General features: G+C 43.8%; 13 protein-coding genes and 1 long non-coding RNA gene across 35 annotated transcripts in view; 7 read left to right on the top strand and 7 right to left on the bottom strand.

Moving 5' to 3' along the window:
* The first annotated feature begins 6685 nt into the window (after positions 1-6685).
* On the top strand, positions 6686-15657 carry LOC135370060 (lysozyme C-like). Of its 9 annotated transcripts, XR_010415188.1 has the most exons (8): positions 11741-12156; positions 12465-12564; positions 13003-14737; positions 14887-14975; positions 15037-15112; positions 15176-15251; positions 15322-15485; positions 15559-15657. XR_010415188.1 is itself a non-coding variant. In XM_064603752.1 (7 exons), the coding sequence occupies exons 3-7, from the start codon at positions 14608-14610 to the stop codon at positions 15392-15394; spliced, it is 444 nt and encodes a 147-aa protein (XP_064459822.1). In that variant the 5' UTR covers positions 6686-6856; positions 12465-12564; positions 13003-14607; the 3' UTR covers positions 15395-15657. The 9 variants fall into 9 exon arrangements, 8 of the variants coding, with proteins under 8 accessions (XP_064459822.1, XP_064459819.1, XP_064459817.1 ...); XM_064603752.1 differs by lacking the exon at positions 11741-12156 and adding an exon at positions 6686-6856 and having other exon boundaries at positions 15322-15657; XM_064603749.1 differs by having other exon boundaries at positions 11716-12016; positions 15322-15657.
* On the bottom strand, positions 8770-11814 carry LOC135370062 (uncharacterized). 3 transcript variants are annotated; one of them, XR_010415191.1, is made up of 3 exons: positions 9831-11814; positions 9635-9748; positions 8770-9219 (listed from the first exon to the last, which is right to left on the bottom strand). It is a non-coding gene; the product is annotated as an uncharacterized LOC135370062 (long non-coding RNA). The 3 variants fall into 3 exon arrangements; XR_010415190.1 differs by having other exon boundaries at positions 9635-9973; positions 11461-11814; XR_010415189.1 differs by having other exon boundaries at positions 9635-11814.
* A 1001-nt stretch (positions 15658-16658) lies between the features above and the next one.
* On the bottom strand, positions 16659-18285 carry LOC135370059 (ubiA prenyltransferase domain-containing protein 1-like). Of its 2 annotated transcripts, none has more exons than XM_064603746.1 (2): positions 18182-18285; positions 16659-17778 (listed from the first exon to the last, which is right to left on the bottom strand). In XM_064603746.1, the coding sequence occupies exon 2, from the start codon at positions 17774-17776 to the stop codon at positions 16814-16816; it is 963 nt and encodes a 320-aa protein (XP_064459816.1). In that variant the 5' UTR covers positions 17777-17778; positions 18182-18285; the 3' UTR covers positions 16659-16813. The 2 variants fall into 2 exon arrangements, with proteins under 2 accessions (XP_064459816.1, XP_064459815.1); XM_064603745.1 differs by lacking the exon at positions 18182-18285 and adding an exon at positions 18065-18175.
* Positions 18286-18540: 255 nt separating this feature from the next.
* Positions 18541-20344, top strand: LOC135370057 (transmembrane protein 222-like). Of its 3 annotated transcripts, none has more exons than XM_064603741.1 (7): positions 18541-18649; positions 19464-19562; positions 19616-19700; positions 19783-19814; positions 19869-19962; positions 20016-20146; positions 20204-20344. In XM_064603741.1, exons 2-7 carry the CDS (start codon positions 19483-19485, stop codon positions 20289-20291), a joined length of 510 nt encoding a protein of 169 aa, XP_064459811.1. In that variant the 5' UTR covers positions 18541-18649; positions 19464-19482; the 3' UTR covers positions 20292-20344. The 3 variants fall into 3 exon arrangements, with proteins under 3 accessions (XP_064459811.1, XP_064459812.1, XP_064459813.1); XM_064603742.1 differs by lacking the exon at positions 18541-18649 and adding an exon at positions 18803-18849; XM_064603743.1 differs by lacking the exon at positions 18541-18649 and adding an exon at positions 18965-19344.
* LOC135370050 (vacuolar protein sorting-associated protein 11 homolog) lies at positions 20320-33131 on the bottom strand. 3 transcript variants are annotated; one of them, XM_064603727.1, is made up of 30 exons: positions 32997-33131; positions 32253-32397; positions 31957-32031; positions 29740-29913; positions 29492-29542; positions 29370-29438; positions 29214-29311; positions 27749-27896; positions 26587-26676; positions 26392-26522; positions 25925-25980; positions 24694-24773; positions 24558-24637; positions 24427-24501; positions 23589-23667; positions 23390-23536; positions 23152-23337; positions 22953-23058; positions 22796-22896; positions 22556-22639; positions 22453-22503; positions 22067-22155; positions 21939-22013; positions 21794-21878; positions 21639-21725; positions 21454-21575; positions 21306-21401; positions 21199-21255; positions 20504-20570; positions 20320-20439 (listed from the first exon to the last, which is right to left on the bottom strand). In XM_064603727.1, the coding sequence occupies exons 2-30, from the start codon at positions 32265-32267 to the stop codon at positions 20338-20340; spliced, it is 2676 nt and encodes an 891-aa protein (XP_064459797.1). In that variant the 5' UTR covers positions 32268-32397; positions 32997-33131; the 3' UTR covers positions 20320-20337. The 3 variants fall into 3 exon arrangements, with proteins under 3 accessions (XP_064459797.1, XP_064459795.1, XP_064459798.1); XM_064603725.1 differs by lacking the exon at positions 32997-33131 and having other exon boundaries at positions 32253-32483; XM_064603728.1 differs by lacking the exons at positions 32253-32397; positions 32997-33131 and having other exon boundaries at positions 29740-29893.
* Positions 33132-33435: 304 nt separating this feature from the next.
* On the top strand, positions 33436-37023 carry LOC135370055 (protein Wnt-4-like). The gene is made up of 4 exons (XM_064603736.1): positions 33436-33728; positions 35464-35699; positions 35760-36052; positions 36116-37023. The coding sequence occupies exons 1-4, from the start codon at positions 33652-33654 to the stop codon at positions 36575-36577; spliced, it is 1068 nt and encodes a 355-aa protein (XP_064459806.1). The 5' UTR covers positions 33436-33651; the 3' UTR covers positions 36578-37023.
* Positions 37024-37233: 210 nt separating this feature from the next.
* LOC135370056 (peptidyl-prolyl cis-trans isomerase H-like) lies at positions 37234-42446 on the bottom strand. 3 transcript variants are annotated; one of them, XM_064603738.1, is made up of 8 exons: positions 42351-42446; positions 42034-42186; positions 41845-41909; positions 41722-41790; positions 39388-39430; positions 37819-37914; positions 37677-37764; positions 37234-37370 (listed from the first exon to the last, which is right to left on the bottom strand). In XM_064603738.1, exons 2-8 carry the CDS (start codon positions 42112-42114, stop codon positions 37261-37263), a joined length of 552 nt encoding a protein of 183 aa, XP_064459808.1. In that variant the 5' UTR covers positions 42115-42186; positions 42351-42446; the 3' UTR covers positions 37234-37260. The 3 variants fall into 3 exon arrangements, with proteins under 3 accessions (XP_064459808.1, XP_064459807.1, XP_064459809.1); XM_064603737.1 differs by having other exon boundaries at positions 42260-42412; XM_064603739.1 differs by lacking the exon at positions 42351-42446 and having other exon boundaries at positions 42002-42080.
* A 183-nt stretch (positions 42447-42629) lies between these two features.
* On the top strand, positions 42630-45666 carry LOC135370053 (ATP-dependent RNA helicase DDX19A-like). Its single transcript, XM_064603735.1, has 11 exons — positions 42630-42907; positions 43012-43063; positions 43207-43345; positions 43673-43765; positions 43815-43917; positions 43982-44093; positions 44339-44516; positions 44573-44810; positions 44871-45033; positions 45249-45440; positions 45492-45666. The coding sequence occupies exons 1-11, from the start codon at positions 42845-42847 to the stop codon at positions 45551-45553; spliced, it is 1395 nt and encodes a 464-aa protein (XP_064459805.1). The 5' UTR covers positions 42630-42844; the 3' UTR covers positions 45554-45666.
* Positions 45667-46050: 384 nt separating this feature from the next.
* Positions 46051-53204, top strand: LOC135370051 (segment polarity protein dishevelled homolog DVL-3-like). 4 transcript variants are annotated; one of them, XM_064603731.1, is made up of 15 exons: positions 46051-46452; positions 47442-47511; positions 47571-47650; positions 47854-47906; positions 47965-48006; positions 48173-48284; positions 48389-48479; positions 49182-49251; positions 49306-49393; positions 49446-49574; positions 49629-49891; positions 49950-50252; positions 50308-50478; positions 50539-50670; positions 51032-53204. In XM_064603731.1, the coding sequence occupies exons 1-15, from the start codon at positions 46292-46294 to the stop codon at positions 51073-51075; spliced, it is 1809 nt and encodes a 602-aa protein (XP_064459801.1). In that variant the 5' UTR covers positions 46051-46291; the 3' UTR covers positions 51076-53204. The 4 variants fall into 4 exon arrangements, with proteins under 4 accessions (XP_064459801.1, XP_064459800.1, XP_064459799.1 ...); XM_064603730.1 differs by having other exon boundaries at positions 50539-50673; XM_064603729.1 differs by having other exon boundaries at positions 50539-53204.
* On the bottom strand, positions 51521-61322 carry LOC135370052 (phenylalanine--tRNA ligase beta subunit-like). Of its 2 annotated transcripts, XM_064603733.1 has the most exons (16): positions 61004-61322; positions 60702-60757; positions 60548-60645; positions 59946-60002; positions 58827-59009; positions 57573-57723; positions 57345-57453; positions 57156-57288; positions 57048-57099; positions 56840-56901; positions 56244-56526; positions 54328-54420; positions 54145-54262; positions 53605-53739; positions 53243-53390; positions 51521-51682 (listed from the first exon to the last, which is right to left on the bottom strand). In XM_064603733.1, exons 1-16 carry the CDS (start codon positions 61059-61061, stop codon positions 51679-51681), a joined length of 1740 nt encoding a protein of 579 aa, XP_064459803.1. In that variant the 5' UTR covers positions 61062-61322; the 3' UTR covers positions 51521-51678. The 2 variants fall into 2 exon arrangements, with proteins under 2 accessions (XP_064459803.1, XP_064459804.1); XM_064603734.1 differs by having other exon boundaries at positions 51521-53372.
* A 145-nt stretch (positions 61323-61467) lies between these two features.
* On the top strand, positions 61468-62267 carry LOC135370058 (uncharacterized protein C16orf52 homolog B-like). The gene is made up of 3 exons (XM_064603744.1): positions 61468-61720; positions 61772-61984; positions 62042-62267. The coding sequence occupies exons 1-3, from the start codon at positions 61618-61620 to the stop codon at positions 62227-62229; spliced, it is 504 nt and encodes a 167-aa protein (XP_064459814.1). The 5' UTR covers positions 61468-61617; the 3' UTR covers positions 62230-62267.
* An 822-nt stretch (positions 62268-63089) lies between these two features.
* Positions 63090-67073, bottom strand: LOC135370049 (poly(A) RNA polymerase GLD2-like). Its single transcript, XM_064603724.1, has 12 exons — positions 66979-67073; positions 66491-66648; positions 65544-65641; positions 65282-65378; positions 65111-65225; positions 64549-64640; positions 64424-64487; positions 64097-64369; positions 63991-64037; positions 63804-63937; positions 63637-63752; positions 63090-63302 (listed from the first exon to the last, which is right to left on the bottom strand). Exons 2-12 carry the CDS (start codon positions 66629-66631, stop codon positions 63169-63171), a joined length of 1311 nt encoding a protein of 436 aa, XP_064459794.1. The 5' UTR covers positions 66632-66648; positions 66979-67073; the 3' UTR covers positions 63090-63168.
* Positions 67074-69279: 2206 nt separating this feature from the next.
* On the bottom strand, positions 69280-78167 carry LOC135370046 (acetylcholine receptor subunit alpha-like 1). Its single transcript, XM_064603722.1, has 7 exons — positions 77912-78167; positions 75584-75628; positions 72826-72935; positions 71449-71629; positions 70894-71394; positions 70541-70831; positions 69280-70481 (listed from the first exon to the last, which is right to left on the bottom strand). Exons 1-7 carry the CDS (start codon positions 78101-78103, stop codon positions 70284-70286), a joined length of 1518 nt encoding a protein of 505 aa, XP_064459792.1. The 5' UTR covers positions 78104-78167; the 3' UTR covers positions 69280-70283.
* Positions 78168-85652: 7485 nt separating this feature from the next.
* Positions 85653-102125, top strand: part of LOC135370048 (acetylcholine receptor subunit alpha-like 1) — a 24161-nt gene continuing 7688 nt past the window's right edge. The window contains exons 1-6 of the mRNA XM_064603723.1: positions 85653-85924; positions 93497-93541; positions 93625-93734; positions 93784-93964; positions 96512-97024; positions 97761-98042. Of these exons, the coding sequence (XP_064459793.1) occupies positions 85733-85924; positions 93497-93541; positions 93625-93734; positions 93784-93964; positions 96512-97024; positions 97761-98042 (1323 nt within the window). The 5' untranslated portion in view covers positions 85653-85732. The remainder of the gene's footprint in view (positions 85925-93496; positions 93542-93624; positions 93735-93783; positions 93965-96511; positions 97025-97760; positions 98043-102125) is intronic.

The raw sequence follows: 102125 nt of genomic DNA, 5'->3' as shown, positions 1-102125 counted from the left end.
TGTATGTGCCTGCAAAGTGAGATAGATTTTACTGCTGCGCTCGCCAACAACTCGTGACTCATGTCAGTTGTTTATCAATCAATCAATTATTAATGTCAGCGTCAATTGTTTATCAGCTCGTCACGCGTCGTCAATAATAAAGCAACTGTTTACCAGATAATTTCTTTCTCTTGTCTACATATCATGGATTTCCAGTAAAAGCAATACACCGTAAAGTGTTGCCACTATGATTCATCCTTGTTATCACGGTGATAGCGGCGAGCTCCCTGTCTCAACAATCGTTGAATCGAGCTCGTGAAATCGTGAATCGTTGTTGGCGAGCGCAGCAGTAAAATCTATCTCACTTTGCGGGCACGTACTACAGTAATCATAGGTTCAGGTTCAGGTTCGCCTAATCCCTTTTACAACAGGGCAGACATCCATAAAAAGAGTCACAGGCGAGTCTCCAAGCTCTCATAAGAGGAGCGAGGAATTTTAGTCAATGCTGGTGGGTTCGTCTTGCGGAGGCGCCACTTGATGGCTCTGGCTTCGGATGGCCGTCCGCTGTGTTTGGCCGGTTTCGGTTTCGAGACGGGGTCTGCCGGCTGTCTCGTGGAGCGCCCTTGATTTTATTTTGGAGGCCTTTTCCCACTTGAGGAGGACTTTCTTCGTGTCGTTGATCTGGGGTTGGGGGCTGGGTGATGCCTCGAAGCCCAACATGATGGCGATAGGGACTGGTGTCTTGGGCACTCCGTCTTCGCGTAGGGCCGGGCAAGTTTGCAGGATGTGTTGTATGTCCTCTTCTTCTCCGGTGTTACATAGGGTACATGCTGGGTTTACGTTTCCAAAGAGTTCGCAGAGTCGCTTTTGTGTTGGGAGGGAGCCTGTACGGGCTTGAAACAAGAGGCCACTTGCTCTGTCTCCGTTGTAGAAAGTTTCGGGTGCCGGAGTTGTCTTGTTTTCAGAGTAGATTGTCATGCTTCTTTTCTTCGCTGTTTCTGAGTGCCACCGTTCCTCTTCAGTCCGGGTTAGTTCCTTCTTGGTTGTCTTGTTCCACTCGCGTTCGTTCCTCGCCTTGTGTCTGGTGGTGTCCTTGCTATATGTGCGGTCAATTTGGCTGATTTTTTTTATCCAGTGCGGTCGGGTGCCCCTGTAACGGAGGTGTCGGAAGACTCGTGTTATTAGGGTGTCGTTTGGTCTGTGAATGAGACGTCCAAGGTAGTTTGTCTTTGCCCGGGTTCCTCGGAAAGAGTAGGTAGACCAGGCCATTTCTCCTTGAATGGCGGGATTTGGTGTGGCGAATGATCCCCCGAGAATCCATCTTCCGATCTCGCGTTGTTGCCGTTCGAGCTGATCCGTTGCTTGCTTGCTGAGGCAAATGACGTCGTTCGCGTATGTGGCAGCAGGTACGGCGTAAGCTTTCCATATCAGTCTTCCCACGTCGTATGGCTGGTAGGAATGGCGTGCTATATTCCACACCTGGCCTTTTTTCATGTTTGTTTTGAGGATGAGGTTCTGTTCATGTTTCTGGAGGTATTCCTTGCAATTTTCGATCGTAATACCGAGGTATACTTGTACGTGTCTGTATACTGAATATCAAATTCTTGCAGGCGCAGCGTGGGTTTGTCATCGGACGGTCCAAAGTACATGATATTTGTCTTTTCCCGGCTGAACCGCATGCCCTCATTTTTGGCATGGTGCGTGCAAATGTCCAGGAGTTTTTGCATGTCGTTTGCATTGGTAGTTAGTAGCAAAATATCGTCCGCAAAGGCAAGAGCTGTAATGCACGTATCTTCAGTCGTTCCGTTTGTTTGTTGTGTGTGCATATGGATTCCTTTTCCTGACGAGTGCAGTGCCGCAAGGAGGTCGTCGATGAAGATGTTGAAGAGAGTGGGTGATAGAGGGCAACCCTGCCTCAGGCCGAATCATACCGAAACTACCGCTGTGTGTCGCTAAGAGCGCAGTCGTCCTAGAGTCACTGTACAGTGGTGACTCCACTGATCTCTATCTATAAAGGCTGGATGGCGCATGGGAGAGGGGCTCGCGGGGGAGAGGCGTGCATTCGGGCCGCCATGTTGGGAGGCCCTAAAGCGCAGTGTGCGCCCATAGAAAACAATGGGAGGCAACGGAGAGTGTGAGTATTTATAGCGCTGCAGGCGTTGATCGTTGCTTGTCATCACACAATTTTGTAAGGTGCCAGTATACTGATGTATCCTAACAGTGTTTCACAGGTGTCCTGCCGTTCGATTCTTAATTACGTTATGTTTTGCATTCCGAAACTAGACCGTCACAGCAGTGCAGCGCTGGGGATTGTACTACAGTACGTTTCCCAGCCAATATTTCAACAAGAAACGATGTGAGGTTAACAACCACCATGTATGTAATATCCCGTACTGCGTTCTGGACAAAAATTGTTCCATAAAGAACGGTCCGGGAAAGGATATACTCGCATGGCAGAAAGAGATCGTTCTGTAGAATCAGAGCCGTTGTTTTAGCCGTGTATCGGTTTCGTATGATTTATATCAAGCACCGCCGCAGAAAGTGTCTTTTAGTGAACGACTGCGGTGCTTTGCGTCGCAAATATGGACACACCGAAGCAGCCCAAATACGTTGCGAACGTGATCTAATTGCTTCACGCAATTAGAACACGCTCGTTAGGACAGTTAATCAGGTAGTGATGTAAGCTTAATCAATTAAGTTACTTAAAAGTGGTAACACCTCCTTGAGACACAAGATTTACCTCTTTTTGAAGTACAGCCCTTCTATGTTTGTTTGTTTCTTCGTTCATTTGTTCTGATTATTTGCAGGCGCGGTTGTGCCAAACTGAATGTCCTTCTCGAGTACTCACATGCTTTTGCTGAATACAACTGCAGCGTGAGCAAAGCTGCTTAGGAACGGGGGCCTGCTATTCAGTGCTGACTTTGTCATGCTTGTTATGTGGAGCACGTTCGAAAAAATGCAGCTGCACATCTGAAACTCCAATGAGTATCATCGTCATCTAAAAGAGAGCGTCGTAGCACCGTTGTGAGACCAGACACGCTTTCTGAATATCTTCTATGGCACCTTCCGCAGTTTGCACAATTTTCTTCAGCATCGAAGTCTCTCATAGGAACCACTTTGCATTAACTGTGACTCCCATCTTACATTTTGATGTGCATGCAAGGGCCTTCTTGCACTACACACGTATGGTCTGCAACAGGATAATTGCAGCAGGACGATTTTGAGCTTGAAACAGTTGTGATTTTGTCATTTTGGCCCTCGTGTACCCCGTCTGTGAAACGTAAACAAAAAAAAATCTAACACGATATGCTTTTGTAAAGAAGGTCATTGATGGTGAGTAAAGAGAATATACAAGTTCAAGTTTATTCAACATTTTATATCATACATTATATTATTCAACATTTTATATCAAGTTTATACAACATCAAGTTTATTCAAGTTATTTCTTGCACTTATGCGTTTCAGGATACAATGAACGTGCAGGGAGGTCACAAAAGACTACATTTATTGTTTTGTGACCTTGCTACAATGGCAATATATATTTTAGGAATGACAATGGTCAGGTACGCTCTCTAAATTTGTAGCACTCAATTTTAGGTTGGAATGAGCAATGAATAGCAACTTCCCCACTGATATTTTCTCATTAATGCTAAATTTTAAATTTAATGTGATCGAATATGTGATAATATAATAATAATATATAAGAATATAATATGTGATAAATGAATGTGATCAACAGTAGATGTAAACAACATGAGTAGCCAGAGAAGTGCATTCTCAATAAATAATTGTCTTCTTATAGCGTATATGTGCATGCCTATTAACTGAAACAATTATCAGCGGCCTCGGTGGCTCAGTCGGTAGCGTGTTCGCCTTCTGATCCCGAGATCGCGGGTTCGAACCCGGCCGAGGACGCCAGCAACTTGGTGGCAGGGTACAAGTTGCTTAGACACGCCGTCTTCCGCGAGGGACGTTAAATACGGGGTGCCGTGTGATGAGCTTTCATCGCACGTTAAAGAACCCTCAGGTGGGCAAAAGCAATCCACAGACCGACCGCTGTGGCGTCGCTCATGATCTCAGTTGTCTCGCGACGTAAACACCCAATTATAAAAATTATTATAGAAACAATTATCACAGTTCCCTGACAAGTTTTAATTTCTGAGAGTGTACTGTAGAAGCTGCTTAGATCTACAACAGTTCATACAAGGTATTATATACTGTGAATGCCTTTAAAAATCCCATGTGACACATATCCCTTTACTTTCTGGAGATGCTATGGTAGTCAAAGTTTGCGGGCATTACGCAGGTTCTGCACCCATTTCTTGAGTATGTCGAGGCAGCTGTGAAGTAACCTGCATTGATGATGATTATTCCAACTTTTATGGTGCATCGACAACAAAGGAAATAATACATCAGAACATTGGTTTGGGTGCAACCAGTTAAAAATGAATATGTTGTTTAATAAATGCATTGGACAAATGTTAAAACATCAGTTTAAAACATGGTTTACAATCCCTGTATCTTCTAATAATTAAAAAGATTAAAAACGATTCTAAAAAGAATATGGGGAACTCTTCTAAAAAGAATTATAATCTCTAATTATTATATTGCTGGGTTAAGGAGCCTAAAGTGTAAGGTGTGTTTCTGATGTGAACATGTAAGAAAATATGCAAAACTGAGAGAGGCTAACCACAGTGCGTGCACTGAGGTTGTTCCTTCCTGTAAAGTAGAAACCAGTGGATGAGGAACGTGATACTTACCTGTACAGGCGTCGCCACCCTTAACCGTAGCGCGGGAGCGCGTGGCCTGCTTGCATGCCAGCGCCGCCTTGCGTCGATGCTGGGGTAGAGGCTCTAAGACCATGGTAAACGAGCGCCCCCTCTCGATCGGTTGAGCTCAGGGTAATCGGCATGGTACGAATGGATCACCTGCTGGATAGTATCACCTTACGCCTTCGCAAAACAGGCACAATAACCGCGCGTGTGCGTTATCTACCACGCTTTATCTAAATGCCGGTTTGCGGAAGGGCGAGCTTGAGAGGCACAATATTCTGAAATAAGTTTGAGACATATGCAAACACTGTAGGCTCACCCATGTTTGCTCTGAGCATTCTGTTCACTATGATATGTGTTATCACAGATTTTTTTGTTTTTGTTTCATGGTGCTGAGGAAAGATTTGGTAACGTGTTTTTGTGGATGCAAATATGCCAAAGAAACATTGATATTTTTGCTCGTATACAGATTTTCTTATCGCTGAAGTGTCTGCAGATAGCTAACCGAGTAGGTGGTCCGTGCGTGCTTGCCGTGCCCCTGTCGAGAGGGGGCGCTTGTGCACCAGGGCCCCAGAGTCTCCACCCCAGCACGCCCCATCATCGACACAAGACGGCGCTGGCATGCAAGCAGGCCACGCGCTCCCGCGCTACGGTTAAGGGTGGCGACGCCTGTACACCCAGCCGTATCACGCTGCACAGATTATTCACTGGGCAGCCCTCATGACGAAACCTGTATTGAGAGACCACTTTTGCCTTAAAACTGCTACAAATAGCACGACACGCTACAAATTATTACTATCGTAACAAGCTGACGATACAGCTCAGACACAAAGGCGTTATTCAAGTCGCGCCACACCACCGTTACGTAGGATTCTTTGTCACAAATCAAACCAAGGCACAAAACAATACCAATATATGAAAAAATGTGACAATCGTGGTCTTATTATGACGTAATACCGAACTTGTGCGCGAAGGTAATTCAAAGAAATGAATGTGGCACTCGCTTCCGCAGAGAACACCGTGTACCATGCTAGCAATGCATGCAAAAAAGCGCTCGAGTGCTCGCACATATATTGATGACAACACTACCTATGTAGTGTAACATGTTCTTTCAAGCATATTATGCACTCAAACTGTATTTGCCGCCGGGTAAAATGCAAGTGTGCTCGATTGAACGTCGGAAGAGCGATCAAGCAACCTGCATCCAGTGCTCGTTTTGGGCAAAAAAACACTTCATAATGGTCAAATAAATGTACAGAATGGACGCCTATTTATTCCTTGATGAAGAGTGACTCACCTGTATAAGTTTACGCCCTGTAACATTGCCAGTACGGTTGGTACGACCGTAATTGCAGGAAGTTGCCATGATCGCTGTGGCGGCTGTTGTGGGTACAGTAAGATGGCGGCCGGTTTCTTCACGCTCGCGCTCCCTATCCGCGATCCAGCCTTTTACAATCGAGATCAGTGGGTGACTCTAAGTCGTCCACCCTTCTGAGGCAGTGAACTGGCCTGATTTCGCCAGGTTCAGGTTCAGGTCGTGCTTAATCCCCTTTGAGACGGGGCAGCTTCCTGTCGGAATCACAAGCACTGAAGACTTGAAAAGGAAAGAGAAAAAAAGAAAGGAACTTGAAAAAAAAAAAAACGAAACAAAACGATGGTGGGATTTCGGTTTCCGATGCACTATTTTGAGGCGCGCAGTGTACGCGTTGTCTGTCTTTCCCAGTTCGTCGACGACCTCGGCGATGTCGCTGGCGTTTGCTTCTTTCGTTAGACCGAGGGCTGCAGCTTTCCGACCATGGAGGAAGGAAACACAAGGAGCGGCTCGTCGGGCTCGTCGCCCCAGATTAGCGTAGCCACCCTCTAGCGGTCGCGCGAGTCAAAATTGCCATTGCTTCCTGTCCACCACGTGATCCCCTCTAAAGTTTCGGTTTTGCAAGGCTGGGGGGGTTTCTCGCGTTGCTCTCCGTGTGATTTTGCTTTTTGAAAGTAATTTATTGTGAAGATGTGAGCACCATCGTAGAAACGCCGTATGGTAATTTGTTCCTGTCCCGGCTGCGACTCTCGTTGAAGTGAAAGCAGCTCTGTCGCGGGAACACGCTTTGTTCGTAAGTACATGATCAGATGTTTTAGTCGCCTGTGTGTATTCGAGTCATCTTGAACTGTTCGTTTGGGACCTGACACTGTGCCGCAGATTAATTTCATATCCTCTGTTGTTGTACAAATCTTATTAACAGTGTTCTAAGTAAGGCATTCTTCACCTCTTAATCAACAAACGCGCATACGTTGGAAGTCACTGTTGCCCACTCCAGTCCCGCGTACTCCTTTTGCGTTCTGCACACTGTGACTGGTCTTCTAGAGTAAACATTCGAACATGCAGAAATAAACTGCAAGCACGCGTTCAACGTAACACTGCCATCTGAACTGCTACACAACTACAGCTCGCGTCGTCTGCTCCGGTGGCGCCCTGCTGTCTGGAGGGTCACGTGGTAGACAGGAGTATCCCAGAATGCAATGCGAAGCAGGCTACGCTCGTCCCGATGGAAAACTGTCGGAAGGGCCGCTCCTCGTATTTCCTTCCTCCATGTTTCCGACCAATGAAGTCTTGAAATATGGGGCGCTATCAATCAGCCTATCCTCACTATTTTCCCCCGATCCAACATGGGCAGCGCCATTTTGGGTGGCAGTATGGTGTCATGGCGACCCCCTTGGTAAAAAGCAAACCAATCAGAGGAGCGCAACTGTGATTGACAGGTCGAGCCTCTTTTTGTGACTCCTCCCAATGGCCAGACTCCCTTTTAATATACGGCTCTGTCGTCCATCAGAGCCATTTATAGTCCATATCAACGAGACACAACTATATTCGAATTTCAGAATTTGTTAAAGTGCGTTTTATGAAAATCTGATGACCGATCGTTTTATGTATTATGCATTTGATGTACCAATGTAAAGTTTGATTAAAAGTCCACGAGCGCTTTCGTGTTTTTCTTCTTTGCGCTGCAGTACTAACTTGTGCAACGCGACTGCACGTCCCTGTAGATGCCACGGTGTGCTCCTGCACGACCCGTGGGTGCGAGTAGCTCTACAAAAACTCGTTTGGGTGCGGATTGTCTGCGGGTCGAGAATTACGTACCCGCACAGACCTCTAACCATTACAGCTCACACTTATAGCTACCTCATTCCAACAATATGAACTTTCACTGCAACCCTTGCACAGAACACCCGAGGTTGACCGTTTCTTCATGCACAGAAGCCTTTGCGCAAACAATAAAAATTGTCTCTAGAGATAATTAAACAATGATCACAGAACACAGACTGTCTGTCGAGTGACTCAGGGAAAACAAGGGCTTACAAATTTTTGTAGGTTTTAACAAATTAGGAAATTCGAATACAGTCGTGCCTCGTTAATACGGACGACTGGAAATGTAGACAATTTTTATGGGTACCAAACGTTTCCAGTTTAATGTCTCATTAATATGAAAACTCGCTTTTCGCACAATGAACAGCGCACAAAATGTAGCAAACCTATGGAGCCCTCCCTCTACCAGCAGTATGGCTGAGTAGGTTAAAGCATCCACTCATTGGTGGGGAGGACAGCCAAGGTCGTGACCTATGAGGCGAAGGGTTCCAGTCCTAACGCCCCTGGGTGGCAGACTTTCCACAATTCCCCCCCTCACTTCTTCCTGCTCATAGCCGCAGTCAGCGTAGAACAAACTTAGTGCAACAGGGAACGACTATTTCTAAGAATGAAACAAGGACATTGCATTCTGAAGGAGATGTTACAGCCATCAAGATGGTTAACTTGCCCGAAGAATTGACAATTTAATCGCGAAAGAATCACTATCATAGCTGCCATGGCTCGTGAAGCGCTCCAAAGAGAGCTCAATTTTTTGGAACACATTGTGAACTGCTTTCCTAATGAATTTACTTTTTCAAATAGTCAGTAATATGGACGGCTCGCTTTATGTACAGTTTTTGTCAGGGACAAAAATGTCCATAATAAGGAGGCGCAACTGTAAACTGCTTCGTAAATGTTACGACCCCGATTTATTAGCGGATGTTTCGCGTTAGGACAAAAATGTAGCAGTACATTTGCTGGCTACAAAACAGGGTGTTCTTGAATGAAGGTGTTAAGGTGCGTGTGTCCGTTCGTGATACTTGATGCCTGGTAGATAGGCAGCACGATAAGAGCAAAATCTGCAGGCGTAAGGTTTCTCCCCTGTGTGCACCCTCTGGTGGGATAGAAGAGCACTCTTGACACGTGCAGCATAGCTACACAAGCTGCACTTGAAGGGTCTTTCTCCAGTATGACGTCTCTCGTGCGTTATCACATTCTGCTTCTGAACTGCCCTGTAGTTGCAGAAGCTACACTTGAAGGGGCGTTCGCCCGTATGAGTCCGTAAATGGCTCACCAGGTTGCCCTTGAGTCTCGCCTTGTATGGACACAGCTTGCACTCGTAACCTCCCTGTTCTGTGGAAGAAATATCATTTCAATACACGAAGCACATTCCAACTAGATATGCTTTCCACGGTTCTACGACAGAAACCATGTTCAACCAGAGCTGTAGCGACGGAGAGGGGCAGCCGCCCTTGCCAGAGGTGAAGAGAATTTGAATTTACTGTCTCGCCAGTGTAAATGGGCACACCAAGTCTGTTTGTAGGGCAATGCAGCAATATGTATTGGTATCACAGGTGGTTTCTGACAGGACTTTTCATGTAGCTTCATAATCCCTTTCGTAAGAAATGGAATTACATTTCAGCATTTCTTCGAGATAATTTGGAAAATTGCTAAGTAAATAGAAAATCCAAAATCTTCCTATGTAGCCCCCCTCATACACACAGCATTTTTGGAAATGAAGAAACACCAGAGCTTTGAGATACAGTACAGCCAAACAATACAATGCTGCTGGTAGCAAGAAATCCATCGCCCTGTTGCAAGATTCTTCGTATCGGTCCATGTAAGTTACGAGAGTACATTTTCCCTAAATGGGCGTTGGCACCTGGGACAAGAAAATTTATATAAATATTGTGAAAACACATCTGTCATGTATGCACACTGTCAACAATTTGCAAAAGCTTTACTTGTTTGTGAAGATGAACCCTCCTGAGAGGATAACCTCATGGATGTTGAGATGAGGAAAAACATAGAGGTGAGGGCAATTCCCAGAAAAAAAGGTTGAAGCGAGGAAAATTTACAGAAAAAGATTGATGTGAGCTAAGGAAATCTGTCAGAGAAAGACTGAGGTGAGAAGAAACTTTGTGGAAAGAACAGTCAATGTAACATATTAGTTAATGAAAATATTAGCTTTTTAATTAATACAAATCGGCTGAACGCATATTATAGAAAAAAACTAGAGAGGCAAAAATGGAGTATTCAGAATTACAGTTATAGGACACCGACAAAATACATCTTTTCATCTTGACATCTTTTCGAAGGTGAGTTGTTCTCGAGAAAAAAATGTAAGAGGCAAGAAATCTGGTGTAATGAACTTGTCATTTCCTTGAGTATGAGATTTGAATCCCTTCTCATACTGAAGCAAATGTTACCTCTTGTTTTCCTCACGCTTTATTTTCACAACCAATACTAGCAACTTGTTCCTTTTAATTAAAAAACTTAATTTGCATATTTTTGTTAGTTAAGATTTAAAATACCAATTGCTTTGGTAACGTTCCCTGAACACTCTTACAAATGAATTCCTAGCCAACCATAACTCAATGGCTGATCCATTGCTGGCTAAATTAATTTCTATGCCACAGTAATTATCTATATAATCTTTGCTTCTGGGTTTTCCCTAAAGTTATGAATTGTGTTTTTCTGCATTGTGTACACTGTGTTCCATAGCTGGTTCATGGTGTACATTGTATATTTCTTTCCCACTCCTCAACGTAATGTAGTTTGACATATGGGGTAAAACGAATAAATAACTAAATACCTCTCCCAATTTGTTGAAAGCAGCCCAGAAAAAAAGCCCTTAGTTGTCTCAAAAATGCACGAATTCCAAGTGGTCTCGTAAAGTGCATATTTTTCACAAAATATTTACTGTATGGACACGTAGGACCCTTGCAAAGATGACCACAAGAAAGAACAATGCAATGAATGAGACAATTTGTTACGGTTTTCTAGCTTCTTTTCTAATTCATGTGTTTTGTTGTTGGGACTCACATCTGCATATTTTTTTTCTGTTTTCAATCAATCAGTCAAACAATCCCTTGCAGAGACAACAATGGGGGCCAAGAAAATTCCCAGGAAGAAGATTGAGGCAAAGCTTGTGTGTTATCCAGAATCGAGAACATGTGGTCTTATGACTGTTATGCATCTAAAGCTGAAATAACACTGGTCCCCCTGTAGAGTGCCCACGGGAAGGTAACAAAGGATTTGAGGGGGTATGGATAAATGATTATCATCTGCCGCCTCTTTGCCCGACCACGCAAACACAGCTTCATTGCTTGTCCTGTCCATGCACTTTGTAGTGGCTGTCTGTATTGCCCTTTTTCGAGTCACTAAATAGGATGTGGTGCCTCTACGCAAGGGTCCAGACCCTCTACACTCATCCAAAATGTTTGGCGACACATCCGGCTCTGCCTTCCTGTCCTGTGCAATCGCTGCAGGAGGGTGTCCTTGGTTTTTCAGCTGCAGACGCATGTCGGCGATGACGGGTAAAGCAACTGCGATTCTGGATAAACCACTGGCAAGGTTATAGAAGAGGTTTACCTGCATTACCATCATTATGCGCATATGCTTTCGTTATTCTCAGTGGATTTGGATTGCGAGAGCCACGCCCAAGGAGGTTATATTGGTTATATACCAGAACGGATATATACATACAAATAAAACAATATATACATAAATATATCTTTGTTTGTTTTGTATTTTTGGTATATAACCTCCTCGTCCATGCCACACGCCACGATACCCGTATACATGCCCGGATACCCGAGAATTCATAGTTTTGCGGCGGGAGCTGTTAGAGCTGTTACGGCTGTTACCGCTGTTACTGCTCGCGATGCGACTAATCGCGGCACAAAAGGAGTTGTTTGGATAAATCCCAAGTGCTTTAACTTTAAATTTTACCGGCGTGTGCTTTTCGGATGTTTTCTGGTAAATCCGAATATCCGGAACCACGGGTCGCTACGTCGCTACTGGGTCACGTGACTAGTCTTGGTGATGGCCACCTCCATCGACATTCGACAGCCCTGCTTGACATCTCACCGTTCAGCAGCAAAATAACGAGTTGAACTCCGTGGAATAATTAATTGACAACATAAAAGCACGTGTTTCTTGAACTCATATCGCGGTCCCGGGGAACTGTCTGTTGGGCCGTGATTGTGAAATGTTAACCAAGTATCGAGCACTGTAGTGTTGTGGATATCCCCCCTTCTGGATTTGAAAGTGTTGCATGCTACAGCGGTAATCTTGAAATTCTTGGAAATTAAAACAGAAATACCTTTTTCGACTGTAAGGTGATAAACAATTGCACTGTGACAAGGAATACACAGTTGAATGACGGTCGTCAACGGAGCACGCTTCCTGTAATCCAAAATATCCTCGGTGTTGTGTTGAGGGCAAACCCTGTGTGTGTTTGTTTTCATTTGGTAATGGTTACTCATGGCTACTTCATGGGTACACTGTCGTTTGTGAGCCTTCATTTTTGGATGAGCTTTAAATACTAGCGTTATTTTTAAATCAAACTCGAATAACATTATTTTTCTTCCCAGGTGCCCAACAATTTCATGGACGCTCTCTACCTTTCTGCCCATTCAAGTGCAGCTTCTGTGTTGATTTAATGACTGGCACGATGAAATGGCTCTTGGACTGGTAAAAAGCAACTGGCATTGTTGATGCTGTAACATGAAACAATGTTGCAGATGTCTTTGTTGGCAGAAATTAACACCTCTTGTTGTCTTCCTGCAAGTGCTTGAGTATAATAATTTATAAAGAAACGATTGTGCGCAATACTTTGGTATGGTGTACCGCGTGAATTTATTTATTTATTTATTAGAGATACATCAGTGGTCCTCGTAGGCATTCAGTCGTATTTTTAGCGTAATTGTAATTTTAGTCGTTAAACAACTGTTGTGTTATCCCAACAATTGTAGCACCTATCTTTGATATGGTTGTCTGTTGACCTATGTGTGTGTGAGGGACACAAAAGTGTTGTATGCATCCACCTTTTAATATTGCGAGTTTGGGCAGAATGAAGTATATTGGGGACTGTTGTTTTATGGGCATTGAGGATTACCATTCTTGTTTCAGAGTGGTTTCCCAAGCAAGCAAGTTTCAAGTGCCGCTTCTGTCCCTATGCGACCATTTCCAACACCAACCTGGTGAAGCATGTGAGGACACACACAGGAGAAAAACCCTTCAAATGCCGTTTCTGTGATTATGCCTCCACAGAGAAGGGAAACACGATGAAGCATGAACGCAGACACACGGGTGACATGCCTTTCAAGTGCAGATTCTGCAACTATGGCTCGGCTGCACGTACAGCCATGGCTGCTCATGAAAGGGTTCATACTGGGGAGAGGCCCTACAAGTGTCGCTTTTGTCATTACAGTGCAGCGCAAGTGAACACGCTCAGGAATCATGAAAGGACTCACACTGGATCCTATAAGTGACGTGCAAATTTTGCAATCTATACACGCCCCCATTTCATACAGAGAATGAACAAGTGTTCCCTTGGACAAGTTTGAATAAATTTGTTTCGTGCCCACTCTGACAAATGACCGTTATGATATGGTTCGAGCGTGATAGCTACAATACAAATTTCTCTTGTGGTTTCACTATATTGTACAACTGTACAAATGTATTTTCCTCATACAAAAGCTGGATGGTCGTCGTACATATGTAGTGACAGAGCAGTTGCGTGGGTTCTAATGACATTTGACAAAGAGGTTTTGTACGGGCTACACGTATAGAGGAGTGAAGCTTTTTATTGAATAACAAAACAACTTGTCTTTGCAAAAGATGCAAACATGTAAGGTCAACTAGAATAAAAATGTACGTGTACATCCTTAGGAAATGAGGTTCTGTTGTGTAAATGGCGTGCACATTTCCTACTTGTGGCGAAAAATACATGTAGTTGGCATCAATTGTTTCTCGCGCGAATATTGTACTACATTGTAAAACAGAAACTACGAAGCAGGGTATTTTAAGTGTCTTCTAATTGTATGCCACTTCATTTCAGTCTTGAGCAGCAAGTCACGTACAAGTAAAGCTGTCAAGTATTTGAGTAATTAATTGCCTATCTAAATATTTTGAGCAGTGGGTAACTGTAGGTGTAACTTAATTCTATTTTGTCTTTTACTCTAGGGTATTTCCGTTTAAAATTTCTATGTGCAGCACTATCTCACTTGAAAGGCTGCGTTCCATTTTTCTTGTCTGTTCCGCGGAAAAAAACAAAAATTTAAAATGTAACATACTCAAACAAGAATTGAGTTTTGTGAGAGGCAAGCTTCATCACCATGTTGGTCCATATCTCTCTGTCCTTGATGTGTCCATTGGTCTACTCCCAAGCACCCCAGGAGGGGGAGTCATAACAGCTGAACATGTGTCTAAAGCTGAAATAGCGAGCTGTGAATGGTTAAAAAGGTTAAGAGCCCACACGATGCATTTCATGAGCAATTGGATTACATTTTCATTTCACTCTAACCTAATTACTTCCAAAGCCAGTGTAACTTATAGTAGCCAGTTCCTGGCAAAGTAACTCGTTCACTTGCGCTCACTTGCACTCACTTGCAATACGTACGTACTTGAGCTGATGCCAGCAAGAACGGTTGTCTGTATCCAGTGATAGCGATTGAACAGCAGGTGTTTACGCAGCTTTTATAAACGGAACAGCAGAACGTTGGCTCAGGTGCAATGAAGCACACAGTCTCACTACTGCTGCTGCTGTTGGTGTTCATCTGTGATGGGTCCCGAGTGGTCCATCGATGTTTTCTTGCAAGGAAACTACGCCAAGCCGGGTTTGATCGCTTCAACATTCTTCAGTGTGAGCTTTTCATCTCAGGGGAGTTTTGAAATTGCCTAGAGGGTACATATTTGGTATATTGTAAAACACTGTGACCTGCTACTCACGATTAACAGGATTTTTATTAGGAAGATGGACAATTTCTACTAATTATTTCTAATTCTTTTTAGTTCTGTGCATCGCTAAAATGGTGAGCAATTTTAACATGACCCTTTCGGTGAAAAGAGAACGTGGACAGAGGACGGTGGGAATTTTTCAGGTGAGCACAAAAGAAACAAAAGAAACTCGTGGATACTATATATACCACAATATGGTTGTAGCTCGCCAGTTCGTACTCCTGCTATGAGAGATATGTGCCAGGTATGCGAAACGGTCGTTGTCACAAACTCTGCAGTGGTAAGCCATAATCCACTTTAATAGCTCAGACACTTTTGGAAACTTGTTCCTATATGGTTGCAGCTTTTTTGGATGAGAACTTGGAAGACGACATTGCGTGTGCTTCAGGAATCCGTTACAAATGGGGATTCAAGCACTGGTAGGGACCATTTTGATGGACCATAACCAAAGTATGAAATTAAGACACGGGTGGTGTTTTTTTCCTGCAGGACTGGCTGGGAGCGGACGTGTCTCTATGCCAAAGTGTCTCCCTTGCTGGATGGCTGCGACTACAAAAACTAGCATCCACTCTCACTTTCTCGTCTCAAAAATTCCTTTCATGGAGACACAAGCTTTCCATAAACCAACAAAATGGTCGGGATAAATCCCAGAGGTAACTTGACGAAAGCTTCACGCAGGAACTTCCAAAGGCTTTCTTTGTCTCTAAATGGAACATTCTGCTGCAGATGGTTGGCACTCATTTCGTCGTCGTTTCAGGAAACAGTGTGTTGAACTGTATATAGTCAGGAACAAAAGTAGACCACAACATAAATGCAATATTTTTTCCTGATGATCATCGGTTGTTTGACTGAGAACAGCGGATGTTTGCTGTTGAGAGCACGAAACTATGGAAGATAAGTTGAATGTATGACCATCATTGTTCTTCAAGGTCAGGTCCTGTTATAGTTTCACTTTGACACAATTTTTTCTTTTGTCGACATTCAGGGAGGAATGTGTTATTGCCTGGGGATGCGTTATTAATAGAGCCAGGAAGACATTTATTCAGGTATTGCCAGACAGAAAAAGCTACTTTAGGGTAGCAGCGAATCTTCTGATAGGATCTCCCCTGCTCAGCACAAGCAAATAGGTTTCCTGACCAAGACAAAAGGGAACATGGTGTCTTCTCCTAGGTTTTGATACAGATCATTTATCGAATTCAAACACGAGGAATAGAAACACATATTTCTGCTTGCTGTTTAAGAGGGCCATTTTTTTTTTCTTTGCTGCGGTAGGAAGAGTTCATTCGTGACACGTCTTTTGAGCTTGTCGGCAAACTGTTACTTGTGCGAACGTTGCAGCATTGTGGCCACACAGATTGGCACTTGTCTTGTGGAGGTGATCCTTTCCCTGGAGTAATTTTTGCAATAACACATGCCTCAACTATTTGAGCCAGCCTATAACAGGCCTGTTTGAAACAAGGGTCTAGCAAAACAGTCAACTGTGCAGACATGATAAGAGAAGAATTGCAGTGTAGGAACCAAAGGACAACAAATATCATTCCCGTCTGGGTTCCTACACTGTAATTCTTCCACTCGATATTTTCCCATAGGCACTACATTAGGCTGTCATATCACTTTTCCCAGTTGTTTCAATCACCTCTATGTCAGTGATGTAGAAGCCTGTTCTTTCTTTTACCTCAAAGTGTCCAAAATTATCTCTTGGTATGTTACACATGTTACAGTGGTCTGAGACATCCTACACTATCTGGCATACCCTGAAATGAAATTCAAATGTAAACCACCTACTATGTAACCCATGGCTCGATAACATTTGTCACAACAGAAACTTTGTGGAGGTCACATAATTTATTCACAGTTCGAACGTAATTTTATTTTTTGCACAATAATGCTATCATTCACCAGAACAGGCAATCTCTAATGGGAAGCAGCTGGTTAACATAACCAACACTCTTAAATATCATAAATAAAGCAGAGACTGCGCTCAAGCAACGACGGTGAGGCCTGGTAGAGATGCGGGTGAGGACATGATAATCCCGAGGATGTAAAAAAGACCAAAGTAGGCATTCAGTTTGGCCGTGTGACGAGACAGTTTTCCGAGTCGTCCATCCCTGAAATGACGCTCAAGCTCAAATGCCGTGGGCAACGTTATGAGAGGCAGAAGAAGCCAATAGGCTCGACAGTGCACTCCGACCACAGCAAACACGATGTAAGGTGCAAATAGAAAAAGTGCATACAGTATGTGTGAGCCTGTGTGGCCAACCAGTATAGCAAGAGTGACTGCGCCAGCCCTAGCATCATTGTGCCGGTCCCGCGCATTGTTGCTGTGCAGAATGGCTTCTGTATTCATGGCCAGGGGCATAGCATAGAAGAGCGTAGCAGGTACCATGCTACCAGTCTGAGCCACATATGAGTAGAGCACACAGACAGGGCCAAAGGTCACTAACACAAGTACGTCTCCCAGCCCAATGTATTTTAATCCAATGCCCCCTGTGTACAAGAAGGAGCTGGAGAGGCCTCCAAAGTAGACCAGGGCTAAGTGCTCCATTCGAGCAGGAGATGAGAAGACCAACACAATGAAGCACACACAGCCCAATGTATAAAGTAATACACCAAGGTGCACAACTTCGTCTGGGGTCAGGATCTTATCTACCAGAGTCCGATCGTCCGAACCCTTGCTGTCGTCCACCCCACGCATGTAGTCAAAGTAGGTGTTGACCACGTTCCCCGCTGCGTGGACCGACAGGGCAGTGATGCAGGTCGTCACAAAGATGATGGGACTGAATTCATGCGATGCCTTGTAGGCGAGGGCAGCACCCAACGCCACGGGTGCAAAGGAGGCGCTGAATGACCAGGGCCGAAGGGCGAATAGGTAGGCAGGGAGGCGAGATGGATGTCGTTTGTCTTGGTGGTTGCTGCACTCCATGCTGTCGGGTTGCCAGGTCATGACTGCATGCAAACATACTAAAATTCTCCTCAACTTTCTCTTCCATCTTGTCCGACGCATTTTTTTCACGTGCCCATCAATCTATTTCATCGTGTCCTCATTTTCCTGCTACGAATGGTATTTGATAGGTGCTAGAACATTCACACCATCCAGGAACATTAGCTCGAGAAACAATTGGCACTCAAACACGAGAAAAAGCATCCTTAGATATAGTTACAAACGGAGATGTTTTATCATCGTTTATCGCCTTTGCGTGGCCCCGGTGTCTTTTGGGCAAACTATTCTTACCTCGTCTACCATATTCCGCACGATGCTTCCCGTTACACAAAGTAATTTCACTTTGCAAAGCATTTATCGTCACGTCAAGAGCACATCCAAAATCAAGGAGACGAACCGCTCACGAACCGTTTATTCGACGATGTAGGGCGCCACGGTATCCATCAGTTACATAAACATTCACCACAAACTCATGCTCATGTTTCGTAGTTCATGTTCATGTTTTGCCAGGGAAAAACATCAAACAAGGAACTGCAAGTCTACAAGCAAGCAGGAACTCATTTCTTTATTATCACAAAACCCAAACATTGACAGTTGTCATATTATTATTGAAACTCCTTTGTGTTTGATATTTGAATTATTGTCGTTAATAAAAGCGCTGAAATGAATACCATGCTGATACTGTCGCGTCGGATCCCAAATATTTCTTTTAAATATTAGATTTTCGTTTGTGCTGCCGCCACACACAAATGCGACGACGAGCGCATTAGCTGCTTCGGATGTTTCGGTCGGATGAACAGAGTTGTTGGCAGCTTGGCACATCCCTTCTGTTACTTCTGTCCGTGTCATCTGACGTTGTTGCAAACTAAGTGGAAGGTAAAGCAACGGTCTGCATTTCTTGTGAAGACAGAATGCATCGCTTTCTTCCAGGATGGGCACGAGGAAGCCCCTTAGGAACATTGCTGTTTTACACGGGACTCATGATTACTGTGCCCCTTACAGCTTTTTTTCTTGCCCAGTGGCTGATAATCCGGTGTTTTGATGTGACCACCATGTCATCTTCCATAGGAGCTACGGTAGTGAGCGTTCTGTGCGTTCATCTCGTACTCGGTCTCTTTGTGTACGAGGCTTACCATGAAAAGGAGCCCGAACGGATTGAGCTCAAGCAAGACTGAATGTTGATAATACGTGTGGGTTATTAAAGTAATGTCTGTGCTCTAAAAGCGACATTTCACTTCCGACACCACTGCGCCACACCAATTCAATGTCTAACTTACATGTACATTTACAATTGTTGCTTTGTCAGTGAAGTACCAGATAAAAGCGTACTTGCTTTGGTTTTAAGTTATAACTTGGAAGGTCACACACTACAGTGTGAAGCGGTGAGTGAAGCGTACCCATGAAACTTGACTAAACGCACAAATCACAAGGTCGATATCGCAACTGTCAATCGCGATTCGATACGTATACCAAGTTTGTTTGTTTCTTTAAATGCGTCATATCGGCAACAAACCAAAGTTTCTTTCATAACTCCCGCCAACTACAAATGGAGGCACGTTTAGAAACCGAGGGTGGGTCTTGGCATACTTTGCCTCAAAGTAGTTTTTGCGCTGTTCTCGACCAGGTCATAAGGAAATGTGTCGCAGAAACAGTGGTTCAAATAACCGCTGCCGAATGATTTCGCCCGCAGTGGCTGCCAAGCAAGCGTCATGCCGTCCAAGCCTGCCATTGACTTTCATCGTGATCGGTTTCCTTTCTGTATCGTGTGGACAACAATTCCGTGTATTACGTAAGTTTAGATCCACAGCTGAATGATATTTGAGCGTCTTTTTCATGTTCCAGATGGTTTTTGCCCTTCGTCGGACACATGGGTATCGCGACATCGAGTGGAATAATTCGAGACTTCGCTGGCCCCTACTTCGTTTCCGTGAGTATCCGTGCTAGCAAGTGAAAATGGAAATCTTTTTGCATCATTTAGTTGCCTATTTGTGGTTGCTTTTAAACTGCAGGAAGACAACATGGCATTTGGGCGACCAACAAAGTGAGTGAACGAGTCTTTGTTGGAGATCCGTTTGAGTAGTTTGAGCGCCCTTAGGTACTGGCCTCTGGACCCGAGTCGTGCTACAGATGGTGCTCAGGGATGGGACAGGGCAGTTGCTCAGGCGTCTGACGTTTACAAAGGACGAATGGTAAATATAGAATACGAAGGGCCGCTAAAATATGAATAAGGAAATCTCTACAGCACAACTTGTTCTGTGACAACTGCCATTCGCACGTTGCCCTTGCGTTGAATCTGATGCAGTATGGAGGCAGTGGCCAGTGGAACATGGTGACACTGACATTTCTCATGCTCATACACGGAAAGTACGTCAGGTGAGTGCGACACGAAAAGCAAAGATGACATTTTGTAGTGAATCCTTCTCTCTGCAGCATCTGGGGCTTCCTTAAGACGTGGATGCCATTCCTGGTGTTGGTTTGTATAATAGCAATTGTCTGGCTCTCCTTCACACGACACTAATGCCTGCTGTAAATATTGACAATAAAGCAACTTTTATACTAATAATTTATTTACATCTTGGCGGATCCGTAAGGAGGGTAACTTTATTGAAGAGGCCCTTGCCGAAGTAATCAGCCACGACGGAAAATCCGTCATCCGATCGTTCCAGCTGAAAGAACAAGCAAGGAATGTAGCTGCAGCCAGTGTTCAAAGGGGCAACATATCCCTCTCACCTGATGGTGGAATTGTTCATGAAGGTCCTTGGCCTGTTCTTGGGAGCGAATTATGTCCAGCACCTTGCTGGAAACGTTCAATGAAGCAAGCTTGTCACACCTATTTTCCCCACCACAGCAAAACTTTTTCTTTTATGTCGTATTATGCTAAACAGATGATTTGAGCAACGAATGGCTCCTTTTCAAAAGCCAAGTGTGGGACGTCTCAAGCATTGAAAAAAATGTCCTACGTGAATGGAGCCAATTGAATGTTGTGTGGGCCAATGTAGGTCTCGAGAAAGACACGAACAAAGTATTGCTTTGTGTGGCTCTTACCCAGCTGTAAAAGTCGCAACAATGCACCCTGCGGGTATTTTATTTTTATTTCATTGTAGGCCACATAAATCGTACATTTTTGGAAATACCTCAGCCAGATGTTTTGATAGTTAGCCAATTAATTGGGTGACACACTAACATTTGCTTGGTTTCATTTTAAAAAATCTTTGTTAAGGGTTAAGTTTGCAGTAATGATGATGATCATGTTCCACAACAAAGAGGGTTGCACAGCCAAGCTGCAGATGATCAGACGAACCTAATAACATTTCGAGTGACCATAGCTAAAATCTGCCACGGACAGCGGTTTAGTCTAGAGTAGACTCGTTGGCATAAAGCCGATAATTCAGATAATGTACGTAAAAGAGAAAAATTGCGTGTACCTGTTTTCAGGCAAGCAGTGAGGGCAGTCGTCGCTTTCGGAGTAGTTTTCAAAGCAGCTGGAAGGGAAATTGTCATTTGGTATCCACAAGGGCTCACCACCACTCACTGTTGATGATAGGAATGTCCACAGAGGAAATGAACAGAGGGCAGCTCCAGCAGATGATTGCAGCCACAGCACTTGGACACTTGGAACACTTTAGGCCTGAGAATGGGTCAAAGAATGGAACCATAGAAGCATTCTCCCTTGAACTCACTTGTTCTTCAATTCCTCTATATGGTTTCGTATCCGTTCCGTCTCCTTCCTGTATTGCACTATGAGCCTTTTGTTTTCTTCCATCTGCCTGTTTTCATTCATCAGATGTCTTACCAAGTAGTCCTGTAAATAGATTTATACTGAGTGAAAGTTTAATTCATTGTTAGAATAAATAAATAAGGCTACCTTGACAGTGGCCAGGGTGGCCTTGTGGCTTCGTGCAGCAATGTCCACCACCATGATAGGAGGCAGGAGCCTCTGCTTTTCAATTTGTACAATTTGCATTAAGGACAAAATGGGCACTAAGGGACAATTAGCTATGTATTGTGACAAAGGATATGGGTCAATACTTTAGAAAAGTAATCCTTCTGGTTGCCTGTGGAGAAGAAGCACAAGGCTTGAATCCACAGGTTAGGGTCGTTGCCTCTGCGTAGACGCAATATTTTAGATTTTTTTTACTCGCACCACTCTGTTTTTCGTTCTCACCCAAATCGCTCACAGATCCTGATCACTTCTTCATAGTCACAGTTATCAATGTGGTAGGACAAGATCTGCTGGTACCTGCGCAGCAATGCGTTGAGTTGAGGGAGACTTTTCAGATGAGGGAGACTTACAGCCTGGCCTTCTCGTACAGGTGGAGTATCCCTGTTTTGAAGTGGTTCATCTGGCAAAGAACCATTGCCTGATCCAAGTCATACTTTCCCTGCAATACAGTCCATCTTTGTCAGACATTTTGTGCTTGGGACCACGGAGAGATATCCCAATAATGGACCTTTTTCATCTCCATGTTCAACAGATGGGAGTTTTCATCCTTTATGCAACCCACGCGTGCCAAGTGTCAAAAAGGTTCATTTGTGGTACATATATAGACTGGTTGCAATTGCATGCCTTTTAAAGCTACTCCCTCATCACATTTGCAGTCTCACGCTGCAGCATAAATAAATGATAGTCGGGGAGTTAACTCTTTATTAATGGATGAGCTGGTGCAAGTTTGACTCACCTCAGAGTTTTTCAACATGTCCATAATTTGTTGTCCCTTGACTTTCTTCTCCTGTGGTGTAAAAATGTATTACTATATTTCTTTCAAGATAAGACATACCTGCCATTTCATTTTCTTGATGGTTGAACGACTGCAGGTGCAGCTCCAACAAGGTATTGTACACCAAAGTGGAAGACTGGGGTTGCACCTGACAATATTAATTACGTATAAGCGTTCATTTTGACACAATAGAATTAATTTTTCCTTCCGAGTTGTCAATTTTTACTAGAGAGCAATAAACAATTTGTCTCAACTGTTGCAGCCCATTAATTTTAAATCCTGTAATCCAGTAACTTGTACATACCTCAACCATGTGCTGGAGGAACTCTAGCAACTTTTCAGAATTGCTAACAAAGATGTGTATGAAATCCTCTGGATGGGAACGTTGTTCTACTGGCAGAGGATCTGCTCATGAGACACAATTAATTCTTGACCTACTTCTTTATAAGATATGCACTCACCATTACTGGGCCTGTAGTCGTAGCACAGGTTTTTCAAGAGATCAGTTGTCTGCTCCGGGACATACGTCAACAGTGTCTTCCCGTATTTTTTCATGTAGCTTTCTGCCTGTTATTTCAATGTTTGTCAACACTCAAAAACTGCAACAATTCTAATTCGGGCTTGTTTCACGATGCCACAAAAGTTAAAATAAAACGCTACCTGAGTGAAAGGTAGCCGCGCAATATAGTTGATGGCTGTGAGGTAGTCGTGGCAGTTTTCCAACTTGATTCTAAGGTAGAGGTCATGGCAGTTGTGCTTCTCAGCCAAGTACAAAGCCTGGTCATAGTAGCCTGCCTGTCGGCATACCTTGATGGCTATTTCCACATCAAAGTATGTGTCCTTGGCCTGGAAACACAATATCAGCTACCATATCTAAACATCTGTCACAGATACATACCATGACAAAATGGGAGAGTTTCTCATCATCCTGCAGCTTAGTGTAACAGTTGAGGAGAAGTGTTGTGTGGTCCTCCGTTGCCAAGCCTTTCTTATGAAGGGCCTGCAGGTATTCTGTCAAGTTGTGAATGCGCTGGGCATCTAAGAACTGAAATAAAGCAAGGAAGTGAAGGAGAGACATAGAGAGAGAGAAGACCTACCTTTCGAATGACGTACGACGCTTCCAACTTTCCGATAGTCATTATGTACTGTTGCACAGCTGCTTCATGGTCCCCTTTACTGAACATACATTTATCTTTTCAAACAAAGTACTGACCATAGCTCACCATTTTGGGCTACAAACTCAAGCCAAGGTTGATAGGTATCACGGAGCTCCATACTCAGCGTATAACATCACACCAGGTCATTTTGCCCATGCTCTGGTCACATATGCAGCATGATTGAGCTCAGCATTACGCGACCTTCACACAAGTTCGTAGCCTGTGGCTGAGCTGAGTTCCGCAGCCCAAAATGCCCAGCTATGGTTTGTACAGGGTCATGTTAAACTAAGATGTAGAATAAATAACAATTGTACTATATATAGAGTCAACCCTCGATTTGCAAATTCCCTCGGTTTATGAACACCCAATATCGCAACTATGAACATGCGTGGAAACTACTGGGATCGACTGAATAAAGATCAAGCACCCGGTCAGTGTCCCACAGAACAGCATTTCCTGACAGTGAACACATATGTGATGATCATAGTTATAGTGAAGATAACTAGCAATACTGTTCCAAAGTTGTGACAGCTCGCTCATCATGGAATAATATCCACAGTACAATATGGTACTTGGAGGACCAGGTAGACGTCTCTTTCCAACACAATAAATACGGCCCAATGTAAAGTGTAGAGCACAATTACGGAGGATTTTCAAAAAGAATCTTCCTGTCTTCCCCGCACCTCGATTTATGAATGATTTTTGGAGAAACGAAGGGTGTTCATAAGTCCAAGGTTGACCGTATATAAATAAATTTAGAGTAATATAATTAGGTCACCTGGATAAGTGATCGCCATACTGTCTGAAAATATCGACGAGCCCATCCTCATCGTACTGTTGGCTCTTTGCCAGGCTATAGAAGAGATTCAATGAGAAAAGGCTAGCCTATTTTCCTCATATTTTCCTTACCTGATGGCCATGGCATATTGGTTTTTCTTGAACAGGAGCTCTAACTTGCTCTGAGTGTCTTTCTCTTGCAAGCAATACAACTGAAATGCTCTCAGTGATCATCTCTCATGAAAAGAGTAACACTCTATATTAATACTTTTCCATCTTGCACCAGGATGAAGAGCAACCCCCACTCAGAAAACACGTCCACTACTCCTGGAGTTGGTGCAGAATATGCTGAAAAAAAAAAAAAGTCTCACTCAGACACCACCCCTCTCCCTCAGCTGGTATTTTTCACTAGGAAAGGTATTGAGGAGAAGTGCAGTACTATTGCACATCATTGCCGCTCTCTGTTTGTATGTTATGTGCGTTTCATACTAAACATTGCTTGTATCCCTGGGGCAACTTCATATACTGTTCACGTTGGACTTACGGCACTTTGGCTAGAGAACGGAAGATTGTGACCCTGGCCTGCTGCCAAATGGTCGGTAGCGTCACCTATGACAAGTTGACCAAAGTATTTCAAGAGTATGGTCTTGAGGACAAAGTGACGAGAGTTATCACGAACAATGGCTAGAAGCATTTAGGTGAGGAGTTTCCCGTTTCTTAGTATTGCTTATGCCATCATTCGTTAGTGACGCTGCTGTTCACTCCTGCATAATATAAGTGCTTTGGAGGTGCAACAGATGATTCTCTCGTCCCAAGGTTTGCAAGCAGTCTGCACGAGCTGCTGATGTCGTAAGAAGCCAATGTGGTGTGGAACGCCCTTTACGACTCTCTGGAATGTCTCGTTTGTCAACGAAGGCAAGGACATTGAACCTTTGTGCGGAAAGCTCAATGGCTTTTAATAGGGCAACACACTGCTTTTTGAGTTAAGGAAAATGCATTATGTGTCTCGCTAGGTAATGAAGCCGCTATGTGCTGCGCTTGGCATACTGCGAGGCAACAAACGTATGTTCCAACTATATCCGTACTGATTTGGAGGCCGAAATAGTAAGGAATTCTGCGCAGATGATGACAGCATCCAGAAACAGTAAGTAAAACGTACGGTGGCCAATGCATTCATCTCCTTGGACTACTCTCTCTCACTGACAACAAAGACCTGCTGACTGGAGCTGTCATGGATTCAGTGGCATTGGCCTGATAAAGAAGGATCTCTGCCAGCAATGGAGCCCACCGAGAGGTTCCTGCATAGAGGATTTTTTTCACGCCCCTACCACTACGTCATCAACCTATGACCAGGAGATTATCCGCAAAGTGGAAGGACTTGCCACGCCCTCACTGATTGGCACGACATGTTGCTGGAGGTTGCGACTCTGAAATTGCTTATTATTGCTGGAAAAAGTTGCCCCGTGAAAACGCTCAAATGAAAATAATCAAGCTCTTACCTACAAACTTGTTCTGAATGTCGTAGACGCTGACAATTGTCTTCTCAGGAGCCTGCCTGAAAGCATACACAATGCACTATAGCCAGGCACTAATTAACATCACCCATAGTTTGTCATCATTAACTATGGTGCAGCCTGTGGAGAAAATTGCACCAAAAAGCATGCACAGCAAACCCAATGTTTATAATGTTGAAACAGATGTCACTGCTCAAGAATCCTGAAAAACATATTCCATACATTTTCATCAGCTGCCAAGGAACTGGTGTAACTTAACTCAATGCATACAACATAGTTACTAAAGGTCCAAATTGTGCCCGAAAACTAAAACAGCGGCAAAATAAATAACAATTACAATTATTTGTGATTAATTGCAATTTACTTTGAGCAAAAGTCAAAATAAGAGTTTTACGCAAAAGATGTAATTGCAACGTCGCTTCTTCCTAATAATAAATAAACCATATTCTCACCCAGAGCTTAGCGGATGCTTTGTGTCCTTTCCCACAACAACCAAGTAATTGCGGAACCAATGCAGAAGAACTTTCTCCTCTTCAAAAGCAAAACACGGACCACGCCCTTCTGGCTGGTAGAAATAGACGGCCTGCACAGTATATCTGCACATCTAGCAACAGCTACAATGTATGCTTCACTAAGTATGTACTCACATCCTGTCGCCCAACCACAAATTGGTGGTCCTGTTTCATGTCGCTCATGACAGCACAGCGTGAACCGCAGCCACCAAGGTCCAAGACATGCTGAAGAAAGCCCCAAGCTCAGTTCTCATCACAAATATATGACTTGACCTCCCAGTGGAGTAAAATTGGGAAGCGTTAAGCTCGTAGCCTCTCATTCCAACAGTCAACCTAACCCTTAGAGGTTAAAGCAGCACAAACTCAAATACTTCTTGATGGTGTTACTAAGTGACACTCTATTAAGTGTGGTAAAACACATTTTTACAAGTAAATGAGTGGTGGCTCATTCATCTGCAAAGGGTGTCGCTATTTCTGCACTAAACGGCTCTGTCGAGTGTTCTGGCCATGGCTCAGTCAAAGACAGCAGATATGCCACACGTGTCATCAAGCGCTGGATAAGAACTTCCTGTTCCCTACGTTGATCAAAAACAAGGCTTTTATGCTGGAGCACAAATGTGCACTTTCTGTACCATCTAAGCAAGGCTACTCTTCCTGCAGTATCACGTAGGATAATTGAGGGTCAATTTTGTGTTCTACTTCTTAAACCGTTTTCATTCTGCAGTAACAGAGCTGAGAGCGAATGTGTCTCAGACGACACTTACGAATGAAAGATGGGATTGGGGGAACCAAAACTCAGGGGGGCGACCAACACGTGATATGGTCATGGTATTGCATTAACAGTGTATGACATGTTACTGTGGTCACGTTGTTTCCACTGAAAAGCAGCTAGTCCGCAATTTGAGAAGAAACAGCATAAATAGGGGTTCATATCGAGAACAGTTTGTAGATTTACACCCTCTTAGGATCACTGTAACGTACATGATGGGCAAACTCTATCACAATTGCGCTGGAGGAAAAATCTAGTACTAGAAAAATCTAGTGGAGGAAAAATCTCTAGGAGAGTACGACACAGAAAATTGCTGTTATAGGCTATATGTTGTATATGTTAAAATAGCACTTGTTTCAAAGTGAAGGGCACTTAGGAGAAAAGAACTCATTCAGGCGAGGAGGCATGAATTTCCCCTCAAAATTTTATGCTGGAATTCCCGGAGTTCCATGTTGTGAGCATCTATTTATTGCGCTCACCTTCATAATGATCATACAATGGGGTCATATAACATTTCACGATAATCACCTGTTCTTCTTTTCCCTTGATGGTGGTGTTGATGGAGATAACTTTTTCTGTAGTAGCACCGAAGAGGTAGTGTTGCTTCCCGCTGGACTTGAATGCAAGCACATTCACCGAGACTGTGCCCGTGGACAACACTATGTGCTTGCTTTGCCTTTGAGGATGACGAAAACACAATGCTCTTATTTTATCCACTTGGGAATAAAAGTTTCCCTTGGGAGCACAGTCTCTGACCAAGTTTTCAAACTTGTAGAAGCTCAAACTTTTAGTCAATGGTGGTCAGGTTTAGTTACTATGAGTGAGTAATTGAGAAAAGCAAAATGGATGGCTTTGTTGACGCGATGTGCTACTCAAAGTAGACAAAAGTTTGGTTTTTCAAAGTAGACAAAAGCACGATTTGCAGCGTCTTTGATTCGTGACAGCTGCCACTCAATGTAATTTAATTTCCAATACCCGAGACAAGTTAAATGGTCATTTCTGTGGCTGTTTTGTTTTGCTCTTTGTCCTCCAAAGAAATTGTTTGCTCAATAATGGGTCAGTTCCCTCAATACCGATGACACAATTTTTTGAACATGCTCCATTATTCGGACGCGGAATGGCCCCATTGAGGTAATGTATAGCAACATCCAAAATTTCGGATGCCGTGCAGCCCATCGCTCAGGCAATTTGGAATTAATCAGTTATGCTTCTGCAAATCTTTCCAATCCTTTCTTAAAAACACTTGTACTGCAAAGCAGGATTCATGTCTTTCTTTAATGAAAAACTGTCTGGATTTAGAAATCCAAAGTTCCTGCAAGCCACAGGGGCAACACCCATGAAATATGCCCATACTTGTTAAATGTAATTTATTTAATGCGTTGTTCATCGACTAGAGGAAATACATAAAGTCTCTAGTCTGAATTCTTTACATAAAACTAAGAAACAATCAAAAGCAAAACCGTGGCACTTTTAAACTTGTAATGGAAGAGTTCCTGTCTTCAGACCAGAGCAATGCATACAAAGAAACAAGAAAACACAGGTGAAAGTTTTCCATTGATGCGGATCTTTGTTAAAAAAACACACAGCATTCCCACCCTCCCAGAAAGGCATAGGACTTGAACCCACATCTTTACAGATTACCGATTCTTGTTAAACAAATGTGGTTTTTGCCCTGCCTAGGATTCAGTTGGCACGTCCCTAATGAAAATCCTAGAGAAACAAATTTTTGGTAGCAATAAGGATGATGTTGCATTACTGAGGTGTCCAGATATAGGCCAGAGGAAAATAGGATTGTCTCTGTAACGGAGGGCAAAAAAACTGTCATGTGTGTGTGCAGGATGGTTTAACATTAGCTGTCTTTTCAAGTACAGTTATCATAATAAGGTGTTTGAAGGAATCATCCTAAGTGATTGTGACCAAAGAATGGAGGAAAAAACACCACCATTGGGATTAAGACTTTGATCACTTAATCCCTTTGGTGAAAAAATCTCACCTGTCTCTCGTAATGTCACCGCGGAAAAGCAGAATGTTTCCATCCTCAAATCCCACTGCCATGAGGATCAAATTCTCATGCACTGCCAGGGACTTGACCTGCAATCATTTCAGCTACTTGAGCCACTAGGAATGCTAATGACGGGAAGGAACTTACGGGGGATGGCATTATACCAGCAACAGCTCGTGTTATTCGTGTGCATATGGGTTTGCCATGCTTGTCTGCCTGAGAACCAAACAAAGTAGACACAAAAAAAGCACTGTGCCCAAGTAAGTTACCTTTTCTTGGCTCCATACTTTAATGAGAGGATTGATGCCAGTCTCATCTGCCTGAAATGCTTTCTGGTTAAATTCTGCAACAAATACTCAGACCACCAATAACTCTAGATATGTTATCAACATATTTGTGTTTGTGGTTTTATACATTCTGCGCACAAATAATAAATAAATAAATTTTAAAAAATGTGGACGTAAATTAATTGTCAACTATTATTGCGAGTGCAATGAGAAAACGGTTTGCGCTTTACCCCAATGGTGACCAATAAAGCGTGATGTTGCATCTGCTGCAGGCAATCAGTGCTCAGCTGGTAAGCCTTGAAGCTGGTGACTTGAAGCTGGCGATTAAAAACCAGCACATTCCCTTCTACATCACCCAACACGAGCCGGCCACGCCCACTTGAGCTGCATGTCACATTTATGTCCTGTTGAGAGAAAATTATTCCTAGTCCCGCTAAATGTTGCACAGTGTGTCCACAAAGTGTCACACGGAGAACCAGTTTCTAGCGCGTACTAGAGCATGTGAGCAGCCTCTCGATATTTCATGGGGACATATTGCAGGGTGACTTTATGCAGTTCCACCTTTTAGTGACACAACGATTTAGCGAGTTTCCCAAACTCATATCTTTGTACTTTGGCAGAGCAAGTGTATAGCCTCGGCTGCAGGCCTTGAGGAAAAGCCAACCAAAGAAAGAACGTGGCAGACTGGCCATATTTGTTGAGGTCACATCGAGTATCAGATTTTGTATCTGCTCCTTACTTGCCCCCAATTGTGGTGGCCCGTCCATCACATATTTCTTTCATTTTGGTAGATTTGTGGTAAGCGTTCCTAAATTAGATTAAAAAATGCTTATGACAGAATTGTGGCCCCATCACTAAATCTTTTGCCAATGTTCATTCTCATCACCATCATAGTTGAATGCCGAGCCGTGTAGCACGTTGTGACATGGGTGGGGATATTCTCGTAGAGAAGGTATTTTTGCGCAAAGTGATGCAAGCCAGCGTAAACGTCCTCTAGGTTTCATAACCTTGGACACCACAGGAAGTGAGGCACCACAATGCATGCACACTGATTCAAAAGCAGCAAAAATGTTTAGTCCCACAGACAACATTATAACTAGGGCCTGGGATACATATTTATATATAGATATATAGTATGCGCACAAATATGCAGAAATATTATGATGCTGAGAATGTTCCCCCAAAATCATTTGAATAATTTGGAGGTGAATATGCAAATTGAAAAAAAAAAAAACATTCTGCAATGCACATTCCACACTGGAAGTTGACAGGGGAGTTGGAAGTATGTACATTCAGGCATTCCTCATTGCAATGTGCTACCATAGCCATTTGTAGGTTTTCAAAAGCGCACACAGAGACAGACCTACGTGCGCATTTTTGTATGAGAAAATTAAAAACTTGCTCTTATGCCAGTTAAGAGACCCAATAATATACAACCATCGTATATGACAGTCAGAAAGACATACAATTATATGACGCACAAGATACTGTAGATTTACGTTGTTGTGATTGGTAATGTGTGAAGAAATGTTTCTCTTAGAACGCATTGTAAAAATATGCATTTTGCATTAACTCTAGTTATAACAGTAGCAGTCCAAGAAAGGAGGACGGAAAAGTTCCCTCAAACTGTAAACTCTTTTCTTGGCTGCTACTGTTCATGGGCATTCACACGATTTTTTCCAGGGGACCTTTGACCTTAATACACCTCTTTTCCAGGAGATGGACGCTGCAGACTGTGCGGATGTTTAGAGGTTCACATTATGACATGTGAGAATAATCATGACGGCCTACGATTAAAGAGCGCGCAGTTTTCATAAGCAAGCTTGGAGCTCCTGTTATAGTTTGCTTGCCTCCCTCTCGGTTCTCTCATGGTTGTGGTGCCTCAGTTGCAAGGTTATGACACCTATAGAAAGGTTTTTTTTTGTGCTCGTTCAACTTATTTGATGAACATAGCAAGGCCAAAGCCAACGAACGTGACATGAGCAAATAAACAACATATCCCAGAGTCTGTGGAAGCACGGAAAACAAATGTAAATGTCCTGTGTGTTATGTTTCAATTTGTTTTCCCGTGCTTCCTCATAGTAAGGGATACATGCCTACATCATCAAACTAGTTCCATTTCTTTACGTTGAATTTTTCCGTTAGTTTGCGAGCGGAGCTTGATGTCTGGCTGCGTGCATACGCACTGTTCCTGGTATGCCACATACCAGTTTTGAACATGTAATTCACGAAAAAGACAGAGCGCCCGAAGTTGAACCTAGACCCCACCCTGATTATCGGTCAGGGATGCTACCTTTACACCCCATTTTCACCTTTTTGGCTTTTCGTGAATTACTTGACTTTGTCCTTTAGTATACTTCAGTAGCAATAACTTGAACAAAAAAAGAAAAAGAGAAAGAAAAAAAGAAGACGGCGTGATGAGAGTTTATTACAGTTCTGAAACTCGCCTTGAGCTTTTCCACGTTTTTGCCAGTCGCTGGGTCCTTCACCACATCTTTGTCGAAGAAGTTAAAGCGTCTCCACTGTAAATAATAACGTGTTACTTTGCTCAACACACCCCCAAACTTTGCCCGACGAGACACTGTCTCTACAAATGTTGTTACGTTATAGGTACCACAAGAGTGTTGAACAAAAACGTTTTTTGGAGCATGAGGACCATGCTTTCTTAGTCGTGGCTCCACAAATCATATAATAATTGGCGAGTAAAGTGGAGTTCAGATCTAATTGAGACGATCACACTCACCTGTTTAAACGCCATTGCGGCGTGCTTACGCTCACTTACGCCAGATGGCACATAAGTGGCAAGCTGGGTTCAGGTTCAAGTGTGCCTCATCCCTTTCGAATCAGGGCAGGTACGGAGTACCACAGGCGCAGTACTAGACCAAAGTCTAGATGTAAAAGGGTTACCACACCGGGTACATGACCGGGTTACCACACCGCCAGACACCGCATGTTCCAAAGAGAAAACCCACAGTATCCTACAGTATCCATCCACATCCATCCATAAGCGGTACAAAGTGGCGTGACAACAATCCAGAACGAGCCATTGTCATGCAAGCAGACGACACTCACGAAGTATGACCTTTGACGGCCAGAAACAAAAGTATCGAGCGAGACGAATGTTTGTTGTCAGTTTTTTTTTTTTGTTTTTTTGCTCAACGCGGAAAACGTCGCGTCAAACCTTGCCGACTGTCACTTTTCGCGGCAAGACAGCAGACTACATATAGACTCCTGTCCAGGGGCGGATCCAGACACTTTCTTTTTCTTTTTTGGTGGTGATGGTGGTGGGGGTGGCGGGGGATTTCTCTGTCGGAGTGCGTAACAAGAGAGGGATTCAATGTACTGAGGTCTCCCCGGATCCGCCACTGCTCCTGTCCGGCACATAATTATTTGTTGGTAACATTTCCCTGAGTGATATGCACAAAGGACAGAAAGGACGAAACTCTTGCTTGCATTCTCTTGCTAAGTACATCAATGATTTCCTTACCCGCAATATTACGTTCCAGATTCCACAACGAAGAAAAATTCCGCAGGTTCTTACGATAAGTTTTGAAATAACGTAGCTAACAGCTACAATTAATTTAAATTTTCTCGTGACGCATTAAACCATTGCTTTAGCCACATGGCTTCCCTGACTTCCTGTGTCGTTTCCGCTGCGCTGGCAACGTTATGCGTTACATTATAAGTTTTTTCTTCGATGTATCGACGCGGAACAGACTTGCCCCACATTTCATACGTTGGGCTCGAACTCACTGTCGTGACACAACTTTGGCGACAAAATAGCGCGATACGTTTTTTTTTTTCTTCTTCTTTTCATTATTATATTTCGAGGGACGGGTGTGTACAAATCAGAGGCCAACATGTGAACTACGCGTTTCCCAAAACACTGATAACTTCATTGTCTGGTTCAAGTAGCGCCCCATTGTTTTATCGTCGCGTGATAAGAGAAAAGACGGTGTTCCATTTCTTGCGTACATTCGACGACGTCCATTTGGTCTGCCTAACTAATTATTCCCATCATCCGTCATGTTCCCTCTGATTGCCGTTTCCGCCGCTGGTCGTCTGCGTTGGTGACGTCACGAGGTCACGTGCAGGCGGGCGGGCGCGCGTCTTGTGGGTTGTGCGGTGCCATGTGAGGAGCCATGCGGACGCGCGGCGCTCTGGCCTTTCTGTTTCTGCTCTTCCTGGTCTGCTCGTGTGTGCAGGGGATACGATGGCTGTGAGTAACCATTCATTTCATCCAAGTTTCATATTTAGAAATCAAACCAAAGCGCTGTCATTTTGCCACAAAGTAAACGGCATTTAATTGCGCACAGCCCCGATTGTTGCTATATGAGCCCTTTTAAATTTGCCGCTCCCCAGAGCTTGGTCAAACTTTAACTTGGTCCTTCAATTATTCCGACACCTCCGTCATTCTAATGTTCCAACCTTGCTCAACTTGTTCGGTTTTTGATAACTGCTTCTTTGCGGATGCCGTTGCAAATATTTTTCTGCTGATATAAAACAAAACAATATCCGCCCCTTGTGTGTCTCTTCATCGGAGCAACTACAGATAATAATAGTAATAATAACAAAACTACGATTCAAGGTGTGCTTGCATAGGGCATACTGATAAGGCCTTAACTTGATGGTGTGTGATTCAAAGTGTCCCCAGAGACTTTTCTTTTTTTCCATTACAAGTCCATTTGGAATTCCCTCGTGAGATCATCCATCAAAGTTGATGATTCCAGGGCATGGGAGAAACGACCACGCTAATTACACTCCGATAGTTCCATAAAAAAATAAAAGTACCGCCGAAAAAAAAAAAAAAAAAAAACGAACCTATGCTTCGCGGTACAACACGTATTTCAGAGCCTTTGGTAAATCTGGGAGCGACACCCGGATAATTTCTCTCGGACTAAAAAAAGAAAAAAAAGAAAACGTCGACAAATGTGGGCGATTTTTATATTGGCAGAGATTTTGCGCGGAAGCCAGACGAATGGCCAGACCCAATTTTATGGTCTGTTTATAATACGGACCAGATGCTCGTCTTTCCCCGGAAGAATTTTTTACACCTCCGGGGAGATTTTACTGGATCTATCTCGAAAATAGGTGTTGAGTCATTTGGAGAGAGAGAGAGAGAGAGAAAAAAAACGTACTTTTTAACGGCAAACTAATTACCGTCCAAGCTGCGTGTGGCTCAGAAAGATTGATGGTCCAAGGGTCCCATTAAAAACGACTCCAGGAAAATGCCTTTTGCAGTGCAACCCCCGAAATATCATCAGTCTTCCTATACAGCTACACTGCCAGCAAAGAAAAGCCATTTGGACAGATTGGGAACCACTGTTTTGAGCTTTGTTTGAAAGCTCGGTTCCACTGCAATATAGTACTACTGCAAACGCTTCATATCTGGGAAGCGTGTGTCCTCGGTGTTTATGCAGACATTGAAAAAGTAGTGATTTTTGAAGGCGATCGAAGAGCACGTCGTGCCGAAAATGTGCGCAAATTGTCCCAAGATGATGGATGAGGGTGGATCTGTTCGCTGTCCAACTTGACATGCATGGCATGTTATTGGAAGCGTCTCATGCGAGACGTAAGCTAAACTTTGTACCTTTGAGGTTTAAAATGCAGCTTTCGTTGTATATTTCCCGCTCTCGCATTTCATCGCTTTGTAGCTCATGTTCGTCCTCCAGTATCGATCACATTCGGTCAACGAATCTCTCTCATGATGGATTGCCATCAGAGTCACCGCGAAACAACTGGGTACAAAATATTTTCACATGAGCAGGTTTCTTGCCGGGTGTGTCTGTGAGGGGCGTCACAAATTGCCTCGATTACAAAACTCTTCGGGCGAAGGGTGTGAACAGGGTGTGGAACAGGGGCGTTTCCAAGATTCTCCGACAGAGTACGTCACTAGTGACGGATGGTACCAGAAAAAAAGAATAAGTAAATAAATAAAAAGACGTCGTATGCAGGTCTCTAGTGCGGACGTCATCGCTGGCAGCCATGGAACGCAATGTATCGTGTGACCAACTGCGTGGCCTCAGCCGAGCCCAGAAGCTCATCTGTAAGAACAACTACGAGTTCATGCAAAGCGTCCGTCGAGGAGCCAAACTGGCTGTGCTCGAATGTCAGCATCAGTTTCGTTCACGTCGGTGGAACTGTTCAACAGTGCATGGAACGAGGCTCTTCAATAAAGCTCTCTCTGACGGTAATATATAGAAAGCCGTTCCGTGTTCACCCGTTCATGTTTCTTTCTTTGTTGTTCCAGTCCTGGCAGGAACCCGTGAGGCTGCCTTTGTTCATGCCCTGAGCGCAGCCGCTGTGGCTCACGAAGTGACGAGGGCCTGTAGTTCTGGTCGCCTAGCCGGACGATGCGGCTGCGATCGTTCCGTCAGGGGAACATCGCCCGAAGGATTCAAATGGTCCGGGTGCTCTGACAACGTGGCCTACGGTGTTGCCTTCTCTAGGTCCTTTGTGGACGCGAGGGACCTGCGACTAGCTCGTATGACATCCAACCCAAAGGCCCTCGTCAATCTACACAACAATGACGTTGGACGAAAGGTGCACTTTTATACTCATTTCTCGAGATTTCACATTGTTTTATGAAAAAAATAAAAATTCCAGGTGATCAGGGGCCAGATGACGCGTCAATGCAAGTGCCACGGTGTATCTGGCTCCTGCGAACTCAAGACTTGCTGGAAAGAACTGAGGCCCTTTCGTGATGTCGGACACATACTTAAAGAGAAGTTCGACAGTGCCACTGAAGTACAAGTTAGCCGGCCTCCTGGGACCCACTTGCGGCCACTAATTGTGCCAGTCAGTCCATTATCGTACACCAATGGTCTGCAATATTTGAAGTCATCCCCTGACTTTTGCGAAGCCAATGCCAGCTTGGGATTCCTGGGAACGAGTGGACGACGTTGTTACCCAGATTCTGTGGATGGATGTCAGATGCTCTGCTGTGGACGTGGGTATGACACCCGCACTGAGCGTCTGGTGGAACGGTGTGCCTGCAAGTTTGTTTGGTGCTGTGAAGTTCGCTGCAAGAGTTGTATCAAGGACGTCAGCATCAGCACCTGCCATTGAAAATGGTGGTGCTCGGTGAATACTCCAGACGTGTGGTGTGGATTCCATGAACGTCCTTCTCGTTAATTTATTTATCCTCGCAGTCACGTAGACGGCTGGGAGTTTTAAAGTCGTACCACCTTGTGTTACACCTCATAGCAAATAGAAGTACATATAGGTAGACACATCCTTTTTTAACTGTGCATCATCCTGTCCTACTTTTAAACATTAGCTGTCTCGATCATCAGTGCACTGTGCGGGGCTTTGTACGCAACACCTCTATGCAGTAACAAAAAAATAACATTAGGTATGGCTGTACATTTAGAAACACTGAGTAAAATGCCTAGTGTGTCATCCTGTGAGAGAGGACATTTAAGGTGTTGTATTTCCATAAGGAGGACTGTCTTATGGTACCAATTGTTTTCTCTGCAATGCTCAATTTGAGTGGTAAAATCCTGATAAAGCTACTTTCCGAATGTAATTCTATGTGCCCTGCACGCAATATTCCACCTCCCGTTGATGTACACATAGTCGAGAAATTGTTGCGCACATTATCCTGGGGTTTTCAGGCACTTGGAAGGACCATCACAAAAAGCTGGTTCAGAATGACCAATGTAAGTTGTGTCTGGTAATATGACACAGTGGAATGCTATGTATTCTAACCACACTGTATGACATACTTTGAGACTTTTTAGTACCCTTTTTTACATTTCACCACACTGGGAAATTATGACAGGAATTTTTGGCTTGTTATTGGGTCCGACAGGGACATTTTCAATCTTTCTCATCACAAGGAGGCCATCGAGGATACGACCTGGAAAGGAAATAACATAAAACGAGCTCACCTATAAATCCTATCTTGCTAGAGCTACCCAGATTTACATCACAGAGATTGCTCACAACAAGCACTTGCTACTGAATGCCTGCCAATAATGTGCCCAGACAACATACTGGAATCACATGAGCTAAATAACGTAGGATAACCCCCAGGTTGGGTCACACCATCTGTAGGAATTTTTGTTGACAGTATAAAAAAATGTCCCTCAGTATTTTCTGGTAATTTCCAGCATCCATTGTGCTTGGCTGGATTATCTTAGACTCGCATGGAGTGTGGGCTCACCAAACACCACGTGCTTCCCGTCTAGAAAATCACATTTTGCGCAGGTGATGAAAAACTGGCAGCCATTTGTGTCTCTCCCACTGTTAGCCTGCGAGCGAGATGATGTGTATAAGAAGGATATAGGACTATATGAAATCCTTACCATAGAAAGCAGTCCCGGCGCGTCGTGTTTCAGTTTAAAGTTTTCATCGGGAAACTTGGTGCTTCCGTAGATGCTCATCACACCCATTCCATCTCCCTGAATGCACCCAAACAAGTGGGTTTCACCTAATCAACTATGAAACAAATCACTTGGCAGAATTACCTCATTCCATTACAAAATACAGTCCCTACTAAAATGGCAATAGCTAGATTTGCGAAAAGTATTGTTTGCTGCCATGCAGGCTCAGCAATAAGGAGGTGTCCACAGAATGTGTTTTGTAACCTTGATCTGTTACGCCCTTACTGTAGAATTCACCAATCAGGCGTCTCCACCTCAAGCTTAGCAGGAACAAGTTAACAAAAGGCATTTGTCTTCCTTTTGAGCCCTTCTGGTATCTGCGTCATTGCCCAATTGTCCCCCCATTCTTGTCACTGCATCGAGTAGGTACACTTGGCACGCTTAATGGATGATCCAGGCTTACGAGAACCGCGGGATTCATCAAGGCTGGACTACTGTCTCCACTTGTAGCGGAGAAGAACACTTTGTGAGGTAATGCAGCGTACATTAGTTGCCTCAGCACAGCAGCAGGATCAAATTTCTTAGGTATTTCATTTGCATATCTTTCTGTCATTCGTAAAGAAAAGAGCGCTCGCGAAAATTACTACTTGTAGAGTATTTGGCTCTCGCAACTCAAGGACCCTTGTTTGGGATCATAGGGTAGAATGGAACGAGCTGCGCTCACCAACTTGCACACTGTGTCAAGTTAATGCAAGGAGGTGCAGTGCTGCTGCTGGTAATTGCAAGTTTTCATTGACAGTATCTGCATTGACATTTCAAACTAGTTTGTTTTTTTCAGCTCATGTATAATTGTAGTAGGGAATGTATTTTGTAATGAAATGGAGTAGATGTGCCTTCAGTTTCTGGGGGGAAAATGTTACATTCACTCGGTGGATTTTCAAGTTTGATTTAAAAAATTGCCTTTTCTGCGACAAAAAACTCATAAAAGAAGGAACGGAAAAAGATAAATATAGTTCACCCCATAATTTTCAGGCAAGTGAATGAAATTTTATAACGCATTAGGTGTGCATACAGGGTGTCCCAGCTAACTGATCGTTTAAAAAAATATATATATCACTTTCTCCGCAATTGCAATATAGCACTCCTTAGGAGTGCCACAGCAAACTCCTAAGGCAATGTCTTAATTAACTTTCAACAATTAACTGTTTAATTATAAAAGCTACGAGGTTGTCCCAATAAAAACATCTGGTCCCTTCGGTCCGCTGATGCTGTTGCCGTTATCAGAATAAAGATCTGTTCGATAGGTCACCCGCAAAAAATTTGTGAAGGAACACCATTTATTTTCTTTATTTTGTTCATTGCGCATCTTCACCCCCAATGTGAAAGGGTGAAGGAGCCTCTTGCATCCTGCAAAAAGATTACCCTGACCTTCCTTGTTTATGTGCTCCACCTTGACGACTAATTTCATGCTGCCTGTCTGTTTGCAGGTGGACTTTTACTCATTTATAAACACTGACTGAAGTTGGGCGTTTGCGTAAAAAATGGACTCACATTCACAAAGTCTCCTCCCTGAATCATAAAGTCTTTGATCACCCTGGAACACATTAAAACACATTAAATCCTCCAAGCTTAACCAAATCCTGTACAATGGGAATGTGGTTTGGTGAGCAAGAAAGTAAGGCCTATAAAGACAGAGTCATTTCCCTTAGTTTGGGAAGAAAATGAAACGGACGAGTTCCATTCAGGAAATGCTCTCTGTCAGTACATTAAATGCATCTTGGCTAATCATGTCAAAATCAGGGCCAGTCATTTTAGAGAATGTTATGTTAGATAGATGTCTCTATGGATCTTTAAGAAAATTTGTTGTATCAGTATAACGCCTAATAAACGTTACTATGTGAATGAAACTGACGTCATACGGTGTTCACCGGGGATGGACATAAATATGTTTTCCACATGTTTAATACTCTGCATAAATACTTTGTTGGTACAGTACTTAAATACCCTTTCATAAATAAGCTTCTTTGGCCAACTTGAGATTTGTTCTCCCCAAAAGGTTCAATTCCATATTGGTGGAAATGAAAGAAAGTTGCTCGGAATGTGTCTTTCAAACCAGCCTCTAAAAGTCGCAGTAAATGCAACTGCCAAATGTGGAAATGTGCATTTGGTGTATTTACAAATATTTATTTATTTAGAATACTTGCGACATTAAAAATGTCATAGAAGGAGTGGTGTGCAAAGTAGCAGGTAGTGCACCGAGACTACATAGTTGTAGTTGCAATTTGATTAGTAAAGATATAAAAATTTGTGCACATCTAACAAAGTTCAACGCAAAACACTTTGAATAATGTCAATAAATGATGCTAGTGAGTTACAATCAACAGCTTGCTGTGGCAAACAATTCCAGGTGATCATCGTCAGAGCAAAAAACAATGTATTTAGTGTGTTTGTTTTTCGAGCTTCCTCTATTCCTCATTCTAGTGTATGGTGGATCAATGCATGACTGACCATTAATGATTAATCAAAGTGTCTTTAAACGCTGGGAACCTTTACTGATTCGAGCAGCTGCGTGGGTGAATCATCGCGTGCAAAGTTATTAAAAACATAACGAATATAAATTGTGGCCATATTGCATTTTTTTGTCAACTCTCCCAGATGATCTACATTACCCATGCTACACTTTCTCAGCTGGACTCTTTGTCAAAATTGGTTGGTCTATACGCTGACTTTTTTGACATGGTAGTCCTCACTGTGAAGCTACTGATTATTTCCCACCTGCAATTGGGGGAGAGTCACACATAGATCAATTGAGCACACAATGGCATAGCTAGAGATACTAGAGGTGGAAAAGTGATGCAATAAATTTCGTAGCACACTGTCAACTTTTAAAAGTAACAATTACGCTTCAAATAAGCTGCTCTGCAAGCTTTGTTTTCCCTCACCCAAAATTGCGCAGAATGACGTCACACAGACACTTTAGATCCGCATATAGCCAATGCTCATCGAGCTCAATGCAGCGCTGCTACATGGACACTTTCGGGCAGGATCCAACTCCGATCCTGCTTAACCCGATCCAGTTCGTTAAATGGGATTGAGATTCTCAAGACAGCCTCAAGACTGCATCCTCCAAGTCAGCAAATTTGTAGTGGTAAACAAAACATTACATTAATTTGCAAATGTTCCTGTACAAGCCCATGGAAGTTGACAGTTACTGTTTTAGTCTAGGTATGAGGGGCAATGCGGTTGCTCATTTGTTTAATCTGCGTAAAGGCTAAGTAAGCAGCACAATGCGGATATTCTCTACTTTTTAGGGACATATTTGTCGATCACAGCGTACTGTCTCTGGGCTGTTAGCGCCGCCTGTCGACACGCCCTTGAGAAACTCGATGCGAATCGGATTCAATCCGCCGTATTATTTTACTTTCCCCAATCATCATCACAAAACAAAGTTGTCGTTAAATCATGGCTGTACCGAGAAGCCCCACACACTGAAGCTTCGAGGTCACTCGTGAAAACTCTTTATTCATTCGTCACGATTTTTCCCAGATGCGATGCCGCCTGGAGAAGAGGTGAGTGGGTTGGAAAAAAATCCTGGATATACGCGCAATTTTCTCTTACGTATTTAAGCTGAAGCTATAAACCCACGTACTTATATTTTAAACCGGATTTTACCGTGTATATAAATAATGCCCATTAGGGCATTTGTTCTCCATGCTGGCACATTTTGTGGATTTTGCTTCAGACATCTGATGGGCTTCAAACAGTTTGTCTTACTGTATTGGCTGCACTTGGCCGGAATACGTTTTTATGAAGAGAGTTTGCAGATTTGGCGCGAAGCAAACCGAAGGAAACCCTGTTTAAAAAAGGAGAGATACAACGCCTTACCTATGAAAAGTGCATCCCTTGTAACCAATTGGAACGCCGTCTTTCTTGTACTCTCCTGTGCAAAACTGCCTAAAGGGCCGGGGATGAAATTCAGATGAAATTGCGCAACATGTCCGGACTTACCTAAAGTTTTCTGTCGTCTTGGGTACAACGTCGGCAAACAGTTCCATTTTCATTCTTCCAACTTCCTGAAATCAATATTACCGCTAATGAAAGCGTTGATATTAAATTTAAAGGATGTGATGTAAAGAACAGAAAACTCTGTAAAACAAAGGCTGACCTTACGCCGGACTTTTTGGGATCTTTTCTTACCGTAGATCCGATCGTAATATCGAAGAATACTACTGGGTTATTGGGGTGTCGAAGTTGTTGTTGAATTTGGTTCCAGCTCATAGTCAGACTGTCCGTAGTCCCAAGCACGGTGGTCCAAAGTGAGGCTGCCGCTGAAGCGCTACGGAACACGAGCTGAAAGCCGAGCTGGATTGGCTAGTGACCGTTCCACGACCCACTACTACGACTACTACTATACAAAACTCACGTGACAAAACTATACACAAACAAAGGCCCGTAGCCCGTAGTCGAACCCCGAAAGATTAATCACAAAGACAAACACACATGGTTTCACTGACCGGCTACTCTTGTTGCGGCAGTGCGCGGTTAGCAGATGGCACATTTGCATGATTTGGATTTTGGATTTGGGGCTCGAGCATGACGTCACACATCGTATCCAATCAGAAGGAGGCAAGAACGTGCACGAGCCAGCCGACGCAGGGTGATGTTGATGCGACCATGTGACCTCTGAATGATTTGTAGCTTAGGAATAATGTAGTTATTTCGAATGCAAACACTGGCAGTGTGAATACGCAGAATACGTCTGATCATTAAAGTAATTTCAATCTGAGTAATGTGTCAATCCTAGGCTTGGTGGCGCAAGCTACCGCCTGCTCCCAAGGGAAAAGCGACAGGGCGACAGTATCCATCCATACGAATGGATAATGGGAGCGGAGCCTGGCGGAACACTTAACTAAACGCACTAAACCAACGAAACACGCCGAGAAAGTCGCGTCGTGTAAGTAGTTATTGAAAGTAATCGTGTGGACGTCGTTGACTGAACGAAAGAACCATGTCTGGGTGGGGAGCTGAAGCAGATGCTCAGGAGCAAGGACTCCAGAGCGTCACAAATAAGGTGTGAAATTGCTCATGCAGCAAGTGACACTTTCTACATACATCGTTCACTTTACACTGTTTGATCGCTTTGGGTACCACATTTGAATACGTGATCTCTCTTAGATCGACCAGGTGAACCTGCGTGGAGCAGATGGTGCGGAGAGTGATGAACCAGGTACTTTTGTAATACTTTACGCTAATTTCCGACAAGAAGCTTTTTTGTTTGGCTGCAAAAAGTAGCAACAAAACTACCTGTGCAGCAAATTTTTTTGGGGGTATTATGGTAATGGAGAACAAAGGGTGTTGTACTATTGACAGAGTTGTCTTCAGCGGAGGCGTCTCTCATCCAGAAGTTGATTCGTTCCAAACTGGTGAAGACTACAAATGATGTGGAGGTACAGCGCCGTGACCCGTCCTCTCCACTATACTCCGTCAAAACCTTCGAAGAACTTAAGTTGTACGTCCTTCTTTCTCGCTTCTCTATGAAAGCGCACATTTCATGCCGGCTGTCATAAGATTGTTATTGTATGAAAATGTTGGTGAATACATCGTCTGGACATTGTGGAAACAACTGTTCATCTTACTAGCTAGATGGATTTAGTGCCATCTTCTGGTAAATACAACAAACCCTCGGTGTAATAAACTACAACAGAGAAATCTATTTTGTAAGTTTTGGACAGTAAAAATATGTGGGACGACTCATGTTTTGTTGATGCGGCTGAAAGACAAAGTGCTGAATCTTTTTGTTTCACCAAATGAGTTTGTAAATGAAGGCCTCTTTTAGGCGGCCCGAGCTTCTGAAAGGAGTGTACGACGTTGGGTTCGACCTTCCCTCGAAGATTCAGGAGACTGCTCTTCCAACACTACTTGCAGATCCGTGAGTTTCACTTTCTACGTTGTTCACAGTTATTAACCACTTGTATTAGGCCACAGAACATGATAGCCCAGTCTCAGAGTGGAACTGGCAAGACAGCTGCATTCATCCTGGCCAGTTTGAGTCGTGTTGATGAATCTTGCAAGTACCCGCAGGTAACCACTGGATATTGTGGGGACCAAAATGGGTGGCAGAATTGAAGGAAGACACTTTGCGCAGGTTGTCATTCTGTCTCCAACGTACGAGTTGGCTATACAGACTGGAGAAGTGGCTAAACAAATGGCAAAATTCACCCAAATCACTTTCACCTACGCTGTTCGTGGTGCCACCTGTAAGTTTGTCAAATGTATGTCTGCATGATCCCAAAATGGGTAAGGCAGAAATCTTCAGTGTAGTGATAACACGCTGCAAAAATGATAAATTTCAGTAAACTTACTTCCACAACAGAACTGCAATTCCACCAAACGACCACTTAATACAATTGAAATATGTCGTGATGAATGTGTGAATGCATCTTGAGAATGACGAGAAACAGCAACACTGGCCTTGAAATAAGTGGTGGAAACATTGTTTCAGTTGAACGAGGCCACACCATCACAGAGCACGTCATACTAGGAACACCAGGGAAGATAATCGACTGGGCTCTCAAGTTTAAGTTCTTTGACCTGAATAAAGTGAAGGTGTTTGTGCTGGATGAAGCAGATGTGATGATTGCACAACAGGGACATCATGACCAATCCATACGTATTCACAAGTAAGTCCCATCTTTTTGCCTCGTCCCCATCCCCATCGGGCAAATCTCTCTTTTAGGAAACTTCCAGAGAGCTGCCAGATGATGCTGTTTTCGGCAACGTACGACAAGGAGGTGATGGAGTTTGCGGAGCAGATCATCCCCAACCCGGTGATGATACGGCTTCGTAGAGAGGAGGAGAGTCTGGAGAACATCAAGCAGTACTATGTACTCTGCTCCAGTGTCCAAGACAAGTTCAACGCCCTCTCCAACATCTATGGGGGTCTTTCCATCGGCCAGACCATCATTTTCTGCCACGTGAGTGAATTGGGAATGTATGTGAATGTATGTATTCCGTATGTATTCCTTATCTTGTAGACACGCAAGACTGCCATGTGGCTGTCTGAGCAGATGACCAAGGAAGGTCACGCGGTGGCGCTTCTGTCCGGAGAATTGGCCATTGAGCAGCGTGTGGCCGTGTTGGAACGATTTCGACGAGGCCGGGACCGTGTCCTCATCACCACCAACGTTTGCGCTAGAGGTCAGATGGTTAAGCAGCAGCCTAGAAAACTGATCATGAGAGAACAACATACAAGGCCTCAAATTGCCTAACAAATTAACGATGAAAGTCATTAAAAAGGTTAGCCAGCTGTAGGACTCGAACCCAATCTAATCCAGAAGATGTGGGTTCGAGTCTTACAGCTCGCTAACCTTTTCAGTGTCTTTCATCGTTAGAAAACTCATGTTTTTGTGCAGGTATTGACATTGAGCAGGTGACAGTGGTGGTCAACTTTGACCTCCCTGTGGACCAGCAAGGACGTGCTGACTGTGAGACATACCTCCATCGGATTGGACGCACAGGACGTTTTGGCAAGGCCGGTCTGGCCATTAACATGGTAGATGGCGCACGCACCCTGGCTCTCGTCCAGCAGATTGAGGACCACTTCGGTATTTATTGCACACAAGACACGTACCTCGATAAATGTCTGTTTTTTTCAGGACGACCAATTCGAAAGCTAGACACAGATGACTTGGACGAGATAGAGAAGATCCAGAAATGAGCAATTTTCATCGGACTGCTTAAAGAGGTGCTTATTTCTTTGAGCAACCATCATGTGCCTTTGTACAGTCTCCATCAGTTTCGTTAAATAAAGGCTTCTTAGGTGACCATTACCTTAAGGCTACTTTCTGTGTGCTTCGAGTACATTCTCTATTTTAGTGACCTTGGGTGTATTAGTGAAATGCTAGCTGTACTTGCTGTACCCTCATGCTGCCACAGCTGGTGCCCATAGAAGTTGCATTAAACGCACACGATAAAATATTACAAATGCAAAAGAAAAAAATGTGAAAATTGTAAATTGCCCAGTTATCAAGAGGCAAAACAGAGGTATATTACACAAAACAACATGCTGCCAACCCCCCCCCCCCCCCCAAAAAAAAGCAAAGAAAAACTTGATGTTAATCGGGAATGGATCCAAAAACTCGTCATCTTCCGTGAAATTTTTTGTCATTTCAAAAGTAGCGCCGTTTCTAGTGCCATCTATAGGCGCAAGTGGCGTTGGTAGCGTCAAGAAGCAAGGAGCATAGGAGCAGGGTGTGCGTGTGCGTACGATGTGTTTGACAAGGGTGTTGTTCGACGATGGATAGCCTCTGCCATGCACAACTATGTTTAGTAAGGTGATGTCGCACAAGTGTGTACTAAATAGTACGATTTGTGTGCGATAAATGTGTGTTTACGAATAGCACGGACCGTCGCCATATTGGTGGACGGTACCTATGACCGCGAATTCAGACCAAGCATGGAAGAAACAAAAATAATCTACCATATCGACGACGAGGAGACCCCATACCTCGTCAAGGTTCTCGTCCCCCCAGATAGCGTCACTTTAGCAGACTTTAAAAATGTCCTCAATCGGCCAAACTACAAGTTTTTCTTCAAGTCCATGGACGACGATTTTGGGTGAGTACATTCGTTCCCAGGAAGACGTCGCTCGTCTTGAATGATCGACGCCTTGTTTAGTTTCCGATCGAGACTACTACCTTTACTTGTTGGGTGTTCGTGTATGGAAACTGCGGGCTACGAAATGTATAAAACGGAAATTTATGCCGCTTGTCACGAATTGGATGCAAAATACCGAAAATTCGCATCTGAAAACAAAAAAGTGTGTCGTGACAGAACGTGCAGTTCATTCTTAACGATTGATTCTTGGCGAATTCTTCTGCGATTTTGATGGACGTGTTACCTACCGTGAGAGCCAGAAAAATATGAAGAGGATAGAGCAAAGGTACGGTGTGAAAGAGTAGATCCGCGAATCTCGAAAGAAAGCTTTATTTCACGATGACACAGTTTTGAATAAACAGAAAAAAAAGCGCAATTATAGCTCAATAAAGTCTCTCGTAGTAGGCTGCAAGAGTTCCCCCGCCCAGTGGTTTATCCAGAATCCCAACAGCTTACTGACATGTGTCTAAAGCCAAAATAGCGAGGCATTGCTAGTCTGGATAAATCGCTGGTTCCCCTAGAAGGCGCTCAGAGGATCCCCAGACCTCTTTTCGGCCCAATTTATGTCCTCTGTGAAAATGAAACCGGGATAAAAATATCGTTGACGCAATGACTTTAGGACAAATTGGATATTTTTACGGCACATTTGAAACACCATTCAAACAGATATGCAGAATGTCCAAAGATAAACAGTTTTTTTCTTTAGTGGTAAAAAATGTTTCCTGCCCTAATTTGAGAGCGCATTTCTACGGGCAATACTGGCAAGTTCCATGAGGCAGGTTTGAAGCTTTGGTGGTTGTAACTGCACAAAAATGGCACCTGTAGGAAGTGATCCTAGCTGAATGAGATACCTTAGGTTTTTATCATTCAAATGCAGGGGAATCTCATTCAATTTTTTCATTCGGGGATCTTTTTAGCGGAGATTTTTATTGTAACGCACCCATTTTTAGCATCGTGAAGGAAGAGATTGTTGAGGACGACTCCAAGCTGCCATGCTTCAACGGCCGAGTTGTGTCGTGGGTGAGTGGTTTCATTTCCATACTTAATCATCAACTTCCTCATTGTTTTATCCGTTTCAGCTGGTGACAGCCGAAGGCAGTAATGTGTCGGATAGTATGTCACAGTGCACCGAGACTACCTCCAGACAGGATGCCAGGCAGTATGTGCATGTCTTGTCTGTATGTCTTCACGGTAAAAGATACAAAAGTGGGATTTGGTGGTCAATCTCAACTAATGGTCTACATTTTGGTATGCTTGGAAGGAACAAAATGCGGGCAAGCGTGTAACATTTGTGCACGAGTAATGACGTTAATTGGGGACATTTTCTCCCATCATTGAAATGGACAAATGTTTTTGTGTCAGGGATGGAGACCTGACCTTCACAGAGTCCGAGTCTATGGTCAGCTCACGAAAAGGTAGTTCCTCGTTTTAACTAAATAGTGCACCGCAATAAAGGCTTTGATGGTTTTTCAGATCATGGCCACCGTCGACACCGGCATTACCATGATGGACATGGTGAGTCCACAAATTCTGTGCAGAAGAACTTAAAAACGAGCCTGTTTAGTCGAAATAACATTTAGCGATGTTGTATCAGTCTTTGTTTGTGAGACATCTGGTGAACTTTGGTTGCTTCAAAAAGAGGTTGTTGTAACACCCTCAAGATGGGACATAATGTATACAGGTCGGTCGAATGGTGGACCCAAGGGACGCCATTTTGAAACCCCTTCTGTGCTGACCACCAGCGACATTGAGACCACCAGCTTCCTAGATTCTGAAGATGAGACGACCAGCCGGTAAGTCTCTCATTGGTCAAGTCAACATTTGGGGGTAAAAATCTCGAGCATCGTTGCCTGTGTGGGATTCTCATTAGTTTCATTCTGGGCACATTTTGTTCCAGTATTTCAACGACGACAGAGGAGAGCAGTGTGTCTCGCATTTATGCGCGACATCGACGGCGGAGACGGAAAAAAATGCCGCCCATGAGTAGGGTAAGTGGTTCAACAACACTGTCAATGTTGTCGTCGTTACTAGTTTGTTGTTTAATGCATCCCCCTCTCCTGTGGATGTTAACTTTCCACACGGAAATAAATAAATTCCTTCCTATACCTTCGTTATCTGCGTCTTTTTCTAGTACCTATTACGGTCGCCCTAACCCATTTGTTTCAGCACACATATATAAGTAAAATAATTAACACGTGGAGGACTGATTAGAGAGAAGCTAACAAAAGCTAGCTTATTTAGTGGAGAATTTAACCCAAAAACTACAACGTGGTATTTTAACAAAAATGGTCGACAGTGGCACTGTCACTAAAGTTTTAGTCCCTTTAGTCCTGACAAAGACGTCCTGTTGAAACGCAGACTCCTATTTGTAACTGTAAATCTATTATTAGTACCTCCCCCTTAATTATTAATGTAATAAAAGTAGCAACTGTTTTTAATCCTTATACGGCTTCTCAAACTTCTTCATTACTTGTAGTCTATATCTTTCTCGCGTCCATCTGGATCCAGATGAGGACTCTTTTTATTCTAGACCCAGTGTTGCCCGGTAAAACACAATTGGGAGGAGATAAGATTGATTTGGAATTTTGAGAAGTCACCTACTCTTTGAGAATCCCAATCTATGCATTTTGAAAATACGCGCTTAATGGAGTATAATATAAAATGAAATATAACCAACTTTTCCTTTTCAGACATCGTCGATAAGCAGCATCACTGATAGCACCATGTCACTCAACATAATCACGGTCACCCTCAACTTAGGTTAGTAGGAATGTGTTTAGCGAGCATTTCTGAGGAAATTGCATTTTGTCTCAGATACAGTCAACTTTCTGGGCATCAGCATCGTTGGACAGTCTAATAAAGGAGGAGATGGTGGCATATACGTGGGATCAATTATGAAAGGGTAAGTAACGCGGCCCATTTAGGACAGTTATTTAATTAAATTGCATTTTCAGGGGAGCCGTAGCCCTGGACGGACGTATTGAACCTGGGGATATGATTCTTCAAGTGAACGACGTCAATTTTGAGAATATGAGCAACGACGATGCAGTGCGTGTCCTTCGAGAAGCCGTCCAAAAGCCAGGGTACAAAATGCCAGGGTGCAAAATCAATTTTCTTAATTTTCTTAATTTTCTTAGACCAATCAAGCTAGTGGTGGCCAAGTGCTGGGACCCCAACCCAAAAGGTTATTTCACCATCCCAAGGACAGAACCTGTACGTCCCATCGACCCAGGGGCTTGGGTGGCCCATACGGAGGCAGCCCGAGCAACCGGGCCTCCCTCTGCACTGGGCCACTCACGATCTACCCTCATTGGTGGAGAAGCTCATTTACGACCCCCTTCTGTTTCCACCCTGACATCTACTTCCTCGTCTATCACTTCTTCCATACCAGAATCAGAGAGTATGAGAGAGTAATGGTGCGTAAGTAATCATTGAGTAAGCGGGAATCAACGTTTCAGGGCAATTTCACGATCACCCATTGACTGTGGAAACGGACATGGAGACAGTTGTGAAAGCAATGGCAGCAGCAGATTCTGGCTTGGACGTACGTGACCGAATGTGGCTCAAGATTACCATCCCAAGGGCTTTCATAGGAGCGGATGTGGTGGACTGGCTGTTGAATCATGTGCATGGCATTCATGACCGAAAGGTAGCCAAGAGCTATGCCAGCCAAATGCTTAAGGCTGGCTATATTCGCCATACAGTCAACAAAGAGAAGTTCTCCGAGCAATGCTATTACATCTTTGCAGATCTCTGTGCGGGTGAGTTGTCTTTAGGTTATTTCATTGAATGGGTTTTGAATGGGGTGTCCTCCAGACCTGTGTTCCATGCGTCTTATTGAGGAGCAGCCATCATTACCTCCATGGAGTACGTGTCCCCCTTATCCAACCTATGGAGGCAGTGCTATTCTGCCCTTTGGATATACAAACAGCGAAGGACCTTCCTATATCAATTATGCTCGTGAAGGGAGCACCCACAGTGGATCTGGTGAGGCAACATCCATCCATCCATGCCATCGCTAAAGGTCAAAATAATGCTCTCCACCAGGTGGCAGCGGTGGTCCAAGTAAAGTAACCGGCAGCCCCAGCGAGTCTGAATCCAGCCACCACAATGGAGGAGCCACAATAATGGATGATTCTTCTACGCAACGTCCACTGGAGGTTGCACAAGACCTGGCTGGTAGTAGGCAGTCCTTCCGCATGGCCATGGGAAATCCGTGCGAGTTTTTTGTTGATGTCATGTGATCCTATAACAAGTGCCTCAAAGGTGGGGCTTGTAATAGATGGGCAATACGTAGTAAACAACGATATTGGTCCCTCTGACATCGAGGGTCTGGAACCTCGATTACTTTGCATGATTAACTAAAGTGGTTTTAATACAAATTTGGGGTCTCCATAATTAACTGTAGTGCATGTACATTATTGTTGGGAATAAAGTTTTATTCTTTAGAAACAAGTGCATTGTACTGCATGAACTATGTGCACTGTACTGCATGAAGGGGTAAGAGCTGCCTAACAAAGGTTCTGTTCCTCCTTTTCAGTGGATGCATCAGAGTATCAGTATACAGACAAGGGATTGGTATAGCCTACTAATCCTCCTGGCAACTTTTCCTGCACCCTCTTTAATAAGTGGCAAGTTCTGTTGCATGGCCTCCTCTTTGGTGCTCCATTTTCAAAAAGGTAGAGGTATCACCTACCAGGCATAATTCGTACTCCATGGCACAATACCTCTAATGCTGCCATTATTTGGCACAGTCTTTCTGTACTCTGTTGGGATATGTTGAAAAAGTCGCTTGTTCAATTATTTTGATTCCATTTATCACAAACTGTTCTACAGACACATAGTGAAAGTAAGGCAAAAATCATGCGGTATGTAATAAGGGAACAGGCAACTTGCAGCGGGTCCTAGAGGGTAAAATCCTCAAATTTCCCCTCAAACAGCCACTTATATGTAGAGCAAAAAGGAGTATAAAAAGGAAGGGGTCAGTGCATGATTTTAACACCCCATTCAGTATGGAAAGGGACATCAATTGCGGAGTTTGAGTCAACATTTAATCTTCACAAAAGCCCACATTGTGCACTATTCGAGGAGCCTTAACGCAGGTGGAAAACGAGTACTTGTTGTCAAGCAGTAGAGCTCAATATTCCCGGGTGAGGTTCCAAATTGGGTGCCCCAATCATGTATGTTTTACCTGCAAATCACGAGGGAAAGAGTATTAGAAGGGGATACCCTGTTTGGACCCATGGAATCTCTTCGGCACTTAATACATCAAATCTTGGGAGGCTTCCAGGCGTTTTGCCTGTCTGCACCAATAAACTTTTTTTTTATCACTACGAGTATGCGGAAACAACATTTGGTAGGTATTTAGTCAATTTTGAAACTACAACACCAAATTACATTTGCTTTAGAGCGCTTTTGACTTTTTTGTTGAGTGGCATCCAGATTTTCGGATGCAGACGACACAGAGCAGTGCCGTGTGCGGTGGTTCATGGGTGTCACTATGAACAGAACAAGGGAGATAAAGTTGGAATCGAAGGAAATCTGGGCATCTGGTAACGAGGCTTTAGCAGTTTGTCAAGGGAACTCAACATTTTAGTTTCGTAACAAAGGCTGATCGTCTGGTTAATTGAGGGTATATTCAAGTACGCTTTAGTTCAGTGGAATCAACAGGCAGTTTCTGTTTGATGGCCGTTTTGGTAAAGTTATGACACGAAATACATATGCGAGGGAAAAAATGTTTGCATTAACTATCCGAGTAAATATAGTAATTTTGCGCAGCAATCACTCGATAGAAGGAACAGGCAAAAAGCTACAAGTAATTTGCTCGATGAGGCCTGACCCCCAAATTCCCATCTTTGGGAATCCACTGGCTACATCTGAAAACATACTTCCGATATCAAGTCGTTAGTTCGCAAGAATACATTTATTAGTGGCATCACTACCCCTCTAACACGAAACACATTCCAGACGTAAATCAGGTTATACAGTGCAATCCCGTTAATTCTGACTCAAAAAGGACTGAAAATTTCAACTAAAGGGAGCTGTTCCGAATGAGTGCAAAATATTTATTTACAAATAAGCATCAAAACATCTTGTAGTAGAAGTTTCTTGAGCCACGACTCAATCAACATGGGCTCCAGCAAGACTTGCTTTGCCAACCACGAGTATTGCCTTTATAAATAATGTTCTTATAAGCAATAAATGAACGAGTCAGATGCTGAATCGGCCGCACAATCTTGTTGGAATTACACAGCCCAACTGACGCGATTGCACTGTATTGCAAGGTAAAGCTGCTTTTCGTAACTGCATATTTAACGTAATTCAGCGTGCACCCCTGGTGGTGAGGGGAGTATACTAAATGCCAATAAATTTGGACCTAAAATGGTGCACCAAAGAGGGATCTTTTCTCGTGCCACCTAGCAGTGAAAATCAAAGTTAATTTTCTTGCACTGTGCGTTACAATGCCTTATCTACGAGGATTCTCAGCAGCTTAAATAAATACAATCAAAACTGCTTTTTTATGACCAAAAATAAGTTGTTGAGTTTGTGACAAATTCTCAGCCTCTCATTATTTATTGAAGCAAAAGAGCTCGTTCTAGTGAATTTCCTTTCCTTCAGTTCTGGAATTAAGGCAGTCTTGTGTTTTTATGCAGTGCTCGCATACTGTGTGTTATTTGTCATGTCAGATATTAAATCTCCATTTGCTTGTCCGAGTTTATGGAAGATTATTTGAGATGATATTGTGGCTCACACAAAAGGTTCAATGTCCATCTCTAGCATGGCACAGGGAAGTTGAAGGTCGAACTTGACAATAACCTCGGGATGGAGAACACCCAACTTTCCTATGCACTTGCTGTTGACCAGTACTTCTGCACACCTCCCTGGAAAGAATGTGGGATCTGGAAAGAGGAGTTTTGCCACCTACTTTATGAACAACAGTTTGTTGGGCAAACAGGTTCAAGTTGCCTAAATGTCACATCTGACCTAGCTGTTTGCAGTAACGGTCAAATGAACAATTATTATTATTATTGGACTTGAGTGCGCTCATGCATATGTACTGTCCAGATGTCCTCAATTTATGTTAGTACATAGAGGATGCTGTCCAAAGCATACCCTGAGAAGCGCTAAGATGATAATCCACTTGGAGGAGCTGCATCAAACGATCCAGGAGTCCATGAATTATTTCAAAGCCAGATGTCTTGCCATAATGAAGGGCACAGAGGTGGCGACGATTGGATGCCTGCACATCTAAGAGAGCCATTCATTGGTCTATACTGTCATTTCATACGTACACTAATGCTGACAGCTGCACCCACTCATATGCTTGGGCAGAATTGATAGGCTCGGAGCCACTACTCGACATGAGGAAACTGGTTCAGCTCCTGTCCTCAGTTAATTTTGTTTGTAGGCATCTCAACTGAAGCCTCTGCTGAATTTAGGGGTGTTTCAAAGGCAGCTGTGTCCGTGCATTCAATCTAATCATCTAGGGCTCTCCAAAGACATGTAGTAGAGGTGTGAGACAACTTGGAAATGGAAGAGAAAAAAATGTGACGCATAATCCTCGTATGGTGGACTATATGAAGCCACAAAATAAGAACAGTCGAGTTGTGAGCCAAATTGCCAGCTCCAGATACACCCTTCAATTGCACTCACTTGTGGAGGGATCCTTGAATACAATGTCAGAGACCTCAAACAGTTTCAGTGGGAGAGGCATTTTTCGATTAGCATGCACAGTCTTGAGCAGTCCAGGTAGAAGGGTGGTCCTTGTCACCTGTTAAATCAAAATTGGGATATTTCGTGCATACAATCATATTTTTCTGCTCAAGTAAAACCAACCTGGAACTCCACAGTCTTTGGGTTTGAAACATGCACGGCATTCTCGACTCCATCCGGCTTTAACAACTTTGTGGAGAGGTCTTCCTTTGAGCACTGAAATTAAAAAGTCACTCTTCAATCCACGTACATGAAACAAGACATGTCGGCACCTCTTTTAGTACACCATATTCGCAGGAAAAAAAAAAATACTTGGTACGGCATAAATACGGGCTTCGCTAAGATAAACTTCGGGGCTTGTAACGAAGATGACGTATTATGCACCAAAATTCTATATTGATACAGTCACTCGGTCTGTTTCGCTGAGGAAAAATCGTGGGAATTAAAAAAACCCCGCTGCCTAACAGTTCCAATCGGCTACACCTGTGTTTCAGCTCCTTTCCATCAGATGGCAAAATGGTCCAACGCGGTGTTGCAGACGACAACGAAACCAAGTGAAAAGTGGAACTGAATGCAGTATTAATGAACCACAGAGCAAGCTCGAGGCAACATAAAATAATATAGCAAGTACAGTGCAATCCTGTTCATTGAAATCTTTTAATTTCAACTCTGGGATAATTCCAACTGACGCTTAGGTACTGGCAAAGCCACGCGAGTTTCTGTGCAGGAGCTCGTAGGTAATGCTCGTTAATTGCAACATATGGACGTGCACAACGGTTTATTCCAATGAGGTTGCCCAGCTGTGCCAACTACGTATCGGCTCAAAGTGCTAGCATGGCAGGTACAGTTTTATTTTTAAGTTCACTCTTTATGTTTCTCATGAAAGCGCTACTTGTACCAGAGAAGATGTGACTCTCGTGCGGGATCAAGACCAACAGCAATTCCATAATTTGTTGAATTGGGTGATGATATTTGCGTGTGCGGGGTTCGTGACCAGAGTTGGGCGTTTGTCCTCACTAGCCTCGCCCTCACCTCAATTTTCTTGGAGAAAAATTTTCCTCACCTCACCTCAATTTTGTATTGAAAAATTTTTCTCACCTCACCTCAAATTTTTTTTGCAAAAGTTTCCTCACCTCAATTTTTTTTTAACTTTTCCTCACATAACCTCACTTCAACTTTTTAAAGCTATTTGTGTATTCGATGCGCGTTGGCTTTGAGTGAGTTGGCAATGTAAATGCCTCAAGCGTGAATGCATACAGGGTGCAGCACGAAACGTGTCATTTGACCATTATAAGAAAACGGCTTAACGGAAAACTATGGGGTAAACAACTTTCTTCTGGACATTTAGTTTGTCACCAAATACAAATAGTTTCATCAATTTGCCATTGAAATACATTTTCAAAATTGAACTCATGAAATTGCTTAGTCAATGTAACGTTCTTCTCTTTTATTTCTTGCTAGAGGATTTGGCCTAGTCAATCACAGAAAATGCTTCATGGAACGATTGTTATACCCGTAAAAGTTGCGCGGATATTGAGGTTCAATTGCGGGTATGCGAATAACGCGTAGGGTCGGGCGTCAGAGGAAGGCAGTCCCCGCTCAGATAGGAGACAGAGCTGCGGAAAGAAAAAAGATATCCCGTGTACGCGCGGGAAAAGTTTTCATAAAGTATGCATTCATAAATTTTTCCTCACCTCACCTCAAACATCACCAGAAAAATTGGCCTCGCACGCCCTCGTGAGGGTGCCCACCTCTGTTCGTGACTGGGTTAGGCTTAATATCGCAAACAATGTGTGTGGGGTCAAGGCTGAATGCAAGCGCAAAAAATAGGTTATTTTGCCACTTGGCCGTAAATGAATAATCTGGGAAGAATGAGCTCTTATTCTGCACGGTCACGAAGGTGCAGGAAGGCGAGTCATTCCGAGTGGCTCTCTTTAGTTGCTGATGGGATTGTGACGTAATACCACTGTTTAAGCACCACATTATAGCTGCCCTATATGCCCCCATCAGAGAGGGTATATAGTATAAAGGTTCATTACCAATGCAAAAGTGAGGGCCTCGGTGAAAGCACAGTGTGCCAGCTCGAGTCGGAGCTGGTCTGACATCTTGTTCAGCGGCTGTTCTTGGCCCACAGTAGAAGTAGCGGGAGATGCTATAGGCAAATTACCGTAGCCATATGCAACAGCAGTGTCTTCGGCAAGATCGACGGCATGGAGAACGTCGTGTCGAGTCGGGGGAGCTGTCACAATAAGGGTGTCATCATCTGCCTTGGCGCACAAACCCATTCGTCTCAAAAGTGAAGCTAGGTTGTCAGGCTCCAGTCTGTTGAGGGAATCCCATCAGTGGGATTAGATTAATCCTCCCAATACAGTCAATCGTGGGTACACAACATAAGGTTGCTAAGGTGGTTAACTTTGTTGTCAGAAGCAAGTGGTCTGTTATGGTTGTCTTTCCTAGGTCAGCACCACAATCATGTGTGGTGCACGACCACTATTAGGCAGGTGCTCTTTGTTCCAATCTCTTTCCAGGAAAAACTCATGTTTTTGCAGTCATTGGCCCTCAGAGGAAGTGGTGTCACCCCTTTGTGACGCCACTGACCACTACTCAACCTATACTGTAAAAAAAAGGGCCATACTTTAATCCGAGTATCCTGCACATATCCTTTGCTCTTGCAGTCACTTCTCTGTATCGAAGCTCCTAAAAGAAAAACAAACTGGATTAGCATCCTTAGTATTCCTCCCGAAAAACACACCATAGAGTGTGACAAAATGGATCAACATCTCGAGGTTAGGTAAGATCTCCAGATGAGATTAGAGAAGCAAGTAGTCTAACACTCAACTTACTGGGTAGAAAGCACTCTGACCGTTGGGCATGACCACTTCAACTTTTTCAGCCCTGAAGAAGAAAAATCTAGTAGAAGAGAGTTTCAGAGGGAGTGAATTCAAACTTACGTGAAGGGCTTCTTGCAGTACTCACTGAACATGGTGACCATCGTATCGAGGACGATTACAGATTTATGGAGGTCGGTCGAGGTGATCTCAATGAAGACATTTTTCGTGCCCAGCGTTATTTTAGAATGGTTTCCTACGAATGAGGATGATTTTTGTAGCACACAAAGTAGAAAAGGTAATAATAAAGACCATTGATAATTGGTGGCAGTGAGAGGACGACACCGTTCCTATCGTAGATGACAGGGTAGACGGGCTTATCGCAAATTATTGCCAAGTAATGGCGTAGATGGCTATCCTTCTAAAAGAGAAAAGTCACTCTTGTCATCCAGCGCAACTCTATCTACGAGCAATTTAAAGCTAGTGCAAGGTAATGTCTCCGGCATTAGTGTCAACAAAGTAATCCATATGCAAACTTACAGAATAGTATTCCATAAGCTCTGCTGCAGAAAAGTCTCTCGTCTCGTTGAGGGGAACAAAGTGGATGTCCGAAGGAGGCAGCGCTTTATACACAAACGGACCTTCTATCGTGTCCAAGTCGTGCGTTCCAATTGACACAAGTGACCGCTTTCTGGAGTAAAATCACATCATTTACTTGTCAGGGGCAATGAGTAGGTTCGCATACATCCTTTCCATATAAGCCCACACACTTATTGCACGGTGCATTAAATTTCGTAAGACTACAAAACAATTAGGAGGTGTAATACACGCGAGATAAGGTCGAAAGCGTATCCGAGGCGCACATACACCCTCTCTTTTTTTTGTCCTCATTCACACCATGTCCCCTTCATGTTACATACAAGGAAAAACTTTAGCATTGATCCCGCAGCTTCTAGTGAGAAGAAAGAAAAAAAAAAGAACACAAAAACGCCATGTGTCAAGGCTCATCGCAAGATTCTCTTCAAAATTATTGCAAAAAAGACAATTTTTGAAATTTATTCCACGAAATTAACGTTCAATGTTGCAGACCAAACAACGATAAGCCAGGCATCAATTTTCTCATCCCTTCCTCACTACTTGAGTGCCACAATTGGAAAAAAAATGAAACTATACACCAATTTTCGATATTCATATCTAAAAGTTTCGTATTTTGACATATTTTGTCTCGTAAGCACTAAACAAACGCGTACTATTACACAAAATAACAGAAATTTATTGTAGAAAATCAAACTAATTTCTAACTACAGCAAGTTTACAGCAGACGAGATATCTCGAAAAGCTCCTTAAATGTCTGTCATGAACCTGTTCCCTCTCGGCCATCCGGCAGAGAGGGACTTATGGACACAGAACAGACAAGTGTCATGATCCTCCAACATGTGAAATATGTAAAGCCTAACCTTAGTCAGCTTTTGCACCCTAACTGCACCCAATCCATGCCCTGCATATCAGCCTCACATTTACACCATGCTATCTTGCATTCAACACTGCTGGCACGAGTGAAGGCTTCTATTTTATGCTTTCTGTATTACAGATTTTCCTACTCTATGAACATTAGAAGCTCCTTTTCCTAATGTTTCCCAATTTACTTTTTACGTATATCTCGAAATCATATTCAGATGTCTGGCAACAATGAAGCCGCCAAACGGGATGGACCACTACTAAGGCTACGCCGTCTGCCGCAGGATCGTTACTAGAGTACAGCCCGCATTAATAAAGCATCGCAACAACCATCACCTTCCAATGGTCTGATGCAGTTTGTCCTGGAGGTCAATGAAGCTCTTGTAACTGTCCTCACTGAAGCTCAGGTCCCTCAGCACAGCACACACAACAAATGGTCTCACTTGAGCAGTTGATTCTTCTACTACCATCCGCAGTGGACTTTCAACATCGAGGGCTCTGTACTGCGGACATGGCTCCCTGCAACCATTGCGTTACTCACGCTGTTCCACAGATGCACTTTGTCTGGGACAAACACACACATTCTCAGATGCTTTCATTCGAGTAGAAATTTCCCAAACATTTAAACGACTGTTTTTACGGAAAAAGTTGTGAAAACATGGTGCGCATTCTCACGTGAATGGCGACATGGAAGAGAAGAGAGACTACCATAACCCACTTATCTGCATACTTGTCTTGCATATCCAGGCAGTGTCCCGTAAAGCCAACTCTAGGTTACTTGCGTAGGAACCTTCCCCATCTAATGTAAAACTCCTCGCCTACACCACATTAGTGCATCCGCTATCTGGGATTACATCTGATTATTCTCCTTTCTCTAGTGCATCCCAGATAAAGCAACGTCCTCTCTCATCGTCTCTTGAACCACATTTATCGCTCGTTACGCCCCCATTACATATTTCAGCTCGACTCCATCATTCTTACAAGGTTTCTCGGTCTCGCACCACTTGTTTCAGTAAATCATTCTTTCCTAACACTATCAACGACTGGAACAACTTACCTCAGGACACTGTCAATGTCATCGACCCCCATCACTTCCGCATCGCATTACACTTCCCTGTGCCATAAACATTTTCTATTTTTTCGTTTTTCTCGGTACAAAATTTGTTCGTATTATTTCCCTCCAATTCCCTTTTTTTTTTTTGTTGTACACTTGTTGTTGAGTATGTACATGTTGCCTGACCCACCCCCCTCATGTAATGCCCTCTGGGCCCTTGAGGTGTATGGAAATAAAGAAATAAAGTCTGCATCCTCCCAAGTGCTCATCATGATGTCCCCCTCACTCCTGGTATTCTAACGATGTTGTGCCTACTATACATTGTGGTGCATCTGATGAAGCACAGACCCAGCTTGTTAGTAAAACACTTCCTCTAATATGAGATACAGAATATCACTTACTTTCCCCGGAAAATGCGCAATGCTCTCACAAGTCCCTCGAGGCACAGCAAGTCGTACCTGCAAGGAATTGTTGCAACAACTATCTTCCCTCGCATATTTTCTTTCAAACATGTGGCATTACCGCTTGAAACAAGTTCAATCTCCCAAATGCAGAAGGTCCATTGCCCACACCCTACCCATAACAACTCTCGCACACAACTGCTTGCAGAGCTCTTTCGATACTGTAGGACTCTGATCCTTATTGTGAAGGGGCTTATAATTTCATTTCCTGCATCACCACCAGCAATGGGAACTTGTCATTCATCATCTTGTAATAAAGTTGGTGTTTATAGTGCTCCAACTGACAGGGCTAGTATTCTTCTCTGTAAAAAAAAACAGCTGAGAAGCATGCGACAAAATGTCATTGAATAATTTGGCGCTAATTTAATGAAAAATACACCCGTTGGCAAAAGGCAGAACATGGAGCAATGGTTGTTTTAATGTCAGTGAGAGCAAGCATGTGTGGAAAGGTACAATCTAGGAAGGTGGGTGTGATTTAGCCAAGACTAGAAAAAAGGGGAGCGTGTATACATATACTTTGATCATAGAGAAACAAAAAGGACCTGTTTGCAGGGATGTCAATCCTGAAGATGAGGTCCTCTGAGGCTCCGTCCGATTTTTCCTCACCCCTCTCTTTTGAGACCATCTGCTTCTCGGTTGTCTGTCACAAAATAAGCAATTTTTGGCCGCACGTCGACGTAGTTTCTGCATACATACCACTTCGTCCAGCTCTAGTCCGTACTCGAAACATAGGTCAGCAAATTCTTCTTCCGCTGAAAGGTAGAATGGAAATTATTCTGATTTGTTTGCCTGTTTTGGTGTACTGATGGGTGTTGTGCATGACGTCCACTACTCCGCTCAGCTAGTCCCGTAACATACGAGGCAAAGTGAGATTAAGAAAGCTCGCTTTTATTCCTCTCATTTGCCGGTTAAATATTGGGGACTACACTCTCAATAACAAATGCTTCATGAATCAGCACCAAGGAACAAACCAACCGCCCCACACATTACGTACTTACAGAATACTTTTCCCAGTGCTTCATTGATAAGGTCCGCTTTCACTCCAACGGTAGGCATGCTTTCCCGAAATTATGGCGTATTTTTGTTGCTCGCTCAACCAACTCAACTCATAGAACGTGTCCTGCTCACGTGGTCCTGCGCCCTGCTCGGCAAACAGTCAGGTTCAGGTACGCCTAAACCCTTTTAAAACGGGGGCAGATTTAGGAATGATATCATAGGCGAGAACTAGAATTAAAAGAAAAATTAAGGAATTAACGATGTCCAGTGCCAGTGCCGTACGGACTACGGATATTACGGAGGCCGTAGATGGTGTGCTTGGCTTAGCTTGGCTTAAGCCGCGGTGCTCTGAAGGCGCATCCCATGGCCGCATCCATCGGTTTGCCAGTTAGCAGAGCGCAGAGCCATAGCCCAGCCCAGCCATATGGCCGGTCAGCCCATAGCAAGCCTCCCCCAGGATGGCTAACATTCCCTACCCCTTAACAAACAAACAAACAGCCCATCAGCCATGGCCATGGTGTCAGCCCTTTCTGAAAAGGCGGATTCAAGCCCAGCATGCAAAATGACAGTTTACTTGGAAGCCCACGAACAACGAGGAATTTAGGAATGATCCCAAATGGATAAGTTAACCGCGATATCTGGTACATTATTCTTTGGAGCTAATGTCTTCGCGATTATCAGCCTTGTGCTTCCAGACTGGATCGTCTCCGATGTCGGAGGTGGGGCCTAACACTTTAGTAGGGAATATTCTTACACTTGTTACTTCCTAGGATCCTTGCGCCTGGGCCTATTACAGACGTGCGTGAGTGGTGGTTCCCGGCGTACAGCCTGTTTCCCACCACGATTGCAACCGGAGTGGCTGTTAACGCTCGTCTGCATTCTAGTGGGCTGCATCTGCGTCACTGCAGCCACAGTTCTCCTTGCATTATCACGATGGAGTGTTCGGGTGCTACCGTACGCCCGCTGGATGGGCTTTTCTGCCAGTAAGAAATTCACTAAGGATTTGATTGCCTCCTCGTCTGACTGGCGTTTTTTTTCAGTGCTGCTGTTCTGCCTGGCCGCGGTGATTTTTCCCATTGGGTTCACCATGGACGAGATCGGAGGGGAGCCGTACCAGCTTCCCAGCAGTCACCAAGTGGGACTCTCTTACATATTCTTTGTGCTCGCCCTCTGGATCACAGTCATCTCGGAGCTCTTTGCGGGAAAGGTGTGCATGCCCCACTTCTGAACACGAGAACCGCAATAAAACTTTGCAGTTGAGAAATATGCACAAAGTGTGTTTCTATTGTTCAAATGCCGCATAACAATTTCAAACATTGGCATTACCACATTCAAATGTTGAAACCCCATTTTTTTTTCTTTTTTTCTCTCTCTCATTAGGCATCCACCTGCACGCTCTTTATACATTGTATACCTCTTCCAAAGCAGGCTTTTCCTGCAACAGTGATTTCCGTCAGCCAATGTATTTCTGCTGACAAATTTCCTGAAAATGCCAATATCCTCTTACATTAGAACTCTACAGCAACGCTACAATTGCGTCTGGAGCACTTGGTTTTCGGTTGATGCGTTGCATGCCCAGAATGTATATCGAGGAAGTTTCCGAACGGATTTTCAACCGAGTCATAATGAGATGAACCAATGGCAACATTGTGCATCCGTGGAAGGCCCCCATTTGTGTGGGGGTTTGGACTTCCATTGTCACCGACTATCGCATCCCTCCCAGTTTCTCGTGGACCACTGTATCGAAAATCCCACACAAAATAGTGGCGTAGTTTGACTGTTACTCGATGGAATACAAGTGATGTTGAGAGTATGCCAAAGAGGGTGCAGCCTACATTTAGGGAGTGGCGGAAGCGGGGCTCATCTTTAAAATTACTTTATTTAATATCTAAACACTTTTCGGGGAAAAAAATTAACCAAGCCAAGAACATAGTGGTTTCATAGATGGGTGTCCCTGAGCCAGCGCCGACCTGCCTGGGGATTATGGGGCCACAAAAGCCATATTTTGGATGTCCCAAGGTTTCAAATCCAAATTGAACATTGTTTGTATTCCCAACATTTTTACACAAAAAAAGAAAAGGTGAAACGGAGGTTTCTGTATCCTTTATATTAATTGGCATAAAATTTGACATATTTACACTTTTCCCTTAATCCTCAAGGAAGAGAGCTACAAAGGCAGGACAGATTGGAGGGAACGAGTGGCCTGAAGGAGAGAGGCACTCCTATTGAAGGTGCTCTGGATCAGTTCAAAGGCAGAAGGGTCATACACAGCACGGGCAGTGTTGGTACGATCAAATGGTTCTGAAAGAGATGCACATTAGTATCTTGCAACATAGGACCAAACTTAGGTTTGCATCTACATAGGAATTGAATCTGCCATTTAAACGTATTTTAATGCCCCCTCAGCGCCGTTCTCGTATGAGTAGCTTGAGACGAGAAATCTGTTTTGGTGCAAGTTGAGCTCTTTCTGCTGCACAATGCAACGCGCATTCAATAATTGCTTCCAATTTAAAAATGCTCATCAACAAGTAATCAGGTTAATCAATTCAGGCGTCTTTCGCAGCCAGATTAGGAAAACATGCCATACTAGCAAAGAGCAGAAAATTTTTCGCACATTGATAAGAAACTTTCTTACCTTCTATGCAAATGTATTTCCACTGCCCGGGGCAATTCTTGATGGATTGATATTTGATGGCTACATTTTTGTGTATGGTAGCACCCAGTCGCACAGAGATGCACTGCTGAGAAAAACTAAAGCAAAGAATCCTAAAATGGCACGTTGACAAGCGAATTTGGACTTACTCAAATTTGGAACTGTAATAGTGGAGAAATCCCAGAAAGAGCTCCCCTAAGCTCATGCTGTTCTCAGAGACAAAAGGAGGAAGATCCTCGTATAGCTTCAAGTTCCTCACATCTTCATTTGGCTGAAACTTGTTCTGGAAGCAAATGTGTCAATATTTCAAGATGATGATAAAGAAGATGAACTCACTGGCATCATCTGCTGGATGCATGGAACAACAGGTGGATGACACTCGCCTGAAAGTGTAAATACAAAGTTTTCAACTGAAACTGAGCAATGACAATGTTGAACGCACACTGCAAGTAGTGGATGACCATTAGAACGAGGGAGTAGCTGGACAAAGTCATGTGTCGAGCTTCGTTGATGCCATGGTGCTGGGCCCAGGCCTTGACCAGAAGGGTAAGCGGTGCTACCCGCGGATTCATGCGTGTGTAACAATTGAGGAGCTGAGTGTTGCGGATGCCCACTGTGTTGTTGACGTTGAGATCCACTTCTACACCGCTGACGGCATCTTTAATTTTGAGGATAGGCACTTTGGCGTAGATAACTTGCAGCTGTTGCACAAAATCTGCACAAATGCTCGGTTAAAGAATGGCAAGGGATCCCAAAGTGGCAACCCCACCAAATTCCTGCAGAGAGTCTGCGAGGTGCCGAAGGATTGTGGTTGCCTCTGTCCTTTGGTTCATCTGTAAGGAGGGAGTTTATCTGTCTGTAGAACACATCCAAACTTACTTAAGAGAAACTTACTTCATAATGTGTAAGCATTAGACACATGTCCATGTCACTCTTGCAGGATCCCGTTCCATTCATGGAGGAGCCGACAATGTATAAGCCACAAACTGAAAAACATTCCATTCTCAACCATCATTAACTATTCACCTCTTTAATGAAATGATGATCGGAACCCTCTTAGAAAAAAATTGTTGCACGACGCTTTTGGTACATATTGTCCTCCAAATACTGGCTATGGGCATGGTTTCCCTCTTACGCGATGTATTCTGCGGAAATATCCGATAATCTAAATTGAAACCACAGTTGGGGAAGGCCAAAAACTTTTCTTTCCCAGAGCACAAAAGCATATGTAGAAGCAGCACAAGTTTGTGCGTGTCATAGCAGTTTAGGGTCAATTTTGCTCTACTTTGGGACAACACGTTACTGATGTTACTCCTCAATCACCAAGAGAGAGGAGATGAGGTAAAAAGGTTGTGTCTGGTAGGGTCATACACACGTTTTTTCTTCAATATCACATGCTTTGTGAGCCTGCCATTTAAATCGGGTGGGACCGACACAGCTGGGTTGATACACTTACGTGGAAAAGACTTCCTAAATATACTGTACAGCGTGTCTCTCAGCTTCATCTTTTTGCGGAGCATTTCCTTGGTCTGTTTGTTCTTCTCAAAGTAAAACTGGATATCCCGAGACACCTACGAGAGGAACATGGACTAAAAGGAACCATCTCTACAAATATGGCGCGTCATACTTTTTCCCAGTCTTCCTTGTGTGAGGACAGCACTTGAGGCAGGGAGTTTCGACGCTTTGTCTGGGGAGGAGAAGTGCTCTCTGCATCGAGGTGACGCCTGAGACAAACACAATTTGTTCCAGACTGTTCGAGAGGTTAACCACATTGGAATTGTCTCAGCTTTCGATAGCCACAGACTTTTTTCACCTACCAAAGCCTACTGGTGCGAGTTAATCACTTAGTGCTAACTCTGCTTCCGGAGGTTTTCAATGAAAAAACTTACTTGAGCCCTTTTCCATTCTTTTTCGATACAACGCAGGAAGATTTGGACGTTATGTCCCACGTTCCCGAACTGTGTGACACCTCGTGTGGGACTTGTTTCTGCTCAAACAAGAATGTTATCCATTGTAGATGTCTACGATTCCCTCCACTTGAGCCAATCTGTTCCTAGGGACATTTGCCTAGCATTCCTATGGCTTCAATTGCCACATTTGTAGAATTTTTGTCCTTATGATCACCGATCTCTCAGACTTGGTGCAAACTGTCTGATTGTTCAAAAAGGTAATAGAAATTGAAAGAAGGAACTCACTGAGAAGGTTAGCCAGCTGTGAGACTCAAACCCGCATCTTCTGGATCGCTCTATCAATTGAGCTAAGCTAACACATCTCCCCAACGACTTCCAAGGGACAAACCACATCCACTCACTCACTCTCACACAAACATTCATACATCTGTTGAACACGATGGAAATTCATGTTTTCAGGCTGGAACACATGTTGTCCTCTCCTCTGTGTTCCAGCCTCGGAACATGAATTTCCACTGTGATGGAAATTGTTTAGAAATTTAAGTAGACCTCACAGTTGTTTGTGGAAGACAAACTAAGGTAAAACGACCCTCTTCTACAAATAAATTTTATCCTTCTCTTAGGCTGTTGTCTCGAAATAAACTCTAGAAGGCATTTATGAGCGGGCAAAGTTAACTGTAGAAAGCAGCAAAGTTTATGCCACAAAAATTCCTTCTTTCACGACTTATCGGGAGAGAACCCTACTTTCATAGGAATATTAACTTTTTGCTCCATTACTGGGAAGTGAATGGCCAATTCTTGAGGCAATAAAGGACTTTTGAAGATAACTCTCCTACGGGCATGGTTGAAAACGCGACAAATGGGAACATTTTGGCTCAAGCTACTTGTAATTGAGTGTCAATCAATATTGTGTTAAGTGGTGTAACCTTGACATTGTGAGAGGTCTTTGGAGATGAACGGCAACGCTCAAAAGATGGCACTGGAGGGAATATCCCTGGTGGATTCTGTGGGTGACCATTTGGTAGTACCATGCGCCACTGTCCAATCCATGGAACAGGTTGAAACATGATCACTTCAGGGCATCCTGGAAGGCATACAAATGTCAACTTGGGTTTTTCAAGGACATTTAAAGGCTTAGTCGTCGTTTTGCCTGTCATGTAAGACACAGGCTTTCAATATCTACAAGTATTTTCAACGGCTACAGGTATCACATAATCGTGATTCACAACTCCTGAATGTTAAGGATCATAGGTAGAAAGGAAAGTGAAAACAGCATTCTCAAATTCTAGGTCCAGCGGGGGCCACGGAGGAAGAACCACAATTACACAGTAAAGATCCCTTACAAAGCCTTCAAATATAGTATACAGTGAAAAAGAACAAAACTACAAGCTCTTGCTACTGATTCAGACATAACCTTTGATTTTCTCCGGAATGCTATGGTAAATTGCATGTGTTTGTTGATGCACAACCGTCGTTCGAGCGTTCGGAAAGAGCCTGCTGCGAATAGAAACTTACGGAAAAATGGCAAAGACAGAAGGCGACGTCAAGTCGAACACATTACCACCACATAAGTAAAAGGAAAAGCTATCTAATTTTCCCGAGCACGCACATTTCCCATATTTCAGACGACAATTCTGCTAGCCTCGATGTCCTCGATGTACACCACGAGATGTCGCCGGTGTCGGCCTGTCTATCCATCTCACGTGACTATAAAACAGGTTAAGGGGTTCAGGTCGTTCAGCTGGTTCAGGCGTTTAGGTTCGTTTAAAACGGGGCAGGTATCCGAGAGAGAAACTAGACAAACAGCCTAGAAAGAGCGTTGAACGGAGATCAGGATCAGGGTCGCCTTATCCCTTTCGGATCAGGGCAGAGCTCATGTAAGCGCTTCACAGGCGTAGAGATTAAACAAAGTCTCTGAAAAACAGAAAAAGAAAAAAAAACATAAATAGGAGAAACACTACGATATCGTCAACTTTCTCTCGACGCTTTTTTCAGGCTTCCAGGAGGCGCCTTGTCTGCTCTACGCTCGGTGTCGAGTAGTCGCTGCCGAAGCCCAATAGCGAGATCATTGGTTCCGGTTTCGGTCTTGTTTGTTCCAGTGTCGGACAAGAGAATAGTATGTGTTGGAGGTCCTCGTCTTCCCCAGTGTTGCAGATGGTGCATTCCGCGTATTCTCGAACGACAGGGTCGTTCGGGAGACACCGCTGTCGCTGGTTCTCGGATTCCTCCCTAGATTCCCTGTACTTTCGCGGGTGCGGTCGGTTTGCACGTTTCGACGAAGGACAGGAGTTGAAGGATGTTGACTGTAGCTGGTGTATAACCAGGTTGTTCGTTTTCCTTCGCCGGTGCTGCGCTCCGCTTGCCCTTTCCTCACGCATGCCACTCGCTGTCAACACCAGCTGTTTCTCACTTTCCCAGTGCGTGACCCCTTTTAGTAGTACCAAACCTATCATGACCACCTTTGTAATCCTTCTGAGAATTTACTTTTTTCAATAACGCATATACATTACGTTTTAATTTATTTAAAATTCATTAACCACCGCAGAGAGCTACCAAAAATACTTATTAATGTTTTTAACAAGGTTTGATTTAATAATGTATTTTAATGAGAAGGATGTATTTGCTTTGTTAATACAAATAAATCAATACGCGGGTCTGTGTGGCTCAAGGCACATCAGATGTCTGCTTCGGCATGCAACCTATTTCTGGAGTTTGAGCTTCCACAGTTTCGCCACGAACCCCCCCCACCCTCGGCCACGTGATCACCCATAGCGAATCACGAATGCTTGGCGCCAAAAAGAGCGCGCTGACTAGATCGAACAGCGCATGTACGCTGCGTGCTCTCTCCTATACCCTCTACGGATCTACCGGTTAGATGAGCTACGCCAATCGTGATCGAGAAAGACCACGTGAGGCACCGGAGCCAATGAAAAGCACAGAGAGTGGATTTGGCTGGAAAAGCCAGTGGCGACACTGTTTTCGCAGAGGTGATACCCGCTCACAGTGGCTCCCCTGGTGCAGCCGTGGTGATCGACAGGTTCAGATGTGTCTGCGTGGGCGGGTTACGAAAGCTGTGCAAGGAGCGGCGGCGAAAGAGGGTTGCGAGACAGCGCCGCCAAGCTGACTCGGAGTAAGCCCGAAAGGCTGCGAATTTTCATCTCTTACGTGGAGAACGGGAAAGAAACTACTCGCCTTTCGGGGATGTCCACGACGTGACAGAGCTCGTTGCGTGGCTTGACGCTCGCCTCGCCGCCAATCACGCTACGGTTTACCGTTGGAGGTTTGCTCATGATTTCGTCTGGGTTTGCGACTGTGAGCACCGCAAAGTGGTGACTGCAGTGAACGAGAGACGTCTGATCAACAGGCCTAACAAACCTTGAGTTTGAGAAAACAACAAACAAGGGGACACAGAGTCTTCGTGGTATCCGCACTCCACAGAGTCTGTCGGGCCAAAGGAAGACATTTCCTCGAGTTTTGGGGAAAACAACGCCACGAGGGTAACTGTCCAGACTCAGGATTCGCCCACTAGCTTTCTCTCCTCATGTTTTCCTTGACAGTCTACACACCTTTTACTGACAAGAAGGCTAAATATTTAGCAAAAAAGAAAGAGGGAGAAAGCGACGAATAATATGACCCAGTGACTGGCAAACCCACCTTTAAACCTGCTACCTCAGGTGTGGGGCATTGTTCCTACAATTAAATAAGTAAAAACTCGTCAATGTAATCTTTTATTCGTACGGAGCACTGCTCGTCAGATGAACATTCCGCGTGGAAAAGAAGACTTGACTGTACCCTGCGCACTTGGCGGTCTCTTCGCTGGGAAGCGTCATTGTCCACTCTTGTACAATATGATTTTCACATCTTCTACGTTAATAGTCTTCTACATTATGTGCGAATACCGAAACCAAGCTTCGCAAGCATGGCCACCTATAGAGAGGTAAATTTACCGATTGATCGGGGTTCGCTTTTCACGAAGGACTCATTCGGATGGCGACAATTTCAGGACGGCGACACTTTGAAATAATGCTCTTTTCCTGAAATCTTTTTTATATGTAGAGGCGTATATCGCTCTAGGACTTGGAACCGGCCTCAGCTTACTGATCTAATGGTTACCGACATACCAACAGTATGGTAGTACAAGTTGCTTAGACACGATGGAGCGCATTCAAGTGGGGCAAAATTATACCGACCGGTGTTGCCCACAGTTGTCACGTGACGCAAAACCCTAAATTATAATAATCAAAGGTGAGCTCGCGCGAAAACGTTGTTTGTTGAGACCGCATTCCAAGGACGAGTTGGAGTCCTTTGATCATTGGCCTTTGGTGAAGCGTTAAGTTTTTGGATTCAGCTTCTGCACGTTGCTTTCAGCCGAATAACTTGGTGCATGGAGGCATCCAAAATCCCACGCAGAAGTGCCCAGAATATGAACCTTCACTTAAAAGGACTCACGTGTTGAGATCATTGCTTGGCCTTAACGCATTCTATATAAGGTCACCAGAGCGAGCTGTTTTTGCAGCAACGGCTACAAAAAGCGGCCATCCACAACTGAGACAGCGCGAAAATTCTCCTTATCATCGGTGGAGAACCTTACAAGAGATGTTTGACTCGGCATTCGTCTTTCATACACTTGCTATAAAAGGTTTGTACGTGCGAGGACGGGAGCCAAAAAGGACGCCGGCGTCAGGAGGAGCGGGAGGCATGAACGCTGCAGGGGTCTTGTTAGATGTCGGTCCAAGGATAGTCCTTCATCATTCGCCTGGCTACTTGCGAGTGCTTGACGTCAATGGGATCCGTCTGATCATACAGAGAGGGAGCCTGCAGGAAGATGCCCGCCGTACCCACCACGCAGGCGATGGTGAACACGTAGAGAAACAAACGGTCCAGGACCATGGCCACGTACTTCCAGTCTTCACGTATCTACAACACATAAACGCAGGTCAGCTGATAAACATACATTTTTGCAGCGAGGAACGTACACTTTCAAAGTCGTCGTTGTTGTCAATGTGTTGGGCGATAAACATGGCATTATGAATGGCTCGTTCTAGATCCCTGGGAAAATGATAATCTCCAGGAGGACTGGCTTCCATTTCCGGTAGTGTGTCTTCTGGAGGAGGTGCGAGAGCACCGAACGAGGCCCTGGGAGCCTGGAGGACGTCTAAGCCGTTACTACGAGGAGGAGCCGTGCTACCTTCTTTTGCTTCCTCGGGCTCGATGCGATACTGAGGGGATCGCATCAGAAGGATTTTTGGAAGCACTCGGATGAACACCTGAAACGCACATTTTTCTATTCTCGTTCATTATGGATTGTAAAAAACAAAGGCTTACGTACTTTCCGCACCCAGGGCGCCATCTTGTGAGTGGAAGGCGACCGGAAGTGCACGTTGAGCACCGCGATTGTTACCAGCACGGATACAGTGACCAGGATCATGGTGAAGACGAGGTACTTCCCTAGAAGCGGCATCGCCAGCGACGTAGGAGGGATGATTTCCGCCAGGACTAAGAAGAAAAATGTGAGGGAAAGCATGATAGAGATGGAGAGGGATACTTTCTCCCCGGAGTCTGAAGGAAGGTAGAAGACGAGCACGGACAGACAAGAGATGCCCACGCAAGGGATGATAAGGTTGACGGTGTAGAAAAGAGTCTTGCGTCTCAGGGTGATGTTGAAGGTGATATCGGGGTAAGGTTGCTCGCAACACGAGTAGAAGCGCTCGCGTCTCATGGCTGGTACGGCCATGATGTCCCACTCGACGCTCAGGTAGAATTCCGACAGGTCGATGCCCATGGGAACGATGTTTTCATTGGGAATCTCGTTCAGGTGTTTTAGGTCCACCTGCGATTAGATGATCCTACAACGTCAAGGCATCGAAGGAAGAACCCTAATTACCTGATGTCCATCGTATGTCCAGGATCCGAATTTCATGAAGCACTCTTGTTTATCGAATGGGAAGTATTGGACATCAATAAGACAGGAACTCTTGTAGATGGCGGGTGGGTTCCATACTACTCGGCCGTCTTCGTGGATGATGGCCTTCGTCATTATGGTCACTTCATAGTTGCCATCCGCACTACGCCACAACAGCGACACCTATTAATCAGTTTTCTGTCGGGAGACTCAGGTGACAAGTAAAGAGTCTTGGTATTCCTTTCTTTGATTACACTCATTCAAGTGTTCCTACCTGGAAACCCGACACGACAAAATCCTATCTTTGTGCTGAGAGAACTCTAAAGAAGCTTGTCATTGAACTGCTATAAAAAGAGGACCATGACCTTGGATTTCGCTCTACGCCACGCACTTTGGACAGCCATCAACTAGGAAAGATATTAGCACCGCAACGCAACTGGGGCCGTGAGCTGTTACAGGGCTTGTCGGAAAATCTCGGTGTGAGCAATGAAGCCGGCACCAATAATTTATCTCCATTTGTGCGACCGCCGAAAACTCTTTCTGCGTGTATTTTCGCTCGGGTGACGTACAGATAGAATGAGACAACTTGATATTCTGTATGCGAAGACACGCTTTACTTGGTTCCAGCTCATTGTGGCGGGGAATGAACAATGCATGATGAACGAACTGACGTTTCATTCCTGTGCAAGTTCTGTAGAAGTGGGCGTTTGATCAGTTGGAAGTGTCTTCTGTGTCCTGTTTTCGTTGGATTTGTAACTAACAACAAACCGAGTCCGAGTTGCTAGTTTGGGGAACACATCTTTGGCATTAATTCGTGGGATGCGAGTCAATGTGGCATTTATAGCTCACTGGCGTGCGACAAGTTGACTCTCCAAGAGTCATCCAGGAGACCCACAACCTTTTCAGAACTATGTCCAACGCTCTGCCATATAAGCACTGCTAAACTGTTTGGACACCGTAGGTTCTCATACTGAGGCGACTCATTATTATATTTCACCGCAAGTAATTGGGTAGAGATTAACACAATTAAAATAAAGTCCACATTAGAACGACCCCTTCATTTCTCATTTTATGGAGACCCACGTGGTGCGACGTCTTGAGGCCACTATAAACCCTGCATTCGGTGGCAAACGGAGAACATATGTTAGGAAAGTTTTTGTTTTTAATGCACATTTTATAGCGCGCATTAAATATGAATGCACGCGCGCGTAAAATGTCAACAGAGCCCCTGGAAGCTTTCTCACTGAATGCAGATCGAGTATTGGAGCTGTTAACGCTTTCTTACTAAACTGGAGAAATTGAGGCGTCCAACATGAAACGTAGCATGAAAGTTGAAATGTGATGAGGAAAGATGCATACTTATTGTAGAGTACGATGTCTGGCAACCATATCTGCTCGGCTGGAACGTAGAGCTCAGTGACGCCGCCATATTCTTGAGGATCCCACTTTAGTTTATGATCCGACCATTCCTGTAATTGAATGGAGGTCACCGGACTCGACATTAAGCGCATTTTTGAGGCAAAAATTAATCCTCGAGATCTTTTTTTTTTTTTCGTGCTAGCATCACGAAGCAATCGTTGCTGCGGTCTCGAAAATCTGTCAGTCAACTTTGTTGGAAAAAACAGCTAGTACTGCGTGTATCTTGAAAACGTTTACATATTTGTCCCAAGGTTCACCAGGAGCGCTCAATATGGACCTATCCACGGGTTCATATACGGGGCATTTTTTCTTAAATAAAAAAGCTACGAGTGCAGTTATACGGCTGGGCGGGCTCTCGAAGAGACAATTGAGACACTTCTGAGGCTGGATCACACAGAAGGGACAAATACATACAATGCCTCGAGGTGCCGAAGAAATTAATGATGCAAGAATCCAGAAGATGTGGGTTCGAGTCCTGCAGCTGGCTAACCTTTTCAGTGACATGCAACTTTCATCTCGTAGAGAATATGTAACTACAAGATGACTGATTAGTAAAGTACATTAATTAATTTTTTAATTAGGGGATTTCCGGCAAAAGCGAGACAGCAGGATGGGAGACAATCCTCGTTTTTTTAAATTCTTGAAATGAGCAATTTTTCTATGCAAATGAGCCGCAACCGAAACTGCGGCGACCGGGAACGCAGGGAGCGCAGCGCACGTCAGAGGGCTACGTCATTTGGGGTCATGGGATTGGTCAGATCGACCGCTTTCCGGCCAGACAAGCCTCCGTCGGCGCCTTTTGCTTTCCTTTCATTTGCAGAGCGAAATGCAGTGACGGACTATTTTGATTGTGGAGTTTCTCCCATTCTTCTTCTCGCTTTTGCCCGAAAAGTTCCCTAATTCAAGAGTTAATTAATTTATTTTAGGGAATTAGTCATCTTCTAGTAACATACTCTCCTCGAGAGGATGTCCGCCTGACCGTAGAACTCAACTACAAAAACGATATCTATGCCGCTCTCGTTGCTTTTTAATAAAAAAATATGTAAAGGATTAAAAAAAACCGCTCTGTATATTGCCAACCCCAGATATGTACTTATAGTGGTTATTACAACGAAAGCCAGGTGAGTGTCCCAAAATGGACTGGAGCTGTCTCTCCTATCTCTTGCTTGGCGGTGGCACATTTTTCTTGGAACCTTTCTCAATGACACTGGAAAGACTACGTCAGTGAATTTTAATGTCTCCTCGACGCTCTGTCAGTTTCTTAATATCAGGTTGAAACAGTTCTCCCGGGGTCCAATGTTTCAAACAAAGGGTGTGCTGACATTTTTCCTAGGTAGTCTTTTTCTTCTTGTGTGGTGGAAAGTGGGCCGTTAAGTAGCTGTGCACTGCTGGAATATTTACTTGACGACATTTTGTATTAAAAAGAAAGAAAACCACGCTCTCAAATTTTCATGAAGGCGAACAAAGTAAGGTTTATACGAGTAAACGGGGATAATTTGGTCAATGGCCGAGTACTTTCGATCAGACAAAATACTGCGCGAAAGTATTTAAAAAATAAGATACTAAATACTCCATGCAGACAGTATTTAAAATAAAGTACAAAATACTCAAAACAGAAAGTAATTTGAGTAAAGTACTAAATACTCTAAGAAGTATTTAAGACACTCTTTAAAGTACTTTAGTATTAACAGTAGGGGAGACGCGTATTCTAAACGTGGCCGTACAAATGAAAGAAATAAACTTCATCAGCCAAGGCGTATCTTTTATTTGCAAGGCCTTCGCGTCAAGTAATGTTTGGTGAACTTTGCTGATATGTTCTGACCCAAAGCTTCCTAATCCCTCCTGTATATCAGCTCGGGTCTTTCAACCTCTGGCGCGTGTTTATTGCTTTGGTGACCAAGGAAATAAATGCCGAAATTCTCTTGTACCTAATCCCATGGGGATTCACCTCGCGATATGAATAGGAACCGTTTTTTGACGAAGGGGTCGGGCTATTGACAAGCAAGGTCAAGCGTAGGACCAGCCTATTGCATAGGAGGATAAATTACGGATATGCGAACTTAAAAAAAAAAGGGGGGGGGATAAGTTCCAGTGAGCTGAAGGTCTGCACACGATGGGGAAGTGTGCTGGATACGGCTTGACGAGGAAGGGAAGTATTTTGAGTACCGAGAAGCAAATACTGAAAATAGTATTTTACGTACATTAAAAATACTTGTCGCAAAAAGTATTCAGTAGAGTACCAAAATACCGGAAAAAAATTTTAAAATACAGCCTTTCGAGTACGTACTCAAGATGCGTACAAGTCTGCTTTCGAAACTATTACTGAGGAATAAATTTGAAAAAGAAGACCACTCTCTAAGTGTCTCCACCTTAAAATACGTCCAGAGTGAAAATTAACCGCTACGTAAAACCCTCACCGATTATAAAAAATCATCGGAATTACGTAAATGATTGGAGTAAATAAAGGAACTGAAAGATGGACACTATCGCCTCAATATACCAAGACCTCGTTCATGAATACACATTCACTGTTGGCGTCGTTTTCTTCCATGCACATTCACAAACAGACGAGCCTCTGCCGTTACACAAGCAATCCCGCGTTGGGATTCTACAGTCGACGAGGATAAGAAAAAATCCCCAGTGGAAATTATTTTTATACCGTAAGGACAACGTTGTGTATGTCAATACATAGACTTACTTGGTTCACCCAGACGTTGGTCGTCATAATTTGATTCTTCAAATTCTGCAAAGAGAACGGGTATAATTACTACGCGAATTATGCAAAGTTGGGGTAGTTTGTATAACATTACTAATTTAGGCTGCCAATGGGAAGACGGACAACAGAAACAGCTTACTCTCAACTGACGAATTTAATGTAAGGAAGCAAAAAACAACTTGACCTACAAGATATGATGACGCCAACAGCAACGACGGCAGGTTTAGCACACTCAAACGGCGATATCAACAGTGCACTCTTAAAAATGAGTTTCGCCACATAGCACGCTCCTAGCCAACCATCATCCCGAATGACAGCGTTCTCACCCCTGATTTGTTGAAAACGGGAGGCGGAGCCTATTTTGTGACACTTATGTAGTTCATAATTGTCACAAAGATGGCGTACGACTCAGCGGAGAGAACGATGTCACTCGAGATGATGGTTGGCTAGGAGCGTGCTATGCGGTGACGTTCTGTTTTAAGAGTGTAGGTGAGTGTTCCATTCGGTTGCCCATTGTTGAAAATGGAATACTGCGCATTAACCGAGGAAGCACGTCACGGCCGAATTAAAGTGATAAAGATTGCAGAGCATACAGCGATCTGTGTTGGCAACAATAAGAACGTCTACGCCACCCTGCGGGAATGTTCGTGATTGGATGCAGAAATCGTCTGCTTTGGCGCGTGCTAGTGCACCGACGTTTGCAGACGATTTACAGAAGTGACTGGGGACCGCGGGAACTCTCCTACATTTTCTTTCAGTTCTCAGGCTCATTAAGCTCATTTTGAAATTCAAATGGCGAGGCGCAGTGGCGAGCCATGAGAAAGTAGCGTTTGTCTTTTTCTTTGTGAATTCGGCAGCCTATGGTCATAATACACCATTTCCATCAAAATGACGTTTTTTTTCACAAGGTATCTATTTCTAATAATAATAATAATAATAATTTTATTTTTCCACTCTATATACAGTTGCAAACTACTGCAGGCCCGTCTAAGCCGAAAGACTTGTGACAATAATTTAGAATAATTTATAATAATAATAATAATGTTTATTCACATTACTGCGAAAAAGGGTAAGCAAAAAGCCGCGGAGGCTCATCCCTTGAGTACAACAGTGCAGCAGCAAAAATCCAGTGCAACTCGCACTAAAAAGAAAGAAGGACATCGCAATCATAAGTATAGAGCCGAAATTTGACAGCCAAAAACCCGTCACTGGGGCCTCGCTAATATCTACGTTTGCGGAAATGTTGACTCCGTCCAAATACCTTCCCTCCTGTGTAGGAAGAAAACAAGCCGCACTTTTAGCCCGTATCAACGTGTATGATAATGTCGGGTATGCCGACAAGGCCCTCGATGGGAATAAAATGTACCCCTCTTTGCACTTGGCCTCGATAGAGGTGGAGCCAAGAGTTCCGCAAATTTCACCCGAGCATGCTTCGCCCAAGGATGAATTTTTGGCTGTCAGGTCTTTGTGGACATGTTGCGACAAACGCTGTGATTATGACTGGCCACAGGCTTCGAATTCACGAAGGAAAATGCTATCATTGCTTGGGTAATTTTCGAGTTGAATTAACAAAATTAGCTTAACTAATGCGTCACATGAATGCGTGTAACGTGTAGAAAAAAACTTTATGAGTTCACCCCAGGTAGGAAACCTCTCTGTTACCGGGACACCTTTGACAATGTGTATTTTGACAAAAGTGGCGAAATAAAGAAAGAAACATGTTTCTAAGAAGTGACATCCTGTCGTTGGATGGATAATTTAATTATACGCAACTGAATGGGAACATTATTGAAATATTTTGATACTCCAAAAGAAATGATGCGATATAATGTCAGTTGGTTTGTACGAAAGCATAAAAGAAGATACAGCTTCATTCCGGGATTTGAAGCGGTTTGCCGTGCTCCTGTAAAGGGTACTCTGCCGCATAGTAACTCACTCGAAGGAAAAGCAATCTTTACGAGTGAATTTCGTTGAGCAAGAGGAGGCGGTCTACCATGAATTTGAACCGCTTTGTTTACAGGTAACTGTTATTATATTGACAATCAGTCGTTGCATGAAGTAGCCGAACGGGTCTTTGGATGGCACGAGTACAAGTGTGGATCGAGAACGAAATGTTTTCCAGTTATAGTAGTATTTTGCATCACTCCTGAAACTTGGTTACATTCGAATGAAATTTTAAAGGGGGGCATTTTATATTAAATGGCAAGTTTTTGAATATTGAAGCGTCTTAATAATGACGGACAACATTAATAAGAACGTGTAAGACGGGAAAAATATTTTTAAAAAAGTGCCCAGCAAAGGGCGACTTACCACATCGATGAGTTGAGACAACTTGAGTCCCATTTTAACGGTGAGGCGATCCGAATTGTTGCTCACGGGCCGAATAAGCCGATTGTAGCTGCTCATCAAATCATCGTAGAGTCGTTTTGCGTCCGGGTTGGCCATCCCCAAACCGAATAGGCTTAGAATAATGAAAGGCCATATCGTCTCTTGCTTCCTCATAGCATCTATCTACAGTTGAGCACTCATGAGATTTAGTACAGTCGGGTACAGCGCCATATTGGAGGTCACAGCCACGAAGGAGCATCATGGGTAAAACTATTCCCCACCAGTAAGTGGCGCCCTCTGTGGATACTATTGATTCATCCTTTTCGTCCACGTGTGTTTTTCCTTCCACCGCGAAGCAGTGTGTTCTCTGCCGGAAAAAGAAAGACCGGATGATATTTCCGCAGCAAATTATTTCCAACAGGACAGACTCGTGGTTTTTACTATGGAGGAAACAATGTGGCTCGGAGACTTTCCCTGAAAAGCAAAAGGCTCGATGACATCCGCTCGTTGGTGGGTTCGAATCCCAAACGACGGAACCAAAATAGAGTTCCATTCTGAAAATCAAAGATATAAAAAAGGAGAGACAAGTGTTGTTGACACAGCAGGACACGTAAAAAGAGTCTAGTATCGTCGCTCTTGCAAATCATGTCTCAATTATACTTACTTCATATGAGAGACATCACGACAACAATTATCCATTATTATTATGATGAAATAAATGTCTACCCTAAAGTTGTTCTTTGTTGGCCATTTCTCAGGCCGACCAGCTTTTCAGCCTCACAAAGTTTCCATTTTTAGCACTTGCCGATGACGACGACGACGATGATGATGATGATGACGACGGGGATCCTACACTTGACCACATAGCACTGTGAAGGCACAGAATAATACCGCTCCCGTTTCTAACCAATCAGGGGGTAGAACGATGTCAATGGGGATGGTGATTGGCTAAGAGCGTGCTATGTGGTCACATTCGTGAAGCCAACAACGGCAAGCCGGTCACCACCATCTGTGTACGCTTTAAAAACACAACTTGAACGCATAGAACACCAACCAGTGCCACTTGTCGCTTTTGATTCCAACACAGAGGGGGGCGTACGCCTTTTTGTGTTATTTTGGATATCCACGAAAGGCGTACGCCCTCCTCTCTCTTAGAATGAGAAGCGATACCGTCGGTGCTGTCAAGTTCCGCTTTTAGCGTGTATAGAGATTAGGCGTCATTCGAAAGCATATATTTCGTCACATAGTTCAAAAGCTATTACATGCGTTACAAAAAGATGGACACACGCTCTTATCATTCGTCATGGACAGATACAATGATAACGATAGAAATGTACATTTTTTATTTTTCAATCAATCAGTGAGAGAGGAAGAGAAAATATCTTTTTCCACATAAGACGAGACTCTGCCACTGGGCAACATGTTTTTTTTTTAATTGATGTGCCTGTGATGACACGATGCAGGTACGTGGGTGAGTGGCATCGATACGCGCATCAATGCGAGAGAGAACGTGCACTGCTCCTCGCAAGTCTCGGGGTGATTTTGGGTGATGCATAATATCTGACCCGAACCCGAGCGGTAAATTCGGGTCAGAGCAAGAGCCACGAGTGCGAGAGGCCGAGCCAAAACTGTCCTCTTCTTCCACTCTCGACGGCGCCTAGATGCGCCGCCAGTGTCGTCTGCTACGTATTGCTCCTGCGGCTGTCATCTGTTTCTTTGTTGCTTTCACCATTCACGCCATGGAGCTTTACGAAAGTGGTAGCGACTGACAAAGAGGAAGATGTGACCTGCTTCTCGCATGCTATGCTTGCAACGACGGAAGTAGACGAACGCACAATGCGTAGCGACGAAGATGGTAGAAGAGCAAATTCGGGTGGCTCGACTCCCGTGCACTGTCGGATTAGCATATGCCGAAAGGGCTTCTATCCGTCCGCAATGTCCGCTCGGCCTGTGTTCCTCCCAACCTCTAGTGATGACCACACCATACTACAGGTTACAAACAACTTCACTCCACTCTTTCTTTTCCAGATTGGTCGGGAAATAAAATAACGGGGCAAGACTCATTCTCATTGGACACAAGTTATCGCAGCATTGGCGAAATATTCTCCCCGGAACGAAGATTATCGACTGAGGAAGATCTCGAGTTCGTGGCTGGAAGGAAATAGTCTATTGTCTGACTTTCTTGGGTCAAATGGTAATTTCCTGGACATTCCAAACGAAATAGTTGTCAAAGCTAGAAACTTTGTTTCTAGTCAGGTCCAAATAAAGCTGTCATTTATCTCGAGGGTTTTTCCTTACTTGGATCAGAAATCTACGATAGCGGTTTAGACTGCATCGAAGGAAAAAGGCTAGAAGAAGGCACATCTCTCAATTGTTCCCTCCCTTACACTCATAGCCGCTTCCTGGTGCTAAAAAAGAAGCCATTCGTCCTCGGCGTCACTTTGAGTGGACGCAGCTGTGGTAGGAAGTAAATTCTTCTATTCACTTATTTTCCTCTGTATGAGATGTCTTCTCCCCGACATCTCAATACAACCTAAAATTGCGGCATCTTGAACTCACAAAAATTTGGGCGCAAAACTAATGCATCGTCATAGTTGCCGCCGATGTTAATTGTTAATTACCAGATGGCTAATTTAACGAATCAGCTTAATTTGAACGATGAGCGGACAAACTAATTAAGTGTAGCGATTTCCAGCACAAGTCCGGCGATTCAACCAGCGTGTGATTTCACTCTTGCGAGCCGAAGATGAACTGGAGGTGCGTAGCCGAACTGAGCCGAATCCACTGCTCTGCGGTCAATGCTCGATCTTATGAGCTTTCTGGACACCATAGGATGGGTCTCATTATTTCGTTCCCCTCATCACCACCAGCAATGGGGTAGAGAAACTCCCCATTCATCATCTTAAACACTCATCATCACTTGTTTGCTGTTGAAATACAAGATGAGATAAATCTAGAGCACAAAAACGGTCTGCTCAACGTTTATACCGCGCCGCAGAATGGACAGTTTATAAGAAATTTTGTGCCAAGACAGAGCGCCGAAAAGTCATACACAGAAAGCCTGTCTCGAGGAAAATCCTGACAGACTAGTCATTAGAGTCGTTGAAAGAATGCATTGCGAGCCCCGTCGAAAAGGAAATGCACATTCTGCACAGGAGAACAACTGTTCTTGGAAGATATCTCTTCAAAGCCCACGATCTTCACTGAAAGCAATTTCAAATTTTTAAATTGCTCTAATTCGCTTTATTTATGTCAATCGAAATAAGATATTGGACAGTTTTTGGTATTTCAGTATGAAAGATGCTCGTTTTTTTTTCACATAATGTTCTCCGAACGAAAGAAAGAAAAAGTTGCTTTCTAACTGGAATTCGGCCAACGTCATTCAAGCACATTGGCATCGTTTCTTTTGGACATGGGAGGTACCCGGGTTCGAATCCCGGTGTCGGATGTGCTGTCAGGGTTTTTTCCTCAAACGCTTTCACACATATGTCGGCACAGCTCCCCTAGAAGTCGGCCGCACATTCCCCGTGACGTTGCCCATCTCTGTGAGGCCGACAACCACCACCACCACCTTGGACAAGTCAAATGTTCTTATGAGACCTACAACATCGCGTCTTGGCGATAGAACTGGTCATATTGTGACGATTGAGAAAGGAATTCCTTTGTAGCGGTAGTTGTGGTCAGAGCGCAAAACGTGTCACTCAGAATATTATGCTCGAGTTTCGGGGAAGCTCATCATTCTTATTGATTCATTGTCGTTCATAGTGTAGGAGCCCGAGAGTAATGATATGAACGGCCCGGGTGGCCAACAACAACTGGTTTATTCGACGGGATCGTCATTGGCAATGCTGACGATATGCTACAATAGCTTGGAGTTTCCCACCGTCTGTTTCGGTTGCCCCATTTTGGGAGGTTCATATGTCCCAGGCGAAACTACAAATTAATTTCCTCACTTAACAGAAAGAAATAACATTTTCGGAGAATACAGATTGCAATAGCGAGGTTTAGTACATCGGACGAAAATGATACGAAAAAGGAAGCTTAGCAATGTGATGTCACCCGATTCAAAGAATCGGGCTGATTGGCTTACCATGTTTTCCGAACGGGTATCATGAACTGGTACTGGTGAACTGATGTACTGGATTCTCAAGACACGAGATTTAGTCCTGATGGCTCCATTAATACATTCTCGAGATAAAAATATGTATCGCCATTCTAGATTAGATTAGAGATGTTAATCCCGACGTGGTCAGGACTTGAATGGGCTCCAAAGTATGCATGACGAGAGAGAGGGATAAAATGAAAACAGAAATGGGAATCTTCGCCATTGCACTCTTTCTTTAACTATTTCGGACGTTGGTTTAAAGGAACAAATAAAAGCCGCCTCCTATAGTTGGAGGTTGAGAGAGCGAAAAGAGGAAGGGGGCACTCCTGAAAATGAAACCGAAGGAAGTTTGCTCTCGAAGCGTTTGTTCCTGTCCACAATCAATGATCTCAGTTTTCAACTCTTGTTCCATCTTGCATCATTCTACTTTGAAAGTTGATGTTGTGTATGCCCGAAACGTTCGAGCTACTTCTAATTAGCTGACAAAGACCAAGAAAACCCACCTTGAAGCTAATTTGTGTACGCATAATTTGAGAGTTGGAAAACCTGAGATAGTGTCGCATAGTTTCGATGTCTATCGACGGCAAAGTTGTCGATTATTAGGAGAATGAGCATTTCTTCCCTTTTTCTATCGTATGTGAGTTACCTTACGACAACAACGCCCCGCCGGCAACCATTTTCATTCTTTCCAAAAGAAAGGAAACAATTTTGTTTTTGCGCTCCATCCGAGAATTTTTCACCGATGTCACTTTATTGCTGCTGCCGTGCCAGCGATGAAGAGCACTTTACGCAAAAAGACACGAATACGTCACGTCGTAATAAGATTTATTTTATTCCGTAATTGTGGGTCTGTGCCGAGACTCAGTAAAAGGATCCGACAAGTCTAGAGGGATTCCAGGAGGGAATTCCTTTCCTAGCGTGATGTCTCGTTTCTGCATGAACAACAATGGAATCACCGAATGAAGCCGAAAGAAAAGGTCCATGTGTTGTCATCTAAAAGTGAGAGTACGACTATTCCGTGTGACGTGCAACAAAAACAGTCGCTTACAACGATAAGAAAATTACCACCCAAGGAGTTTCACCTGACGGTACATGGGAGTGAAGCACGTTACCTGATATGGTAAAGAGAGCAACCCTCGTAGATCTCATAAAGGGAAATGGATCCCACGTTCCATGGATTGCTTTTGGCTCGGTTTCGTGGAACTGCCAGGAAGAAATGGGATGCAGCGATACTTTCTGTCCGGAATAAACGTTCAAAAGTAAGAGTTGCAAGTACTCGTACTTCTTAGGGTCTTCTTAAGCGAGGAAATGAAATTAAATTTTATTTCACAATCTTAATCTACTTGACAGGGGGACAACAATGATAACATCTCCCTCAATGATGATCGTACGTAAAAGTCATTTCTCGAAAAAGTCTCAAAACCTCAAAAGCCTTATTCTTCTCGCCAATTTTGTCAGTGCATGTTATAAACTGGAAAAGGCGGTAATTGCGTGTCCAAGTAAATTTTCGGGCCCTGCACTTTGGAGGGTCTTATTGGCATGACCTCTGGAAAGCGCTTCCCCCAATGGAGGGATCTCTTCCACCCATTCTCAGTCCCAAACTTTATTGATTTCATTTCATTTCGAGGTACTTTCAGTGACAACTGCGAATAAAACTCTTGCTCGAGAAGAACATAAAAAAGGCAGATTTTATGGAAAAGGTGCCGCGTATTAGACACACAAAACTACGCAACGATCTCAATCACGGGATTCGTATAGGACAAAAAAAGAAAAAGAAAACCCCTGACGTACACACGCGGCTCACTAAAGGCTAACAACTCGAATCATTCACGAAGCGTTTCTTTTTTTAAGAAAACTAGACTTGCATACAAAGTAATAACATGGATCACACTCCAAGAGGGAGAATAAGTAAATGAATGAGGGCTCCCAAAGATGACGTCATCATCACTCATGGCTCAAACAGAGAAAACAGCTTTGGAATGTTATTTACCGTGCTTCGTCGATTTGCTGACTCGACATGAAGTCAGTTGCCACGTTTACTTTTCGTCTTTCAGGAAAGGAGGATGCATTGAAGCGTGTGTGTGGGGGGAGTATATTTATTAGAAAAAAGAAAGGTCAGCAAAATGAACTCGCTACTCCACAAGTAAATAATTATGAGCAAATAAAGAGCTCGACGATTTGTCTCGCTCTGTGATGGCGAGCGAAATAAACTGAACATCTCGCTTTATGACCAGGAGGTTAACCGTATAAAGAAGATGCCATCTCCTAAATTTAAAGGAGCAATCGAGTGAAGCATGCCTCATCTGTCCACCTGGCAGGATCCTCGCGTCGTGTCTCGCCCCTGTACGTCACTGGTCACGTGCCCATGATACCTAACGACGTCCTCTCGTTCGGCGCACGTCAAGAGCATATGTGAGCCTTGCACGTGCTCTGTAGGTCACCTGCGCTCATCGTTCTTTCGCGGGAAATAATTTTATTCGTTGCAAAACACACCGCAGTGGAAAACGAAAACAAAAAAATTTGGGAGTCACCTTTATGCTCCTTTAAGGGATGGAAATCTGCAGCTAAAATGATTGTTTCGTGATTTTCTTTAACGAGCCAAACTCATCCAAACGAAGAAAAGTGACTTGCTACTATCCGGCACGAGGCCATTATTTATACACGCTCCCTGTTCATCTGTCCTCCACCAGCACGATTTTCCGATCAACAAATGGTACGTCCACGAGAGAAAACATGATCAGTAATATTTAGTCCACTCACACTGGCCAACGAAACAAAATTATTTTTAAAACGATTATCCGTTATAGACAGCCCCGTCGAGCTCCCAGCCAGGACTGTGTTCTTACTCAACAACTATTGTTCTGTGTTCCATCTCGTTCGTTGAGGTTGAGTGCGAGACACGAGTGGAAGCCCCGACGACGTATTTCAAGAAAAGGCCGCCAATTCATAAAATAAGTGTTGTGCTTCCCGGCTGGAAAAACCTCCCTTTATTGTACACCGGCTCAAAAGTAAAGCAACAATTCCAGCATTAAAAGCTGCACGGGCTATGAACACAATTTTTGCTTGAGGATGTCTTGGTAAGCCAGAGAGGCAGAGGACGTAAGCGTCGTGGAAAAAAAAAGAAGAAAAAATAATCTCTCCCGTTTTCAGCGAAGCTGGCAAATAGGGCGAGCTGGTACATGTTCGACTGGCAGTCAAAATGGAGGAGCACTGTGACAACAGCTTGTTTCTTTCTTCCTCGAGCGAGAGTATTGGTACCGCCAGTCGCCATAAGAAGGACGAAACTTTGTCCGGAGGCTTCTACGTTGCAGCATGAGAAAACCCCCGGAAGCAGTCGTCTTATTCCACTACTCAGCTGGGGCTACGTTGAGCGCGAAAATCGGATAGCTTTCTTGGCGCTTTTTCCCCACAAGAAAATAAATGATTCGGTTATCGGAACATCTCAATAAGTGATCGTTAAATTGTTGGTCGAAATGATACATCAGCGGTGGGGATATGGAAAAGAGCACCGGTGATTGACACCATACTTTATTCACTTTCGAGTGGGATCGCCTCTCTCTCTTCCTGCACAGCTTCTAGAATGGCCGTCGCAAGACGGCGTGGCGCGACGATCGCACGAGCGCCATCGCGGGCTCCGCTCCCGGCTGCCTTTTTTACTATCGGGAAGGAAAAATGATGTAAAATTATTGGTGGCTAACATGGCACGAGAACTCTGTTATATACTGGTATACTTGGTGAGCGCCGTGAGGGAAACAGCAAGCAACGCTGATACAAAACGTCTCTACCACGACTTGATCAATGGGTATAGCTCACTCATCAGACCCGTTGGAAATAACAGCGACAGACTAACGGTTAAGATGGGACTGCGTCTATCACAGCTCATTGATGTGGTGAGTTTTTCTCTTTTATTTTCCCCTTGCGTGCTGCTTCACGGGGTCGTAAAAACAAACAATTCTAGAAGGACAATAGTTTTTTTTTTTCTTTCCATAGGGGAATACTCTCATCAAAGAAGTGAAGGGCAAGCATACGTAACTCCAACTGTTGTGACTCCCACCAACATCCTATATAAGTGGGACAGCAACCACCAATCACATATTATCCCAGAAAGGAAAAAATAACCCACTATATAGGCTATTTGGAATGATAACCTGTGTCGTTCCATTAATGGTCACAGAAAAGCATTCCTGTTGTATTTTTAGAGCTCTTCCTGGAATACTTTCAAAAATCACGGGAACGTGTGACACACGTCAGTGCGGGACACACTCGATTATTAATTATATGTCGTAATATTGGGTTATTTTGGCGGGGTCTCCATCAGCCCGTGCATGATTGGATATCGACGCAGGTAATTGACTATGTATGGATCGGCGGCTTCATTAGCAGACGACACCCGAAATGATATTTATAAGAGGAGCATCCAATATGGCGGGAGGTTAATAGCTGGTGGAGAAGATTGGGCTTGTGTGGGTAACGCTGGTGGTTCCGTCGTCATGTTTTCTTGAAAGTCACGTTCAGCATGTGCGACTTGCAAACGATCGTTGGATGGCGACGAGGACTTGTAAACGATATTTGTTCGGTCAAAGAAACAAGTATTGACGTCAACCTGAGTATATCTTTTCTCTTATTTCGCCCATAGTGTAATTTAGCAAAAAGCATTCCATAGAATTCGATAGAAGGCGATCTACTCGCGATGATTGGACGCTTGAGGAAATTTCCTTTTCTGTCTCAATTAATTAAGCGATGAAAAATCATTTTGGAGTGAAAGACGAGAGTACAAGTCCCTATCATCAGCGCCAGAAGAACGTTTCCTTAGAAGTGACACTAAATAGGCTATACTTGAAGTACTTGATATGAGAGTGTCAAAGTTTTCGATACTCACACAGGTCTCCACACATGGAGATTCTTAGTGATTCACCGTTCATCATGTTTGAGCCAATAATTCCCTCAAAATGAAAATATCTCAGTTTTTACGAAAATAAAAAATAAAGAACTAAATACATCGTTTTTATTCAAATGGTATCGCGGAGGGTTCATGAGACCCTGGTTTCAAAACCGTCCAGTGATCACTAAAACCTTCTACTGCATGGATCACCATTGACATGGTCACCCTCCCGATTGCTGACAAATGAAATAAATCAACATGGCGTGTTTATTGGCGAGGTCCATAAGGGACCCGTTTTGATTGTACCACCTGACGGCAGTATGAGTCTGCTTGCCCCTTCTTGTTTCAAATAGTACTTCTCTACCTTTTCTTTCTTTTCTTTTGACCGCGCCAACCATTGCCACGAATGATGGGGCTATCACTTCCGATTCCAAGAGAGAAGGGGGCGTACGCCTTTTTGTGGAAATTTGGATATGCCACAAAAAGGCGTACGCCCATAAAGTACTAGAACACGTAATCATACGATCACTAGCAAATCATCTGGAAACTGACTCGATTTTACCGCCTTATCAACATGGTTTCAGAAAGTCATTTTCCTGCGTTGCGCAACTGGTATCTCTAACACATGATCTAGATAACGTTCTCGATCGGTGCTCACAGGCATCTTTATCGACTTCTCCAAGGCCTTTGACAAAGTACCTCATTCACTCCTTCTTCGCTATCTCAACACAGATATACACGTCTTCAAGTGGTTCGAATGCTTCTTAACTGATCGCTCACGATACGTAGATGTCAATGGTTACGAATTTAATTTCTGACAAGTAACATCCGGGGTGTCCTTCGTTATCTATATCAATGACTCTGTTTCTTCATCCGTACGTCTATTTGCTGATGTCTGTGTAATATACCGGGAAATTATAGACACGACTAATCTTCAGCATGACTTATCACAAATATTCTCCTGGTGGGGCATGGACAAATATTTGACAATTCTTGCAAAGGGCACGTTCAGTACGTTATCAATAATGCTAATCGCACACTTGGTTACATCAGGCGAAACTTCTACATGGTCCCTATGGACTTAAAGCTCCCCCTCTTCGAGACATTAATCCGACCAAAATTAAAATACGCCTCTGCCGTCTGGGATCCCAGTCCTACCTCTCTGATTGAACAACTAGAAAACGTTTAGAGCCGCGATTCATTCTTTGTAACTTTCATCGAGCAGCGAGCACCTCATCCATGGAATCCTGATTATCATTAGAACCACTAGCTTTACGCCGCAATCACAGCAGCTTTTCCACTCCATATACTTTCACAACCCTGTCCTAAAGCAACAACTTCTAACACCCCCATCGTACACTTGATCTCACATTCACCATCATTACAAAGTTGCCATTCCCCATTGCGGGACAAACGCATATTTCTCTTCGTTTATACCTCTGCCAAGTGTGGATTGGAACCATCTTTCTGAGTCATTAGTTAGCACCACACTAACACGTTATAGCGTCTTCTATATGTGTTCACCACTCCTCTTTGTAGTGCTTTGCCTTGAGGGTATCAATAAATAAATAAATAAATAACGCATAACAGGAAAAAAAAGGGGGGATGTCGAAGTAGCTTGCTGTTGTTGGCCAGACTCAAGTGGGCATCCTCACGACTGTAGCAAAAAGAGAGAAAAAAAAAAAGAGAGAGAGAGAGAAGAAAGTTGATGAGTTCAAAGTGAGGCATAGGCAGGATGAACGATACTGATGGGACGGAGGTGCACTGTAGACGAAAGGTGCACTAGAGCGGTCTTTCCGCGAGGCCTGTTTCTTGAAGAAAACGCACGAGGTTGCGAGTTTTTGTAATTCGTTCGGCAGAGGAACACATAACGGGACAAATTTACACACACTGTAGCGGAACCAACGAAAAAAGGCTTGTGTCATCACACATCTGAGGTACTGACTTTAAAATGCCTCGCTAACCTTTGCTGCTAATGCCTTCCCTTCTCCTCACTTGCTACCCTCTCAAAAGCAGAGCTTCACCGCATAGCACACTCCTATGGCCAACCATCATTCCGAATCACTCTCCCCTGATTTGATGAAATTGGGGTGGGGGTTATGTTTGATTCATGATTGATTCATGATTGATTCATGGTTGACTCGTGATTGAAATGAAAGAGAAAGTATACACACACACACACAAAAAAGGGATCTCTACAGGCTCTAAGATTGCACTATCTTGAGCGCGTTATTTTTAGCTCAAGTTGATCACAATGTCCAAGTGAATACAGTGAACCCTCGTTATTATGACCCCCGTTAATCTGACATTCAGGCTTTATGACCGAATTCCTGGGGAACAGTTTCTTCGCCATGTAAAACCTCCCCGTTAATATGACATTCCGCTTATCGGACTATGACTGAGAATTTTGGGCACAGCTGGGGTCAAACACATGTATTATCCTCCCGTTATTATGACAGCGTCAGGCGCCTCTTAGAGTGGCTGCTTAAGTTGCGCATGAACAAAGTGACACAGTTAAAGTGGGGCGCAAATGATTAGGGTGACTCCAGGCGTTGTTGACCTCGAGATTACTCATACCTCTACTCGGATTGCTAAAGTAAGAAAAACCATAAAAGACAGTGACCACACATCACTACTAAAGAGGCCAGTGAAGCACTGAAGGTTGCTTTATTGTTTTTTGAGCAACACAATGACATTCATAATGTTCGCGTGATTGATAGTACTCTTGTCCAATTAGAAAAGCTGATCACTGCAAGCTACACCAAGCAGTCACTGTTGACAGACTTTTTTGTTAAAATCATGCGTGCGTTTTGTTCGGCCGCGCATACTCTCTGGTCCCGACCGGACCACTTTCTCGTTATTATGACAATTCGCTTTATGACCAGAATCTGCGGGAACGGAGGTGGTCATATTAACGAGGGTTCACTGTATAAAGAACGTTGGATGGCAGGAAATGGGAATGGGTTATCCAATATGTACATAAAAACCGCGCACAGGTTAAAAAGGTTTTCTAAACGGTATGGAGTTGAAATTATTTTCAAAAAGGGGTTTGACTGGGTTCCTTAATGGATAAGGTTAATAACGATGTTACTGGGGGTTGCCAAACCAACCACGGGAAGAAATTTGTAGAACGCTATATTAGTATAGTTTACTCTATACCACTAAAGTGTGGTAAGCTATATATCGGGCAATTATCGAGGTCCGTTAACACTCGTTTAAAAGAACATTCAACTAACACCTCTAATGGGTATAGGGCGTTGGGAGACCACTTATTGACATGTGTAGGATGCCAGGCAGAATTCCAAAAAACAAAAATTTGGTTCAGGTGTAAAAAACGAGGTAGCCTTCTCTTTCGAGAGGCGTATCAGATAAAAAATGCACGTAGTAACTGCGTCAGTAACCCCACTATTTATATTTCCCCAAAAATATTAGCATTCATGTCGGTCACGTAATGATAACGGTTGGGTGTGCAAGAGATAGTGGTGTAAACTGGAAGTCTGGCACGAGATGGAAAATAGAAATTATTTGGTTGGCAGTTGAGTGCAGAGCCTCTTTTTGTGTTCTTGTGTCGCCAACTAGCGCAAGTTTTAACCCTTGTCAGTGTAATTGTTCCACTGCTGTTCCTCGATGAAATAGGTTCAAGTCCGTTGTTTGCGACACACTTGCCTGAAATCTTTCAACTTTACTACTGTGCCGACACACAGTTGGAATTGAAATGTGTGCTTTTGTGTCAGCACCGCGAAGCAACTTTGGCTATGGGCAAAGGAGGATGAGAGCAACGATTCTTTGAGAAAGGCAACCAAAATTTCTTTTTTTCACAATATCCGTCGGTCATTTTCTTTTAGTCTGTTCTACGCTCCAATATTTCTTCTCTCGCAGAATGTGTCTTTCTCTGCATCTGTAGCGGGCGCGTTCAAGAAAAACACATTTTGGGTCCTACTCCGAAAATGGCTTCCCATAACGAGCGGAAGTAGAGGGCGCCACTAGTGCGTCTATTGTGTTCTTATCGGGCGTACGTAACACAAAGACAAAATGGCCGGCCCTTCCTGAGCGGCATTGTTGTCGTTAATATACCTTCGTGACAAAGGCTTTGAATCATTCTTACACTTGGCCATCGTATTTTGTGCTGCGCGCCTTAGACGTAAAAGCACATCCTCTGATACTTGTGACGCATAAAATTATGTAAAAAAAAAAGAATGACAGTGGTTTGCCGATTCTATGTAACTTTCGCAGCAAAGGGGAGAAAATTCATTCGCCAGTAAAGAGGTCACGAGTGACTGACGTCAGAGAAAAAACATTTCCTAATGAACATGAGGACGAGGTACTTTTTTAAAGGAATGAAATCCAGATGTCGTCCTTCTTGGAACTGCTCCTTTAGGGTGTTTTGGTGATGGACGAAAGCTGGCTTTTCACCACATGATTACGAAGTTGAAATTCATTAATTATGTACTGCGAAAGAGTTTTGCTTTCAGGTCTAACATTCCAATTTTGATTTCCTTATTCATCGTCACTCGATGCAGCTGTTGTAGAATATTTCTGGATCCTGTCGAGAAATTGACCCAGGTGTCCCAGTAACGATGTCAAAAACTTGTAATACAAAAAAAGTAGGTTAAAGCGTTTGTTTGTTTGCAAGGAAAAAAAAAGAGAGGAGAAATTGAACTCGTCTCCCGGCTTGTTCTGCTCCTCCTAACATAAATTCTCACCCTCACACCCCCTCCCCAAAAAGCAGTCGTACTATATTTTTGCCTCCTCGCGTGCGAAGTAGGTTTCATTTGAGCTCAGTTTTATCTTGGTAATTTTTGAGAGCCTAGTCATGGTGGCTTTTTTATGCCACCAGAGAGTGCCGACTTTACTTCCTTTCGCGATAAGGCATATAGGTACTCACGAGAGCCAGGCGGGGAAAAAAAAAGAAAAAGAAAAGATGGGTTTCTGGGGCGCGGCGGGGTTAGCGTGACTGTGCGACGAGATGAGGTTTCTTAGCCCAGCCCAGAAAAACGTAGTAGGAGGGACCGGCTAGTTAAAAAAATAAAAATAAATGAAAGGGCCGAGGGGGTAGAGGTGAATGATACAGATCAGCGAGCAGCTGCCCTCTTATTATAAACAACAATGTTCCGTGCCATTCCACTCTTCTGAATGGAACATGGATTAACGCTATTGTGCCAAATTCACTTTACCTGCAGGAGTGTTGACTTCCAATGTCTCTTGACAAGAGAGCACGCGGTAGTAGCACATACTAGAGAGTGCCTGCCGGAACCAATGGCACGGACTCATTTGAGCAGACCGTTGATAACGTGGCTTGCGTCGAAGCGTATCAATCTGAACCGATCAGTGGATAAGATTCCGAGACGCACCACTGTGACTGGTTCCGATAGGCACGATGACTTTATGAACGGTATACTAAAACTCCCTAACATCTTATCTTGGTGACTTGGGACGCCACGTTATCCACGATCTCAACGATTCCGTTAACTCCGGAACAGAAAATGGAGATGCAAAAATGCTTTTCTCCGTTTTACCCTGCCCTATCTAATCCGCACGAATGGTCTCTTTATGTGTCCTACTGAGGAAGGGGGTCAACTGGGGCTCTTCCGAATCTATCAGACAGGAGGAGCTCCGTTTTTCTGAACACCACACGTTGAGTCTTTTTGCGAGAAATACAGCGTCCCTTCACAGCGGTCAACGCTCCTGCCAAGAAATTTAGGAGCTCAGCTCTCCAAAATGACAACGCAGCTGGAAAACCCACTTCACGACGAGGTGCCAAAAAAGCAGGAAGACCGTTGGCCGTATATCTGTACAATAGCCTACTTCTTATTGAAATTTTTCAACATGGGTACTGAGACACCCCGTATACAGGGTGTTCATTGTTATTCGTTAGCTTTTTTTGTATACTCTATATATAAAAAGCTACGAGAGCAGCATAGCATGTATGTAACTACAAGGTGTCTAATTACCCTAGGACTTACGTTTCAATTTTTCTTTCTATTTCTATGTTCTAATTACCCCGAACTCGTTAATTAACTCTTCTATTTGAGAATTTCGGGCAAAAGCAATGTAGTAGAATGAAGACAATCATCCTTGGAAGCCATTCTGGTTTTTATCATTATTATTCTGGAACGCGCGTTGAAATATCCATGGCCGCATTTTGCTATATGCAAATGATTTGAAACTGAAACCGCGACGCCAGAGGGCTTATCTGCTGGACAGATAAGCCTTTTCACGGCATGCGCTCGTTTCAGGCTTCTCAGCAGACCTCTTGTGGTTGCTCATCATAGTTGCATATTTTCTTCAGGACTCATGGCCGTACGACACACACCAGCAAAAATGACATCTATGCTGCCCTCGTAACTTTTTTAAATAAAAATTTCGAACTGATAAAAAGGAAGACCCTGTATAATAGTTTGATCCTGACCTCACAAACCAATCAAACGACTTGGAGGTGGCGGCGGCGATAATCTTACATACGTGCAGCTCCTAATATCTTTCCTGCCTCAAAAAATTCTATTGGAACGGTATACATTAGAAGCCCAAGAATGTTGGGCGACCTTAAAATGCGAATGTTAATCTTCTTGTAACGTTTCAGAACCTCAAGAATCAGATTATGACGACGAACGTATGGGTTGAACAGGTAAGATCATTTCCTAAAGCCCTTTCAGGACGAGAGAAGAAACGCCAATTGTGCGATTTTTAAGACACGAGATTTATCTGCAGGAATGGAACGACTACAAGCTCAGGTGGGATCCTGAAGAGTACGGCGGAGTCTCAAAAGTTCACGTCCCCGCCGAGCAGATATGGCTGCCAGACATTGTGCTTTACAACAAGTAAGATCCGATAAGACTTACCCATAAAGTAGTAAAAAGTGAATTCCAGTGCAGACGGCAACTACGAGGTGACCATCATGACAAAGGCCATTTTACATTCGGACGGCTTGGTCATATGGAAACCTCCTGCAATCTACAAGAGTTCGTGCGAAATCGACGTGCAGTACTTCCCGTTCGACGAACAGACATGCTTCATGAAGTTTGGCTCGTGGACCTATGACGGATACACGGTCAGTTTCCGCCACAAGTTGCCTCCATCGCCGTATAGAGTTGCATGCAGTAGATGTCGTCACTTCCGTTACCGAAACTCCTTCAAGATTAATAGAGGTCCCTCCGCTTTTCAATGGCATCTTTGTCGCATTGGTATACAATGAAAGATGAAGTTTTTACCTTCTTTCATTGTCCTCAGGCACTTCCTTTCTTCTGTGTTCCAGCCTCGGAACATGAATTTCCATCGTATACGACGATTTCGTCGGGCTTCAAATATGCCGCCAGGAAATTTGTCCCCGAGGCATTCAATTATGATCCCCCCAAAAAGATGCTTCGATAGCTTGTGCCGCCATAGTGGGTCGTGTTGCCAAGTTACGAACTTTCTGCTATGCCTTCATGCGAACCCCTGAGGAATCGTTGGTGGGATGAAGTTAACTATCCTCGAAACGATTTATGAAGCCCCCACAAGTTCTCAGAGATGCCCCAAGATGTCTTCGTTCCATTTTACCTTGCACCTAGAAATGTAGCAAGTCCAGTGATTTTGATGTGTAGAGAAAACGTGTATTATTGGCTCGGAGTATGTACAATTTAAGATGCCCCGTAATCCTATCCTTTCCTGGCGGACTCCAAATTGGGTTCCAGCAGCCGACGAGTTATCCGAGCGCTCCCGATGTTGTCATGGCAACGCCCTTGCTCACGGTTGCTTGGCAACCGCGATGACGGAAAAAGATAAAAGCTTCCCCTATGAATGAAAGACGTTAACCTCGAGTAAGGGAAAGGTTTTCAAACAGATTGGTCTGAAGGAGAAGACGTGCCATACACACAGAGGACAGTGTTATTTAAACGTATTTCTCGAGAATATAGTTGGTGCTATTATGACGCGTCTCCTAGCGACGGCATCTTCTCGGAGCGCGATGGCAAGATTTCCGGTTTCCACGAGCTGCCCTTTACCTGACAACTGGATATCTTGAGGTAATACAACGTGAGATTTAATGGATATCCTGCACCGTCATACTCACGGAGCTCTCCTCGAAATACGTACATTAGAACAATGCCCGATTTTACCATGAAGACACAGATCCATCCGATATTACCAAGAGAACACTCTTGATGCCCATAAAAGAAGATATTGATTTGAGCGAGAGAGATAAAAGAAAGAAGAACGCGACGAAGAACACAATTAAGGTTATTTCGTTAAGGTGTGGTGTCACACTGGCGATGCGCACTCTCCCCTTCGCCGTCTAGGTTGAGAAGGAACGTTTCGGCTCATTAGAGTGTTTTTGTCTGTACCATTTCATTCCATGTTGTACATGCGTTTTATGAAGAAGTGCAGACTCTGCATGATAGTCCGTGTCACATAAATTCCCAGCGATTTTTATATTTTTTTTACGCCGGGGGCAAAATTTAAGCACTTATTATAGACGAATTATACAATCTGATTCGGGTGGTAAGGCGGTCTAGATGAAAACCATTAGAAATTTTTAAAATAGCCGCCATCTTTTAGGTCAGGAAATTGTGGGAAGGATCTGCGAGCTCGCGAACAAAAAATGAACGACAACAAGAAAAATTCAATGGCAGAAACTAGGTGCCACCGAGTGTCGCATAGGGATAAAAAGATGACTGCTGGGGTCGAAGGGCTCGCTTGAAACAGAATTTGGCCGCATAGCATCCCGAATGCCATCGTTTCCCTCATCTGGTAAGGTATCGTTCCTTAGGTCATTTTCCGCCATATCCAACTCCTGTATCCCTTCCCGGCTTGCCAAAAGGGGCTCACCTACCCCTACACAGATAATCCTCTTAGCTGCATTCGGCGAACTGGGATTCGGCAGATTGGGATGTGAGGTCAAGGACGCCCTTCACGGCGCCGCAGCGCAAGTGGGATCAGCGACGTCACGCGTCTCCTCTTTTTCGAGGAACTTGGAAATGAACGGTCTGGTGGGAATATGTAATCCCTATTCAAGCCCTGGGATGGCCAATCATAACACCGTTCGAAAGCGAGCAATCCGTGTTTTAATGCGCGTTTTGTGATTTGCTTTTCGCAAGCGAGATTCACTTTCGCAATTGTCAAAGTCAGTTTTTTTTTTCTAGCTCACGCGTGCATTTTGTGTTTTGGATATTTCGTTGCTATTTCATATACACAAGTTACGTAGTCGAAGCGAAATTCGCGTTATGATGTATTGTTCCTGTTTCTGTTTCAAGCTACTGCCGAATCTGCTTGCAAACAATGACGGTTGTGTATTTTTACCGAAACGTTCAGTTGGCTTTATCATGTTACGTGATTAGTGAGTTTTAGTATAACGTACGCTGTCGCCTTTGCGTATGTAAGGGATAGCGTGGTTGTTCTGCGCAATGCGCGAGGCTCTCTTTATGTTTTGCGCGTGCGCAGAACCACCCTACGTACGCAAAGGAGATAGCGCACAGTGCACTAAAACTCACTATTATCAGAAACGACGTCGAAACGACGTAAGAAGCTATAACGTACCGCCATTACAAAGAGTACAATAACAAGCAGTCGCATTTCGTACGCAGTCCCAGGTTAGCTCACTAACAAGCAGAACCAATTGCAGGTAGACCTGAAACACATCCACCAACGGGATGATTCCAGCGACATCAAAGTCGGCATCGACCTTTCGGAATTCTACCTGAGTGTCGAATGGGACATCATGGCCGTTCCCGCTCGTAGGAAGGAAAAGTTTTACTCCTGCTGCGAGGAGCCTTATCCTGACATCACTTTCAACATCACTCTGAGACGCAAGACTCTCTTCTACACTGTGAATCTCATCATCCCCTGCGTGGCTATATCTTTTCTCTCCGTGCTAGTCTTTTATCTTCCTTCCGATTCGGGAGAGAAAGTTTCCCTTTCCATCTCCATCATGCTCTCATTGGGTGTGTTCTTCTTACTTCTCTCGGAAATCATCCCACCGACATCTCTGGCTGTGCCTTTGCTGGGAAAATACCTCCTCTTCACCATGGTGTTGGTGTCTCTATCCGTCTTCGTCACCATCGCCGTGCTCAACGTCAACTTTCGCTCGCCTGCAACGCACAAGATGGCGCCCTGGGTGAAGCGAGTTTTTCTACAGGTGACTCAATTCTTTGCGTGAAACTAATTATACGATTCAAATATATTCGTGCTCTTAGGGAGCCGTCTGTCAGCCTCACAACTTTACAACAACTAATTTTACTCCAAATAATACGCAAAATTTTTGAGATATCTGGCAACAATGGACTTTGCGTGGGCGATGCATCATACATGTCAAGTCGAAACCTCATTTAATTTTCCCGCTTTACACCATGACAGGTAGAGAAATTATTTGAGCGTGTTGCTGATGTATAAGACGTTTGGAACTTATTGTGCGCCCTCCTCTCGAAGCCGTAACTATCTGTTGACACAGTGCCTTCAAAGTATACGTGAATAATATTGCAACTGAGGAGATGAATGGCACGTTTGTATAAGGCAAAACTCTACTCAGCGTGCACGAGGGGCGGTGTTCATTGCTATAGTCATTGTTCGCTATTTGAACGTCACGTTGTTGTGTGTACGCTGCATGAGCATATGAGCATTCTGTACCGCAGTGTGTATGTTGTGGACGCCTTGAGCCTTCTCCGCTGTTCTCAACATAACCAAAATGGCCGACTTAGTTGTTGGTGTGTACGGGACATGGCATTTCGCATACTCCTCTTCTTGGGCACGTAATACATCGCGTTATTTGAATGAGGAGCACTTTAAAACTCGTTTGGGGAAAATTGCAGGCAGGCTTGATTTTCGTTGCCACCAACTGTTTATTCTAACGCGAAAGCAACTTGTTTTTCCTGTAGGTGCTCCCCGCCATATTGATGATGAAGCGTCCCGAAGAAGATGAAGACGACGAGGGAAGTGCCAAAGGAAGCTTCGAGCCACAGGACATTCCTCCGTGTTCATTCCATGGCAGTGCTTTCGCTTCTCTGGGAGCTCCCGATGAGATGCTCAGTAATTCCCCCGACGTCAGTCCTGCTGGTGCCGGGGGTCCCAATGATACGGCCCCAATGGACGTGGAACGATCCGTGCTCAACGTCCGCTTCATAGCCCAGCACATGGAAAATGCGGATCGCTTCGATAAGGTCATTTTCCTCATTTGGGCAGTATATCTATAGAGGAGGTCTTTATTCCTCCTCGAGCAGACCATAAAGAACAACCCCGAGAGACCTTTAGTCTAAACAGGGGAATACTTTATTTTCGTGCATCAAATTGACAACATTGCTCACGCTAAGCAGAGATGTCTTGATTCAAGACCCCGCTTCGTGTTCGCCTTCGTAAAGCTCCTTGGAATGCTATCTAATAACGCCAAGGATATCGTACAGGAAAAGCGAGCTAGCTACGTAGCGGTAGAATGTCTTTGGTGGCACGTTTCGTGGTTAGAAGCAAACTTGGCTCAAATTTCAGGACACAAGTTAAAGCGCTCGCTACATGTCAAACCACGGAGTGGGTTTAAAAAAAAATAGTGTACGACGTGGAATACTAAGATAAATGCGAGTGTCTGCCCTAGACCCGAGGAGAAATGCAATTAAACTTAAAAATATGCCAGAAAAGTTTCTTTCTAGGAAAAGGAAGGCCTCTTTGGCAACTTGCTATACCCAGACTAGTGGTTCGGGAAGCAGCTGTATTATACCAATATTTGCTTTGCCTTCGTTGTTTACTCAGTGTGCTGTTTAGTTACGCCTCTCAGAGGCAATTTAAAAGCACACAACTCTCATTGTATATAGAGACCAAGGTAGCGATATCGACTGAGTTACACTGACGTGTGGCTTCTTGAAACCTATCAGGCTAGGATCCTTTGTACAGAGCAAAAACTGAAAGATGGGATTGAGATATTTTGGATAGCATTCTCTGAGGAACATATGGAATCATTTGTTTTTGGAAATTTTCGGGGCGAATTCAGAATCTGGCATTTTAACTTTTATTGCACTTCTGTAAAGGGCGCCCTGCCTTATAAACACCCATTAGAAAGAGAAACAATCTTTATTCTGTGAAGGGCCCTTTGCCTCATAGAGACCCATTTGAAGGAAGAACAGTCTTTACTCTTTCTTCTTAATTTGTATTAAGAAGAAATCTGTAGGGTGCCCTGCCTTATAAAGACCCACTCGGAAGAGAAACCATCTTAACGCCTGTAAAGGGCACTCTGCCTCATACAGACCCATTTCAAGGAGAAACAGTCTTTACTCTTGCTTCTTAAGTTGTATTGTGCTTCTGTAGGGTGCCCTGCCTTATAAAGACCCATTCAGAATAGAAACAATCTTAACGCCTGTAAAGGGCACTCTGCCTCACAGAGACCCATTTCAAGGAGAAACAGTCTTTACTCTTGCTTCTGAAGTTGTATTGTGCTTCTGTAGGGTGCCCTACCTTATAAAGACCCATTCAGAATAGAAACAATCTTAACGCCTGTAAAGGGCACTCTGCCTCACACAGACCCATTTCAAGGAGAAACAGTCTTTACTCTTGCTTCTGAAGTTGTATTGTGCTTCTGTAGGGTGCCCTGCCGTATAAAGACCCATTCGGAATAGAAACAATCTTAACGCCTGTAAAGGGCACTCTGCCTCACAGAGACCCATTTCAAGGAGAAACAGTCTTTACTCTTGCTTCTGAAGTTGTATTGTGCTTCTGTAGGGTGCCCTACCTTATAAAGACCCATTCAGAATAGAAACAATCTTAACGCCTGTAAAGGGCACTCTGCCTCACACAGACCCATTTCAAGGAGAAACAGTCTTTACTCTTGCTTCTGAAGTTGTATTGTGCTTCTGTAGGGTGCCCTGCCTTATAAAGACCCATTCGGAATAGAAACAATCTTAACGCCTGTAAAGGGCACTCTGCCTCACACAGACCCATTTCAAGGAGAAACAGTCTTTACTCTTGCTTCTGAAGTTGTATTGTGCTTCTGTAGGGTGCCCTGCCTTATAAAGACCCATTCGGAATAGAAACAATCTTAACGCCTGTAAAGGGCACTCTGCCTCACACAGACCCATTTCAAGGAGAAACAGTCTTTACTCTTGCTTCTGAAGTTGTATTGTGCTTCTGTAGGGTGCCCTGCCTTATAAAGACCCATTCGGAATAGAAACAATCTTAACGCCTGTAAAGGGCACTCTGCCTCACAGAGACCCATTTCAAGGAGAAACAGTCTATACTCTTGCTTCTGAAGTTGTATTGTGCTTCTGTAGGGTGCCCTACCTTATAAAGACCCATTCGGAATAGAAACAATCTTAACGCCTGTAAAGGGCACTCTGCCTCACACAGACCCATTTCAAGGAGAAACAGTCTTTACTCTTGCTTCTGAAGTTGTATTGTGCTTCTGTAGGGTGCCCTGCCTTATAAAGACCCATTCGGAATAGAAACAATCTTAACGCCTGTAAAGGGCACTCTGCCTCACAGAGACCCATTTCAAGGAGAAACAGTCTTTACTCTTGCTTCTGAAGTTGTATTGTGCTTCTGTAGGGTGCCCTACCTTATAAAGACCCATTCAGAATAGAAGCAATCTTAACGCCTGTAAAGGGCACTCTGCCTCACAGAGACCCATTTCAAGGAGAAACAGTCTTTACTCTTGCTTCTGAAGTTGTATTGTGCTTCTGTAGGGTGCCCTGCCTTATAAAGACCCATTCGGAATAGAAACAATCTTAACGCCTGTAAAGGGCACTCTGCCTCACAGAGACAAATTTCAAGGAGAAACAGTCTATACTCTTGCTTCTGAAGTTGTATTGTGCTTCTGTAGGGTGCCCTACCTTATAAAGACCCATTCAGAATAGAAGCAATCTTAACGCCTGTAAAGGGCACTCTGCCTCACAGAGACCCATTTCAAGGAGAAACAGTCTTTACTCTTGCTTCTGAAGTTGTATTGTGCTTCTGTAGGGTGCCCTGCCTTATAAAGACCCATTCGGAATAGAAACAATCTTAACGCCTGTAAAGGGCACTCTGCCTCACACAGACCCATTTCAAGGAGAAACAGTCTTTACTCTTGCTTCTGAAGTTGTATTGTGCTTCTGTAGGGTGCCCTGCCTTATAAAGACCCATTCGGAATAGAAACAATCTTAACGCCTGTAAAGGGCACTCTGCCTCACAGAGACCAATTTCAAGGAGAAACAGTCTATACTCTTGCTTCTGAAGTTGTATTGTGCTTCTGTAGGGTGCCCTACCTTATAAAGACCCATTCAGAATAGAAGCAATCTTAACGCCTGTAAAGGGCACTCTGCCTCACAGAGACCCATTTCAAGGAGAAACAGTCTTTACTCTTGCTTCTGAAGTTGTATTGTGCTTCTGTAGGGTGCCCTGCCTTATAAAGACCCATTCGGAATAGAAACAATCTTAACGCCTGTAAAGGGCACTCTGCCTCACAGAGACCCATTTCAAGGAGAAACAGTCTTTACTCTTGCTTCTGAAGTTGTATTGTGCTTCTGTAGGGTGCCCTACCTTATAAAGACCCATTCAGAATAGAAGCAATCTTAACGCCTGTAAAGGGCACTCTGCCTCACAGAGACCCATTTCAAGGAGAAACAGTCTTTACTCTTGCTTCTGAAGTTGTATTGTGCTTCTGTAGGGTGCCCTGCCTTATAAAGACCCATTCGGAATAGAAACAATCTTAACGCCTGTAAAGGGCACTCTGCCTCACAGAGACCAATTTCAAGGAGAAACAGTCTATACTCTTGCTTCTGAAGTTGTATTGTGCTTCTGTAGGGTGCCCTACCTTATAAAGACCCATTCAGAATAGAAGCAATCTTAACGCCTGTAAAGGGCACTCTGCCTCACAGAGACCCATTTCAAGGAGAAACAGTCTTTACTCTTGCTTCTGAAGTTGTATTGTGCTTCTGTAGGGTGCCCTGCCTTATAAAGACCCATTCGGAATAGAAACAATCTTAACGCCTGTAAAGGGCACTCTGCCTCACAGAGACCCATTTCAAGGAGAAACAGTCTTTACTCTTGCTTCTGAAGTTGTATTGTGCTTCTGTAGGGTGCCCTGCCTTATAAAGACCCATTCAGAATAGAAGCAATCTTAACGCCTGTAAAGGGCACTCTGCCTCACAGAGACCCATTTCAAGGAGAAACAGTCTTTACTCTTGCTTCTGAAGTTGTATTGTGCTTCTGTAGGGTGCCCTACCTTATAAAGACCCATTCGGAATAGAAACAATCTTAACGCCTGTAAAGGGCACTCTGCCTCACAG

The sequence above is a fragment of the Ornithodoros turicata genome, chromosome 10 (assembly GCF_037126465.1).
Source record: "Ornithodoros turicata isolate Travis chromosome 10, ASM3712646v1, whole genome shotgun sequence".
NCBI classification, from domain to species: Eukaryota; Metazoa; Arthropoda; class Arachnida; order Ixodida; family Argasidae; genus Ornithodoros; species Ornithodoros turicata.
The sequence above is the reverse complement of the archived record's forward strand: the minus strand, read 5'-3'. Positions and strand labels throughout refer to the sequence as shown.

Bases quoted from the DNA above. Each gene is read 5' to 3' on its own strand.
- LOC135370060 (XM_064603752.1), top strand. From the start codon at position 14,608: ATGAAGCACACAGTCTCACTACTGCTGCTGCTGTTGGTGTTCATCTGT. The intron at 14,738-14,886 runs GTGAGCTTTTCA...AATTCTTTTTAG, and splicing joins TCGCTTCAACATTCTTCAGT to TTCTGTGCATCGCTAAAATG. The intron at 14,976-15,036 runs GTGAGCACAAAA...ATATGGTTGTAG, and splicing joins GGACGGTGGGAATTTTTCAG to CTCGCCAGTTCGTACTCCTG.
- LOC135370059 (XM_064603746.1), bottom strand. From the start codon at position 17,776: ATGACCTGGCAACCCGACAGCATGGAGTGCAGCAACCACCAAGACAAA.
- LOC135370057 (XM_064603741.1), top strand. From the start codon at position 19,483: ATGCCGTCCAAGCCTGCCATTGACTTTCATCGTGATCGGTTTCCTTTC. The intron at 19,701-19,782 runs GTGAGTATCCGT...TTTAAACTGCAG, and splicing joins CTGGCCCCTACTTCGTTTCC to GAAGACAACATGGCATTTGG. The intron at 19,815-19,868 runs GTGAGTGAACGA...GAGCGCCCTTAG, and splicing joins GCATTTGGGCGACCAACAAA to GTACTGGCCTCTGGACCCGA.
- LOC135370050 (XM_064603727.1), bottom strand. The intron at 22,897-22,952 runs GTGAGTGCATAT...TCTCATGAGCAG, and splicing joins CGACTACAGGCCCAGTAATG to ATCCTCTGCCAGTAGAACAA. The intron at 22,504-22,555 runs GCAGGTATGTCT...TTTACACCACAG, and splicing joins ACCATCAAGAAAATGAAATG to GAGAAGAAAGTCAAGGGACA.
- LOC135370055 (XM_064603736.1), top strand. From the start codon at position 33,652: ATGCGGACGCGCGGCGCTCTGGCCTTTCTGTTTCTGCTCTTCCTGGTC. The intron at 33,729-35,463 runs GTGAGTAACCAT...CGTCGTATGCAG, and splicing joins GTGCAGGGGATACGATGGCT to GTCTCTAGTGCGGACGTCAT. The intron at 35,700-35,759 runs GTAATATATAGA...TTGTTGTTCCAG, and splicing joins CAATAAAGCTCTCTCTGACG to TCCTGGCAGGAACCCGTGAG.
- LOC135370056 (XM_064603738.1), bottom strand. From the start codon at position 42,114: ATGAGCTGGAACCAAATTCAACAACAACTTCGACACCCCAATAACCCA. The intron at 41,791-41,844 runs GTAAGTCCGGAC...CCGGCCCTTTAG, and splicing joins AAGACGACAGAAAACTTTAG to GCAGTTTTGCACAGGAGAGT. The intron at 37,765-37,818 runs GTAAGGATTTCA...TCTCGCTCGCAG, and splicing joins CGCCGGGACTGCTTTCTATG to GCTAACAGTGGGAGAGACAC.
- LOC135370053 (XM_064603735.1), top strand. From the start codon at position 42,845: ATGTCTGGGTGGGGAGCTGAAGCAGATGCTCAGGAGCAAGGACTCCAG. The intron at 43,918-43,981 runs GTAACCACTGGA...CACTTTGCGCAG, and splicing joins AATCTTGCAAGTACCCGCAG to GTTGTCATTCTGTCTCCAAC. The intron at 44,517-44,572 runs GTAAGTCCCATC...TCTCTCTTTTAG, and splicing joins CAATCCATACGTATTCACAA to GAAACTTCCAGAGAGCTGCC.
- LOC135370051 (XM_064603729.1), top strand. From the start codon at position 46,292: ATGGAAGAAACAAAAATAATCTACCATATCGACGACGAGGAGACCCCA. The intron at 46,453-47,441 runs GTGAGTACATTC...ACCCATTTTTAG, and splicing joins TCCATGGACGACGATTTTGG to CATCGTGAAGGAAGAGATTG. The intron at 49,252-49,305 runs GTTAGTAGGAAT...ATTTTGTCTCAG, and splicing joins CACGGTCACCCTCAACTTAG to ATACAGTCAACTTTCTGGGC.
- LOC135370052 (XM_064603733.1), bottom strand. From the start codon at position 61,061: ATGCCTACCGTTGGAGTGAAAGCGGACCTTATCAATGAAGCACTGGGA. The intron at 57,724-58,826 runs GTGATGGTTGTT...ATTTTACTCCAG, and splicing joins CTGCATCAGACCATTGGAAG to AAAGCGGTCACTTGTGTCAA. The intron at 56,527-56,839 runs GTATGGCCCTTT...TTCCCTCAACAG, and splicing joins TGCAGGATACTCGGATTAAA to ACTGGAGCCTGACAACCTAG.
- LOC135370058 (XM_064603744.1), top strand. From the start codon at position 61,618: ATGGATAAGTTAACCGCGATATCTGGTACATTATTCTTTGGAGCTAAT. The intron at 61,721-61,771 runs GTGGGGCCTAAC...GTTACTTCCTAG, and splicing joins GATCGTCTCCGATGTCGGAG to GATCCTTGCGCCTGGGCCTA. The intron at 61,985-62,041 runs GTAAGAAATTCA...GTTTTTTTTCAG, and splicing joins CTGGATGGGCTTTTCTGCCA to TGCTGCTGTTCTGCCTGGCC.
- LOC135370049 (XM_064603724.1), bottom strand. From the start codon at position 66,631: ATGTTTCAACCTGTTCCATGGATTGGACAGTGGCGCATGGTACTACCA. The intron at 65,379-65,543 runs GTAAGTTTTTTC...TGTTTGTCTCAG, and splicing joins AAGAATGGAAAAGGGCTCAA to GCGTCACCTCGATGCAGAGA. The intron at 63,303-63,636 runs GTAAGAAAGTTT...CATCTCTTTCAG, and splicing joins GAAATACATTTGCATAGAAG to AACCATTTGATCGTACCAAC.
- LOC135370046 (XM_064603722.1), bottom strand. From the start codon at position 78,103: ATGAGGAAGCAAGAGACGATATGGCCTTTCATTATTCTAAGCCTATTC. The intron at 75,629-77,911 runs GTAAGTCGCCCT...TTCTCTTTGCAG, and splicing joins TGTCTCAACTCATCGATGTG to AATTTGAAGAATCAAATTAT. The intron at 70,832-70,893 runs GTACGTAAGCCT...TGTGCGTTTCAG, and splicing joins TGGCGCCCTGGGTGCGGAAA to GTGTTCATCCGAGTGCTTCC.